Consider the following 144,179-nt stretch of genomic DNA (forward strand, 5'->3'; position numbering starts at 1 on the left):
TGCTTCTGTAAATCAGTATATAGTCCTATTTAAATAACTCTGCAAATTCCAGGGGGGGGGGGGGGGGGGTGTTTCCAATCTCCCTAGCCGCTCCCTGTCCCTGAAATGACAAATGATCATGTGACTCCTAAATAGTAGAAAACTTTTCCATTTGACTATACATAATTTTGTTTCTTGTGTTATTATGTTATGTATATCTAATGGTTTAAGGTTATGAACCCCTGGAGGTCATCCCCACTCTCTTAATGAACTGGAAATGTTCATAATATGACTACATCAAATTAAATTAAAGTGCATCAATGATAAGATTACTTGACATTTCATTCATGAATTTGGGTCAACCCATGTATCCTCCTAGAATTAGGAATGAAAATCATTCAAAGAGATGGACCATTAAACTATCTGTATATATTCAGATTTTTTTTTTATGTCAAACCAAAGTATTAGACTAGTTTGCATACATGAACAAACAGGGGTCTGGGAAGCTTAAGGGGCAAGGGGAAGGAGTTATCTCTTTACGTCTTAATTGTTGAAAACTCCTAAAATGAATGTTAACCTCAAATCCGACTTGTACGACTTCATTATTTTTAAGTGGTGGTGTCTCCGTATGAGTGAAAAATTCCCAAGAGGGACATTTAACAACAAACAAACATTAATGACTTAAAAAACACAATATACATGTACATGTTTATTAGTCAACGGATATACTTCTGATCATATCTCTAGTTCTCCCTTGAATCAGAAATGATGATATAAATATTTTAAGAATGATTAAGAGTTGAAAAGGTTGTGCATTTTAAAATTCACTAAGCTCTGTGGTTGAATTAGCTATACCAGTTTAGCTTATTTTGCTACTCAAAGCACCTTGATTAACTATTTTTAATCATACTGTTTTCTGAAATGTGAAGTTTTTTCAACATGGATACAAGTCATACCTTTTCAGCTTCTGAAAACAATGCATGAAAAAAAAACAAACTGCTTTTCAAATACTGTAACTCTTTCCAAGTACTTGTGATCATCAGTTTTTAGCTCACTTGAGTTTTTCTGGTTTTCTGATCACATTTTGTTTGTCATCCATCTGTCCGCCTGTAAACTTTTCACATTTTTGTTTCTTCACTAGAACCGCTGGGCCAATTTCAAGAACCACTGACACAATAAATTTAACCTTGGTCATAGCTTCTGAATAATAAGAGATAGGGCTTTCATATTTCACATGTACATTACCTACAAGAACTTTCTAAACATACCATGATTTTTGAACCCATGACCTTGACCTTGAAGTTTGACCTACTTTTCAAAAAATTTAACATTATTTTAAATGATCATTTTGAAAGAGAAAAGATAGGGCGTTCATATTATACATGTATATTACCTGTGACAAGACCTTTCTAAATATATCATGACTTTTGACTCTGTGAAATTGACCTTGAAGTTTAACCTACTTTTCAAAAATGTTATATTTCCTTATAACTTTTGATTGAGAAGAGATAGGACTTTTATATTTGACATGTACATTACCTGTAACAAGATGTTTTCAAGCATGCTATGATTTTTTTAACCCTTGACCTTGATGTTTTACCTAATTTTCAAAAATTTTAACTTTGGTGATTACTTTTGAATGACATATGATAAGGCCTGCATATTTGAAACAATATGTCATAAATAATGGCATCCCATCCACTAGGACACGGAAAGCAGGAGACCACAATTCTTTGAAATTGCTTGTTAGTCATTTTGATATGGAAACATCCTCATATAGTGTAGATTCAAGTTTTTTATGCCCTGCCATGAATATGGCCGAGGCATATAGTGTTTGTCATGTCTGACTTCAATAAAACGTCATGTGCTGATACATACTGATGTAAGCTTTTCAACTGCATCAAAATTTTTGACCTTGACTTTTCCTTTGACCTTGACCTTACTTTTCTTAAATTAGTGTCTAGATCAGTTTTGAATAAACAATTCAAGATATATTTATCAAACTTCATATGCTGATATATACTGCTGAGAGATATCAATTGCATCAACTTTTTTGACCTTGACTTTTCCTTTGACCTTGACCTCACTTTTTTAAATTAGTGTTTATCTATGTTTTAAATAAACCATTTCTGATATTTTTATTGAACTTCTATGCTAATAGTAAATACATACTGATATAAGCTTTTCAACTGCATCAGCATTTTGACCTCAACCTTTCCTTTGACCTTGACCTCTCTTTTCTCAAATAAGTGTTAAGCTCAGTTTTAAATAAATCATTCAAGATATTTTTATCAAACCTAATATGCTGATATGTATTAGTGAGAGCTATTCAACTGCATCAAAAACTTTTCACCTTGCACTTTCCTGTGACCTTGACCTCCCTTCTCTTTAATTTGTATTTTGCTTAGTTTTAAAGAAACAATCTAAGATATTTTTATGTAAGCATTGCACTTATACATAATTTTGTGAGAATTTATCATCTATATCCATTTTTTTTTTAGATTTTAGTTTCAATTTTAAAGAAACTGTTCATGATATTCTCATCAAACTTCATACACTCTTACAAATTTTCATGTTGCATTTTAGTAATATACATTCGGCGGGGCATTTAAGTCCTATGGACATATTTCTAGTTTTCAAATCATGACCGACGAGGATAGGGTCAGGCCACAATAAGGGATCAAAGTTTTATAGAGATTTAAAAGGAAAAAAATCTCCAAAATTCTTCTTTTTAAGAACAACAAAAGCATGATTAATATGGAAACATTCCCAAGAAGTGTAGATTCAAGTTTGTACAAATCATGACCCCATGGGTTAGGGAGGGGCCATTTTTTTCCTGCCCCTATTTGCTATCCACATGGAAATGCAAATTTTAAAACCATTTTACACATCCACAGGACAAAATCAATCATCTTCCAAATGATCATGATTTAAGGCTAGTGCATAACATATAAGGGAAGTTCTGGGAACCAGGATGTTTAAACATGTTAAATATTTTTTTAAAAAAATTTGACCCCCATTTGACCCCCAGGGGGAAAATAAGAATTCCGAAACCTTACTGCACATCCATAGGACACCACCAACTATCTCCCAAAAGATGATTAGGCTACTGTGTAAAATGTAAGAGGAGTTCTGGGAACCAGGGGCTTTTTGCATAAAAAACGTCATTTTTCGACCCCTATTTGACCCCCAGGGTGAAAATGAGAATTAAGAAACCTTACTGCACATCTATAGGACACCACCAACCATCTCCCAAAAGATGATTAGGCTACTGTGTAAAATGTAAGAGGAGTTCAAGGAACCAGGGGCTTTTTGCATAAAAAACGTCATTTTTTGACCCCCATTTGACCCCCAGGGTGAAAATGAAAATTCCGAAACCTTACTGCACATATACAGGACACCACCAACCATCTCCCAAAAGATGATTAGGCTACTGTGTAAAATGTAAGAGGAGTTCAAGGAACCAGGGGCTTTTTGCATAAAAAACGTCATTTTTCGACCCCCATTTGACCCCCAGGGTGATAATGAAAATTCCGAAACTTTACTGCACATCTACATGACACCACAAAACATCTCCCAAAAGATGATTAGGCTACTATGAAAAATGTAAGAGAAGTTCAAGGAACCAGGGGCTTTTTGCATAAAAAACGTCATTTTTCGACCCCCATTTGACCCCCAGGGTGAAAATGAAAATTCCGAAACCTTACTGCACATCAACATGACACCACCAACCATCTCCCAAAAGACGATTAGGCTACTGTGTAAAATGTAAGAGGAGTTCTGGGAACCAGGGGCTTTTTGCATAAAAAACGTCATTTTTCCACCCCCATTTGACCCCCAGGGTGAAAATGAAAATTCCGAAACTTTACTGCACATCTGCAGGACACCACTAATCATTCCCCAAAAGAAGATTAGGCTACTGTGTAAAATGTAAGAGGAGTTCTGGGAACCAGGGGCTTTTTGCATAAAAAACGTCATTTTTCGACCCCCATTTGACCCCCAGGGTGAAAATGAAAATTCCGAAACTTTACTGCACATCTACATGACACCACGAAACATCTCCCAAAAGATGATTAGGCTACTGTGTAAAATGTAAGAGGAGTTTGAGAAATAAGAGTGTGACAGACGGACAGACGGACGGACGGACAGACATGAGTAACAACAATATACCCGAACTTTCTTTAGAAAGTGCGGGTATAAAGATTCCTTAGAAGTACTGTGACACCAAGAAAGGCAAACTTAATAAGGCTCATTTGAGACTAAAGTCCTGGTGTGTAGTTTAAAACTGAAGAAGTAAATTAACAATAAAAAAATATTTCTATTTTGTTTATAGAAGATAGAATAGTAGAATACTGTAGATCACTGTATTTTCACAACACCTTAATTCCACAATAAAAGTTATTTGGTATTTATTAGCAAGGCAAAGTTTTAGCAAGCTAAAATTTCTGTTGTATATAATGCTTACTAATACAACTAGATGCTGTCATGAGACAGTAATACCCGCACTAAGGTGTTTGCCTCTAAATGCACACTCCTTCATATTGGGCTTACCAAGGAAAAAGTCCAAATAATTCTATAATTTACACAGTACATGTATTCGTCAAATCGAGCATAAAATGCTCAGGTGACCATGTGACCCATGAACCTCTTATACGCATTTCATATACTTAATTCATTACCAGTCTGAAATATCAGAATTTAATTAATGTTGTAAATTAGGTTTTAATAAAAAGGGGGGGGGGGATATAAATTTTTGGCCCATAATTGGAACTTTTTAAATTAAATTTATCTTCTCAACAACAAATAATATTATTTTAGTACAAAGCGTTTTTGATGAATTTATCAAAATGTGCAAACTTTTTTTAGTATTTGATTAGGCAAAAACCTCCTTGAAAAGCCATACCCAATCAATTTATATGTGTCCCCCCCCCCCCCCCCAAATACACACACACACAATTTGCCTGTTTTTGGAAATAGGCCTAGATGGCAAAGTTATGTTAAAACATCGTTTGTTATGATAATTTAAAATTTGTTCTTGTACTGTACATGTATGTGAACACCTTTTTGAAAATTTCTACATCACATTGGGCTTGCGTCACCCTACCAGTACTAGTACTAGTTTTACCATTATCATTTTTAGATTGCACATGCCATGTGACATGGTGCAGTGTTACATGTATATCAGTGGAAATTAATTCATTTTGTGTTTTAATTGGATTATATTTCATGAAGTTGACAGGACCTATGACAGTCGGTAAGTACAAGTTTAAGTATAGATTGGGGTAAAATAAACCAAAATGCAAATGGTTAGGTTAAAGTTTAAAAAGGATCAAAGATCATCGGCAATCTCCTATGCAGAGTTGTCGTTCGTTTCTCTCTCAGACACTGAATGTATGAGCCGATCGTAGAGAGTGGATCATCGATGCCACAATAGACGAATATTCACATTCTGAAGAGTTATCTCCCGTTGTCGACATTACATTCAGTTACAGGCATAGATCCGGGAATTTTTTTCCGGGGGGGAGGGGGGTCCACACCTCGGTCCAAAAAAATTCCAGCCCAGAATTTCCTGAGGAGCAAAATAAAAAAACAAACAAACAAACAAACAAAATAAAAACAATGATGGTGGGGTCCATGTTTTTAAAGGGGGGGGGCATCCAAAGTCATTTTTTATTTGCTTCTGTAAATCAGTATATAGTCCTATTTAAATAACTCTGCAAATTCCAGGGGGGGGGGGGGGGGGTTCCAATCTCCCTAGCCGCTCCCTATCCCTGAAATGACAAATGATCATGCGACTCCTAAATAGTAGAAAATTTTTCCATTTGACTAGACATAATTTTGTTTCTTGTGTTATTATGTTATGTACATCTAATGGTTTAAGGTTATGAACCCTTGAGGTCATCCCCACTCTCTTGTTCATAATATGACTACATCAAATTAAATAGAAGTGCATCAATGATAAGATTACTTGACATTTCATTCATGAATTTGGGTCAACCTAGAATTAGGAATGAAAATCATTCAAAGAGATGGACCATTAAACTATTTGTATGTATTCACATTTTTTTTATGTCAAACCAAAGTATTAGACTAGTTTGCATACATGAACAAACTGGGGTCTGGGAAGGGGAAGGGGCAAGGGGAAGGAGTTATCTCTTTACGTCTTAATTAATTGTTGAAAATTCCTAAAATGAATGTTAACCTTAAATCCGACTTGTACGTCTTCATTATTTTTAAGTGGTGGTGTCTCCGTATGAGTGAAAAATTCCCAAGAGGGACATTTAACAACAAACAAACATTAATGACTTAAAAAACACAACATACATGTACATGTTTATTAGTCAATGGATATACTTCTGATCATATCTCTAGTTCTCCCTTGAATCAGAAATGATGATATAAATATTTTAAGAATGATTAAGAGTTGAAAAGGTTGTGCATTTTAAAATTCACTAAGCTCTGTGGTTGAATTAGCTATACCAGTTTAGCTTATTTTGCTACTCAAAGCACCTTGATTAACTATTTTTAATCATACTGTTTTCTGAAATGTGAAGTTTTTTCAACATGGATACAAGTCATACCTTTTCAGCTTCTGAAAACAATTAATGCATGAAAAAAAAACTGCTTTTCAAATACTGTAACTCTTTCCAAGTACTTGTGATCATCAGTTTTTAGCTCACTTGAGTTTTTCTGGTTTTCTGATCACATTTTGTTTGTCATTCATCTGTCCGCCTGTAAACTTTTCACATTTTTGTCTTCTTCACTAGAACCGCCGGGCCAATTTCAACCAACCCAGCCACAAAGCATCTTTGGGTAAAGGGGATTCAAGTTTGTTCAAGTGAAGGGTCACACCCTCTTTCAAGGGGGGATAATCAAGAATTAGTGAAAATTTGGTGGTATCATTTTAAAAAAGTCTTATCAAGAAACCACTGACTGGGCCCAAAAAGTTGAAACTTTCTTTACATAGACAGTGTAGCTTCAAATTTGTTAAAATTATGACCCACTGGGGTAGGATGGGGCCACATATGGGGATCCAATGATTTACATAGAAAAATGCAGGGGATTTTTTCCATCATAAATCTTCTTCTCATAAATAGCAAGGGCATTATTGTCGTCCGTTTTCACAAAAGGGACCTAGGGGACATTAAATCTCATTTGTCTGTCAGTCTGTCCGTTTGTCAGTCTGTCCGTCTGTCACAATAAATTTAACCTTGGTCATAACTTCTGAATAATAAGAGATAGGGATTTCATATTTCACATGTACATTACCTACAAGAACTTTCTAAACATACCATGATTTTTGAACCCATGACCTTGACCTTGAAGTTTGACCTACTTTTCAAAAAATTTAACATTATTTCAAATGATCATTTTGAAAGAGAAAAGATAGGGCGTTCATATTATACATGTATATTACCTGTGACAAGACCTTTCTAAATATATCATGACTTTTGACTCTGTGACATTGACCTTGAAGTTTAACCTACTTTTCAAAAATGTTATATTTCCTTATAACTTTTGATTGAGAAGAGATAGGACTTTTATATTTGACATGTACATTACCTGTAACAATATGTTTCCAAGCATGCTATGATTTTTTACCCCTTGACCTTGATGTTTTACCTAATTTTCAAAAATTTTAACTTTGGTGATTACTTTTGAATGACATATGATAGGGCGTGCATATTTGAAACAATATGTCATAAATAATGGCATCCCATCCACTAGGACACGGAAAGCAGGGGACCACAATTCTTTGAATTTGCTTGTTAGTCATTTTGATATGGAAACATCCTCATATAGTGTAGATTTAAGTTTTTTATGCCCTGCCATGAATATGGCCGAGGCATATAGTGTTTGTCATGTCCGACTTCAATAAAACGTCATATGCTGATACATACTGATGTAAGCTTTTCAACTGCATCAAAATTTTTGACCTTGAATTTTCCTTTGACCTTGACCTTACTTTTCTTAAATTAGTGTCTAGATCAGTTTTGAATAAACAATTCAAGATATATTTATCAAACTTCATATGCTGATATAATTATACTGCTGAGAGATATCAATTGCATCAACTTTTTTGACCTTGACTTTTCCTTTGACCTTGACCTCACTTTTTTAAATTAGTGTTTAGGCCAAACAAAAAAATAGGTGTGGTTCCGGTTACACTTCCAAAAAAAATTAGGGTAGGTAGGTAGGGATTTTTATTTATTTTTTTTTTTTTTTTTTTTTTTTTATTTTTTTTTTTTTAACAAAATGATTTTCTTAATTTTTTTTTCTAAATAGTACCTATCACTGCTTTGCAAATGGCATTTAGATGTGGTGTGATAATATACTAGTCAATATTGGTAGGGGACACCTACATGCTAGCTTGCTTTGGATTTAACACTATTAAACACTTGCACTATGTTTTGCAAGGAGGCCGTCATTGCTGAAACTAAAACTTAAACTGGAGCCATTGATGGAAATTGGGGGAAATTCCGGAAAAATATGAAAATTGCCAAAAAAAAGTTTAGGGTCGGGGGTATAAAATAGGGAAGGTCGGGTAACCCGAACCACACATATTTTTTTATTTGGCCTTATCTACATTTTAAATAAACCATTTCTGATATTTTTGTTGAACTTCTATGCTAATAGTAAATACATACTGATATAAGTTTTTCAACTGCATCAACATTTTGACCTCAACCTTTCCGTTGACCTTGACCTCTCTTTTCTCAAATAAGTGTTAAGCTCAGTTTTAAATAAATCATTCAAGATATTTTTATCAAACCTAATAGTAATATGCTGATATGTATTAGTGAGAGCTCTTCCACTGCATCAAAAACTTGAAAATGAAAATTCCGAAACCTTACTGCACATCAACATGACACCACCAACCATCTCCCAAAAGACGATTAGGCTACTGTGTAAAATGTAAGAGGAGTTCTGGGAACCAGGGGTTTTTTGCATAAAAAACGTCATATTTCGACCCCCATTTGACCCCCAGGGTGAAAATGAAAATTCCAAAACCTTACTGCACATCTATAGGACACCACCAACCACCTCCCAGAAGACGATTAGGCTACTGTGTAAAATGTAAGAGGAGTTCTGGGAACCAGGGGCTTTTTGCTTAAAAAACGTCATTTTTTGACCCCCATTTGACCCCCAGGGTGAAAATGAAAATTCCGAAACCTTACTGCACATCTGCAGGACACCACTAACCATCCCCCAAAAGATGATTAGGCTACTGTGTAAAATGTAAGAGGAGTTCAGGGAACCAGGGGCTTTTTGCATAAAAAACGTCATTTTTCAACCCCCATTTGACCCCCAGGGTGAAAATGAAAATTCCGAAACCTTACTGCACATCTACAGGACACCACCAACCATCTCCCAAAAGACGATTAGGCTACTGTGTAAAATGTAAGAGGAGTTCAGGGAACCAGGGGCTTTTTGCATAAAAAACGTCATTTTTTGACCCCCATTTGACCCCCAGGGTGAAAATGAAAATTCCGAAACCTTACTGCACATCTACAGGACACCACCAACCATCTCCCAAAAGATGATTAGGCTACTGTGTAAAATGTAAGAGGAGTTCAGGGAACCAGGGGCTTTTTGCATAAAAAACGTCATTTTTCAACCCCCATTTGACCCCCAGGGTGAAAATGAAAATTCCGAAACCTTACTGCACATCTACAGGACACCACCAACCATCTCCCAAAAGACGATTAGGCTACTGTGTAAAATGTAAGAGGAGTTCAGGGAACCAGGGGCTTTTTGCATAAAAAACGTCATTTTTTGACCCCCATTTGACCCCCAGGGTGAAAATGAAAATTCCGAAACCTTACTGCACATCTACAGGACCCCACCAACCATCTCCCAAAAGATGATTAGGCTACTGTGTAAAATGTAAGAGGAGTTCAGGGAACCAGGGGCTTTTTGCATAAAAAACGTCATTTTTCGACCCCCATTTGACCCCCAGGGTGAACATGAAAATTCCGAAACTTTACTGCACATCTACATGACACCACCAAACACCTCCCAAAAGATGATTAGGCTACTGTGTAAAATGTAAGAGGAGTTTGAGAAATAAGAGTGTGACAGACGGACGGACGGACGGACGGACGGACAGACGGACGGACGGACGGACGGACGGACAGACATGAGTAACAACAATATACCTGAACTTTCTTTAGAAAGTGCGGGTATAAATATAGGCGAGAATAAAATTTTCATGAGCAGACAGACTTGCCTAATTATGCAAAAATAAAATTTTCACGAATAAAAGTTATTCACAGTACCTGTTACAGGATGAGATTGGTGTTTCCTTGACCTAGGAGAAGGTGCAAGAAAAAAATCAGAGACTGCTCTGCATGGCGGAGTGGCAACAGACATAGAGCCTGCTGTGGGTGGAGTGGCAACAGTCATAAAGCCTGCTGTGGGTGGAGTGGCAACAATCATTTAGCCTGCTGTGGGTGGAGTGACAACGGTCATAGAGCCTGCTGTGGGTGGAGTGACAACAGTCATAGAGCCTGCTGTGGGTGGAGTGACAACAGTCATAGAGCCTGCTGTGGGTGGAGTGGCAACAGTGATGGAGCCTGCTGGGACAGGAGTGCAACAGTCATAGAGCTTGCTGTGGGTGGAATGGCAACAGTCATGGAGGTTGCTGTGGGTGGAGTGACAACAGTCATGGACCCTGCTGTGAGTGGAGTGGCAACATTCATTTAGCCTGCTGTGGGTGGAGTGGCAACAGTCATGGACCCTGCTGTAGGTGGAGTGGCAACAGTCATAGAGCTTGCTGTAGGTAGAGTGGCAACAGTCATGGGGCCTGCTGTGGGTGGAGTGGCAACAGTCATGGAGCCTGCAGTGGGTGGAGTGGCAACAGTCATGGAGCCTGCTGTGGGTGGAGTGGCAACAGTCATGGAGCTTGCTGTGGGTAGAGTGGCAACATTCAGGAAGCCTACTGTGGGTGGAGTGGCAACAGTCACGGAGCCTGCTAGGACAGGAGTGGCAACAGTCATGGGATGGAGTGGCAACTGTCATGGAGCCTGCTGGGACAGGAGTGGCAACAGTCATGGAGGCTGCTATGGGAGGAGTGGCAACAGTCATGGAGGCTGCTGTGGGTGGAGTGGCAACAGTCATGAAGCTGCTGTGGGTGGATTAGCAACAGTCATGGACCCTGCTGTGGGTGGAGTGGCAACATTCAGGAAGCCTGCTGTGGGTGGAGTGGCAACAGTCATGGAGCCTGCTGTGGGTGGAGTGGCAACAGTCATGGAGCCTGCTGTGGGTGGAGTGGCAACATACAGGAAGCCTGCTGTAAGAGGAGTGGGAACATTCAGGAAGCCTGCTGTGGGAGGAGTGGGAACAGTCATGGAGCCTGCTGTGGATGGAGTGGAAACAGTCATGAAACCTGCTGTGGGTGGATTAACAACACTCTAAGAGCTTGCTGTGGGTAGAGTGGCAACATTCAGGAAGCCTACTGTGGGTGGAGTGGCAACAGTCACGGAGCCTGCTAGGACAGGACTGGCAACAGTCATGGGGTGGAGTGGCAACAGTCATGGAGCCTGCTGGGACAGGAGTGGCAACAGTCATGGAGGCTGCTATAGGTGGAGTGGCAACAGTCATGGAGGCTGCTGTGGGTGGAGTGGCAACAGTCATGAAGCTGCTGTGGGTGGAGTAGAAACAGTCATGGACCCTTCTGTGGGTGGCGTGGCAACATTCAGGAAGCTTGCTGTGGGTGGAGTGGCAACAGTCACAGAGCCTGCTGTGGGTGGAGTGGCAAAATCATGGAGCCTGATGTGGGTGGAGTGGCAACAGTCATGGAGCCTGCTGTGGGTGGAGTGGCAACAGTCATGGAGCCTGCTGTGGGTGGAGTGGCAAAATCATGAGCCTGCTGTGGGTGGAGTGGCAACAGTCATGAAAACTGCTGTGGGTGGAGTAACAACAGTCATAGAGCTTGCTGTGGGTAGAGTGGCAACATTCAGGAAGCCTACTGTGGGTGGAGTGGCAACAGTCACGGAGCATGCTAGGACAGGAGTGGCAACAGTCATGGGGTGGATTGGCAACTGTCATGGAGCCTGCTGAGACTGGAGTGGCAACAGTCATGGAGGCTGCTATGGGTGGAGTGGCAACAGTCATGGAGGCTGCTGTGGGTGGAGTGGCAACAGTCATGAAGCCGCTGTGGGTGGAGTAGCAACAGTCATGGACCCTGCTGTGGGTGGAGTGGCAACAGTCATTGAGCCTGCTGTCGGTGGAGTGGCAACAGTCATGGAGCCTGCTGTGGGTGGAGTGGCAAAATCATGGAGCCTGATGTGGGTGGAGTGGCAACAGTCATGGACCCTGCTGTGAGTGGAGAGGCAACATCATGGAGCCTGCTGTGGGTGGAGTGGCAACAGTCATGGACTCTGCTGTGAGTGGAGTGGCAACATCATGGAGCCTGCTGTGGGTGGAGTGGCAACAGTCATTGAGCCTGCTGTCGGTGGAGTGGCAACAGTCATGGAACCTGCTGTGGGTGGAGTGGCAAAATCATGGAGCCTGATGTGGGTGGAGTGGCAACAGTCATGGAAACTGCTGTGAGTGGAGAGGCAACATCATGGAGCCTGCTGTGGGTGGAGTGGCAACAGTCATGGAGCCTGCTGTGGGTGGAGTGGCAAAATCATGGAGCCTGATGTGGGTGGAGTGGCAACAGTCATGGAAACTGCTGTGAGTGGAGAGGCAACATCATGGAGCCTGCTGTGGGTGGAGTGGCAACAGTCATGGACCCTGCTGTGAGTGGAGTGGCAACAGTCATGGAGCCTGCTGTGGGTTGAGTGGCAACAGTTAGGGACCCTGCTGTGAGTGGAGTGGCAACAGTCATGGAGCCTGCTAGAGTGGCAACAGTCATTGAGCCTGCTGTCGGTGGAGTGGCAACAGTCATGGAGCCTGCTGTGGGTGGAGTGGCAACAGTCATGGAGCCTGCTGTGGGTGGAGTGGCAACATCATGGAGCCTGCTGTGGGTGGAGTGGCAACAGTCACAGAGCCTGCTGTGGGTGGAGTGGCAACAGTCATGGAGCCTGCTGTGGGTGGAGTGGCAACATCATGGAGCCTGCTGTGGGTGGAGTGGCAACAGTCATGGACCCTGCTGTGAGTGGAGTGACAACATCATGGAGCCTGCTGTGGCTAGAGTGGCAACAGTCATGGACCCTGCTGTGGGTGGAGTGGCAACAGTCATGGACCCTGCTGTGGGTGGAGTGGCAACAGTCATAAAGCCTGCTGTGGGTGGAGTGGCAACATCATGAAGCCTGCTGTGGGTGGAGTGGCAACAGTCATGGACCCTGCTGTGAGTGGAGTGGCAACAGTCATGGACCCTGCTGTGGGTGGAGTGGCAACAGTCACAGAGCCTGCTGTGGGTGGAGTGGCAACAGTCATGGAGCCTGCTGTGGGTGGTAAAGCTGGTAAACTAGGAAGAGTTCTGGAACCTGCTGTTAGTGGATCAGCAGCAACAGTTTTGAAATCTTCTTTGGATGAAGCAGCAGCTAAAAATATAAATTTAGAAAACACAATACACATCAGTAAGAAAAACTGTAATGAGGGTTCCGTAATACAAAGAGTTGATTCTTTTAGCTGAACACAAGACAACTTTAAATTTTTTTAAGCTAGTTCTAGGTTTTTAATCATTTACTTAAACAAGAGGCCCATGGGCCACATCGCTCACCTGAGTAACTTTAGCCATGCTGTTCATTACCAGACTTCCCCCCTTGTAATACCTATTGTGGCCCGCCCTACCCCCGGCGGCCATGATTTGAACAATTTAGAATCTACACTACCCCAGGATGCTTCCACATAAGTTTCAGTTTTTCTGGTCCAGTGGTTCTTGAGAAGATTTTTAAAGATTTTTCCTATATATTTCAATGTTTCCCTATTGTGGCCCCGCCCTACCCCCGGGGTCATGATTTGAACAATTTAGAATCTACACTACCCCAGGATGCTTCCACATAAGTTTCAGCTTTTCTGGCCCAGTGGTTCTTGAGAAGAAGATTTTTAAAGATTTTTCCTATATATTTCAATGTAAAACTTGGATTCCCTATTGTGGCCCTGCCCTACCCCCTGGGGTCATGATTTCAACAATTTAAAATCTACACTACTCCAGGATGCTTCCACATAAGTTTTGGCTTTTCTGGCACAGTGGTTCTTGAGAGGAAGATTTTTAAAAGATTTTTCCTATATTTTTCAATGCAAAACTTGTATTCCCTATTATGGCCCTGCCCTACCCCCGGGGGTCATGATTTTAACAATTTAGAATCTACAATACCCCAGGATGTTTCCACATAAGTTTCAGCTTTTCTGGTTCAGTGGTTCTTGAGAAGTAGATTTTTAAAGTTTTTCCTATATATTTCAATGTAAAACTTGGATTCCCTATTGTGGCCCCGCCCTACCCCCGGGGGTCATGATTTTAACAATTTAGAATCTACACTATCCCAGGATGCTTCTACATAAGTTTCAGCTATTCTGGTCCAGTGGTTCTTGAGAAGAAGATTTTTAAAGATTTTTCTTATATATTTCGATGTAAAACTTGGATTCCTTATTGTGGCCCCGCCCTACCCCTGGGGGTCATGATTTGAATAATTTAGAATCTACACTTCCCCAGGATGTTTCCACTTAAGTTTCAGCTTTTCTGGCCCAGTGGTTCCTTAGAAGATTTTTTAATGACCTTACCCTATTTTTGTCTTTTCTTGATTATCTTCCCTTGTAAGGGGACTTGGCCCTTTATTTTAACAATTTAAACTCCCCTTTACCAAAGGATACTTTGTACCAAGTTTGGTTAAAATTGCCCAGTGGTTCTTGAGAAGAAATTGAAAATGTGAAAAGTTTACAGACGGACGGACAGCTAGACGGACGACGGACAACAGGTGATCAGAAAAGCTCACTTGAGCTTTCAGCTCAGGCGAGCTAAAAATAGAGAAACCTAAGGTTTGAATGCATATTATAGGTATCTTAATTGCTAGAATTTTTATGTGTGCATTTGGAGGGAATTGGTGGCCTTGTATATTTTATTGATATAATATATGACACTTAAGTGTCACTACTACTGTTTATGGGATATGGACTAGAAATATGAAACTAAAGTCAAAAGGATTTCCTCAGAAAAGCTGGGTGGTTTCATAGGATGAATTGTAGCTTGAAAACGAGGTGGTTGAGCCATTATCTCTTGCTGTTCAGTGGTATGTACAGGTGTTAATCTGCATTTTGTGTGGTGGCTTAGGGCATTAGCACGGGTCTGGAAGCAGTTGCGGATCTGGCGAAATAGTGAAAATAGGCTAAATTTTCATGAAATTTTGAGATTGTCCCTGTGCCATCATATGGGCTTATTGTGTAAGTTGTACATGTTTTATTCTTAAAAGCTTCAAATTCCTCAAGGGACTAGACCATACTATTGTTACATGTAGAGAGATTTTAAAATTTTCCAATGCACATTTTACAAGCAGCTCGATATTAAGGAAAACGTCAGCCAAACATTTTGATTGTCAAAAAAACTGTCCTCTGCCACCTAAATTAAACAAATCTCTGGATGAAGACTTCTTGATTCATACACCATCCATATGCCAGATGTGCGGGATCAGTATTGGACACAAGAGATATATTGCATGTGAATTTAAATATATTTTCCAGAATAAGTACATGCATGAGGTTAAAGCAAATAAGCAATTAAATTGATAAATATACTCTATAGAGCAAAATAAATTTCAGCTATGCATGCATGTCCAATCACATCCACTAGGATTAGATTTGTGCACACTTACCAATAAATATCTTACAGCACCTTATAATTAAGAATTCAATTTAGTTATATATATTGCTTTATTTTCAAAATTCACGGTTCAAAGTATATACAGGGTGTTTCAGGTGATTCAGAAAACTTGCCGGTATAATAAACAATCTATTGCATGATCGTGAGGGAAACATGAAGATTTATTCAGCCAAGAAACATCATATTCCCCTCGGGCGAAACCCTCGGGTAACATGATTTTTCTTGGCTGAATAAATCTTCATATTTCCCTTACGATCATGCAATAAATGTTTAATATCTCCAAATTTCTAACATCAAATACATCATTAAGCTTCTTTTCAGACTAATATGACATTTTCATAGAATAATATATACAATATAGCTCTGTGAACTGGCTACCAGCATTTATGGCCATTATAATATTTTATTGCTTAAGGTTATAAAATTGAACACAATCACACACTTAAAATGAACATATACCGGTATACAAATATTTGCAACACAATTTACTCTTTTGGGACTACATTTAACATCAAATTTTCAAAATTGTTACCAAAAAAATTAATGAACTAGTATTTTATTTTTGTTACTTTGGTAGGAAATTCCCAAAATGATGATGAGAAATTGTACATTTTCTTCAAAATAAGGTTGTTTTCCCCAACTTGCTTTAAAAAGATAGCTAGGATTTTGATTTTAGGGTGCAAGGATGCTAAACATAGAAAAAAAAACTTGGATCCAATGGCCTAATATGCAAGTGTCTTATTTTTATGATTAACAAAAAAGTTTTAAAAGCCTGCTATTTATCTGTTATAAGATTGAGTGTGCAAGAGTTTCGAGTGATTACTATGAAACAGCAGTATGGTACACTTATAAGGTGCTATTAATTAAAACTCAAAATTAAAACAAGAGGCCCAATGGCCACTTCGCTCACCTGAGCACTGTGGCTAGGAAAAAAGGAAAAATCAGTTTAGTATTGAAAAGCTTAAATGCATAAGTGGTCCCAACCTACCCCTAAAAAGGGAGTGGGGAGGGGGGGGGGTCATGATTTGAACAAACTTGAATCTTCACTATCTGAGGATGCTTCCGTATAAATATGACAAACCGTGGCTTTGCTGTTCTTGAGATTTTTAAAGATTTTTCCTATATATTCCTATGTAAAACTTTGATCGTTCATTTTGGCCCCACCCTACCCCTGGGGGTCATGATTTGAACAAACTTGAATCTACACCACCTGAGGATGCTTCCACATAAATATGACCAATCATAGCTTTGTTGTTCTTGAGAAGAAGATTTTTGAAGATTTTTCCTATGTACACCTACATTAAACATTGATCGTCCATTTTGGCCCCACCCTACCCCTGGGGGTCATGATTTGAACAAACTTGAATCTACACCACCTGAAGATGCTTCCACATAAATATGACCAATCATAGCTTTGCTGTTCTTGAGAAGATGATTTTTGATGATTTTTCCTATGTACACCTATGTTAAACATTGATCGTCCATTTTGGCCCCACCCTACCCCTGGGGGTCATGATTTGAACAAACTTGAATCTACACCACCTGAGGATGCTTCCATATAAATATGACCAATCATAGCTTTGCTGTTCTTGAGAAGAAGATTTTTGAAGATTTTTCCTATATATTCCTATGTAAAACTTTGATCATCCAATGTGGCCCCACCCTAACCCCGGGGGTCATGATTTGTACAAACTTGAATCTACACCACCTGAGGATGCTTCCAAATAAATATGACCAATCATAGCTTTGCTGTTCTTGAGAAGATGATTTTTGAAGATTTTTCCTATGTACACCTACGTTAAACATTGATTGTCCATTTGGCCCCACCCTACCCCTGGGGGTCATGATTTGAACAAACTTGAATCTACACCACCTGAGGATGCTTCCATATAAATATGACCAATCATAGCTTTGCTGTTCTTGAGAAGATGATTTTTGAAGATTTTTCCTATGTACACCTACGTTAAACTTTGATCGTCCATTGTGGCCCCACCCTACCCCCGGGGGTCATGATTTGTACAAACTTGAATCTACACCACCTGAGGATGCTTCCATATAAATATGACCAATCATAGCTTTGTTGTTCTTGAGAAGATGATTTTTGAAGATTTTTCCTATGTACACCTACGTTAAACTTTGATCGTCCATTGTGGCTCCACCCTATCCCCGGGGGTCATAATTTGAACAAATTTGAATCTACACTACCTGACAATAATTCCACATGAGTTTCATCTTTCCTGGCCCACTGGTTCTTGAGAAGAAGATTTTTCAATAATGCCATTAATTTTTTGCTATTTCATAATTATCTCCCCTTGGAGGAGGGCTTGGCCCTTCATTTGAACAAACTTGAAACCCCTTCACCCAAGGATGCTTTGTGCCAAGTTTGATTGAAATTGGCCCAGTAGTTCTGGAGAAGAAGATGAAAATGTGAAAAGTTTATGACAACAACGACGCCGCCGACGACAGACAACGGACAAATTTTGATCAGAAAAGCTCACTTGAGCCTTCGGCTCAGGTGAGCTAAAAAGGTTCATTTTATGTTTTGAAAAATGTACAAGTTTATCATTTTTAAATGTTATGATTTGAAAAGTAGATTCAGAATGTGCTTAATGATTAAAATAATGCCAAATAATTTAATAATTTATTTCTAGGGATATATATCCAAATATAAATGTAACCTAGATTTTTATAAAATGCTGTGAAAAGGGGAATAACTCTTGCATATCTTGCATTGCAAGAATAACGATTTCATAATTATATCTTTAAATTAAATTGTACTTAAGTTTTTTATGCATATCATTTAAGAGTGATTTCCATTTTTTTCTTTTTTTTTCATTTTCTTTAAATATTTAGTTCTCTTTGTTTTATTATTCATTCAAGTTCTAAAGCATTAGGCCAAAAAAATATATACTCTTGTTTCCGGTCGCCCGACCGACCCTACATTTTACCCTCCGACCCTGAAAGTTTTTTTTCCGTTTTTTGTGTTATTTTCCGGAAATATCAAAGTCGACCGACAAAATCTTATGTTTTAGCAAATGAGTCTCATAAACGTTTGAATATAACACTCGTCAGACCTGTTAAATAAGTGCATGATAAACGTTGACCATGTAACATGGCGAGATCTGCAAGCGTGCTGACCATGATGATGATGTAGTGTTTATTCTAAAGCAAACTAGCATGGCACAGCGCCATGCCCTTTTTTTCTCTCCGGGCCATGCCTTTTTTTCAGCGCCGTGCCCTTTTTCCTCACCAAAATTACATAAATATGCCCAACATTGACGAGATTCTTGTCAACTTAGATTGACAAGCTGCTCTGTTTATTCAGTGCATGCTGATATTTAATGCATACAAAGGTGTGAACCCTGGACAGGAAGTCGCTTCTCACTTGAATGCACACAGCCACCTGGCCAAGTAACATGCCTCAGGCTGTTAGGGTGTAGGAGAAAACGTGATAAAACATCATTTGAATGCATTGATTACGCAAGAATTGGCCCAATGTAAAAGATTAACTTGTAAATTATTAAATAATTTATATCAGTATCGTATTTTTAGAACTGAAAGTAGAAAAAAAATGTAGTTGATGAATAAAACAAATAAAACAAGACAGTTGATTTTATCTGAATAAAGTGAACAGTCAATTTGCATTGTCCAAAAAAAAAAGAGAGAATTATTTGGCTAAGAAACAAAAAAGTATAAAAATTAGTTTCAGGCCCTCTACAATTATTTTCCAAGTGACCCCCCCTTAGAAAAGTATTTTAATTTGTTATTTACCTAATAATTAAACACAAATATTAACACAATCCAAGTAGAAAAAATCCATACCTCCAAACTATAATAAATTCTTGGGCATGTGATAGTTAGATTCATACCTATTACATTTTTTAACATATCCTTACTAAGGTCTTGATTTAAAAAAAATGAATGTAAATGCATATTTTTATTTTTTGTTTCAATAATTGTCCTGTCATTTGGCTGGTAGTTTTGTTATTCTTTTGAACTTGAAATGAAATAAACACAAGATTTATGAATTTATCTTTTAATTACATGTACTTGTAGTATATAAAATAAATATTACAGTATTAATTGAATAATAACTAAAATATATAAAGTAAATGTTTATAATTTCAAAGACTGGTGACAACTGATTACACTGAACAGTGACTAAGTCAGCGGCTTATATATAGCCAGTGAATAATCGAATATGGCGAACAAATTCCTTTTTCAAATCGTGTTCAGCTTTAACAAACTTGCTTTGTACATCGGGAATATATGGCTTTCTTTTTATAACGTGTGTATTCATCAATTTCAAAATAAAAATTTTTTGTAAAATAAAATTTTTTTTCCCCTACCTACCTACCCTATTTTTTTGGTCAGGGGACAGGAAACAGGGATATATATTTTTTTGGCCTTACTCAGTAACTCACATTGTTGTAGTTCACTGATCAATAATAAAACTGGCTGCTCATGTGATGACCAAAAAAGAGTGTTTTGATGGTACTCCATAAGCAATCTTGATAATAAAATGTGTGACAATCAAAGACATTTACCTGTTGAGGATCTCTCTAGCTCCAGCACATGCTGCAAAAGAGCCTCATCACTCATTTGGGTTGGTATTGCTAAAACAATGTTTTCACATAATCAGTATCTATTATGGTAAAACAATTACTAAAATAAAATACAATTATGGGCTGTTTGTAGGGATATATAAAAAATTATCAGATCTGATTGGGGTACATTGCAAAAATTTTAAACTCATTTCGCTACTTCTCTTCAGAATTTCAGGTGATTATTACCGCTACATTTTAACAACACTAAATGGTCCTTAATAATTTTATTATACCAAAGATTATCTAAATTTAATAACTTAAGGTATTAAACATTAGTCCACCACCTTTATGTTCTACTACCCATTGCTTTATTTCATACTAAAGAGTAATGTCCACAAATTTGTTTACTGATCCAGCATATGTAATTATTAATTATACCAAAATTATTTCAAATATGAAATTTAATTGTAGTCCAAAAGATGAATAATAATAAATGTGAAAAATACTATAATGCTTCTGAAATCTTTTTTATGAATACAAGGAATTAAACAAATTAATACACGTTTACTAATCGTAATATACTTACAAGGTTTTACACGTGTTGGAGACGTTATCCTCCAACCCCCAAAACCCTTGGTGGTGTATGCCGGCTTAGGGCAAGAGATTTCATTGCTGAAACTGTTGCACTTGAAGATCTTGTGGAAGGTGTAAGAGTGGACAGCAGAGGCTGGGAAGCTGGTTGGGTAGATTGTTTCATTGGCACAGCTTCTCTTCCCTCAGCAAACTGCAAAACATACTTCCTGAACTTTTCTTTATTTATGGACTGCACATCTTTGGGTGGAGCTTTAGATTCCTTGGATGCTGCAGCCTCACTATCCATTTTCATTAAAAGCCAACCAGCATATCCAAGGGCATTCTCTAATACCCACTTAAAAGTATGTACTCGGAATTTACCAAACTGAAGTTCATGTTCCCCTAGCACATCAACTTCAATGTTTACATCTCCTTTCTGCTGGCCATGGCTCTCACCTGGTGAACCCCAATATCCCCTCCTCCGATTACTGCGTTCAACATTCAGAGCATTTCAGGAATCCGTCATATCTAATTTTCCCACTAGCTCCTTTCCTGAATTTTGGTGGCTCCATTCTAAAATAATCAAATTTGTTTTTTAAATAAACTTCATGTATCTATACTTATAAATTAATAAATTTTGCAAATAAACTCCGAAACGGGTGCACCAGAGTTCTTACTTACTCCTCTAAGGATACACACGATACAAGATGATGTCCGTAAACTATATTTAGATTTCACTTGCATTGTAAGTATCGTACATTAAATTAAAAGACTACTTTTATTTTCTATAAGCAGCCATGAAATAGCAAAAACGTGAGTACGGTGGCGTTTCCGGTTGGCGGATCTAAGTTACTGGCAATTTTTAATGAAACTGACAACAAGCAATCGTCTATATATTTCATTAAACGTCATTACTGAATTATTCAATCAAAACTTGATTTAAATGATATAAAAGAAATAAGTTGTGATAACCGATTAAAAAGGAAAATGTGCAAATTATTTTCGTCTTTCACCGATCGTAATATTGACGGAAGCTTCTAGAACATCATATAGCATCGAGCCCGATGTTAAAAAGAAAAACAAGGCGATTATAGCTGCTTTAACATAAAAAAGCTTTTGTGTGAATGGTCTTTGAAATAATAGTAAATCATTGATAACACTGCAAGTTGTGAATATATTTATATATTACTATTACATATATGTAGTAGGTTTTCCTAATAAATTTATCGGTAAAATTTGTATATATATATTCCTCATTGAGAGCATCGTGGCAACGAACCCGAAGTACAATTTGTACTTCGTAATAAACTTGCTTACATGAAAAGAGAATATTAATGAACAAGGCATTATTCAAATACAATTATGCTGTAAAATTTTATGCTTTAATCAATACATTTTAGTTTTTTCTGAATACAGTCTTTTGTATCAAATACTCGGCCTATTCCAGTGGCGGATCCAGGAATCTTGAAAGGGGGGGGGGGGAGCCAGTTTGGGGTTGGGGTAGGGGCCCACGGACACACCAAAATATTGATTTATTAAATTTTATGTATATTTTGGACACAAAACAGGAGGGGGTGCGCTGGGCCCTCTCTAAATTCGCCATTGTATTCATAAGGCATTATATAAAAGCTAATTTTTACACAGGTACTTGGGCCTTGGATTAAAAATATGTATGTACCTTATTGATATGTAAAAAAAAAAAAAAAAAAGAGGTATTAGGTACAGTTTTTACATATCAATAAGGTACATACATGTTTATAAACTAAGACCCAAGTACCTGTGAATTTTTACCAAAAAAATCTATTTCTCAGTAAAATGTGCATATTCACTGCTTTTATTCTTGACGAAAATGAATAAGAGAATCTGAAGTACAATATCCGTAACATAGTATATAACAGGTTTCACAATAAACGTCAATTAATGATATTGTTATTTAAGCTTTACAAGGGGGGGTTGGGGGGGGGGGGGGTTTAGAGACATACTTCTTCTTCATGCGGGATTTTGAACAAAGTATTTCTTCCTGCTATAAGCCTGTAAGAAACTACAATATATATATATTATTAGATTTTTTCTGTCGGTAGTGGTATAAATTCAATTCCCCACACTTGCACGGAATTTCATCTAGTGTTATTTATAAGATTTAAAATATAAACCAGAACTGTCCAAAAGGGACAAATACCCTCTGCTAAGTTTTTCAGAAAAGGTGCAAAATAATAATATTTTATGGATCTAAGAGGGGTTCACAATTTCCTGAATCATTTAAGTGAAAATTGCTCATTATATTTTTTAATGAATGAAACTATGATGAGGTCAATAAAACCTTAATACAAAAGATATGGACTGGACACAAATTATGAACTCTTTCTGTCAGTGACCTTGAACTTGCACAATTGACCTTATGTCAAGGTCATGACACACACTCAGGTCATAAGTAATCTTTGTGTAAAATGGGAACTCACCAAGTTTATCCATAAGAAAGATTTGGACCGGACACAAATTATGAACCTTTTCTTTCAGTGATCTTGAACTTGCCCAAATGACCTTGGATCAAAGTCATGTCACACCCTCAGGTCATGAACAATCTTTTGTGTGAAAAAGTAGATTCTAATGTTCCTCTGTAATAAAGATATGGACTGGACGTGTTTGCACAGACAGACGGACAAGGTGATTCCGATCCATTCCCAAAAGTTTGTTTGCACGGGGGGGGGGGGGGGGGGGGGGGGGGGGGGGGGGGGTTATAATATATATATATATATATATATATAAAAGCACAAATGCTTCTCATGCTTTCTATTCTTTTTAACATTTACCATCTTTAAAGAGTAATCTAAAAAAAAGTGTATCATTTCTGTTTTCACCTGTTATATTGTGCAAGGGGATGACAATTCAATTCTCAAGGGAGTTGGAAGATTTTGGAAATAATATGTCATTGAAAATTATGAAAATATAAACATTCTGTCCTTTATTGACATGAATGACTAATCTGTCCTTGTCTGTTGCCACCATCTCCTTCCTTTTATGAAGTAGTTTTGGGAGTTTGGGCGTTTCCCCAAAGTTTTTGCTTGTCAAACTTTCTTTTAGTGAAGAACAATTAAACTAGTTATAATTGTAACGGGGATTATTAAAGATGTTCCCCAAATGCTCCGCAACTCCCTTTTTGTGTCTTAATTATTTCCAGTAAGCTTCACTAAAACAGGCAATGAAGTATATATCAGTCAATTAATGCATTACATGTGCACAGCGCACACATGCATGCATGTGCAGGATGTTCATGTCATCTCATCTATCTATAAAGCATCTTAATTTGAGTATCAAAAACATAAAAGTTACAGCTATATCAAGTATATATTTGTCATTTTAGCATTGCAACCGCGCACACATGCAAGCATGTTCATGATGACCATGTCATCTGGTCTACACCATTAAAATATTTAATTTATCATATACCTAGTAGTAAATACACCGATTCTGCACTGTGCGATACGGGTGACGTCACAATACCCCATATCAATGACCAGTCCGAAAATCCATATCGTGTATCGGACCGGCTGGCAAAAATCCATATTAAACCAGAAGTAATGTTTGTTTAAAGTTTAAAAGTTAATTAACTTGATTTTATTTAAATATACATGTAAAATAATTCTTTACTTACATCTGTGGACTTAATTTGTTTTCAAAGACCTAAAATGTGCTTCATTAGATTTTAAAGAAAAAGGTCATAAACATGAACGAAAAATTCTTCAATGATTTTATGTGAACTCGTATATTAAGCATTTTAAATAATTATATGATAAATAGAATACTACATACTGAAATCCATATCATATGTCATATCAGCCCTCGGGCCCCATATCAGCCCTTGGGCCTTCGGGCTGATATAGGGCCACTTGGGCTGATATGACATATGATATGGATTTTAGTATGTAATATTCTATATATACTAAGAATCCAATAATTTCATCAAAAAGTATAAAAATTAAGGTTATATCATTTATACTGCATGGTCACTTAAAGAGGTTCGCTCCTAAGGTTTTGAGCGGATTTTTGTCTTGACCTCTATTTAAAAAATTCTGTATGATGTTTTAGTTCTTATAATAAATTTGGATTCTATAATGCCTATTAAACTATATTCAGTTAAAACCCCATGATTAAATTCCATACCAAAAGCATAAGGTGAGGAACTATATTTTGTGGCGGAAGGTTTTCTTTTTTTTTTTTTTAGAAGAAAATGATCATTTTTTCTCTTTCGAAGAATTTCGAGTATTGTTAAGCTTGGATTCCTATAATTTTTTCCATGCAGCCTGCACACAAGAGATATTTCATGTCGTGAACTGTTTTATGCTGGTCCTAAATTATATATTTAATAAATTGTCATGAATTCTATCATCATATTTCACAAATATAGCAATTATATTGTGAAAATCCAGAAAAAAATAACCCTAATTTAAGCTTAAAATTAACACCATTTTAGTAATATTTAAAACTTGCATCACAGACCCCCACTTTCAATTTTATTTTCTGAATATACGAGATACTTTTAACCATTCTTCTTAAATTCAGTAAAATGTCATTACTTTCAAATATATTTATTGCTTGTTAAATTTTTAATGCCAGAAGAGACATTATTGAGTGCAGAAAGGTCAAATAAGGCCATTCCAAGTTTTTTCTCTGTTTAGCGTCCACCCATCATTCAAAAACCTATCTACCTATTCGCAAAAAACACACAAGTCAATAAATTAAACACAGACTTTATAGTCATAATAATGACGTCATTCAAAGAAGTTGAGTTCAATTATATATTTTTCTCATAGAAATATCTATTCTTTAGCAAAATCAAGGTATTAAATGCTTAAAATATATCTAATATGACATATCGAAGATAGATCACTAGAGAAAATGACAGAATTCAAAGATTTCGACCAGAATAATCACTTTCTGGACTCCTGATTCTGGTTTTTTTTTTCCGATACTGGGTATCAAAACCAAGGCGCACGCGGACGCTAAACATAGAAAAAATTTGGAATGGCCTAATTGACCATGCAAAGTAATTTGAAACTTTTTTTTGTTGTCACAAATTTTAATGTGTCTATCAAGATGAAATATGACTGTGCTTTTTCCTATAATTTATTTGAATAAAAAAATATTGGAGGCAAAACTTTGAAAAATTGATTTTTGTGTTAGACGTAATTACAGTTCAAAAAGGTTATACATGTACTAAATGCTCCATAGCGCCAAAAGAAGCGCACACTCTCATTATTGTTTTGATTTTTAATTGAGCTATTTGTGTAGATTCTAAAAATATACATGATAAAAAATTCTAATTACTTTTGATTGTAGGATCCAACCTCCTTAAGCATTGCATGCAAATGCAGGTGCATGCAGGTGCATGCACGTGCATGATGACCATATCATCTTGTTTACACTTTTAATATGTTTCTATATTCTGAGTTTGAAAGCATTTCATCAGAAAGTATAAAAGTTGCAGGTATATCAGGTACAGGTAATTTCAGTATCTCGAACACTGATATGTCAAATACCACAGATATCTCGAAGTGAATCAATGGTCCCGGCTGTTTTTACTATATTTATGATTTTAAAAAACCCCGGTATCTTGAACACGGAAATCTCGAATACCTCATTTATCTCGAAGTAGATTTACGGTCTCATGTGCTATAAATACATGCGTTATCTTGAAGTCCAATTAATTTCTCACTCCGCTGAATTCACACCTTAGGCCAACATTTTTTAATACAAGAGGCCCATGGGCCACATCGCTCACCTGAGCACATTGGCTAGGCAAAAGCACAAATCAGTTCAGTATTGAAAAGATTATGGGGGAGGGGAGGGGGGGGGGGGCTTGGGCTTGAATTTTAAACTACCTGATGATGCTTCCATGTCAGTATAACAAATGGCTTTGTAATGGCTTTGTTGTACTTGAGAAGAACTTGAAAGTTTTCCCATATATTCCTTTGTAAAAATTTGATCCCCCTCCTGTGGCTCCTCCCTATCCCAGAGGTCATCATTTTAACAAACTTGAATCTACACTACCTGAGGATGCTTCCATATCAATATGACTAAACATAGCTTTGCAGTTCTTCAGAAGAAATATTTTTCCTATATGTTCTAATGTAAAATTTTTTAATCCCCCATTGGGCCCCACCCTACCCCCGGGGGTCATCATTTGAACAAAATTGAATTTACACTATCTGAGGATGCTTCCATATCAAAATGACTAAACATAATTTTCAGTTCTTGAGAAGAAGATATTTTCATATATGTTCTTATGTAAAATTTTCGATCCCCCATTGTGGCCCATCCCTATCCCCAGGGGTATTCATTTGAAAAACTTGAATCTACACTACCTGAGGATGCTTCCATATCAGAATGACTAATCATGGCTTTGCTGTTCTTCATCAGAATATATTTTCCGATATATTTCTATTTAAGACTTTGATCCTCCATTGTGGCCCCACCCTACCCCAGGGGGTCATGATTTGAACAAACTTGAATTTACACTACCTAAGGATACTTCCACATAAATATGATCAATCAGGGCTTTGCCATTCTTGAGAAGAAGATTTTTAAAATATTTCCTATATATTTCGATGTAAAACTTTGATCCTCCATTGTGGCCCCGCCCTACCCCTGGGGGTCATAATTTGAATAAATTTGAATCTACACTACCTGAGGATGCTTCCATATAAATATGACCAATCATGGCTTTGCTGTTCTTAAGAAGAAGATTTTTAAAGATATTTTCCTATATATTCCTATGTAAAACTTTGATCCCCCATTGTGGCCCCACCCTACCCCCAGGGGTCATGATTTGAACAAACTTGAATCTACACTACCTGAGGATGCTTCCATATAAATATGACCAATCATAGCTTTGCTGTTCTTAAGAAAAAGATTTTTAAAGATATTTTCCTATATATTTCTATGTAAAACTTTGATCCCCCATTGTGGCCCCACCCTACCCCAGGGGGTCATGATTTGAACAAACTTGAATCTACACTACCTGAGGATGCTTCCATATAAATATGACCAATCATGGCTTTGCTGTTCTTAAGAAGAAGATTTTTAAAGATATTTTCCTATATATTTCTAGGTAAAAGTTTGATCCCCCATTGTGGCCCCACCCTACCCCCGGGGGTCATGATTTGAAAAAATTTGAATCTACACTACCTGAGGATGTTTCCACATAAGTTTCATCTTTCCTGGCCCAGTGGTTCTTGAGAAAAAGATTTTTAAATGATGCCATTATTTTTTCACTAATTCCTAATTATCTCCCCTTGAAAGAGGGGGTGGCCCCTCATTTGAACAAACTTGAATTTTCCTTTACCCAAGGATGCTTCATGGCAAGATTGGTTGAAATTGGCCCAGTGGTTCTGGAGAAGAAGCCAAAAATGTGAAAAGTTTACAGACGGACGGACAGACAGACAGACGGACGACGGACAAAATGTGATCAAAAAAGCTCACTTGAGCTTTCAGCTCAGGTGAGCTAAAAACTTTAGGGTCGGGTGCAAAAAAATAGGGTCGGTCGGGTAGCAGGAAACAAGACTATTATTTTTTTTGGCCTTAATTATCAATACAGGGATTCATCAGCCTATTTTGGGAAATGCCATTTTTGGGGAATTGGGAAAAAATTATCGGCTATTTGATGAAATTGGGAAAAATGAAAAATCTTGCTTACATCATGTATTCAAATTTAATTCAATGTAATTCATTTAACATTTCAGCATGAATTCTAATTTGGGCAATCAAACAGACAAATTAATGATCCAACTTCATCATACAAGATCAATTATCAGAATAATACACTTAAATAACACTAAATATGACTTCAATGAGTATAAAGTATTTATACAACTTAGGTAGTACATGTGTGTATGAGATTCCAATTTAGGTCATTAGAATTTATCTGTTACTGGAAATTTATAAACCTCCTGCAAAAAAAATTATATTTAGTTCCATTTTAATATGTAAAAATGCATTGAAAATATATTTTTCTATCTAAAATAATGCTTAAAGTTCTTACCATTCCCTCGTAGATCAATTGAGTAGGTGGAAATAACTTAATACATCTACATAATAACACAATATCACCATTTTCAGAAAAATGGAGGAAATTTGGATTAAAAGTCGGCGATGTTTTACATGTTTTTTTAAAAACGTGTTATGGCTGTAGCTTTGCTAAATGAGTTAATCAGAGGAAAATTACAGACAATCTGACAATTTTACTTAGTGTTTATTGAATATAAAAGCATTGTTTAGCAATTGGGAAAAAATACTGCCAAATTGGGAAAAATTTAACGTATTTTCAATTGGGAATGGGGCCGAATTTCGGCCCCTGAGAGGGTACTGATAAATCCCTGCACTATCTCCCCTTGAATCAGGGGGTGGCCCTTCATTTGAACAAACTTGAATGCTTTGTGGTAAGTTTGTTTGAAATTGGCCCAGAGGTTCTGGAGAAGAAGTTGAAAATGTGAAAAGTTTACAGACGGATCGACACACGGACAGCTAGACAGACAGACAGACTACAGACAAAATGTGATCAGAAAAGCTAACTTGAGCTTTCAGCTCAGGTGAGCTAAAATTGCCATAATTTTTTATTTCTGATCTTTTCTGCACAGCAGTTTTTTTTTTTACAGGATTACATTTTAATAAAACAAAAAGATTGTGATTCACTTTAACACAAGGTACACCATATGTATTACATATTTGTTTTTTAACCTGTATAGATTGACTTCACAGCCTTTAGTTAGTAAATTTTACATACTGACCTCTATAAAAATTGACAATTTAAAATATATTACAATTTATCATATATAAATTTAAATTGAAAAATGTTTAATTTTTATATGACAAAAACATACAACATCGTTCATTTACATCTATCTGCTATGTATATCTTAATTATAATCTATGTGTTGGAAAAATGACGATGTAACAATATTGCAGATAAGGCCATCTATAAAAAAAAAAAAAATGTGTGGTTGCCCTCTCCCGACGGACTGGCCAAAAATGAAGAAACTCAAAACTTTTTAAAACATCCATTAAGCAATATCTATAACCCAGCAGACCCATATTTTACCCACAGACCCAACTACTTTTTATACCAAATTCAGAACCGCACTTTGGTTCACTTTTGCAAATTTCTCATAATGCAGTATAATAAGGCTTATAAAGTTTATTTTAAAATATTAAACATCAATATTGAATATTCCCAACTCGTCCCAGGTCGTCATTTGGGTGAGCCAGACTGAAAATCAGGTTGTCCAAAATCATTCTGGGATGGAAATAATGAGGTGACGAGCGTGAATGTCGAACCCTGCAATGCTCACTAGTTATAACCCCACTAATATGAATATATAATGTGAATAAATCGGTAGGGACAGATGCATGGATAAACAGGAAGTTGACATCCGATTCATATAAAAATGATTTCCACCATATGGCATGCCAAAACAAAGACTGTTTTAAAATTCAAGCATCTGCAATGAGTAGTTGCTGAGAAAACTGCAAAAAAAAATTTGTTATGGACAGACACAGAGACCGACACACAAGGGTAAAACAGTAAACCCAATCTCCTTGGGAGCAGGGGTATAAAATACAGTGGTAAACATTGAAAGTGATGTATAACACATGATTAAAACAATCTCCCATGATTTGTAGTTGGATATTATCCAACTCGTGTGTTTTTCTCCCCTTGCCAAGGATCAGGGGTAAAAAACACACAACTCATTGGATAAAAAATCATATCCAACCACAAATCATGGGAGATCCTATAAATATGTATTGCTACTTAATTGTCATATAGAATACAGTTATTATAGCTGCATGTTGAAGTAGTCTTCATTATTTACCATACATGTATTGAAAAATAATACATTATGAAATTCATTATTCCTTCATAAGGTCTTTCTTTTATTTTTCAGTAATAATCTTAAGGGATGGTGTTAACCCATATTAAAATTAAATCAATTTCACTGTCAATTAGTAGTCTGAGTGCAAGGTTTAGAGCAATACTGTTTGTTAGATAAGCCTTATTACTGTAACATTGACCACTAGAAATAATGAGAAATTTAATGTTTATGGTTATTGAGTGGAGAGGTGCGGATACAGGAATTTTTTGCAAGGGGGTCCATCCCAGTCAAAAAAAAACAACCTGGAAATTTCTTGACACACAAAAAAAAGTTTTTTTAAAAAATCCTTTCCAAAACGTGATGAACCTATTTCGGGGGAGGGGGGATCGCTCACTTCTAAAGCTTCATATCTATGACTTTTCATACCAACTTAACACGGGTCACAGTTTTTTAGGGGGAGGGGGTCTGTGTTTTCTGGGAGGGGGGTCCAAGGTAACTTTTAGTTGGTTTAGTATATACATTTAATAGCTGCAAATTCCAGGGGGAGGGGGGGTCCAGACCCCCTCCCCTTCTAGATCTGTGCATGAATGGTTTCATTCATGTTGTCTTACATTGTTTTAAGAGAATGAAAGTGAAATTAACAAAGGATGGACAGAGTATATGCCTTATTTATCAAAGAAACAAAAGTTTTTTCATATACGTTTCCCTATCAAGTTTATCTACACCACGCAGTATATTCACTTAGACTGGCTTGCCTGTCTGACTTTCGAACGATAGCTAGACAGGCAATACCAGTCTATATATTCACTAAGCTAGGGGCCCCGGGGAGTTGGGACATGGGGATCTAGAAACTTGGGCGGTCTGTGCATTAAATTAGGATCGTTCAGTCACTTCTTGAAGTTTTAGTTTAAAGAATATCTCATACAAAACCTTTTGGGGGTACTATGTCTAACAGTGCTGAACGGAAATTTCTTTAGTATTCTATAATATTTTGCTATAAAAAGACCGTGGGAATAAATTCACTGATGGGCGCTAGGCCTAGTTTTCATACACACTTGTAAAAGTTAACATAATTTTAATTACTTTCAAGCGGATTGCATTGGATACTACTAATAAATTAAACAGTAAGCCATATTTGTTTAAATAAACCTAGATATTATCTACTTCGATACAAAAACTGATAGTTTTAACGAACAATAAATCGTGGGAATTTTCCCGATTTAATTCCTTCTTGTGGCAATATGCACACAAACTCAAAGGTCACTTTTTGCACGTATAAAATAAGTAGGCCTAATGCATTCTCGTGGCTCTTACCTATTTAACTCTCTTTCTTTCCGCTATGTAATAAACTTTTTACCATGTTTACTGGCAATAATAAGTTGTGTCTGATGAAATGCGACATGCAGCCGACAGCTCGCTTGCTGAAAATGAGGTCACTGACGTCAGAGAGTTTATGCTAATCAAGGAAGAATCTTGGAAGAAGGCTACACTCTGATTGGTTGATTCTTGGAAGGACTTTAGCAGCTGGTCGAGGAAACTATTTTCTGTGACCTCAAAATAAATTTACATGCTAAATGAGGCACCAACGTGACTGAAAAATCGACCAATCGGGTAAATGAGTTGCATTATGGGTTACTACAAAAAATACTACGTGTACGTTTCAAAAAGGCCAGTTTTCCAAATCGCTCTCGGAAAGACATGATGCATTTATCCAAGCATTTTACACACTTAATACAATATCTACATCATTATCTACGAATTCCATGCTCACATTTACATACAAATGTTTTACAACGGTAAAATCTGGGTTTTCTACACTCCGTTGTAGACAATTGCCTGACAGTTTCCCCGTGCTGTATGTACTATCAGTGAATATAATATGAATTTCACGTGACTATTTCCTGGTCTAAAACAATTTTTTGATATTCATGAAAGAAATATTGAAAATGATGTACATTTCTATGCTCATAATTTACAAAATTTGCTTTGTGAAGCCTTATATCAACTTGAAATACATCGGAGTAAACCATTGTTCAAAGAGACGTAGACTATTGTGTATATATACAGATAAATACGATGGCCGATAGCGGCCGTCAATTTACACTAACGTTATGTGTGTAACATGTACAGCATTTTCAATGAAAACTCACTGACACATTACACCCAAAAGGAAAAGTGTACGAAGTGTACAGTGTCAAAGCAAATTCCATGTACACTCTACACCAACGTTTTATGTGTAAAATGTCAGTAAAACTTTCATGTACACTCTACACCTAAAGGTGATATCAAGATTCAAAACAGATCCAATGTTTCTTTATCGTGCTGCTCCCTCAAAGTGCCTCTTGATGTTCACATAAACCTGAAGTAATTTTTATTTATATTTTCGCTATAAGGAAATGGCTAAATAAATGCGTCTGTCCAGTAGAAGATATCAAACAGTTCATATAGTTCTGGAAGTGAAAAATCTTGTTTCTAGTAAATATGGATGAAAGGTTATTATACATTTCAAAATATATAAAGTGAATCATTTTCTTTTACTTAGCAGTAATATTCACAATCATTTTCAAACAATGTGAAATGAAAACAAGAATTGTTTTATATTGTGTGATAATCATCACTTTCCATTTTTTGACTGGAAAATTTGAATGCTGATGTACCTCTCCTAGAGTACTGGCAGACTGATCCGTTTTCCAAGCTGTGTTCTAAATAGCATTTTCGATAGTTATTATCATGATCTGATTAAGTACCTGTAATTTAATTGATGACCCTTTTAAACCTTTCATAAAATACTAATTTTGCTCTTTACTGATTATTTACCAAAGAACTTAATTTGCCAGCATTTCCTCAGGCCCCAAAACCATAAAATGAGAATAGACTTAAGTCAAAATTTGATTTTTTAGTATCTTGAATTTTTTTTTTAATGTTGTTGCCAGATCTATGTGAACTTCAAGAGGTACCTTGCGGGAGCAACACAAAGAAACACGTCTGGTTCTGTTTTGAATCTTGATTTCACCTTTAGATGTAGAGTGTACATGAAAGTTTTTCTGACACTTTACACACATAACTTTGGTGTAGAGTGTACACGGAATTTGCATTGACACTGTACACTTTGTACACTTTTCCTTTTAGGTGTAATGTGTCAGTGAGTTTTCAGTGAAAATGCTGTACATGTTACACACATAACGTTAGTGTAAATTGTCGGCCGCTATCGGCCATCGTAGATAAAGCATTGAGTGTGTTTTTTCACGTGATATACATGAACTGCAACATAGTTTTAGACAGCAGTATAAACTGATAAAGTGCGCAATTATTATTTTACTACTCAATATCATCAAAATGTTTTTATGTACACGCAAACGTCAAAGCGTTTGTACGGTATTTGAGGCAACTATTAATCATCGAAAACAACTCAAATATCAAATGTGAGCATGGAACAGTGTCTTTGGAATATAATCTTTCAATTTCAGCCTTATAAAGTAAAAAAGAAGCTGTACGGTTTTTCCAGTGACCAAGTAAATATGATGCTGTAAACCGACGAAAACCACATGTCGCTATTGAATCGTAAACACGTAGTAGACCGTCATGCTTTGCGACTCATTCAATTGATTGGAGAATGGGTTTGACGAAAACATCGTCACGTGTGGAAAAGTGCCTTCCATAAACTGATAAAAGGCAGTGTACCCAACCTATTAAACATTGCTTGGAATGTAGCGCTACCGTGAACGGCAAGATTGCATTGAAGTCAATGGAAAGAAGTAAAATTTTTGAAAATAAAAAAAATAAATACTAAGAATATCAATGATGTAGTGGAAAGATGTATTTGATCATTAGGAATAGAAAAACAATTGAAAACTATATTTTCACCAGATAGATTTTTTAGAATTGATTTTTATTGAGTAAAATTAAAGGGGATACATGTATCTCTTCAAGGACAAGGTCAAAAATTAGGACACGTTTCGTTCTTGAATACTGATACTAAGACATGAAAATTATCAATCTCCTATGCAGAGTTGTCGTTCGTTCCTCTCTCAGACGTGAATGTACATGTATGAGCCGATGGTAGAGCGTGGAAAATTATGTCTAAATATACTGAGTATTCAGCCCATACACATTTCTGTTATGCATTCAATTCCATTGAATCTGAGGCTTATATGGGTCGGATACTTTAACCGTCTGCAAAGATGGACAAAAAGATACATGTACCACATTAAGCCATTTTTGAACGATAAACTTGGGGGAGGGGGGGGGGGATTGAGAATTATCAATTTAGCTCTCAGTACTAGTATTAAGTGAAATACCAGGGGCGAAGTAGACAAAGTGTCTGGCTGTCAACCGCTCTAAGCACTGGGCTGGTCCTGATCTTTGACTGTCAGCTCTGTATTCCCCAACGAGTTCCTGGCACACTCGAGTCGACTCATTTTCCTCTGCAAACCTCGATGTTGATGGTATATGATGTAGCTATTCACTGCATAAGTTTTGATGAAAGTGTTGAAAATTGTCGTTACGTATTTACAAATATGCTCTAAATTAAAAAGAAAAAACCCTCTTAAATGCATTAATATGTATACATTTAAATTTTTCATTAGAATAGTTGATGTGACGCGGTTGTAGAAAGAACTGGCCATTACAACTCTTGCATGCACGGATTTAGAGGGGGGTCGGACCCCCTTTCCCGAGTTTTAAGAATCATTAGATTTAAATGAAATATATGGAGATAACGAACAGTATTCAAGCTCAAAAGTCCATTATACAATACAAAATAGGAGCAGAGCAAACACGGACCTCCAAACATCAGAGGTGGGATCAGGTGCCATGGAGGAGTAAGCATCCCCTGCCGACCGGTCACACCCGCCGTGTGCTCCTTGTCATGATCGGGAAATAACGGAAAAATCCGTCGACAATTCAGTGTGTAAATAATGGCCTAACAATTAGTATGAAAAACGTCAGTCAGCATTTGACTCAATGAAAAATTGTATTTGCTGACAAGGTCATTGTATCGACCATAGAACTTACGAAATGATGACTTTAAACGAGACAGCTGATATTCTTGTTTCATCAACTTATTTGTCAATAATTTACCTCGTTTTAGAAATTGTACATACGTAGAGCATGCTCTTGCGTATCGAATCAACTGAGAGATATATACCCCGTATGCAGGTGATGAAGGTATATTGCTGCATAAGTAAGGGAAGTTGACGATTGAAAAGTTAAAGTCATCACGTTTATCATAAAGCTTGGTTGTTAGATTACCATTAACGTCTTTTTCAAGTAAAATATCCAAATATGAAACAGATGTTTCAGACTCTGTGGTATCTTTTATCTCAAGTTCACCAGGATATATCGTATCGACATAAGAATGAAAATAGCCATTGTTAATTGACAATACGTCGTCGATATATCTAAATGTCGAGTTGAACGCCACAGCAAGTGTTTTCTTCTTTTCACGTACAAGATTTTGGACAAATTCTGCTTCATATGAATACAAAAAAAGGTCTGCTAATAACGGGGCGCAATTGGTACCCATGGAAATTCCAATAAATTGTTGGAAGACCTGATCTCCAAATGTAGAGTAATTAAAAAATAGCCTTGGACCCCTCCACCTTTTGCAGGAAACACAAACCCCGCGTAAAATAGTATGGAGAGTCATGTTTAAGAAGAAAACTGACTTAGGAAAATGATTTGTTTTGCTCTTACCCCCACATCATGAAATAAGTTTTCGAGGTTTGAGCAAGATCTTTTGTGAGGGGCGGGGGCTTGTCAAACATTTTTCTGAAAATGCATGCAAATTTAGTGATTAATTAAGTGTTTGAAATGCTTAAATTGATTACAAATTGAGTAATACTTTACATGATTTGTATCTTAATTTAGATGTAATCGTAAATATCCTTATAACTGAATAAAAGTAATAATTATACCAAAAAAATGGAACTCTTCAGTATGCAGTGTTTAGAAGGTCATTAATTATAAGTAAAAGAGATAGCTAAATTTTAAAGAAGGCTGGATTTCTTTTACAAATAAAATACTCTACTAATAATCATTAACAATATTTATTCGTTACTTCTACCTAGAAATATGGTAACCCTGGAAGTTCCAGAAGGGGGAGGGGGTTGGGGGGTTGGAGTCGGTGCTCACACTATAATTAATCTAGGCCCGAAGGAGCCAAGAACCATAGGGCTGTTCTCTCCCATAATTTTTCCACATTAAAAAATATATATATTATAATTTAAACAGGCTAATTTCAGTTGTGCTCTCTCAATGATCTTGTCAGTGCATGTTATATACGTTAAAAACCAAAGCAAATATATGGCTGTACCCCCTAGCCTCAAGAAAAAAAGTTAATGCGTTCTCTAGAATTTCTGCAAAGCTTTTCCAACCCCATCCCCTGCTTTATATACTTGCTTCCTTTGGGCCTAAATCTTATAGAATAAATTGCAGTTTCTGTACCGACCCTAAAATCATTAAGATGAAAATGTATTCGACATCATTTTAGAAATTACCTCTCATGCAGATATTATCTTTTAATTCCAATTAAAAGACAGAAAATCATATTTCTTTACTTTCTTTAGCTTCGGTAATTTTCGTAAATTTTCGACTTCCGAGTCTACCGGTAACTGTTCATGTTTTTCACGCACGAGCGCCTTTGCAAGCAGACCTGTAAAAATAGCTTCAACTCTACAGGGAATGTTCGATTCTAAACGCTTGAGATTAAGTGTTAGGGTTTTTTTTTTCATGTCCACGAAAGTTGTAAGTTTTAATTCAAATGGAGATGCTCATTGACTGGTCAACATAAAATCAGCTATAAAGGTGAGTATTTTACAATGTAGATTCAGTTTATTAAACTTTGTAATTCAATGAAAACATTTCATCAGGTGTGTGCATGCTTTTCTTGACTTGGCGTTACCATTATGAATGCAATAATATATTATATCTGTATACGTACTTATTTATGTTACATCGTTTATATATACGTATCGATATATATACTTTTTGTATCTATGGATTCAAAATTTGATTAAAAAAAAAATACGTCTTTCTACCTATGTAGCTATTAATAGCTACCTAGGTATTTAAACCTACCCAAAGTAGCTATTTTTACCTACTTTTTGCATTACTTGCATTTTGTGACCAAACGGCCGAACGGCGCAACATGGTGAGTACAGTCACACTGATAATGAATACGACAAAATTTTGGCCAAAGAATGATTACTTTGTAAATCAACAATTTTGCATTAATTACTATGCGAAATTGTTAATTTATGAAGTAATCTTTTTTGGCCAAAATTGTGTGGTATTCATCATCAGTGTGACTGTATCAAGAAAGGTGGCACTCACCATGCTGCGCCGTTCGGCCGTTTGGCCACAAAATGCAAGTAATGCAAAAAGTAGGTAAAAATAGCTACTTTGGGTGGGTTTAAATACCTACGTAGCTATTAATAAATTGTGTGGTATTCATCATCAGTGTGACTGTATCAAGAAAGGTGGCACTCACCATGCTGCGCCGTTCGGCCGTTTGGCCACAAAATGCAAGTAATGCAAAAAGTAGGTAAAAATAGCTACTTTGGGTGGGTTTAAATACCTACGTAGCTATTAATAGCTACGAAGGTAGAAATTGTCTTTGGACTGGACCTGTTACTTTTTGCCTTGCAATCATGTTTTATATGTTATCAAAGGTAAGAGGAGATAGAATTTGCTATAGATACCGAAAGGTATAGGTAAATTAAGAAAAACCCACCGCGACAGAGCACTCTTCTAGTTAAAAAAAAAGAAAAAGAAAAAAGGAATATATAAGCCCCCCCCCCCCATTATGCTAACCCACCGACAGTTTCTGTGTCAATGAAGGAAAATTGACGATTGATTCATGTTTTTATGAACATTGATTTAGTGTACATTAATTAATACTTCTGAATGCAAATGGTTATTGACAAAACTTGCACCCCTATTGTAAAGGTCTCTTTATCTTGAAGTCAAAAAAATTGAATTACAGTGTGACTGAATCTAAGAATTATTTTTAGAGCTTTGTGTGTGTATGTGGGGGGGGGGGGGGGGGGTTGCCCACCTAATTCCTAGGTGGAGATTGGTTGGGGGCGCATTGATGATATATAACAAAGATAGGAAATAGGGTATACTAAAATGTTTTCTGACATAGAAATAACATGATTAATTAAACAGCGATTACATTAATATTTTTTCAAAGTAACTCACTTTTAGGAATCTTTTTTTTTTACCTACGAAAATGCGCTCGATTGGCTTTCGTACAATACATATAACTATAACTGTATAAGTTAAATTTGCAAATTAGTCAATAATTGGAGGGGAAAAAAGTGTACACCTAGACGTCCTCACCCTTTAAACGTTTTCACTCATCAACTATAAGCAGTAAAATACAGTTTCAAATGTACATGTAGATAATCGTAAGAGATGTTGAATTAATTTGATATTGGAAAACGGTGGAGCTGCATATATATGTAAAAGTAAGGTTACCTATAGGTATATTTACACGAGAATTCGATAGAAAAACTGATATATTTCTCTTAAGTTTATAATGGTTCAGTTTTTAATTGAAAAAAACTTTGTGAAGTAACGAAAAAAAATTACCTTTGACCCTCTTCAGGAAAACGCATCCCCCTATTTTGTGCATGTTTGTTTTTAATTTTGTTTTATTTGCTTGTGTTTTTTTTTCTTTGCTTGTCACATGTGTCAATAAATTCAAGAAATCCGATTCCTATTCCTTTAATTAGTGTACGTGGACCGACCCCTCTCCCCTTTGAATAATTCTTGGATCCTCTTGGATGTAGACATTCTTGTCTACTGTCTGTCTTTACATCTGTTATCAAGTAATAAGAGAATATAAAAATATAAAATATAATAAATTCCTGTTTTGAAATTATGCTAACATATCAATGAAGGAAAATTTTTTGGACAAACAAAAAAAATTACATATGTGGAGAAAAAAAAAGAAATATGCAAAATGTATCTTGGCAAAGATAATACGCAAGAAATACCTGCGGGATGACTTGTTTGTTTACTTTGTATCCAAATTATTGGTTGATCATGGGGCTAAAAGTAATTTGAGGTGTCAAATTACATCGGGATCGTCATACTGAAACTCCTTTTATTTGGATTTGGCTATGGCGGGAAATGGGGATGAGCAGAAGATCACAGGATGATACATGTGTTTACAGGTGAATCTGTTTTGTACTTTAAGAAGCTCAAGCAAAATGAATTTTTAGCGTTACTACCAGAAGCGCATTTGGGATAGTAAGGTGACGTGCCCAAGGTCCATCACTGTGTGTATCATGTTTGTCTGTCTGTAAACAATTTCACAAAATGCCTTTGTCTATTTATTCTTACATTATTCATATTTCATGTGTCCAAAGTCTGTTGGAATGTCTGTTCATCTGTTTGCCTGTAGACAATTTATAAAATGCTCTCTCTATTTATTCTTACATTTTCATTATTTTCATTTTTCTCATTCAAAACTAATCAAAAGTTTGAAAATACAATGTACATAAATCTTTATAGCTGTTAACCCTCCGTTTTCACTTTAACAATAAAAGGTCACAGTTCTTAAGCACTCAATTTCTATGAAATATTGCTATTGAATTTGTGTAATGTATTCGAAAATGAGAAATCCATAAAAAAAAATCTCCAGTTGCGGAGGGCCTTTGCGACTCTCTGTCAAAGATGTTTATCATTTTTAGCTCACCTGAGCTGAAATATCAAGTGACCTTTTCTGATCACATTTTGTCTGGCATCCATCTGTCCATCTATCTGTCTGTCCGTCTGTAAACTTTTCACATTTTCGACTTCTTCTCAAGAACCACTGGGCCAGTTTTTACCAAACTTGCCACAAAGCATTCTTGGGTGAAGGAGATTCAAGTTTGTTCAAATGAAGGGCCACACCCAGGGTTCAACATTAACGTTAGTCTCAGACTAATACATTTTTATTCGGACTGATAAAATCTGAGGCTAATTAGTCCGAATGGACTAATAAAATTTCTGGAAAAAAATCAATAAATTGCCAATGTTCAATTCTCGACAACTTTCACTAGAAAATGCCGCATACATTTTTAGCTTTCTAGCTTCTTGACAGGGAGTTAGGTAATTCCAAGTCAATTAAGACTGATTGGTATGAAGTTAAACATTTTAGCGATCATGATTTATTTTTACACAAAGACATTTGGATGTAATGTATAGAGAAAAAAATGAGATCGGGAATACAATTGTAGTTCCTGATCTCGAGAATATAAAAGAATCCTGGAATGAAACTTTCACGTAATTGCTTTGTTTATTTCAAAAAAGTACATTGCAATGTTTTATTTTTAAATTAACTGTTATAAAACATTGATTTTTTTTTTGGACGGACTCATAAAATCGCGTGCGGACTAGTAAAAGTAAAGAAGCATTAGTCCGGTCGGACTAAAGCCTAAAAATGTTAATGTTGAACCCTGCACACCCTCTTTCAAGGGGTGATAATTAAAGTTGCATAATGAGTCAAAACCATGTGTTTCTTTTAGGATTGAAACGGTTCACCGCGGTATCGATTCACCGCGGTATATTTTCTCGGTTTGATACACGGTGCAAAATCTCTAATTTTCGGTTCAGTTCATTTTTCAGTCGGGATCATTATTCAGTCGGGTTTGGCATAAGGTAAAACACATTACTCAGTATAAATAAGTATAGAAAACGTAAATTTTTGATGATTGATAGTTTGTATAATAATTTTTGACAGTCAAATAATTCTAATCAATTTCTTCTCATCAATTTGCATTGTGTTATAAAACAGAGAGGTAGGACGTTATACCGATACTACCATACATACCAATATTTCCTGCTAAGAAATGGTTTACGGTACACACACTGAAATATAGGTATGAAACGATACACAAACAACTTACCAAAAAATTGAAATTGAAAGTAAAAAATGGCAACTTGTAAACGAAGTGGAAAATGGGTAGTAAATTTTGTCATTGCTAGCCAGACAAGACAAGTGCTGAAAAATCTTTTGGGTGGACACTGTAAAGGAGTTATGGGTTTGGAAACTAGGGATGTCAGGCTTTAGTTGAATGATAGTCTAGTAATTCTTGAAATTTGATTCAATTTTTTCATGTATTTTTCTCTCTTTGCTTGTTATAGTCTGCTTGTACATTTTATCCAGATGCTATCACCATTATAGTCAGGGAATTTTTTAGGGTCTCTCCGGGGCCGAAATTCGGCCCCATTCCCAATGCTGAAAAGTGCAAGTTTTTCCCAAAATCATACCTAAAAATTCCCAATATGAAAATAAGTATTAAGTTGTAAATTATTAAAATAAAATAATGACAAAAAGGTGTTTATGTTCTCTATGTGCGATGTACGAGCCATCCGAGGACTTCCGAGAAGTTATTCAGAATACTATGGATGTTTGCATGCATACTTTTTAAAGCGGGATCGATGTTTAAAAATTAAAGTCGGGATCCTTATCTAAAAAATAAATGTGCATCATGTCAGTCTCTCCAGTTTGCATAGGACGGTAATTTTCAGGCTGAGTTGAATCACTCTTATTCTTATAAATTCGTCAAACAATACCGATTAACCACTCATCTGGAACAAACCCACTATCAAATGTTATTTTAAAAAACTTCTTACATAAAGGTAAAAAAGATGACAACGTATAAATATGTTCATTTACAATGTTATCATACCCTGCGGCTTTGCCATTTTTAAGCTTCTGAACTTCAACAGCCGCTATTATTTCATACCACTAAAGCTGGTTTAAGCCAGCTTCATACTATAAAAAATAAGAAAAATGATTAAATATTTGACTTTTGCTTGTTTTTTCCTATTTATTTGTATGAAGATATTTTTCCCAATTTCAACCAAATATCGCTATTTTTCCCAATCTTGACGGCCCCTGGAATCAAGGGGTAAAAAAATCCCTGATAGTTCTGGTGAGTGATGTGGCCAATGGGCCTCTGGTTTTAAACCAAGGTCTTTTAAGGCCTAAATTATTATTTTGGACTTATATACTAGGAATATAATAACTTAAGTGGTAATGTCCCACTGAATTGAAGGGAACTTCTTTTAAAGTTGTGCATGATGTAACTTCCTGGATGATGTGTAGTCTGTCAACACATGAAACTCATGCAAATTTTAGGATAGGTATGTTAGGGCGTTTTTTTTTAAAATCTCAAATTTTTGTCCAAGCATTACTGTAAACCAACTTTTATTTGTGTGTGAGAAATATTCGTTTCACGACCTACTTTAACTCACGAATATTAATCGCTGTGAAACATTTATTGTGTCTTGTATTATGGAGAATGTTTCCTCAGTCATGAAAATGAATCATTGCGGATTGATTTAAAAAAAAGATGACGCGAATAATTGTTGGTTTACAGTAATCTTTATTTTCTCTTTTGTTCTGAAATACTTTTTTTTTATGCCCCGCCATGAATATGGCCGGGGCATATAGTGTTTGTCATGTCCGTCTTCCGTCCTTCCGTCCTTCTGTCCTTCCGTCCTTCCGTCTGTCCTTCCGTCACACTTTGCGTTTAGCTCTGTTCAAAGCTCAGTTTCAAAGAAACTATCCAAGATATTTTTATCAAACTTCATATGCTGATAGATATTGATGAGGGCTATGCAACTGCATCAACATTTTTTGACCTTGACCTTTCCTTTGACCTTGACCTCACTTTTCTTAAATTAGTGTTTAGCTCAGTTTTAAAGATACCATTCAAGATAGTGTAATCAAACTTCATATGTTGATACATACTGATGTAAGCTATTCAATTGCATCAACATTTTTTTGACCTTGACCTTTCTTTTGACCTTGACCTCACTTTTCTTAAATTAATGTTTAGCTCTGTTTTAATGAAACCATTCAAGATATTTTTAACAAACTTCATATGCTGATACATACTGATGAGAGCTATTCAACTGCATCAATATTTTTTACCTTGACCTTTCCTTTGACCTTGACCTCACTTTTCTTAAATAAGTTTTTAGCTCAGTTTTAAAGATACCATTCAAGATAGTGTTATCAAACTTCATATGCTGATACATACTGATGAGAGCTATTCAACTGCATCAACATTTTTTTGACCTTGACCTTTCCTTTGACCTTGACCTCACTTTTCTTAAATTAGTGTCAAACTTCATATGCTGATACATACTGATGAGAGCTATTCAACTGCATCAATATTTTATGACCTTGACCTTTCCTTTGACCTTGACCTCACTTTTCTTAAATTAGTGTTTAGCTCAGTTTTAAAGAAACCATTCATAATATTTTCATCAAACTTCATATGCTAATACATACTGATGTAACCTTTTCAACTGCATCAACATTTTTTGACCTTGACCTTTCCTTTGACCTTGACCTCACTTTTCTTAAATTAGTGTCAAACTTCATATGCTGATACATACTGATGAGAGCTATTCAACTGCATCAATATTTTTTGACCTTGACCTTTCCTTTGACCTTGACCTCACTTTTCTTAATTTAGTGTTTAGCTCAGTTTTAAAGAAACCATTCATAATATTTTCATCAAACTTCATATGCTAATACATACTGATGTAACCTTTTCAACTACATCAACATTTTTTGATCTTGACCTTTCCTTTGATCTTGACCTCACCTTTCTTAAATTAGTTTCTGAATCAAACGTCATATGCTGATACATACTGATGTAAGCTATTCAACTGCAGCAATATTTTTTGACCTTGACCTTTCCTTTGACCTTGACCTCACTTTTCTCAATTTGTGTTAAAATGTTGCATTACTAATATACCCTTGGCGGGGCATTCATGTCCTATGGACATATTTCTAGTTATTTTTTAATTTAAATTAATTAAAGCTATACATTTACATATTGTAAAACTATTTTCTTGGTTGAGACCAGCTAGTAGAAAGAGTAATGGGTAACTTTTATTTTGACAACAATTCCTCTGATTTATAGAAATAGTCTCCCCTGTTAAAGATCAACCATGGTGTATATACATTGCCGGATGTCATCTGGTCATCAACAGAGAGTTTTGATACTAGATTTCTACCAGTCACCTCTGTGACCTTTGTTATGTTTAGCAGACAGGTAAGAAAAACAAGAAATTTTTTTTTAGAATAATTGCAATAAAGTAAATAGTAAAACATAGAACATATTTACATGTACAGACTCCCTCGTAAAATGTCACATTTTATACGAAATGATTCTAGAACATTTACATACATCCACATTGTCACACCGTTCACGGTAGCTCAGTCGGTAGAGCGCTCGCTCCGTGATCAGAAGGTTGTGAGTTCGAATCTCAGCCGCGACTGACCTAAGTCGATAAAAAATGGGTAGCAACTGTTCCTTCGCCATGCTCTCGGCACTTTGAAGTGAAAGTTGCGGGTCCTTCGGATGAGACCTTAAAAACCGAGGCCCCGTGTCACGACAGATGTTGGCACGATAAAGATCCCTCACTGCTCAATGGCCCTGAGTGCCGAGTAAAGGTCAAAATTTGAAGCCCTTCACCGGTATATGGTGACGTCTCTATATGAGTGAAAAATTCTCGAATGGGACGTAAAACAACATACAATCAATCAATCAATCCACATTGTCACAGTTGAATAGAATCAGAGCATAATAAAACAATTATTACATGATACACATATTTCAGAATGAATTTCTTCTTAATTTTGGATCAGCTAGTGATTCACTGTGTCACTAGATTTTTTAGCTCACCTCGACGAAGTCGAGATGAGCTTATGCTATACCCCCGGCGTCGGTGTCGTCGTCGGCATTAGCGTCGGCGTCCTGGTTAAAGTTTTAGGAGCAAGTCCCATTCCCAAGTAACTATAAGACCTATCTGGACCAAACTTGCATGGATGATGCATCTAGGGATGGACACTACCACACTTGCTTCGAATGCTGGATCTGACCTAGATTTTCCAGATGAGTGACCAGGTTAAAGTTTTTGGAGCAGGTCCATTCTGAAGTAACTATAAGCCCTACCTGGACCAAACTTGCATGGATGATGCATCTACGGATGGACACTACCACACTTGCTTGGGATGCTGAATCTGACCTAGATTTTCCAGATGAGTGACCAGGTTAAAGTTTTTTGGAGCAGGTCCATTCCCAAGTAACTATAAGCCCTATCTGGACCAAACTTGCATGGATGATGCATCTAGGAATGGACATTACCACACTTGATTCAGATGCTGGATCTGATTTAGATTTTCCACATATGAGACCAGATTTAGATTTTGGAGCAGTCTCATTCCCAAGTGACTATAAGCCCTACCTGGACCAAACTTTCATGGATGATGCATCTAGGGATGTACACTAACAAAACTGCTTCGGATGCTGGATCAGACCTAGATTTTCCACATGAGTGAATTTTAGCAATATTTTAACTAAATTAGCATGGATGATGTATCTAGGGATGAACACTTCCAGACTTTCTTTGGATTCTGAATCTGACTTACATTTTCTAGATGAGTGACCAGGGTAATTTTTTTTTTGGATTAGCTATATAAAATTATGGCCTGTTATGATTAAACTTGCATAGATGGTGCATTTAAGGATGAAACTTCCAGACTTGCTTTGGATGTTGGAACTGACCAAAATTTTCTTGATTAGTAAACAGGTTAAAGTTTTTTGAGCAGGTCTTTTTACAAATAACTGTAAGTCCTACTTAAACCAAACTTGCATGGATATTGATCTTGGGATGTACCCTAACTAGAAAAAAAATATGATTTGAAATTTGCCTTACTTATAGATATCATTCATTGAGGTGAGCTTCGTAATCTTTGATAACCTATGTTTATTGTAGAGCGGATATCTTTTAAAGGTAAATGAAACAATGTCCTGAGCATTTTGAGTTGTATACGGAAATGAGTACATATGAGCTACTTTAATAAGCCTGAAATTATATTTTGAAATTTTTTATGCAAGATAGCGACTGCAGAGTCTATTAAAATTACTTGATCACTAAAATTAACTTCCAATAAAACGGCTTATCTCCCATTGATTATGATGTCGGTAAGACCCAATCGCTGTTCAAAGCTGTGCAGTGTACTTACATATATACAAAAGATCATGTCAAGTTGCAGCGTAATTTAAGAAATAATCATGACTAGAACCTCGTATAATTATACTATGTTCAATCAAGCTTGTATTTGTTTTTTTAAAATCCCATTGCATATATGAAAGATTTTAGAATGTTTTATTTGTGTAATGCTTGTCTCTTCTTCGACAGTCTTCAATCAAGAGAGAGAGAGCAAATGAGAGAAAGGAAAAGAGAAAAAAAAGCGATGGGGGGGGGGGGGAGAGGCGAGCAAGAAAGTGATAGAACCAATTTAATTTAATAAACAGCTGTTGTTAATAATGAAATAATTTATTTACATTACTATACATAGTTTCACTTTCACATACCACGGTTAGTCAAATTTACTTTATACTCATGCGCCACGTGCTATAGTACAATGATAGCATCATGTCTCAATTAAGAATTTAATCAGAAAACTAATCAACAGTATTCTTGTCTTAGAATTTTCAATTGTTAATTATTTGACAGCATCAATATTCATGAATCTTGTGATAGCAAAATTAGGATGATGTCGTTATAAACTCTGGTATTCTATTTCTATATCATTTTTACATCAATCCTTGTGATTCATATTGCAGAAAACGTGCATTCGGAGACACCAACATTTTTTCATTAATTCACGTTGTGTACTCTAATACACCCTGTTGATTTTAAAAAGGGAGGGGGAGGGGGGGGGGTCGTGAGCTGGGAAGAATATGTCACAGCTCTATTTTAGAGAATTTTATAGAAGTTTCAGGCCAAAATTCATAAATTACGCTTTTCTTTGTGGTTTGGTTTGGTTTTGTATGTTGTTTAACGTCCCTCTCGAGAATTTTTCACTCATATGGAGACGCCTTCTTTGTGGTAAATTATACAATTTAACTTGGAATGAAAAACCATGTTTTCGTTATACACATTAATAACATCATGTATCTATAAGCTCAGTATTCCAGCTGCAACTTATCTCTTAAACTTATTTGTGTATCCTAATGGCACAGACAATTGTATTCATACCCGAGTAACAAAGCACTTCCCGGGTATGGATGTACTTTGGGTTCTACAAAATGAATGTAGGACCAGCTGTTTTTTGCCTTAGTTAAATCTAACAATTTTGCAGAATTTGTTTTCTCAAGAAGTAAATTCATGATTAAGAAAATGACTTGATGTAATTGATACTTTTTAAAGGACTGACATTCAGTGAAATTGTGTTATGTGTAATTTTAAGATTATATAAATTTCTTTACTCTTCAAACTTAGTTTTATAACTCTACAGTGTATGAGGAAAAATTAAAGGAAAAGATACACACTCAGTAAAACAGATGATATCCATTTATTTGTTTTCAGCAAAATAAACACCCAGAAAATAGTCATTTACCCATTCTTACCATTTAATTAACTACATTGATAGACTTTGTAAATGTCCGATTATAATCGTTGATTAGTTAGTTACAGTAACCTGATCATCCATTATGAAATTCTTACCAATTCCCATCACTAGCTCTTATGTATGTTATCAATAAGAAATTATTCCATCAAAGAAATGAAAAACTAGAAATATGTCCATAGGACATGAATGCCCCGCCGAGGGTATATTAGAAATGCAATATTTTAACACAAATTGAGAAAAGTGAGGTCAAGATCAAAGGAAAGGTCAAGGTGAAAAAATATTGATGCAGTTGAATAGCTTACATCAGTATGTATCAGCATATGAAGTTTGACACTAATTTAAGAAAAGTGAGGTCAAGGTCAAGGGAAAGGTCAAGGTCAAAAATTGTTGATGCAGTTGAAAAGGTTACATCAGTATGTATCAGCATATGAAGTTTGATAAAAATATTATGAATGGTTTCTTTAAAACTGAGCTAAACACTGATTTGAAAAAAGTGAGGTCAAGGTCAAAGGAAAGGTCAAGGTGAAAAAATATTGATGCAGTTGAATAGCTTACATCAGTATGTATCAGCATATGAAGTTTGACACTAATTTAAGAAAAGTGAGGTCAAGGTCAAAGGAAAGGTCAAGGTCAAAAATTGTTGATGCAGTTGAAAAGGTTACATCAGTATGTATCAGCATATGAAGTTTGATAAAAATATTATGAATGGTTTCTTTAAAACTGAGCTAAACACTGATTTGAAAAAAGTGAGGTCAAGGTCAAAGGAAAGGTCAAGGTGAAAAAATATTGATGCAGTTGAATAGCTCTCATCAGTATGTATCAGCATATGAAGTTTGAGGTCAAAGGAAAGGTCAAGGTCAAAACATGTTGATGCAGTTGAATAGTTCTCATCAGTATGTATCAGCATTTGAAGTTTGATAACACTACCTTGAATGGTATCTTTAAAACTGAGCTAAACACTAATTTAAGAAAAGTGAGGTCAAGGTCAAAGGAAAGGTCAAGGTCAAAACATGTTGATGCAGTTGAATAGTTCTCCTCAGTATGTATCAGCATTTGAAGTTTGATAAGGCCAACATTTTTTTATATCCTGTTTTACGGGAGCGCCGACCCTAATTTGGGCTAAGATGAAATAAAAATAAAAGTCTCTAATTCAAGTTTTATTTTTATTTCTCCCGCCGATAGTTTATTTATAGTCACTGAAAAAATAAAAGAAATATAAATAAACTTTTCACATTCTTTCAAAATGCTATTTGTCATTGGCAGAGGTAAATATATTTATCCAATCACAGTATTCGAAGTGTCACTGCACAGCATAGCGCCAAAATGTCAGAATCGGAGGGTTTCATATATTTTTAAAGTCATTTAAAAAAGTGACATGTCAATGTCATATATTAGAAAAAGTATAATTTTCAGATTAACTTTTAATGAAAGATTGAATGAAATAGACGAAACAGTAATCTTGATCAAATGTCATGCAGAGGGCCATGTGGAAATTAAGGTTCTGTCATGTCAACCGCTTGTTTTGAAAGGTTTTGAGTATGTATTATCTTTGACAGTTGCTTCAATACATTGAAATACGTCTTGAAGATTTTTTTAAACTTAATTTTAAGACAATAGTGTTTTCTCTTACAATTAAGGACAGAACAGAACACTGTAGAACTGATAGAAAGTGGCGTGACTGAGGAAATTCGAGTCACAACTTTCACCCGTTTTAATGACAAATATTGGAATTCAAAATTACTTACGAAAATATATGTTTGATTGATACAAGACATTATTTCCTTTTTTATCATTTTATGGAATTTTGCATGCTATATAACAAATTAATGCACATCAGCTATTAATAACAGCTGATATAGTGTATAATTATGTCTCTTGTTTAGTAAAACAGCATTTTTACCACTAGGGAAAAGTATAGTTGTAAATGATACGCCCTTACAAATATTATTTAAATTCAAGACCTGCCTCCTTTTTTTCATTCAAAAGTTGTGGATTATAGAACCAGTTTCAACCACTAAATTTTTGAATTCTGCAGTAAACAGAATATTGTCATGTGCATTTTACATATGTATACTATGGGAAAGATGTACATATTTTCTACAATTATGTTGAAAGTTAGCATGCTCAGAAAGAAAAATATAAGGATAAAAAGAGATCAAACCTACTACACATTGAGGAAGTTTGAATGTGTTTTCAATAGAGAGATTGGGGTACTTTTTTCCACCTACATATGTATTAATTTGAATTGCATTGCAAAAATATTATACAACTTTTCTTTTTATCATGTCTCACGTGCAATTCTGTGAATTAATTTATTTTAGCTGATCCATTGAATGTCTCACTGTATTTTTGCCATAACTTTGCCAGAGCTAGTCCAAAATCCTCAGATCTTGTAACTTGCTGAATACCGAAAAATAAAAGATTCTAAAAAGTTTATGAGGGGTGTGACCGTGTGACATAAGTCCTATAAGTTTTACTGTGGTGACACTATGATACATGTATTTGACGACAGAGAAGACTATAGATTTGTATGTTTGATTTTCATTAATATTAGAAACTGCAAGCTGTTCATACTAGAAATGCACCCCATGCCCCAAATATCTAAGAGAAAATTAAATTTAAAATAGTTCATTGATACATTAACGTACCAATTTTGTGTTTTGTACACATAAGTTTTTCATATAACCCTTTTTAGCTCACCTGAGCCGAAGGCTCAAGTGAGCTTTTCTGATCAAAATTTGTCCGTTGTCTGTCGTCGGCGGCGGCGTCGTCGGCGTCGTTGTTGTCGTAAACTTTTCACATTTTCATCTTCTTCTCCAGAACTACTGGGCCAATTTCAATCAAACTTGGCACAAAGTATCCTTGGGTGAAGGGGTTTCAAGTTTGTTCAAATGAAGGGCCACGCCCTCCTCCAAGGGGAGATAATTACGAAATAGCAAAAAATTAATGGCATTATTGAAAAATCTTCTTCTCAAGAACCAGTGGGCCAGGAAAGATGAAACTCATGTGGAATTATTTTCAGGTAGTGTAGATTCAAGTTTGTTCAAATCATGACCCCCGGGGATAGGGTGGGGCCACAATGGACGATCAAAGTTTTACATAGGAATATATAGGAAAAATCTTCAAAAATCTTCTTCTCAAGAACAGCAAAGCTATGATTGGTCATATTTATATGGAAGCATCCTCAGGTGGTGTAGATTCAATTTTGTTCAAATCATGACCCCCGGGGGTAGGGTGGGGCCACAATGGACGATCAATGTTTAACATAGGTGTACATAGGAAAAATCTTCAAAAATCTTCTTCTCAAGAACAGCAAAGCTATGATTGGTCATATTTATTTGGAAGCATCCTCATATAGTGTAGATTCAAGTTTGTACAAATCTTGACCCCCGGGGATAGGGTGGGTCCACAATGGACGATCAAAGTTTTACATAGGAATATATAGGAAAAATCTTCAAAAATCTTCTTCTCAAGAACAGCAAAGCTATGATTGGTCATATTTATATGGAAGCATCCTCAGGTGGTGTAGATTCAAGTTTGTTCAAATCATGACCCTCGGGGGTAGGGTGGGGCCAAAATGGACGATCAGTTTAACATACATGTAGGTGTACATAGGAAAAATCTTCAAAAATCTTCTTCTCAAGAACAGCAAAGCTATGATTGGTCATATTTATTTGGAAGCATCCTCAGGTGGTGTAGATTCAAGTTTGTTCAAATCATGACCCCCGGGGGTTGGGTGGGGCCACATTGGACGATCAAAGTTTTACATAGTAATATATAGGAAAAATCTTCAAAAATCTTCTTCTCAAGAACAGCAAAGCTATGATTGGTCATATTTATATGGAAGCATCCTCAGGTGGTGTAGATTCAAGTTTGTTCAAATCATGACCCCCGGGGGTAGGGCGGGGCCACAATGAATGATCAAAGTTTTACATAGGAATATATAGGAAAAATCTTTAAAAATCTCAAGAACAGCAGAGCCACGGTTTGTCATATTTATACGGAAGCATCTTCATATAGTGTAGATTCAAGTTTGTTCAAATCATGACCCCCCCCCCCCCCCACTCCCTTTTTAGGGATAGGTTGGGACCACTTATGCATTTAAGCTTTTCAATACTAAACTGATTTTTCCTTTTTCCTAGCCACAGTGCTCAGGTGAGCGATGTGGCCCTTGGGCCTCTTGTTTCCTAACAAATTAAGGTCATAGAAAAAAAATTCCATCCTTAATTAAAAATAAAAATTTTCATTGCATTTTTTCATTTTATTTTTATTTTTCTGACCGACTGCTTAAATTTCAAGCTTTTATTTTTATTTTTATTTCTACCCCCCGACTCAAATTTTTGAAAAAAAATTCCCGTAAAACAGAAAATAAAAAAATGTTGGCCTAACACTACCTTGAATGGTATCTTTAAAACTGAGCTAAACACTAATTTAAGAAAAGTGAGGTCAAGGTCAAAAGAAAGGTCAAGGTCAAAAAAAGTTGATGCAGTTGCATAGCTCTCATCAATATCTATCAGCATATGAAGTTTGATAAAAATATCTTGGATAGTTTCTTTGAAACTGAGCTTTGAACAGAGCTAAACGCAAAGTGTGACGGAAGGACAAATTGATTTGTTGATAAAGAATTGGTTTTTACACTGCCTGATATATTTAAAAAAAAATAGAACTAAGAAATCTTTGCTTGATACAGGTACATGCATTTGGGGGGCTAAGACAGAATTCTCTCTCTCTCTCTCTCTCTCTCTCTCTGTGTATAATTTGTTTATATATACGTATGACAGCATATTACTAAAATATTATTTACTGAAATTCAAATATATCACAAATAATATGAATGCCTCTTTGTATCCTCTTGTCCACATTCATGATGGGGAGGGGGGGGGGGGGTGTCAAAAGTAGAAGTCTCACTGCTAAAAAATCGTTAAAAAAAAATGTCACATAAAATATAATTGCATGAACATTTTAGAATACCTGTGTATTTATGTAACACAGCCACAGACCTTTGTAAAATATTTTAAATTGTGATTTTTCTATTATTATACGCGCGTCTTTAGACGGGACGTATTATGTTATGGTGTTGACATGTCCGTCTGTCTGTCCGTCTGTCTGTCTGTTAGCTTTTCTCGTGTCCGGCTCATAACTTTAATACTATTAGGCCTAGGATTATCAAACTTTGTCAGCTAATACTTCTTGGGTAGAAGGTGTGTTGCGCACTAAAAGTAGGTCGCTCTGACTTTTAATTAAGATGCTATGGCCAAATATGGAAAAATCCTGTCCGGCTCATAACTAGAAAATTATTAGACTTAGAATCATCAAACTTGGCCAATTTATGCATCTTAGGTAGAAGGTGTGTTGCGACCTATTTCAAGGTCACTGTGACCTTTAATTTAAGTGAAATTTAAAAATAAAACTGTCTTTTCCCTGTTGGATTAAATAGTTAGCTAGCCTAACTTGAATTTGGTGAACAGTAATTAAAACTTCTTTGATATTGTATAATAAATTAATTTGATATTGTATGATAAACTAATTGATATTGTATAATATAATTAAAACTAATTATACTGGGGGGGGGGGGGTTGGAATCAGCATGCCCATTGTCTGTATGAATTGCAGATTAAAACCAGTCTGACATTAAATCTAAAAATAATCAAGTATTCAAAAAAAATGTTTTAATTATGGTAGATAGTCCCTACAAATCTAAGAGTAATGCAGGAACCTTATTAAAAATATTGCATCAAGATTACACAAGTTTTTTTCTTTTTATAAATGTTTGTAACAAATTAAAAAAAAAAAATCTTTGTTTTCAAATTTAATATCAGAATGACATAAATATGCATTTTTATTGCACTACAAAGCAGATAGTGTGTATAGATCCATTCATCCATTGGGAGTAATGACTGTACATGCATCCAGTTAAAGATTAATTAATGAGTTCAGTGTAGGAAGGCTAGCTGTCTCAATCATTTCTGTTAGAGGATCTCTGATTAAGGTCTTACGCAAGGAAATAGCCAATCAAAATGAACTTAGTCAATTGTAGTTCTATATATATAGAGACAATTTCTTTTTCTTTTTTCATTTTCGGCAACTTTTTTTAGGTCTACAGTTTTAATTTTGGACTCATGTACTAGGAATATCATATTTTTAGCAGAATTGTGCCACTGAATTACAGGGAACTCTTTTTTTAGATGTGCATGATGCAACTTCCTGGATGGTGTGTAGGCTGTTTGTCAACATGTGAAACCCACGTGTATTTCAGGGTAGGTATGTTTACACTCAATTTTCTTTCTTAAAAGCCGCATAAGGCGTATTTTTTCTGATCTCAAATTTTTGTCTCAGCATTAATCTTTATTTTCTCTTTCATGAATTATCTGCTGAGAGTCTAATTAATTAATTAATTTAATTAAAGCTACATAGTAACATATAGTGAAATTATTTCCTTGTGTGAGACCTAAAGAGGAACAGGTAACTCTCATTTTGACTACAATTTCTTTGATTTCAGGAGTAGTCTCCCCTTTTAAAGATAAAAAATGGCGGATATACAATGCGGCATGCAGTCTGGTCATCAACGGAGAGTTTCAACACCCATATACCCGTATTTCTACCAATCACCTCTGTAACCTTTGTTGTGTTCATCAGACAGGTAAGAAAAACAAGATTATTAATTAAAATAATTTTAATTAGATGAATAATTAAGAATAAAACATATTTACATGCACAGACTCCCTCGTATAAGAAAATGTCACATTTTACATATGCAATTATACATCATTTACATATCCACATTTTCCCAATTTACACAGTTGAATAGATTCAGTGCATAATAATACATAGCAACAATTATTACATGTAAGTCAATTCACAAAATATTTATTACATACAAATTTTATACATTTAAATTAAATACACAGCATCAATGCCCCCCCCCCCCCCCTTTTACAATCTTACAACCTCCTTTTTAATTTTGGATCTGTTAGTGATTTACAGTAAGTGTCTTTAGATTTTTTATCGTACAGCTGATATCTTTTAGATCTATAGTATTTTCTTTGAGATTTATATTTTAACAGTTTTTGTTTCATTTTAAAGTAATTTTGCCTATTTTGTTGTTGTTTTAGATGATGGACAACTCTACTTCCTTTTACAACAGGTGCCCCTACAGATTCACAAAGTTCCAATGTTGAGTTTCCATGACCCCTATTCAGTGAGTGCACAACTTTATGTATTCTACTTTCAAAATTTCTACTACTTGTAATACATTTTGGATTTGATTTTAAATATGCCCTATTCACAGATTCAGATTTTTGTGTACAAGTATGAATTTTAATTCTGTCAAGATTACTTGGTCCTAAAGTCAAATTTATACAGTCTTTTAACAAACATTTGTCATCTTCTGTCATGTTTAATTCAAAGTCACTAGGCAACACTGAAGATTTCCACTTATTGCTTTTCAGTCCACGACAGGAAAAGGAATGAAGTTGACAGGACTTTCCGCACTGTCCTTGGTAGCAGCTTATGATGGAACCAACAGCAGTAGACATAGCCCGCTTCATCAAAGGTAAGTCTCCGGAGTAGTGTTTGTAGCAATTCTCGTACTCTGTCCTGCATCGAAGCTTCAAGTCTAAGGCAAATCTTCTCTGCATGGATTCTCTTATGGCTTTGGTTCTTCCCGGAAACATGTGACTGCTGAATGGAGCCTTCGCTGTCTGTTTTCTTTGAGAGTCAAAGAAGTGACGCAAGTCTTTAAGGTTTTCAATCACATGTCCTTGTTTTACAGATGTGCCAGATGCAGCGGCACTGTCTCCATCACTGGTGAAATGGGAAATGACGAGTGGACGGTCATCACTTTGTAACTCCCTGATACAGTTTGCAGCCCATCTCTTCTCATCTCCAATGGTGGTCTCCGGAGGAATGGTTGCAGTGCAGTCTTCGTGTCCTGGGCAGGTAACTTCCTTTCCTTTGCTTCGTAGGTGTGTGCCTTTCTTGCATAGTTTGTTCCCACAGAACACTGCCAGAACATTTTTCCTCTGAGTTACATTTTCACTTACGGTATAAGTCACTTGGGTGGCAGCTTGGAATGGGGTTTTTCCAATGGCATTAAAGGTGGCATTATTATACCGAGCATCTCCTTCCGCTCTGATAGGGGTATCAGGAAGTCCACATTTTTCATTAAGTTCTTGAATGTTCTGCCTTATTTTCTTCGTGCTGTTTTTATTTACTTTGGTGATAATTTTCCCCACTTTGTTGCAGGTCTGTTGCATGTTGGCGGCTGATGCTGGTTCAATATTTGCACCAAGAAGCATACCACGCATACCCTCTGTTGTAAGACTAGTACCCAGATGACCGACAGCCATGGCCACATTTAGCTGTGCAGCTCTTCGGCCCCTTCCAGATCTCCTCACCTCTTCGTAAAGCTTTTCTCGGTGACTGGTATAGTGGCACTTCTTACATCGGATGGAAAGGATCCATGCCAGGCCTCGTTTTTCCTCCCCATGCTGATTCCAGTCCAGTGAACCGTCACAGTCTGGAAACTTATGTGAGTGTTCTTTAAATGCATGGTTCCACAATTTAGCAGTCTTTTCTTGGTGAAGTACTTTGTATAATTTTGAATTCGGGTCATCTGACACAGCTTCCATGTAGGAGTCTACAGGCTGGACTTCACTTGGCCCGGGTCGCAAAATCTTCATCTCACTGCTTCGGCTCTTGGCATCTGTAACTGCGAACATTCCATTTTCCTGTGGCTGTACAATGTCCCGAAACTCTTCTTTACTTAGTCTTCTTATGGGAACTAGAAATTGGACTGGGCTGGTGGTCCCTGTATTCTTCTGGCCTTTGTTGTGAGGAACACTTCCTTTTTTGTATTGATGTTGATGCAACCATTTTGGTCCCTTTTTTGGCATGATTATTATTTAACTGTACACTTGTAGACTTTTTCTAGTAATATATGCTATTGTATGTGGTGCACATTTTTAAGTATTGTAAACTTTTGTGTTGTTTATTTATTTTAGAGCTGCCTGGTCTTCTAAGAGAAACTCCATTCTTTGATGACTGATGGAAAAGCCTCATCACCCCCCACTGCTAAAGAACCCCTTATCTTAATCGCCAGCCATTAATCAGTGATCACTGTTATCAAAGCTCCAAGGTACATTATTGAAGTCTCTTTTGACACCATTTTTTCCAGTCTCTGACTTTGTTTTAGAATTAAGATTTTCAATTTTTTGCTAATTAATTCCTTATAAATCAGTAAACTTCCTGTTGTTTAGGTAATTAGAGCTTATTAATTAGAGATGAAAAAACTTTAAAGCAGATAGCCAAAAACCCCAACATTTCAGCTTGCATTTCATTCCAAATTTTTTTCTCAATAATTAACTCATAAGATTTTTTTTAAGTTTTGAAATTAATATACTGTAGATGAATTTGTATAGAAATTTAGCCTAAAATTCAATAATCTGTTAGGAAGAGTTATCTCCTATTTTTCATCCCTTAAGGACAAAGATAAATTTTGATGCACTGGTATATGAAAGATAAATAATTAAGAGACATTTTATGCAAATTTCATTTAATTTCATTAACTTTTAGTTGTCTTAAAGGTCTTACGCAAGGAAATAGCCAATCAAAATGAACTTAGTCAATTGTAGTTCTATATATATAGAGACAATTTCTTTTTCTTTTTTCATTTTCGGCAACTTTTTTTAGGTCTACAGTTTTAATTTTGGACTCATGTACTAGGAATATCGTATTTTTAGCAGAATTGTGCCACTGAATTACAGGGAACTCTTTTTTTAGATGCGCATGATGCAACTTCCTGGATGGTGTGTAAGCTGTTTGTCAACATGTGAAACCCACGTGTATTTCAGGGTAGGTATGTTTACACTCAATTTTCTTTCTGTCTCACAAATCTGAAAGGTGGAAGGGGGGGGGGGGGCTGCAGATGGGCATTTGTCAAGCTTTAACACAAGTTGTGTTACACAACCAGTTGAAGATCTATAATGTTATATATGTTATAATTAATGCCTACACCACAGAAGATGTATAAACAAATATTACGAGGAATGCAAAAATCATTGAAATCTTTGTGTCAAGGTTGACATGATTTTCTTGCACTCTAAACTGTTTATGACAATTGAACAATATTTGACGGGCGTATCATGCTGTGGCGGGGCACTTTATTTTACATGGAATCACCTCCTTATGGAAACACACATATCCTTGTAATTTCTCTACTTTGACTACAGAATTTTGTATTAATATCGATGTGTAACAGCAATAAATCTTTTGTGACTAAACAGCTTAATTTAAACATAATGTATATGTGCTGAAAATATTGTAAGAAACACAATTAATAGGCGTACTTAATGTGCATTTTCTCATGATAATGTGGAAACATTTATTTATTTAATGATTTATTTATTTATTTAATTATTTGTTCTGGAAGTGTTTAGAACCATTTTTAACATAGTATGCTAATGTTGGCACTCCAAAATTAATTTATTTACGAGATGTATTGATGTTTTTGCACCTAACAATAGAATAAAGAAGAATGCATGCAATGCAAGGCAAAGATCAGAGACATTCCGAATAAATCGTTTATCTTGCATTCACAGATCATTCACTGTTCATTTTGTGCTCGAATTTTTTGTCCGTTTGCCTTCTGCGTTTGCTCACTGTTCACCGACCGTTCACCAAATTGCGTTCAGCATTCACACATCGTTCAGCGTTTGTTCAGCGTTCATTCACCGTTCGCTCTGCATTCATTCACCATTCGCTCTGCGTTCGCTCACCGTTCAAGTGAGAAAGTAGAACATCTGAGGGACTGTACTGATGAGAGCTATTCAACTGCTTCAACATTTTCTGACCTTGACAATTCCTTTGACCTTGGCTCACTTTTCTTAAATTAGCGTCAAACTTCATATGCTGATACATACTGATATAAAGTATTCAACTGCATCAATATTTTTTGACCTTGACCTTTCCTTTGACCTTTGACCTTACTTTTTAGCTCACCTGAGCTGAAAGCTCAAGTGAGCTTTTCTGATCACATTTTGTCTGTAGTCCGTCTGTCTGTCTGTCCGTCTGTCCGTCCGTCTGTAAACTTTTCACATTTTCGACTTCTTCTCCAGAACCACTGGGCCAATTTCAACCAAACTTGCCACAAAGCATCCTTGGGTGAAGGGGATTCAAGTGTTCAAATGAAGGGCCACGCCCTCTTCCAAGGGGAGATAATTAAGAATTGGTGAAAATTTGGTGTCATCTTTTAAAAATCTTCTTCTCAAGAACCATTGAGCCAGAAAAGCTTATACTTCTGTGAAACCTTCATTACATAGTGTAGATTCAAGTTTGTTCAAATCGTGACCCCCGGGGGTAGGGTGGGGCCACAATGGGGGATCAAAGTTATACATAGGAATATATAGGGAAAATCTTTAATAATCTTCTTCTCAAGAACAACAAAGCCACAATTAGTCATATTGATATGGAATCATCCTCAGGTAGTGTAGATTTAAGTTTGATCAAATCATGACCCCCGGGAGAAGGGTGGGGCCACAATGGGGGATCAAAGTTTTGTATAGGAATATATAGAAAAAAAATCTTCTTCTCAAGAACATCAGAGTCACAATTAGTCATATTGATATGGAATCATCCTCAGGTAGTGTAGGTTCAATTTTGTTCAAATCATGACCCCCGGGGGTAGGGTGGGGCCACAATGGGGATCAAAGTTTTACATAGGAATATTTAGGGAAAATCTTAAAAAATCTTCTTCTCAAGAACAACAGAGCCACAATTAGTCATATTGATATGGAATCATCCTCAGGTAGTGTAGATTCAAGTTTGTTCAAATCATGACCCCTGGGGGTAGGGTGGGGCCACAAGGAGGGATCAAAGTTTTGTATAGGAATATATAGAAAAGAAATCTTCTTCTCAAGAACAACAGAATCACAATTAGTCATATTGATATGGAATCATCCTCAAGTAGTGTAGATTCAAGTTTGTTCAAATCATGACCCCCGGGGGTAGTGTGGGGCCACAATGGGGGATCAAAGTTTTACATAGAAATATATAGGGAAAATCTTTAAAAATCTTCTTCTCAAGAACAACAAAGCCACAATTAGTCATATTGATATGGAATCATCTTCAAGTAGTGTAGCTTCAAATTTGTTCAAATCATGACCCCCGGGAGAAGGGTGGGGCCACAATGGGGGATCAAAGTTTAACATAGGAATATATAGGGAAAATCTTTAAAAATCTTCTTTTCAAGAACAAGAAAGCCACAATTAGTCATATTGATATGGAATCTTCCCCAAATATTGTAGATTCAAGCTAGTTTAAGGCATCCTCCAGTGGTAGGGTGGGGCCATAATGGGGGATCAAAGTTTTACAATAGAACATATACAGGAAATATCTTTAAAAATCTTCTTCAATCTCAAGAACAACAAAGCCATGATCAGTCATATTGATATGGAAGCATCCTCAGGTAGTGTACAATCAAGTTTGTTCAAATATCCCCCCCCCCAGGGTAGGGTGTTAGACATATTTAAAATTCTGTTTTAAAGAACAGCAAAATCATGATTAGTTATATGAAGATAGAAGCATCCTCAGAAGGTTTATATTCAATTTCATTCAAAACATGGCACCTTGGGGTAGGTTATGCCTAGAACAGGCGATCAAGCTTTATATATGAATATATAGGAGAAATATAGGAGATGAAATCTGCTGACGAAGAACAGCAGGGCCATATTGACTCAGGTGAGCGTTGTGGCCCATGGGCCTCTTGTCTCAATTTGTGTTTAACTCAGGTTTTAAAGAAAACATTGTATTTTTTTTATTAAACTTCATATGCTAATATATACTGATGTAACCTTTTCCACTGCATCAACATTTTTTTACCTTTCCTTTGACCTTAACTTCATTTACTTTAAATTAGTGTTTAGCTCAGTTTTAAATAAACCATTCAAAATATTTTTATCAAACTTAAATATGCTGATATGTATTTGTGAGAAGTATTCAACTGTATCAAAAACATTTGACCTTGAACTTTCCTTTGACCTTGACCTCACTTTTCTTAGGTTTGCATTTCGCTTAATTTAAAAGAAACCATTTAAGATATATTTATGTAAGTTTATGCACTTATACATAATTTGGTGAGAATTTATCATCTATATCCAACTTTTTAGATTTCAATTTCAATTTTAAAGAAACTATTCAAGATATTCTCATCAAATTTCATACACTAATACAAATTTACATGTTGCATTACTAATATACCCTCAGCGGGCATTCATGTCCTATGTACATATTTCTAGTTCTTTCTCCATATACAAACTCTCTAGTTCTTCCACCCTTGTCTTTTTTACTTAAACAGGGGACACCAATTCTCTGAATAAGCTTGTCATCCATTAAAGGCAAAAATAAAATCTGGTGCACTAGTATATGAAGAATTTGTTTATATAATAAGTTGAGGGGATTTTTTTTTCAGGTGTGCATGATGCAAGTTCTTGGATTGTGTGTAGTCTGTGAAATTCACATTTATTCTAGGGTAAGTATGTTTAATGTCAATTTTTTCTCCAATCTACTTTGTTGTTTGAGCATTAATCTTTATTAGGTCACCTGAGTCAGTCAGGTGACCTATTGCTATCCGTTCTCGTCCGTCGGCATGCGTCGTGCGTTAACATTTGAACATTTTTAGCTTCTTCTCTGAAACCGCTTAACCAATTTCAACCAAATTTGGCATATAGCATCTATGGGTGAAGGGGAACAAAAATTGTGAATTTCATGGTCCCTGCCCCCTTGGGGCCTGAGGGGTGGGGCTAAAACCACCAAAATTCATGCAATCTTTAAAAATCTTCTTCTTTACTCCTGGACATCAAGCAGTCAAACTGTTGGCATGATTGTAATAAGCATTGAGCCCTCTACCAAAATTGTGAAATTCATGGCCCCAGGGTCAGGGGTTCTGGCCCCAGGGTGGGGCTATATAGATCATGTAGTGAAAGTGTATTATTTCTTTGAAAATCTTCTTCTCTGCTCCTGGGTATTAAATAAGGTAACTAAGTACATAGTTATGAAGAGCAAGAGTGCCTCTTCCAAAATTGTGAAATTCATGGCCCCAGGCTCAGGGGTTCTGGTGTTAGTGCGGGGCTCTATAGATTATATAGGGAAAATGCATTAATTCTCTGAAAATCTTCTTCTCTGCTCCTGGGTATTAAATAAAGTAACTAAGTTCATAGTTATGATGAACAAGAGTGCCTCTTCCAAAATTGTGAAATTCATGGCCCCAGGGTGGGGCTATATAGATCATATAGTGGAAGTGCATTATTTCTTTGAAAATCTTCTTCTCTGCTCCTAGGTATTAAATAAGGTAACTAAGTACATAGTTATGATGAGCAAGAGTGCCTTTTCCAAAATTGTGAAAGTCATGGCCCCGGGGTTAGGGGTTCTGGTGTAAGGGCCGGGCTCTATTGATTATATAGGGAAAATGCATTAATTCTCTGAAAATCTTCTTCTCTGCTCCTGGGTATTAAATAAAGTAACTAAGTACATGGTTATGATGAACAAGAGTGCCTCTTCCAAAATTGTGAAATTCATGGCCCCAGGGTCAGTGGTTCTGGCCCCATGGTGGGGCTATATAGATCATATAGTGAAAATGCATTAATTCTTTGAAAATCTTCTCCTCTGCTCCTGGGTCTTAAATAAGGTAACTAAGTACATAGTTATGATGAGCAAGAGTGCCTTTTCCAAAATTGTGAAATTCATGGCCCCGGGGTTAGGGGTTCTGGTGTAAGGGCCGGGCTCTATTGATTATATAGGGAAAATTCATTAATTCTTTGAAAATCTTCTTCTCTGCTCCTGGGTATTAAATAAAGTAACTAAGTACATAGTTATGATGAGCAAGAGAGCCTCTTCCAAAATTGTGAATTTCATGGCCCCAGGGTCAGGGGTTCTGGTGTTACGACGGGGCTCTATCGACTATATAGTGAAAATTCATTAATTCTTTGAAAATCTTCTCCTCTGCTCCTGGGCATTAAGGTGATAAACTAAGTACCTAGTTATGATGAGGAGGTGGACCCCTTCCAGAATTGTGAAAGCCATGGCCCCTGGGTCAGGGGTTCTGGTGTTAGGGCGGGGCTCTATTGATTATATAGTGAAAATGCATTAATTCTTTGAAAATCTTCTCCTCTGCTCCTGGGCATTAAGGTGATAAACTAAGTACCTAGTTATGATGAGGAGGTGGACCCCTTCCAGAATTGTGAAAGCCATGGCCCCAGGGTCAGGGGTTCTGGTGTTAGGGCGGGGCTCTATTGATTATATAGTGAAAATGCATTAATTCTTTGAAAATCTTCTTCTCTGCTCCTGGGTATTATTTAAACCAACTAAGTGCATGGTTATGATGCATAAGGGTGCCTTTTCAAAAATTATGAATTTCATGGCCCCAGGGTCAGGGGTTCTGGTGTTAGGGCGGGGCTCTATTGATTATATAGTGAAAATGCATTGATTCTTTGAAAATCTTCTCTGCTACTGGAGATTATTTTAACAAACTAAGTGCATGGTTATGATGCATAAGGATGCCTTTTTAAAAATTGTGAATTTCATGGCCCCAGGGTCAGGGGTTCCGGTGTTAGGGCGGTGTTCTATTGATTTTATAGTGAAAATGCATTGATTCTATGAAAATCTTCTTCTTTGCTACTGGAGATTATTTAAACAAACTAAGTGCATGATTATGATAGGCAAGGATGCCTCTTCCAAAATTTTTAAATACATGGCCTCAGTTTTTGGGGTTCTTGAGGAGGGAGGGGGGCTCTATTGATTATATAGTGAAAATGCATTAATTCTATTAATTAATCATTAACTAATCCTGTCTGCTCCTTAGTGTTGAGCTGATAAATAAATTGCTTAGCTATGATGAAGATGGGAGCTTCGAACAGAATTTTTAAGTCTTGTGGTCCTAGGGTCAGGGGTTCTGGCAAAACAAGGAAGGGGGGGGGGCTTTTGATAATATAGTGGAAAAGTTTTAATTCTTTGAAGTCCATAGTTATGATGATGAGGGTAACTCTTCCAAATTTGTAAATTTCTTGACCTTTGGTCTTGGGTTCTGGTGTTAGGGTAAGGCTTTGTTGAATCTGTAGTGAAAATGCATTGTACCTGTGAAATTCTTCTTTTCTTCTGGGCATATCGAAAGCAAACTGAGTAAAAGTTTAAATGATATAAGTAAGCGTATTTCTACCAGATTTTTGAACATCTGGACAATTTGTCTAAGCATTCTGGTCCTGGACAGGGCTCTATTAATTTGTATTCTACTGAGAGAAGTTATTTCCCTTTTCCATTCACCTTTGATAATTAATCACTGTAAATAATGTATTTGAAAGATTAATAGAATAAGATAATTATGCAAGAATGTTTATCGTATAATTCAAAAAGTACTTTCTTAGTTTTAATAATCAGGCAGACCTGTAAGTAATAGATAAATAAAAATGAGACAAAAATAACTTATGAAAAGTTCTTCAAAGACCATAAGAGAGGTCAATGCTAGAGGTCTTAATATGGGTTAAAAAATAGTACAGAAGCACTAGTTTGTTAATAGTCTGCATGGTGATAATGTTAAGTGGGGGACAGATTAGAACTTAAGTTATGAGTTGATACTGAATACTAGACTAATTATTTTTTTGATCCTGATCTTCCTTACTTCTTTTGCTTTAGGGCAACAAAGCTTCATCTGTCAGTGTATTTAACTTCTAAATTGTTGTATTATACTCAGGTGACCGTTAAGGACCTTGGGCCTCTTGTTTTTTTTTGTCATTATCTGCTGAAAGTCTCATAACTTCATTAATTTAGTTAAAAGCTTTATTATAATAAATGATGTAAATATTGCCTTGTGTGAGACCTAAAGTCATTAACAGGATCAGAACTTCCTTGCTGTCCCTGAGAACAGACAACAATGGAATTGAAAGCAGTTATTTGCCCTACTTTAATAAAGGTAAGGCTACTTGTTCCTGCCAAATGGCCATGGGTTGTAGTTGATAGGTACAGCTTAGGTCCTGCATATTCTATAGATTCGGCTTTGAGGTCATCATTTTCTTTTAAGTGGGATCGATTAGAGGGTAGTTTTTCGTGAGGTTTGGGTTAGAGGGAGGTATTTTAAGTTAGTATTTTTTATTTGATTGGTTAAAGTTCTTTTCATTTGATTGGTTAAGCTTCTTGACGTCATTTTGTGTTAGGAGAGGGCGGTGGGAGGTTGGTCTATTTAGCTTGTGGGGTCATCATTTTCTGTTGGAAGGTTTGGGTTAGAGGGAGGTATTTTAAGTTAGTCTTTTCTATTTGATTGGTTAAGCTTCTTGACGTCATTTTGTGTTAGGAGAGGGCGGTGGGAGGTTGGTCTATTTAGCTTGTGGGGTCATCATTTTCTGTTAGAAGGTTTTGGTTAGAGGGAGGTATTTTAAGTTAGTCTTTTGTATTTGATTGGTTAAAGTTCTTTTGATTTGATTGGTTAAGCTTCTTGACGTCATTTTGTGTTAGGAGAGGGCGGTGGGAGGTTGGTCTATTTAGCTTGTGGGGTCATCATTTTCTGTTAGAAGGTTTGGGTTAGAGGGAGGTATTTTAAGTTAGTCTTTTGTATTTGATTGGTTAAAGTTCTTTTGATTTGATTGGTTAAGCTTCTTGACGTCATTATGTGTTAGGAGAGGGCGGTGGGAGGTTGGTCTATTTAGCTTGTGGGGTCATCATTTTCTGTTAGAAGGTTTGGGTTAGAGGGAGGTATTTTAAGTTAGTCTTTTGTATTTGATTGGTTAAAGTTCTTTTGATTTGATTGGTTAAGCTTCTTGACGTCATTTTGTGTTAGGAGAGGGCGGTGGGAGGTTGGTCTATTTAGCTTGTGGGGTCATCATTTTCTGTTAGAAGGTTTGGGTTAGAGGGAGGTATTTTAAGTTAGTCTTTTCTATTTGATTGGTTAAAGTTCTGTTCATTTGATTGGTTAAGCTTCTTGACGTCATTTTGTGTTAGGAGAGGGCGGTGGGAGGTTGGTCTGTTTAGCTTGTGGGGTCATCATTTTCTGTTAGAAGGTTTGGGTTAGAGGGAGGTATTTTAAGTTAGTCTTTTGTATTTGATTGGTTAAAGTTCTTTTGATTTGATTGGTTAAGCTTCTTGACGTCATTTTGTGTTAGGAGAGGGCGGTGGGAGGTTGGTCTATTTAGCTTGTGGGGTCATCATTTTCTGTTAGAAGGTTTGGGTTAGAGGGAGGTATTTTAAGTTAGTCTTTTGTATTTGATTGGTTAAAGTTCTTTTGATTTGATTGGTTAAGCTTCTTGACGTCATTTTGTGTTAGGAGAGGGCGGTGGGAGGTTGGTCTATTTAGCTTGTGGGGTCATCATTTTCTGTTAGAAGGTTTGGGTTAGAGGGAGGTATTTTAAGTTAGTCTTTTGTATTTGATTGGTTAAAGTTCTGTTCATTTGATTGGTTAAGCTTCTTGACGTCATTTTGTGTTAGGAGAGGGCGGTGGGAGGTTGGTCTATTTAGCTTGTGGGGTCATCATTTTCTGTTAGAAGGTTTGGGTTAGAGGGAGGTATTTTAAGTTAGTCTTTTGTATTTGATTGGTTAAAGTTCTGTTCATTTGATTGGTTAAGCTTCTTGACGTCATTTTGTGTTAGGAGAGGGCGGTGGGAGGTTGGTCTATTTAGCTTGTGGGGTCATCATTTTCTGTTAGAAGGTTTGGGTTAGAGGGAGGTATTTTAAGTTAGTCTCCCTATATTTGATTGGTTAAGCTCCTTGGGGATCAGGAACTTAGAGAATAGATCCTCAGCCCAATAGGGGCTTGTCGTAAGAGGCGACAGAAGGGTGTAGTTTAAGGGGTAGACTTAGGCTCTGAATTTTCTGAGAGGCTGGACTTTAAGTTGGTGTGTGCTTAAAAAGTACAACCTCACAGAAAATTCTTCCCTTTAGGTGTTAGGAGGGTTTGGTTAGAAGAGGGTCTTTTTAGTTATTCTGTTTGTTTTTGATTGGTTAAAGTTCTTTGCATTTGATTGGTTAAGCTTCTTGACGTCATTTTGTGTTAGGAGAGGGCGGTGGGAGGTTGGTCAATTTAGCTTGTGGGGTCATCATTTTCTGTTAGAAGGTTTGGGTTAGAGGGAGGTATTTTAAGTTAGTCTTTTGTATTTGATTGGTTAAAGTTCTTTTGATTTGATTGGTTAAGCTTCTTGACGTCATTTTGTGTTAGGAGAGGGCGGTGGGAGGTTGGTCTATTTAGCTTGTGGGGTCATCATTTTCTGTTAGAAGGTTTGGGTTAGAGGGAGGTATTTTAAGTTAGTCTTTTGTATTTGATTGGTTAAAGTTCTTTTGATTTGATTGGTTAAGCTTCTTGACGTCATTTTGTGTTAGGAGAGGGCTGTGGGAGGTTGGTCTATTTAGCTTGTGGGGTCATCATTTTCTGTTAGAAGGTTTGGGTTAGAGGGAGGTATTTTAAGTTAGTCTTTTGTATTTGATTGGTTAAAGTTCTTTTGATTTGATTGGTTAAGCTTCTTGACGTCATTTTGTGTTAGGAGAGGGCGGTGGGAGGTTGGTCTATTTAGCTTGTGGGGTCATCATTTTCTGTTAGAAGGTTTGGGTTAGAGGGAGGTATTTTAAGTTAGTCTTTTGTATTTGATTGGTTAAAGTTCTTTTGATTTGATTGGTTAAGCTTCTTGACGTCATTTTGTGTTAGGAGAGGGCGGTGGGAGGTTGGTCTATTTAGCTTGTGGGGTCATCATTTTCTGTTAGAAGGTTTGGGTTAGAGGGAGGTATTTTAAGTTAGTCTTTTGTATTTGATTGGTTAAAGTTCTTTTGATTTGATTGGTTAAGCTTCTTGACGTCATTTTGTGTTAGGAGAGGGCGGTGGGAGGTTGGTCTATTTAGCTTGTGGGGTCATCATTTTCTGTTAGAAGGTTTGGGTTAGAGGGAGGTATTTTAAGTTAGTCTTTTGTATTTGATTGGTTAAAGTTCTTTTGATTTGATTGGTTAAGCTTCTTGACGTCATTTTGTGTTAGGAGAGGGCGGTGGGAGGTTGGTCTATTTAGCTTGTGGGGTCATCATTTTCTGTTAGAAGGTTTGGGTTAGAGGGAGGTATTTTAAGTTAGTCTTTTGTATTTGATTGGTTAAAGTTCTTTTGATTTGATTGGTTAAGCTTCTTGACGTCATTTTGTGTTAGGAGAGGGCGGTGGGAGGTTGGTCTATTTAGCTTGTGGGGTCATCATTTTCTGTTAGAAGGTTTGGGTTAGAGGGAGGTATTTTAAGTTAGTCTCCCTATATTTGATTGGTTAAGCTCCTTGGGGATCAGGAACTTAGAGAATAGATCCTCAGCCCAATAGGGGCTTGTCGTAAGAGGCGACAGAAGGGTGTAGTTTAAGGGGTAGACTTAGGCTCTGAATTTTCTGAGAGGCTGGACTTTAAGTTGGTGTGTGCTTAAAAAGTACAACCTCACAGAAAATTCTTCCCTTTAGGTGTTAGGAGGGTTTGGTTAGAAGAGGGTCTTTTTAGTTATTCTGTTTGTTTTTGATTGGTTAAAGTTCTTTTGATTTGATTGGTTAAGCTTCTTGACGTCATTTTGTGTTAGGAGAGGGCGGTGGGAGGTTGGTCTGTTTAGCTTGTGGGGTCATCATTTTCTGTTAGAAGGTTTGGGTTAGAGGGAGGTATTTTAAGTTAGTCTTTTGTATTTGATTGGTTAAAGTTCTTTTGATTTGATTGGTTAAGCTTCTTGACGTCATTTTGTGTTAGGAGAGGGCGGTGGGAGGTTGGTCTATTTAGCTTGTGGGGTCATCATTTTCTGTTAGAAGGTTTGGGTTAGAGGGAGGTATTTTAAGTTAGTCTTTTGTATTTGATTGGTTAAAGTTCTTTTGATTTGATTGGTTAAGCTTCTTGACGTCATTTTGTGTTAGGAGAGGGCGGTGGGAGGTTGGTCTATTTAGCTTGTGGGGTCATCATTTTCTGTTAGAAGGTTTGGGTTAGAGGGAGGTATTTTAAGTTAGTCTCCCTATATTTGATTGGTTAAGCTCCTTGGGGATCAGGAACTTAGAGAATAGATCCTCAGCCCAATAGGGGCTTGTCGTAAGAGGCGACAGAAGGGTGTAGTTTAAGGGGTAGACTTAGGCTCTGAATTTTCTGAGAGGCTGGACTTTAAGTTGGTGTGTGCTTAAAAAGTACAACCTCACAGAAAATTCTTCCCTTTAGGTGTTAGGAGGGTTTGGTTAGAAGAGGGTCTTTTTAGTTATTCTGTTTGTTTTTGATTGGTTAAAGTTCTTTGCATTTGATTGGTTAAGCTTCTTGACGTCATTTTGTGTTAGGAGAGGGCGGTGGGAGGTTGGTCTATTTAGCTTGTGGGGTCATCATTTTCTGTTAGAAGGTTTGGGTTAGAGGGAGGTATTTTAAGTTAGTCTTTTGTATTTGATTGGTTAAAGTTCTTTTGATTTGATTGGTTAAGCTTCTTGACGTCATTTTGTGTTAGGAGAGGGCGGTGGGAGGTTGGTCTATTTAGCTTGTGGGGTCATCATTTTCTGTTAGAAGGTTTGGGTTAGAGGGAGGTATTTTAAGTTAGTCTTTTGTATTTGATTGGTTAAAGTTCTTTTGATTTGATTGGTTAAGCTTCTTGACGTCATTTTGTGTTAGGAGAGGGCGGTGGGAGGTTGGTCTATTTAGCTTGTGGGGTCATCATTTTCTGTTAGAAGGTTTGGGTTAGAGGGAGGTATTTTAAGTTAGTCTTTTGTATTTGATTGGTTAAAGTTCTTTTGATTTGATTGGTTAAGCTTCTTGACGTCATTTTGTGTTAGGAGAGGGCGGTGGGAGGTTGGTCTATTTAGCTTGTGGGGTCATCATTTTCTGTTAGAAGGTTTGGGTTAGAGGGAGGTATTTTAAGTTAGTCTTTTGTATTTGATTGGTTAAAGTTCTTTTGATTTGATTGGTTAAGCTTCTTGACGTCATTTTGTGTTAGGAGAGGGCGGTGGGAGGTTGGTCTATTTAGCTTGTGGGGTCATCATTTTCTGTTAGAAGGTTTGGGTTAGAGGGAGGTATTTTAAGTTAGTCTTTTGTATTTGATTGGTTAAAGTTCTTTTGATTTGATTGGTTAAGCTTCTTGACGTCATTTTGTGTTAGGAGAGGGCGGTGGGAGGTTGGTCTATTTAGCTTGTGGGGTCATCATTTTCTGTTAGAAGGTTTGGGTTAGGGGGAGGTATTTTAAGTTAGTCTTTTCTATTTGATTGGTTAAAGTTCTTTTGATTTGATTGGTTAAGCTTCTTGACGTCATTTTGTGTTAGGAGAGGGCGGTGGGAGGTTGGTCTATTTAGCTTGTGGGGTCATCATTTTCTGTTAGCAGGTTTGGGTTAGAGGGAGGTATTTTAAGTTAGTCTTTTGTATTTGATTGGTTAAAGTTCTGTTCATTTGATTGGTTAAGCTTCTTGACGTCATTTTGTGTTAGGAGAGGGCGGTGGGAGGTTGGTCTATTTAGCTTGTGGGGTCATCATTTTCTGTTAGAAGGTTTGGGTTAGAGGGAGGTATTTTAAGTAAGTCTTTTGTATTTGATTGGTTAAAGTTCTGTTCATTTGATTGGTTAAGCTTCTTGACGTCATTTTGTGTTAGGAGAGGGCGGTGGGAGGTTGGTCTATTTAGCTTGTGGGGTCATCATTTTCTGTTAGAAGGTTTGGGTTAGAGGGAGGTATTTTAAGTTAGTCTTTTGTATTTGATTGGTTAAAGTTCTTTTGATTTGATTGGTTAAGCTTCTTGACGTCATTTTGTGTTAGGAGAGGGCGGTGGGAGGTTGGTCTATTTAGCTTGTGGGGTCATCATTTTCTGTTAGAAGGTTTGGGTTAGAGGGAGGTATTTTAAGTTAGTCTTTTGTATTTGATTGGTTAAAGTTCTTTTGATTTGATTGGTTAAGCTTCTTGACGTCATTTTGTGTTAGGAGAGGGCGGTGGGAGGTTGGTCTATTTAGCTTGTGGGGTCATCATTTTCTGTTAGAAGGTTTGGGTTAGAGGGAGGTATTTTAAGTTAGTCTTTTGTATTTGATTGGTTAAAGTTCTTTTGATTTGATTGGTTAAGCTTCTTGACGTCATTTTGTGTTAGGAGAGGGCGGTGTAGGGTTGGTCTATTTAGCTTGTGGGGTCATCATTTTCTGTTAGAAGGTTTGGGTTAGAGGGAGGTATTTTAAGTTAGTCTTTTGTATTTGATTGGTTAAAGTTCTTTTGATTTGATTGGTTAAGCTTCTTGACGTCATTTTGTGTTAGGAGAGGGCGGTGGGAGGTTGGTCTATTTAGCTTGTGGGGTCATCATTTTCTGTTAGAAGGTTTGGGTTAGAGGGAGGTATTTTAAGTTAGTCTTTTGTATTTGATTGGTTAAAGTTCTTTTGATTTGATTGGTTAAGCTTCTTGACGTCATTTTGTGTTAGGAGAGGGCGGTGGGAGGTTGGTCTATTTAGCTTGTGGGGTCATCATTTTCTGTTAGAAGGTTTGGGTTAGAGGGAGGTATTTTAAGTTAGTCTTTTGTATTTGATTGGTTAAAGTTCTTTTGATTTGATTGGTTAAGCTTCTTGACGTCATTTTGTGTTAGGAGAGGGCGGTGGGAGGTTGGTCTATTTAGCTTGTGGGGTCATCATTTTCTGTTAGAAGGTTTGGGTTAGAGGGAGGTATTTTAAGTTAGTCTTTTGTATTTGATTGGTTAAAGTTCTTTTGATTTGATTGGTTAAGCTTCTTGACGTCATTTTGTGTTAGGAGAGGGCGGTGGGAGGTTGGTCTATTTAGCTTGTGGGGTCATCATTTTCTGTTAGAAGGTTTGGGTTAGAGGGAGGTATTTTAAGTTAGTCTTTTGTATTTGATTGGTTAAAGTTCTTTTGATTTGATTGGTTAAGCTTCTTGACGTCATTTTGTGTTAGGAGAGGGCGGTGGGAGGTTGGTCTATTTAGCTTGTGGGGTCATCATTTTCTGTTAGAAGGTTTGGGTTAGAGGGAGGTATTTTAAGTTAGTCTTTTGTATTTGATTGGTTAAAGTTCTTTTGATTTGATTGGTTAAGCTTCTTGACGTCATTTTGTGTTAGGAGAGGGCGGTGGGAGGTTGGTCTATTTAGCTTGTGGGGTCATCATTTTCTGTTAGAAGGTTTGGGTTAGAGGGAGGTATTTTAAGTTAGTCTCCCTATATTTGATTGGTTAAGCTCCTTGGGGATCAGGAACTTAGAGAATAGATCCTCAGCCCAATAGGGGCTTGTCGTAAGAGGCGACAGAAGGGTGTAGTTTAAGGGGTAGACTTAGGCTCTGAATTTTCTGAGAGGCTGGACTTTAAGTTGGTGTGTGCTTAAAAAGTACAACCTCACAGAAAATTCTTCCCTTTAGGTGTTAGGAGGGTTTGGTTAGAAGAGGGTCTTTTTAGTTATTCTGTTTGTTTTTGATTGGTTAAAGTTCTTTGCATTTGATTGGTTAAGCTTCTTGACGTCATTTTGTGTTAGGAGAGGGCGGTGGGAGGTTGGTCTATTTAGCTTGTGGGGTCATCATTTTCTGTTAGAAGGTTTGGGTTAGAGGGAGGTATTTTAAGTTAGTCTTTTGTATTTGATTGGTTAAAGTTCTTTTGATTTGATTGGTTAAGCTTCTTGACGTCATTTTGTGTTAGGAGAGGGCGGTGGGAGGTTGGTCTATTTAGCTTGTGGGGTCATCATTTTCTGTTAGAAGGTTTGGGTTAGAGGGAGGTATTTTAAGTTAGTCTTTTGTATTTGATTGGTTAAAGTTCTTTTGATTTGATTGGTTAAGCTTCTTGACGTCATTTTGTGTTAGGAGAGGGCGGTGGGAGGTTGGTCTATTTAGCTTGTGGGGTCATCATTTTCTGTTAGAAGGTTTGGGTTAGAGGGAGGTATTTTAAGTTAGTCTTTTCTATTTGATTGGTTAAAGTTCTGTTCATTTGATTGGTTAAGCTTCTTGACGTCATTTTGTGTTAGGAGAGGGCGGTGGGAGGTTGGTCTATTTAGCTTGTGGGGTCATCATTTTCTGTTAGAAGGTTTGGGTTAGAGGGAGGTATTTTAAGTTAGTCTTTTGTATTTGATTGGTTAAAGTTCTGTTCATTTGATTGGTTAAGCTTCTTGACGTCATTTTGTGTTAGGAGAGGGCGGTGGGAGGTTGGTCTATTTAGCTTGTGGGGTCATCATTTTCTGTTAGAAGGTTTGGGTTAGAGGGAGGTATTTTAAGTTAGTCTTTTGTATTTGATTGGTTAAAGTTCTTTTGATTTGATTGGTTAAGCTTCTTGACGTCATTTTGTGTTAGGAGAGGGCGGTGGGAGGTTGGTCTATTTAGCTTGTGGGGTCATCATTTTCTGTTAGCAGGTTTGGGTTAGAGGGAGGTATTTTAAGTTAGTCTTTTGTATTTGATTGGTTAAATTTCTGTTCATTTGATTGGTTAAGCTTCTTGACGTCATTTTGTGTTAGGAGAGGGCGGTGGGAGGTTGGTCTATTTAGCTTGTGGGGTCATCATTTTCTGTTAGAAGGTTTGGGTTAGAGGGAGGTATTTTAAGTTAGTCTTTTGTATTTGATTGGTTAAAGTTCTGTTCATTTGATTGGTTAAGCTTCTTGACGTCATTTTGTGTTAGGAGAGGGCGGTGGGAGGTTGGTCAATTTAGCTTGTGGGGTCATCATTTTCTGTTAGAAGGTTTGGGTTAGAGGGAGGTATTTTAAGTTAGTCTTTTGTATTTGATTGGTTAAAGTTCTTTTGATTTGATTGGTTAAGCTTCTTGACGTCATTTTGTGTTAGGAGAGGGCGGTGGGAGGTTGGTCTATTTAGCTTGTGGGGTCATCATTTTCTGTTAGAAGGTTTGGGTTAGAGGGAGGTATTTTAAGTTAGTCTCCCTATATTTGATTGGTTAAGCTCCTTGGGGATCAGGAACTTAGAGAATAGATCCTCAGCCCAATAGGGGCTTGTCGTAAGAGGCGACAGAAGGGTGTAGTTTAAGGGGTAGACTTAGGCTCTGAATTTTCTGAGAGGCTGGACTTTAAGTTGGTGTGTGCTTAAAAAGTACAACCTCACAGAAAATTCTTCCCTTTAGGTGTTAGGAGGGTTTGGTTAGAAGAGGGTCTTTTTAGTTATTCTGTTTGTTTTTGATTGGTTAAAGTTCTTTGCATTTGATTGGTTAAGCTTCTTGACGTCATTTTGTGTTAGGAGAGGGCGGTGGGAGGTTGGTCAATTTAGCTTGTGGGGTCATCATTTTCTGTTAGAAGGTTTGGGTTAGAGGGAGGTATTTTAAGTTAGTCTTTTCTATTTGATTGGTTAAAGTTCTTTTGATTTGATTGGTTAAGCTTCTTGACGTCATTTTGTGTTAGGAGAGGGCGGTGGGAGGTTGGTCTATTTAGCTTGTGGGGTCATCATTTTCTGTTAGAAGGTTTGGGTTAGAGGGAGGTATTTTAAGTTAGTCTTTTGTATTTGATTGGTTAAAGTTCTGTTCATTTGATTGGTTAAGCTTCTTGACGTCATTTTGTGTTAGGAGAGGGCGGTGGGAGGTTGGTCTATTTAGCTTGTGGGGTCATCATTTTCTTTTAGAAGGTTTGGGTTAGAGGGAGGTATTTTAAGTTAGTCTTTACTATTTGATTGGTTAAAGTTCTTTTCATTTGATTGGTTAAGCTTCTTGACGTCATTTTGTGTTAGGAGAGGGCGGTGGGAGGTTGGTCTATTTAGCTTGTGGGGTCATCATTTTCTGTTAGAAGGTTTGGGTTAGGGGGAGGTATTTTAAGTTAGTCTTTTCTATTTGATTGGTTAAAGTTCTTTTGATTTGATTGGTTAAGCTTCTTGACGTCATTTTGTGTTAGGAGAGGGCGGTGGGAGGTTGGTCTATTTAGCTTGTGGGGTCATCATTTTCTGTTAGCAGGTTTGGGTTAGAGGGAGGTATTTTAAGTTAGTCTTTTGTATTTGATTGGTTAAAGTTCTGTTCATTTGATTGGTTAAGCTTCTTGACGTCATTTTGTGTTAGGAGAGGGCGGTGGGAGGTTGGTCTATTTAGCTTGTGGGGTCATCATTTTCTGTTAGAAGGTTTGGGTTAGAGGGAGGTATTTTAAGTTAGTCTTTTGTATTTGATTGGTTAAAGTTCTTTTGATTTGATTGGTTAAGCTTCTTGACGTCATTTTGTGTTAGGAGAGGGCGGTGGGAGGTTGGTCTATTTAGCTTGTGGGGTCATCATTTTCTGTTAGAAGGTTTGGGTTAGAGGGAGGTATTTTAAGTTAGTCTTTTCTATTTGATTGGTTAAAGTTCTTTTGATTTGATTGGTTAAGCTTCTTGACGTCATTTTGTGTTAGGAGAGGGCGGTGGGAGGTTGGTCTATTTAGCTTGTGGGGTCATCATTTTCTGTTAGCAGGTTTGGGTTAGAGGGAGGTATTTTAAGTTAGTCTTTTGTATTTGATTGGTTAAAGTTCTGTTCATTTGATTGGTTAAGCTTCTTGACGTCATTTTGTGTTAGGAGAGGGCGGTGGGAGGTTGGTCTATTTAGCTTGTGGGGTCATCATTTTCTGTTAGAAGGTTTGGGTTAGAGGGAGGTATTTTAAGTTAGTCTTTTGTATTTGATTGGTTAAAGTTCTGTTCATTTGATTGGTTAAGCTTCTTGACGTCATTTTGTGTTAGGAGAGGGCGGTGGGAGGTTGGTCTATTTAGCTTGTGGGGTCATCATTTTCTGTTAGAAGGTTTGGGTTAGAGGGAGGTATTTTAAGTTAGTCTTTTCTATTTGATTGGTTAAAGTTCTGTTCATTTGATTGGTTAAGCTTCTTGACGTCATTTTGTGTTAGGAGAGGGCGGTGGGAGGTTGGTCTATTTAGCTTGTGGGGTCATCATTTTCTGTTAGAAGGTTTGGGTTAGAGGGAGGTATTTTAAGTTAGTCTTTTGTATTTGATTGGTTAAAGTTCTGTTCATTTGATTGGTTAAGCTTCTTGACGTCATTTTGTGTTAGGAGAGGGCGGTGGGAGGTTGGTCAATTTAGCTTGTGGGGTCATCATTTTCTGTTAGAAGGTTTGGGTTAGAGGGAGGTATTTTAAGTTAGTCTTTTGTATTTGATTGGTTAAAGTTCTGTTCATTTGATTGGTTAAGCTTCTTGACGTCATTTTGTGTTAGGAGAGGGCGGTGGGAGGTTGGTCTATTTAGCTTGTGGGGTCATCATTTTCTGTTAGAAGGTTTGGGTTAGAGGGAGGTATTTTAAGTTAGTCTTTTCTATTTGATTGGTTAAAGTTCTGTTCATTTGATTGGTTAAGCTTCTTGACGTCATTTTGTGTTAGGAGAGGGCGGTGGGAGGTTGGTCTATTTAGCTTGTGGGGTCATCATTTTCTGTTAGAAGGTTTGGGTTAGAGGGAGGTATTTTAAGTTAGTCTTTTGTATTTGATTGGTTAAAGTTCTTTTGATTTGATTGGTTAAGCTTCTTGACGTCATTTTGTGTTAGGAGAGGGCGGTGGGAGGTTGGTCTATTTAGCTTGTGGGGTCATCATTTTCTGTTAGAAGGTTTGGGTTAGAGGGAGGTATTTTAAGTTAGTCTCCCTATATTTGATTGGTTAAGCTCCTTGGGGATCAGGAACTTAGAGAATAGATCCTCAGCCCAATAGGGGCTTGTCGTAAGAGGCGACAGAAGGGTGTAGTTTAAGGGGTAGACTTAGGCTCTGAATTTTCTGAGAGGCTGGACTTTAAGTTGGTGTGTGCTTAAAAAGTACAACCTCACAGAAAATTCTTCCCTTTAGGTGTTAGGAGGGTTTGGTTAGAAGAGGGTCTTTTTAGTTATTCTGTTTGTTTTTGATTGGTTAAAGTTCTTTGCATTTGATTGGTTAAGCTTCTTGACGTCATTTTGTGTTAGGAGAGGGCGGTGTGAGGTTGGTCAATTTAGCTTGTGGGGTCATCATTTTCTGTTAGAAGGTTTGGGTTAGAGGGAGGTATTTTAAGTTAGTCTTTTCTATTTGATTGGTTAAAGTTCTTTTGATTTGATTGGTTAAGCTTCTTGACGTCATTTTGTGTTAGGAGAGGGCGGTGGGAGGTTGGTCTATTTAGCTTGTGGGGTCATCATTTTCTGTTAGAAGGTTTGGGTTAGAGGGAGGTATTTTAAGTTAGTCTTTTCTATTTGATTGGTTAAAGTTCTGTTCATTTGATTGGTTAAGCTTCTTGACGTCATTTTGTGTTAGGAGAGGGCGGTGGGAGGTTGGTCTATTTAGCTTGTGGGGTCATCATTTTCTGTTAGAAGGTTTGGGTTAGAGGGAGGTATTTTAAGTTAGTCTTTTGTATTTGATTGGTTAAAGTTCTGTTCATTTGATTGGTTAAGCTTCTTGACGTCATTTTGTGTTAGGAGAGGGCGGTGGGAGGTTGGTCTATTTAGCTTGTGGGGTCATCATTTTCTGTTAGAAGGTTTGGGTTAGAGGGAGGTATTTTAAGTTAGTCTTTTCTATTTGATTGGTTAAAGTTCTGTTCATTTGATTGGTTAAGCTTCTTGACGTCATTTTGTGTTAGGAGAGGGCGGTGGGAGGTTGGTCTATTTAGCTTGTGGGGTCATCATTTTCTGTTAGAAGGTTTGGGTTAGAGGGAGGTATTTTAAGTTAGTCTTTTCTATTTGATTGGTTAAGCTCCTTGGGGATCAGGAACTTAGAGAATAGATCCTCAGCCCAATAGGGGCTTGTCGTAAGAGGCGACAGAAGGGTGTAGTTTAAGGGGTAGACTTAGGCTCTGAATTTTCTGAGAGGCTGGACTTTAAGTTGGTGTGTGCTTAAAAAGTACAACCTCACAGAAAATTCTTCCCTTTAGGTGTTAGGAGGGTTTGGTTAGAAGAGGGTCTTTTTAGTTATTCTGTTTGTTTTTGATTGGTTAAAGTTCTTTGCATTTGATTGGTTAAGCTTCTTGACGTCATTTTGTGTTAGGAGAGGGCGGTGAGAGGTTGGTCAATTTAGCTTGTGGGGTCATCATTTTCTGTTAGAAGGTTTGGGTTAGAGGGAGGTATTTTAAGTTAGTCTTTTCTATTTCATTGGTTAAAGTTCTGTTCATTTGATTGGTTAAGCTTCTTGACGTCATTTTGTGTTAGGAGAGGGCGGTGGGAGGTTGGTCTATTTAGCTTGTGGGGTCATCATTTTCTGTTAGAAGGTTTGGGTTAGAGGGAGGTATTTTAAGTTAGTCTTTTCTATTTGATTGGTTAAAGTTCTGTTCGTTTGATTGGTTAAGCTTCTTGACGTCATTTTGTGTTAGGAGAGGGCGGTGGGAGGTTGGTCTATTTAGCTTGTGGGGTCATCATTTTCTGTTAGAAGGTTTGGGTTAGAGGGAGGTATTTTAAGTTAGTCTTTTGTATTTGATTGGTTAAAGTTCTGTTCATTTGATTGGTTAAGCTTCTTGACGTCATTTTGTGTTAGGAGAGGGCGGTGGGAGGTTGGTCTATTTAGCTTGTGGGGTCATCATTTTCTGTTAGAAGGTTTGGGTTAGAGGGAGGTATTTTAAGTTAGTCTTTTCTATTTGATTGGTTAAAGTTCTGTTCATTTGATTGGTTAAGCTTCTTGACGTCATTTTGTGTTAGGAGAGGGCGGTGGGAGGTTGGTCTATTTAGCTTGTGGGGTCATCATTTTCTGTTAGAAGGTTTGGGTTAGAGGGAGGTATTTTAAGTTAGTCTTTTGTATTTGATTGGTTAAGCTCCTTGGGGATCAGGAACTTAGAGAATAGATCCTCAGCCCAATAGGGGCTTGTCGTAAGAGGCGACAGAAGGGTGTAGTTTAAGGGGTAGACTTAGGCTCTGAATTTTCTGAGAGGCTGGACTTTAAGTTGGTGTGTGCTTAAAAAGTACAACCTCACAGAAAATTCTTCCCTTTAGGTGTTAGGAGGGTTTGGTTAGAAGAGGGTCTTTTTAGTTATTCTGTTTGTTTTTGATTGGTTAAAGTTCTTTGCATTTGATTGGTTAAGCTTCTTGACGTCATTTTGTGTTAGGAGAGGGCGGTGGGAGGTTGGTCTATTTAGCTTGTGGGGTCATCATTTTCTGTTAGAAGGTTTGGGTTAGAGGGAGGTATTTTAAGTTAGTCTTTTCTATTTGATTGGTTAAGCTTCTTGACGTCATTTTGTGTTAGGAGAGGGCGGTGGGAGGTTGGTCTATTTAGCTTGTGGGGTCATCATTTTCTGTTAGAAGGTTTGGGTTAGAGGGAGGTATTTTAAGTTAGTCTTTTGTATTTGATTGGTTAAAGTTCTTTTGATTTGATTGGTTAAGCTTCTTGACGTCATTTTGTGTTAGGAGAGGGCGGTGGGAGGTTGGTCTATTTAGCTTGTGGGGTCATCATTTTCTGTTAGAAGGTTTGGGTTAGAGGGAGGTATTTTAAGTTAGTCTTTTGTATTTGATTGGTTAAAGTTCTGTTCATTTGATTGGTTAAGCTTCTTGACGTCATTTTGTGTTAGGAGAGGGCGGTGGGAGGTTGGTCTATTTAGCTTGTGGGGTCATCATTTTCTGTTAGAAGGTTTGGGTTAGAGGGAGGTATTTTAAGTTAGTCTTTTGTATTTGATTGGTTAAAGTTCTGTTCATTTGATTGGTTAAGCTTCTTGACGTCATTTTGTGTTAGGAGAGGGCGGTGGGAGGTTGGTCTATTTAGCTTGTGGGGTCATCATTTTCTGTTAGAAGGTTTGGGTTAGAGGGAGGTATTTTAAGTTAGTCTTTTCTATTTGATTGGTTAAAGTTCTGTTCATTTGATTGGTTAAGCTTCTTGACGTCATTTTGTGTTAGGAGAGGGCGGTGGGAGGTTGGTCTATTTAGCTTGTGGGGTCATCATTTTCTGTTAGAAGGTTTGGGTTAGAGGGAGGTATTTTAAGTTAGTCTTTTCTATTTCATTGGTTAAAGTTCTGTTCATTTGATTGGTTAAGCTTCTTGACGTCATTTTGTGTTAGGAGAGGGCGGTGGGAGGTTGGTCTATTTAGCTTGTGGGGTCATCATTTTCTGTTAGAAGGTTTGGGTTAGAGGGAGGTATTTTAAGTTAGTCTTTTGTATTTGATTGGTTAAAGTTCTTTTGATTTGATTGGTTAAGCTTCTTGACGTCATTTTGTGTTAGGAGAGGGCGGTGGGAGGTTGGTCTATTTAGCTTGTGGGGTCATCATTTTCTGTTAGAAGGTTTGGGTTAGAGGGAGGTATTTTAAGTTAGTCTCCCTATATTTGATTGGTTAAGCTCCTTGGGGATCAGGAACTTAGAGAATAGATCCTCAGCCCAATAGGGGCTTGTCGTAAGAGGCGACAGAAGGGTGTAGTTTAAGGGGTAGACTTAGGCTCTGAATTTTCTGAGAGGCTGGACTTTAAGTTGGTGTGTGCTTAAAAAGTACAACCTCACAGAAAATTCTTCCCTTTAGGTGTTAGGAGGGTTTGGTTAGAAGAGGGTCTTTTTAGTTATTCTGTTTGTTTTTGATTGGTTAAAGTTCTTTGCATTTGATTGGTTAAGCTTCTTGACGTCATTTTGTGTTAGGAGAGGGCGGTGTGAGGTTGGTCAATTTAGCTTGTGGGGTCATCATTTTCTGTTAGAAGGTTTGGGTTAGAGGGAGGTATTTTAAGTTAGTCTTTTCTATTTGATTGGTTAAAGTTCTTTTGATTTGATTGGTTAAGCTTCTTGACGTCATTTTGTGTTAGGAGAGGGCGGTGGGAGGTTGGTCTATTTAGCTTGTGGGGTCATCATTTTCTGTTAGAAGGTTTGGGTTAGAGGGAGGTATTTTAAGTTAGTCTTTTCTATTTGATTGGTTAAAGTTCTGTTCATTTGATTGGTTAAGCTTCTTGACGTCATTTTGTGTTAGGAGAGGGCGGTGGGAGGTTGGTCTATTTAGCTTGTGGGGTCATCATTTTCTGTTAGAAGGTTTGGGTTAGAGGGAGGTATTTTAAGTTAGTCTTTTGTATTTGATTGGTTAAAGTTCTGTTCATTTGATTGGTTAAGCTTCTTGACGTCATTTTGTGTTAGGAGAGGGCGGTGGGAGGTTGGTCTATTTAGCTTGTGGGGTCATCATTTTCTGTTAGAAGGTTTGGGTTAGAGGGAGGTATTTTAAGTTAGTCTTTTCTATTTGATTGGTTAAAGTTCTGTTCATTTGATTGGTTAAGCTTCTTGACGTCATTTTGTGTTAGGAGAGGGCGGTGGGAGGTTGGTCTATTTAGCTTGTGGGGTCATCATTTTCTGTTAGAAGGTTTGGGTTAGAGGGAGGTATTTTAAGTTAGTCTTTTCTATTTGATTGGTTAAGCTCCTTGGGGATCAGGAACTTAGAGAATAGATCCTCAGCCCAATAGGGGCTTGTCGTAAGAGGCGACAGAAGGGTGTAGTTTAAGGGGTAGACTTAGGCTCTGAATTTTCTGAGAGGCTGGACTTTAAGTTGGTGTGTGCTTAAAAAGTACAACCTCACAGAAAATTCTTCCCTTTAGGTGTTAGGAGGGTTTGGTTAGAAGAGGGTCTTTTTAGTTATTCTGTTTGTTTTTGATTGGTTAAAGTTCTTTGCATTTGATTGGTTAAGCTTCTTGACGTCATTTTGTGTTAGGAGAGGGCGGTGGGAGGTTGGTCTATTTAGCTTGTGGGGTCATCATTTTCTGTTAGAAGGTTTGGGTTAGAGGGAGGTATTTTAAGTTAGTCTTTTCTATTTGATTGGTTAAAGTTCTTTTGATTTGATTGGTTAAGCTTCTTGACGTCATTTTGTGTTAGGAGAGGGCGGTGGGAGGTTGGTCTATTTAGCTTGTGGGGTCATCATTTTCTGTTAGAAGGTTTGGGTTAGAGGGAGGTATTTTAAGTTAGTCTTTTGTATTTGATTGGTTAAAGTTCTTTTGATTTGATTGGTTAAGCTTCTTGACGTCATTTTGTGTTAGGAGAGGGCGGTGGGAGGTTGGTCTATTTAGCTTGTGGGGTCATCATTTTCTGTTAGAAGGTTTGGGTTAGAGGGAGGTATTTTAAGTTAGTCTTTTGTATTTGATTGTTTAAAGTTCTGTTCATTTGATTGGTTAAGCTTCTTGACGTCATTTTGTGTTAGGAGAGGGCGGTGGGAGGTTGGTCTATTTAGCTTGTGGGGTCATCATTTTCTGTTAGAAGGTTTGGGTTAGAGGGAGGTATTTTAAGTTAGTCTTTTCTATTTGATTGGTTAAAGTTCTGTTCATTTGATTGGTTAAGCTTCTTGACGTCATTTTGTGTTAGGAGAGGGCGGTGGGAGGTTGGTCTATTTAGCTTGTGGGGTCATCATTTTCTGTTAGAAGGTTTGGGTTAGAGGGAGGTATTTTAAGTTAGTCTTTTGTATTTGATTGGTTAAAGTTCTTTTGATTTGATTGGTTAAGCTTCTTGACGTCATTTTGTGTTAGGAGAGGGCGATGGGAGGTTGGTCTATTTAGCTTGTGGGGTCATCATTTTCTGTTAGAAGGTTTGGGTTAGAGGGAGGTATTTTAAGTTAGTCTTTTGTATTTGATTGGTTAAAGTTCTTTTGATTTGATTGGTTAAGCTTCTTGACGTCATTTTGTGTTAGGAGAGGGCGGTGGGAGGTTGGTCTATTTAGCTTGTGGGGTCATCATTTTCTGTTAGAAGGTTTGGGTTAGAGGGAGGTATTTTAAGTTAGTCTTTTGTATTTGATTGGTTAAAGATCTTTTGATTTGATTGGTTAAGCTTCTTGACGTCATTTGAGGTTGGTCTATTTAGCTTGTGGGGTCATCATTTTCTGTTAGAAGGTTTGGGTTAGAGGGAGGTATTTTAAGTTAGTCTTTTCTATTTGATTGGTTAAAGTTCTGTTCATTTGATTGGTTAAGCTTCTTGACGTCATTTTGTGTTAGGAGAGGGCGGTGGGAGGTTGGTCTATTTAGCTTGTGGGGTCATCATTTTCTGTTAGAAGGTTTGGGTTAGAGGGAGGTATTTTAAGTTAGTCTTTTCTATTTGATTGGTTAAAGTTCTGTTCATTTGATTGGTTAAGCTTCTTGACGTCATTTTGTGTTAGGAGAGGGCGGTGGGAGGTTGGTCTATTTAGCTTGTGGGGTCATCATTTTCTGTTAGAAGGTTTGGGTTAGAGGGAGGTATTTTAAGTTAGTCTTTTCTATTTGATTGGTTAAAGTTCTGTTCATTTGATTGGTTAAGCTTCTTGACGTCATTTTGTGTTAGGAGAGGGCGGTGGGAGGTTGGTCTATTTAGCTTGTGGGGTCATCATTTTCTGTTAGAAGGTTTGGGTTAGAGGGAGGTATTTTAAGTTAGTCTTTTGTATTTGATTGGTTAAAGTTCTGTTCATTTGATTGGTTAAGCTTCTTGACGTCATTTTGTGTTAGGAGAGGGCGGTGGGAGGTTGGTCTATTTAGCTTGTGGGGTCATCATTTTCTGTTAGAAGGTTTGGGTTAGAGGGAGGTATTTTAAGTTAGTCTTTTCTATTTCATTGGTTAAAGTTCTGTTCATTTGATTGGTTAAGCTTCTTGACGTCATTTTGTGTTAGGAGAGGGCGGTGGGAGGTTGGTCTATTTAGCTTGTGGGGTCATCATTTTCTGTTAGAAGGTTTGGGTTAGAGGGAGGTATTTTAAGTTAGTCTTTTGTATTTGATTGGTTAAAGTTCTGTTCATTTGATTGGTTAATCTTCTTGACGTCATTTTGTGTTAGGAGAGGGCGGTAGGAGGTTGGTCTATTTAGCTTGTGGGGTCATCATTTTCTGTTAGAAGGTTTGGGTTAGAGGGAGGTATTTTAAGTTAGTCTTTTGTATTTGATTGGTTAAAGTTCTGTTCATTTGATTGGTTAAGCTTCTTGACGTCATTTTGTGTTAGGAGAGGGCGGTGGGAGGTTGGTCTATTTAGCTTGTGGGGTCATCATTTTCTGTTAGAAGGTTTGGGTTAGAGGGAGGTATTTTAAGTTAGTCTTTTGTATTTGATTGGTTAAAGTTCTTTTGATTTGATTGGTTAAGCTTCTTGACGTCATTTTGTGTTAGGAGAGGGCGGTGGGAGGTTGGTCTATTTAGCTTGTGGGGTCATCATTTTCTGTTAGAAGGTTTGGGTTAGAGGGAGGTATTTTAAGTTAGTCTTTTCTATTTGATTGGTTAAAGTTCTGTTCATTTGATTGGTTAAGCTTCTTGACGTCATTTTGTGTTAGGAGAGGGCGGTGGGAGGTTGGTCTATTTAGCTTGTGGGGTCATCACTTTCTGTTAGAAGGTTTGGGTTAGAGGGAGGTATTTTAAGTTAGTCTTTTGTATTTGATTGGTTAAAGTTCTTTTGATTTGATTGGTTAAGCTTCTTGACGTCATTTTGTGTTAGGAGAGGGCGGTGGGAGGTTGGTCTATTTAGCTTGTGGGGTCATCATTTTCTGTTAGAAGGTTTGGGTTAGAGGGAGGTATTTTAAGTTAGTCTCCCTATATTTGATTGGTTAAGCTCCTTGGGGATCAGGAACTTAGAGAATAGATCCTCAGCCCAATAGGGGCTTGTCGTAGGAGGCAACAGAAGGGTGTAGTTTAAGGGGTAGACTTAGGCTCTGAATTTTCTGAGAGGCTGGACTTTAAGTTGGTGTGTGCTTAAAAAGTACAACCTCACAGAAAATTCTTCCCTTTAGGTGTTAGGAGGGTTTGGTTAGAAGAGGGTCTTTTTAGTTATTCTGTTTGTTTTTGATTGGTTAAAGTTCTTTGCATTTGATTGGTTAAGCTTCTTGACGTCATTTTGTGTTAGGAGAGGGCGGTGGGAGGTTGGTCAATTTAGCTTGTGGGGTCATCATTTTCTGTTAGAAGGTTTGGGTTAGAGGGAGGTATTTTAAGTTAGTCTTTTGTATTTGATTGGTTAAAGTTCTTTTGATTTGATTGGTTAAGCTTCTTGACGTCATTTTGTGTTAGGAGAGGGCGGTGGGAGGTTGGTCTATTTAGCTTGTGGGGTCATCATTTTCTGTTAGAAGGTTTGGGTTAGAGGGAGGTATTTTAAGTTAGTCTTTTCTATTTGATTGGTTAAAGTTCTGTTCATTTGATTGGTTAAGCTTCTTGACGTCATTTTGTGTTAGGAGAGGGCGGTGGGAGGTTGGTCTATTTAGCTTGTGGGGTCATCATTTTCTGTTAGAAGGTTTGGGTTAGAGGGAGGTATTTTAAGTTAGTCTTTTGTATTTGATTGGTTAAAGTTCTGTTCATTTGATTGGTTAAGCTTCTTGACGTCATTTTGTGTTAGGAGAGGGCGGTGGGAGGTTGGTCTATTTAGCTTGTGGGGTCATCATTTTCTGTTAGCAGGTTTGGGTTAGAGGGAGGTATTTTAAGTTAGTCTTTTGTATTTGATTGGTTAAAGTTCTTTTGATTTGATTGGTTAAGCTTCTTGACGTCATTTTGTGTTAGGAGAGGGCGGTGGGAGGTTGGTCTATTTAGCTTGTGGGGTCATCATTTTCTGTTAGAAGGTTTGGGTTAGAGGGAGGTATTTTAAGTTAGTCTTTTCTATTTGATTGGTTAAAGTTCTGTTCATTTGATTGGTTAAGCTTCTTGACGTCATTTTGTGTTAGGAGAGGGCGGTGGGAGGTTGGTCTATTTAGCTTGTGGGGTCATCATTTTCTGTTAGAAGGTTTGGGTTAGAGGGAGGTATTTTAAGTTAGTCTTTTGTATTTGATTGGTTAAAGTTCTGTTCATTTGATTGGTTAATCTTCTTGACGTCATTTTGTGTTAGGAGAGGGCGGTGGGAGGTTGGTCTATTTAGCTTGTGGGGTCATCATTTTCTGTTAGAAGGTTTGGGTTAGAGGGAGGTATTTTAAGTTAGTCTTTTGTATTTGATTGGTTAAAGTTCTGTTCATTTGATTGGTTAAGCTTCTTGACGTCATTTTGTGTTAGGAGAGGGCGGTGGGAGGTTGGTCTATTTAGCTTGTGGGGTCATCATTTTCTGTTAGAAGGTTTGGGTTAGAGGGAGGTATTTTAAGTTAGTCTTTTGTATTTGATTGGTTAAAGTTCTTTTGATTTGATTGGTTAAGCTTCTTGACGTCATTTTGTGTTAGGAGAGGGCGGTGGGAGGTTGGTCTATTTAGCTTGTGGGGTCATCATTTTCTGTTAGAAGGTTTGGGTTAGAGGGAGGTATTTTAAGTTAGTCTTTTCTATTTGATTGGTTAAAGTTCTGTTCATTTGATTGGTTAAGCTTCTTGACGTCATTTTGTGTTAGGAGAGGGCGGTGGGAGGTTGGTCTATTTAGCTTGTGGGGTCATCACTTTCTGTTAGAAGGTTTGGGTTAGAGGGAGGTATTTTAAGTTAGTCTTTTGTATTTGATTGGTTAAAGTTCTTTTGATTTGATTGGTTAAGCTTCTTGACGTCATTTTGTGTTAGGAGAGGGCGGTGGGAGGTTGGTCTATTTAGCTTGTGGGGTCATCATTTTCTGTTAGAAGGTTTGGGTTAGAGGGAGGTATTTTAAGTTAGTCTCCCTATATTTGATTGGTTAAGCTCCTTGGGGATCAGGAACTTAGAGAATAGATCCTCAGCCCAATAGGGGCTTGTCGTAGGAGGCAACAGAAGGGTGTAGTTTAAGGGGTAGACTTAGGCTCTGAATTTTCTGAGAGGCTGGACTTTAAGTTGGTGTGTGCTTAAAAAGTACAACCTCACAGAAAATTCTTCCCTTTAGGTGTTAGGAGGGTTTGGTTAGAAGAGGGTCTTTTTAGTTATTCTGTTTGTTTTTGATTGGTTAAAGTTCTTTGCATTTGATTGGTTAAGCTTCTTGACGTCATTTTGTGTTAGGAGAGGGCGGTGGGAGGTTGGTCAATTTAGCTTGTGGGGTCATCATTTTCTGTTAGAAGGTTTGGGTTAGAGGGAGGTATTTTAAGTTAGTCTTTTGTATTTGATTGGTTAAAGTTCTTTTGATTTGATTGGTTAAGCTTCTTGACGTCATTTTGTGTTAGGAGAGGGCGGTGGGAGGTTGGTCTATTTAGCTTGTGGGGTCATCATTTTCTGTTAGAAGGTTTGGGTTAGAGGGAGGTATTTTAAGTTAGTCTTTTGTATTTGATTGGTTAAAGTTCTGTTCATTTGATTGGTTAAGCTTCTTGACGTCATTTTGTGTTAGGAGAGGGCGGTGGGAGGTTGGTCTATTTAGCTTGTGGGGTCATCATTTTCTGTTAGAAGGTTTGGGTTAGAGGGAGGTATTTTAAGTTAGTCTTTTGTATTTGATTGGTTAAAGTTCTGTTCATTTGATTGGTTAAGCTTCTTGACGTCATTTTGTGTTAGGAGAGGGCGGTGGGAGGTTGGTCTATTTAGCTTGTGGGGTCATCATTTTCTGTTAGAAGGTTTGGGTTAGAGGGAGGTATTTTAAGTTAGTCTTTTGTATTTGATTGGTTAAAGTTCTTTTGATTTGATTGGTTAAGCTTCTTGACGTCATTTTGTGTTAGGAGAGGGCGGTGGGAGGTTGGTCTATTTAGCTTGTGGGGTCATCATTTTCTGTTAGAAGGTTTGGGTTAGAGGGAGGTATTTTAAGTTAGTCTTTTGTATTTGATTGGTTAAAGTTCTTTTGATTTGATTGGTTAAGCTTCTTGACGTCATTTTGTGTTAGGAGAGGGCGGTGGGAGGTTGGTCTATTTAGCTTGTGGGGTCATTTTCTGTTAGAAGGTTTGGGTTAGAGGGAGGTATTTTAAGTTAGTCTTTTGTATTTGATTGGTTAAAGTTCTTTTGATTTGATTGGTTAAGCTTCTTGACGTCATTTTGTGTTAGGAGAGGGCGGTGGGAGGTTGGTCTATTTAGCTTGTGGGGTCATCATTTTCTGTTAGCAGGTTTGGGTTAGAGGGAGGTATTTTAAGTTAGTCTCCCTATATTTGATTGGTTAAGCTCCTTGGGGATCAGGAACTTAGAGAATAGATCCTCAGCCCAATAGGGGCTTGTCGTAAGAGGCGACAGAAGGGTGTAGTTTAAGGGGTAGACTTAGGCTCTGAATTTTCTGAGAGGCTGGACTTTAAGTTGGTGTGTGCTTAAAAAGTACAACCTCACAGAAAATTCTTCCCTTTAGGTGTTAGGAGGGTTTGGTTAGAAGAGGGTCTTTTTAGTTATTCTGTTTGTTTTTGATTGGTTAAAGTTCTTTGCATTTGATTGGTTAAGCTTCTTGACGTCATTTTGTGTTAGGAGAGGGCGGTGGGAGGTTGGTCTATTTAGCTTGTGGGGTCATCATTTTCTGTTAGAAGGTTTGGGTTAGAGGGAGGTATTTTAAGTTAGTCTTTTGTATTTGATTGGTTAAAGTTCTTTTGATTTGATTGGTTAAGCTTCTTGACGTCATTTTGTGTTAGGAGAGGGCGGTGGGAGGTTGGTCTATTTAGCTTGTGGGGTCATCATTTTCTGTTAGAAGGTTTGGGTTAGAGGGAGGTATTTTAAGTTAGTCTTTTGTATTTGATTGGTTAAAGTTCTTTTGATTTGATTGGTTAAGCTTCTTGACGTCATTTTGTGTTAGGAGAGGGCGGTGGGAGGTTGGTCTATTTAGCTTGTGGGGTCATCATTTTCTGTTAGAAGGTTTGGGTTAGAGGGAGGTATTTTAAGTTAGTCTTTTCTATTTGATTGGTTAAAGTTCTGTTCATTTGATTGGTTAAGCTTCTTGACGTCATTTTGTGTTAGGAGAGGGCGGTGGGAGGTTGGTCTATTTAGCTTGTGGGGTCATCATTTTCTGTTAGAAGGTTTGGGTTAGAGGGAGGTATTTTAAGTTAGTCTTTTCTATTTGATTGGTTAAAGTTCTGTTCATTTGATTGGTTAAGCTTCTTGACGTCATTTTGTGTTAGGAGAGGGCGGTGGGAGGTTGGTCTATTTAGCTTGTGGGGTCATCATTTTCTGTTAGAAGGTTTGGGTTAGGGGGAGGTATTTTAAGTAAGTCTTTTCTATTTGATTGGTTAAAGTTCTTTGCATTTGATTGGTTAAGCTTCTTGACGTCATTTTGTGTTTGGAGAGGGCGGTGGGAGGTTGGTCTATTTAGCTTGTGGGGTCATCATTTTCTGTTAGAAGGTTTGGGTTAGAGGGAGGTATTTTAAGTTAGTCTTTTGTATTTGATTGGTTAAAGTTCTGTTCATTTGATTGGTTAAGCTTCTTGACGTCATTTTGTGTTAGGAGAGAGGGCGGTGGGAGGTTGGTCTATTTAGCTTGTGGGGTCATCATTTTCTGTTAGAAGGTTTGGGTTAGAGGGAGGTATTTTAAGTAAGTCTTTTCTATTTGATTGGTTAAAGTTCTTTTCATTTGATTGGTTAAGCTTCTTGACGTCATTTTGTGTTAGGAGAGGGCGGTGGGAGGTTGGTCTATTTAGCTTGTGGGGTCATCATTTTCTGTTAGAAGGTTTGGGTTAGAGGGAGGTATTTTAAGTTAGTCTTTTGTATTTGATTGGTTAAAGTTCTTTTGATTTGATTGGTTAAGCTTCTTGACGTCATTTTGTGTTAGGAGAGGGCGGTGGGAGGTTGGTCTATTTAGCTTGTGGGGTCATCATTTTCTGTTAGAAGGTTTGGGTTAGAGGGAGGTATTTTAAGTTAGTCTTTTGTATTTGATTGGTTAAAGTTCTTTTGATTTGATTGGTTAAGCTTCTTGACGTCATTTTGTGTTAGGAGAGGGCGGTGGGAGGTTGGTCTATTTAGCTTGTGGGGTCATCATTTTCTGTTAGAAGGTTTGGGTTAGAGGGAGGTATTTTAAGTTAGTCTTTTGTATTTGATTGGTTAAAGTTCTTTTGATTTGATTGGTTAAGCTTCTTGACGTCATTTTGTGTTAGGAGAGGGCGGTGGGAGGTTGGTCTATTTAGCTTGTGGGGTCATCATTTTCTGTTAGAAGGTTTGGGTTAGAGGGAGGTATTTTAAGTTAGTCTTTTCTATTTGATTGGTTAAAGTTCTGTTCATTTGATTGGTTAAGCTTCTTGACGTCATTTTGTGTTAGGAGAGGGCGGTGGGAGGTTGGTCTATTTAGCTTGTGGGGTCATCATTTTCTGTTAGAAGGTTTGGGTTAGAGGGAGGTATTTTAAGTTAGTCTTTTGTATTTGATTGGTTAAAGTTCTTTTCATTTGATTGGTTAAGCTTCTTGACGTCATTTTGTGTTAGGAGAGGGCGGTGGGAGGTTGGTCTATTTAGCTTGTGGGGTCATCATTTTCTGTTAGAAGGTTTGGGTTAGGGGGAGGTATTTTAAGTAAGTCTTTTCTATTTGATTGGTTAAAGTTCTTTGCATTTGATTGGTTAAGCTTCTTGACGTCATTTTGTGTTTGGAGAGGGCGGTGGGAGGTTGGTCTATTTAGCTTGTGGGGTCATCATTTTCTGTTAGAAGGTTTGGGTTAGAGGGAGGTATTTTAAGTTAGTCTTTTGTATTTGATTGGTTAAAGTTCTGTTCATTTGATTGGTTAAGCTTCTTGACGTCATTTTGTGTTAGGAGAGAGGGCGGTGGGAGGTTGGTCTATTTAGCTTGTGGGGTCATCATTTTCTGTTAGAAGGTTTGGGTTAGAGGGAGGTATTTTAAGTAAGTCTTTTCTATTTGATTGGTTAAAGTTCTTTTCATTTGATTGGTTAAGCTTCTTGACGTCATTTTGTGTTAGGAGAGGGCGGTGGGAGGTTGGTCTATTTAGCTTGTGGGGTCATCATTTTCTGTTAGAAGGTTTGGGTTAGAGGGAGGTATTTTAAGTTAGTCTTTTGTATTTGATTGGTTAAAGTTCTTTTGATTTGATTGGTTAAGCTTCTTGACGTCATTTTGTGTTAGGAGAGGGCGGTGGGAGGTTGGTCTATTTAGCTTGTGGGGTCATCATTTTCTGTTAGAAGGTTTGGGTTAGAGGGAGGTATTTTAAGTTAGTCTTTTGTATTTGATTGGTTAAAGTTCTTTTCATTTGATTGGTTAAGCTTCTTGACGTCATTTTGTGTTAGGAGAGGGCGGTGGGAGGTTGGTCTATTTAGCTTGTGGGGTCATCAACTTCTGTTAGAAGGTTTGGGTTAGAGGGAGGTATTTTAAGTTAGTCTTTTGTATTTGATTGGTTAAAGTTCTTTTGATTTGATTGGTTAAGCTTCTTGACGTCATTTTGTGTTAGGAGAGGGCGATGGGAGGTTGGTCTATTTAGCTTGTGGGGTCATCATTTTCTGTTAGAAGGTTTGGGTTAGAGGGAGGTATTTTAAGTTAGTCTTTTCTATTTGATTGGTTAAAGTTCTTTTGATTTGATTGGTTAAGCTTCTTGACGTCATTTTGTGTTAGGAGAGGGCGGTGGGAGGTTGGTCTATTTAGCTTGTGGGGTCATCATTTTCTGTTAGAAGGTTTGGGTTAGAGGGAGGTATTTTAAGTTAGTCTCCCTATATTTGATTGGTTAAGCTCCTTGGGGATCAGGAACTTAGAGAATAGATCCTCAGCCCAATAGGGGCTTGTCGTAAGAGGCGACAGAAGGGTGTAGTTAAAGGGGTAGACTTAGGCTCTGAATTTTCTGAGAGGCTGGACTTTAAGTTGGTGTGTGCTTAAAAAGTACAACCTCACAGAAAATTCTTCCCTTTAGGTGTTAGGAGGGTTTGGTTAGAAGAGGGTCTTTTTAGTTATTCTGTTTGTTTTTGATTGGTTAAAGTTCTTTGCATTTGATTGGTTAAGCTTCTTGACGTCATTTTGTGTTAGGAGAGGGCGGTGGGAGGTTGGTCTATTTAGCTTGTGGGGTCATCATTTTCTGTTAGAAGGTTTGGGTTAGAGGGAGGTATTTTAAGTTAGTCTTTTGTATTTGATTGGTTAAAGTTCTTTTGATTTGATTGGTTAAGCTTCTTGACGTCATTTTGTGTTAGGAGAGGGCGGTGGGAGGTTGGTCTATTTAGCTTGTGGGGTCATCATTTTCTGTTAGAAGGTTTGGGTTAGAGGGAGGTATTTTAAGTTAGTCTTTTGTATTTGATTGGTTAAAGTTCTTTTGATTTGATTGGTTAAGCTTCTTGACGTCATTTTGTGTTAGGAGAGGGCGGTGGGAGGTTGGTCTATTTAGCTTGTGGGGTCATCATTTTCTGTTAGAAGGTTTGGGTTAGAGGGAGGTATTTTAAGTTAGTCTTTTCTATTTGATTGGTTAAAGTTCTGTTCATTTGATTGGTTAAGCTTCTTGACGTCATTTTGTGTTAGGAGAGGGCGGTGGGAGGTTGGTCTATTTAGCTTGTGGGGTCATCATTTTCTGTTAGAAGGTTTGGGTTAGAGGGAGGTATTTTAAGTTAGTCTTTTCTATTTGATTGGTTAAAGTTCTTTTCATTTGATTGGTTAAGCTTCTTGACGTCATTTTGTGTTAGGAGAGGGCGGTGGGAGGTTGGTCTATTTAGCTTGTGGGGTCATCATTTTCTGTTAGAAGGTTTGGGTTAGGGGGAGGTATTTTAAGTAAGTCTTTTCTATTTGATTGGTTAAAGTTCTTTTGATTTGATTGGTTAAGCTTCTTGACGTCATTTTGTGTTAGGAGAGGGCGGTGGGAGGTTGGTCTATTTAGCTTGTGGGGTCATCATTTTCTGTTAGCAGGTTTGGGTTAGAGGGAGGTATTTTAAGTTAGTCTTTTGTATTTGATTGGTTAAAGTTCTGTTCATTTGATTGGTTAAGCTTCTTGACGTCATTTTGTGTTAGGAGAGGGCGGTGGGAGGTTGGTCTATTTAGCTTGTGGGGTCATCATTTTCTGTTAGAAGGTTTGGGTTAGAGGGAGGTATTTTAAGTTAGTCTTTTGTATTTGATTGGTTAAAGTTCTGTTCATTTGATTGGTTAAGCTTCTTGACGTCATTTTGTGTTAGGAGAGGGCGGTGGGAGGTTGGTCTATTTAGCTTGTGGGGTCATCATTTTCTGTTAGAAGGTTTGGGTTAGAGGGAGGTATTTTAAGTTAGTCTTTTGTATTTGATTGGTTAAAGTTCTTTTGATTTGATTGGTTAAGCTTCTTGACGTCATTTTGTGTTAGGAGAGGGCGGTGGGAGGTTGGTCTATTTAGCTTGTGGGGTCATCATTTTCTGTTAGAAGGTTTGGGTTAGAGGGAGGTATTTTAAGTTAGTCTTTTCTATTTGATTGGTTAAAGTTCTTTTGATTTGATTGGTTAAGCTTCTTGACGTCATTTTGTGTTAGGAGAGGGCGGTGGGAGGTTGGTCTATTTAGCTTGTGGGGTCATCATTTTCTGTTAGAAGGTTTGGGTTAGAGGGAGGTATTTTAAGTTAGTCTTTTCTATTTGATTGGTTAAAGTTCTGTTCATTTGATTGGTTAAGCTTCTTGACGTCATTTTGTGTTAGGAGAGGGCGGTGGGAGGTTGGTCTATTTAGCTTGTGGGGTCATCATTTTCTGTTAGAAGGTTTGGGTTAGAGGGAGGTATTTTAAGTTAGTCTTTTCTATTTGATGGGTTAAAGTTCTTTTCATTTGATTGGTTAAGCTTCTTGACGTCATTTTGTGTTAGGAGAGGGTGGTGGGAGGTTGGTCTATTTAGCTTGTGGGGTCATCATTTTCTGTTAGAAGGTTTGGGTTAGAGGGAGGTATTTTAAGTAAGTCTTTTCTATTTGATTGGTTAAAGTTCTTTTGATTTGATTGGTTAAGCTTCTTGACGTCATTTTGTGTTAGGAGAGGGCGGTGGGAGGTTGGTCTATTTAGCTTGTGGGGTCATCATTTTCTGTTAGCAGGTTTGGGTTAGAGGGAGGTATTTTAAGTTAGTCTTTTGTATTTGATTGGTTAAAGTTCTGTTCATTTGATTGGTTAAGCTTCTTGACGTCATTTTGTGTTAGGAGAGGGCGGTGGGAGGTTGGTCTATTTAGCTTGTGGGGTCATCATTTTCTGTTAGAAGGTTTGGGTTAGAGGGAGGTATTTTAAGTTAGTCTTTTCTATTTGATTGGTTAAAGTTCTGTTCATTTGATTGGTTAAGCTTCTTGACGTCATTTTGTGTTAGGAGAGGGCGGTGGGAGGTTGGTCTATTTAGCTTGTGGGGTCATCATTTTCTGTTAGAAGGTTTGGGTTAGAGGGAGGTATTTTAAGTTAGTCTTTTGTATTTGATTGGTTAAAGTTCTTTTGATTTGATTGGTTAAGCTTCTTGACGTCATTTTGTGTTAGGAGAGGGCGGTGGGAGGTTGGTCTATTTAGCTTGTGGGGTCATCATTTTCTGTTAGAAGGTTTGGGTTAGAGGGAGGTATTTTAAGTTAGTCTTTTGTATTTGATTGGTTAAAGTTCTTTTGATTTGATTGGTTAAGCTTCTTGACGTCATTTTGTGTTAGGAGAGGGCGGTGGGAGGTTGGTCTATTTAGCTTGTGGGGTCATTTTCTGTTAGAAGGTTTGGGTTAGAGGGAGGTATTTTAAGTTAGTCTTTTGTATTTGATTGGTTAAAGTTCTTTTGATTTGATTGGTTAAGCTTCTTGACGTCATTTTGTGTTAGGAGAGGGCGGTGGGAGGTTGGTCTATTTAGCTTGTGGGGTCATCATTTTCTGTTAGAAGGTTTGGGTTAGAGGGAGGTATTTTAAGTTAGTCTCCCTATATTTGATTGGTTAAGCTCCTTGGGGATCAGGAACTTAGAGAATAGATCCTCAGCCCAATAGGGGCTTGTCGTAAGAGGCGACAGAAGGGTGTAGTTTAAGGGGTAGACTTAGGCTCTGAATTTTCTGAGAGGCTGGACTTTAAGTTGGTGTGTGCTTAAAAAGTACAACCTCACAGAAAATTCTTCCCTTTAGGTGTTAGGAGGGTTTGGTTAGAAGAGGGTCTTTTTAGTTATTCTGTTTGTTTTTGATTGGTTAAAGTTCTTTGCATTTGATTGGTTAAGCTTCTTGACGTCATTTTGTGTTAGGAGAGGGCGGTGGGAGGTTGGTCTATTTAGCTTGTGGGGTCATCATTTTCTGTTAGAAGGTTTGGGTTAGAGGGAGGTATTTTAAGTTAGTCTTTTGTATTTGATTGGTTAAAGTTCTGTTCATTTGATTGGTTAAGCTTCTTGACGTCATTTTGTGTTAGGAGAGGGCGGTGGGAGGTTGGTCTATTTAGCTTGTGGGGTCATCATTTTCTGTTAGAAGGTTTGGGTTAGAGGGAGGTATTTTAAGTTAGTCTTTTGTATTTGATTGGTTAAAGTTCTTTTGATTTGATTGGTTAAGCTTCTTGACGTCATTTTGTGTTAGGAGAGGGCGGTGGGAGGTTGGTCTATTTAGCTTGTGGGGTCATCATTTTCTGTTAGAAGGTTTGGGTTAGAGGGAGGTATTTTAAGTTAGTCTTTTCTATTTGATTGGTTAAAGTTCTTTTGATTTGATTGGTTAAGCTTCTTGACGTCATTTTGTGTTAGGAGAGGGCGGTGGGAGGTTGGTCTATTTAGCTTGTGGGGTCATCATTTTCTGTTAGAAGGTTTGGGTTAGAGGGAGGTATTTTAAGTTAGTCTTTTCTATTTGATTGGTTAAAGTTCTGTTCATTTGATTGGTTAAGCTTCTTGACGTCATTTTGTGTTAGGAGAGGGCGGTGGGAGGTTGGTCTATTTAGCTTGTGGGGTCATCATTTTCTGTTAGAAGGTTTGGGTTAGAGGGAGGTATTTTAAGTTAGTCTTTTGTATTTGATTGGTTAAAGTTCTTTTGATTTGATTGGTTAAGCTTCTTGACGTCATTTTGTGTTAGGAGAGGGCGGTGGGAGGTTGGTCTATTTAGCTTGTGGGGTCATCATTTTCTGTTAGAAGGTTTGGGTTAGAGGGAGGTATTTTAAGTTAGTCTTTTGTATTTGATTGGTTAAAGTTCTTTTGATTTGATTGGTTAAGCTTCTTGACGTCATTTTGTGTTAGGAGAGGGCGGTGGGAGGTTGGTCTATTTAGCTTGTGGGGTCATCATTTTCTGTTAGAAGGTTTGGGTTAGAGGGAGGTATTTTAAGTTAGTCTCCCTATATTTGATTGGTTAAGCTCCTTGGGGATCAGGAACTTAGAGAATAGATCCTCAGCCCAATAGGGGCTTGTCGTAAGAGGCGACAGAAGGGTGTAGTTTAAGGGGTAGACTTAGGCTCTGAATTTTCTGAGAGGCTGGACTTTAAGTTGGTGTGTGCTTAAAAAGTACAACCTCACAGAAAATTCTTCCCTTTAGGTGTTAGGAGGGTTTGGTTAGAAGAGGGTCTTTTTAGTTATTCTGTTTGTTTTTGATTGGTTAAAGTTCTTTGCATTTGATTGGTTAAGCTTCTTGACGTCATTTTGTGTTAGGAGAGGGCGGTGGGAGGTTGGTCTATTTAGCTTGTGGGGTCATCATTTTCTGTTAGAAGGTTTGGGTTAGAGGGAGGTATTTTAAGTTAGTCTTTTCTATTTGATTGGTTAAAGTTCTGTTCATTTGATTGGTTAAGCTTCTTGACGTCATTTTGTGTTAGGAGAGGGCGGTGGGAGGTTGGTCTATTTAGCTTGTGGGGTCATCATTTTCTGTTAGAAGGTTTGGGTTAGAGGGAGGTATTTTAAGTTAGTCTTTTGTATTTGATTGGTTAAAGTTCTTTTGATTTGATTGGTTAAGCTTCTTGACGTCATTTTGTGTTAGGAGAGGGCGGTGGGAGGTTGGTCTATTTAGCTTGTGGGGTCATCATTTTCTGTTAGAAGGTTTGGGTTAGAGGGAGGTATTTTAAGTTAGTCTTTTCTATTTGATTGGTTAAAGTTCTTTTCATTTGATTGGTTAAGCTTCTTGACGTCATTTTGTGTTAGGAGAGGGCGGTGGGAGGTTGGTCTATTTAGCTTGTGGGGTCATTTTCTGTTAGAAGGTTTGGGTTAGAGGGAGGTATTTTAAGTTAGTCTTTTGTATTTGATTGGTTAAAGTTCTTTTGATTTGATTGGTTAAGCTTCTTGACGTCATTTTGTGTTAGGAGAGGGCGGTGGGAGGTTGGTCTATTTAGCTTGTGGGGTCATCATTTTCTGTTAGAAGGTTTGGGTTAGAGGGAGGTATTTTAAGTTAGTCTCCCTATATTTGATTGGTTAAGCTCCTTGGGGATCAGGAACTTAGAGAATAGATCCTCAGCCCAATAGGGGCTTGTCGTAAGAGGCGACAGAAAGGTGTAGTTTAAGGGGTAGACTTAGGCTCTGAATTTTCTGAGAGGCTGGACTTTAAGTTGGTGTGTGCTTAAAAAGTACAACCTCACAGAAAATTCTTCCCTTTAGGTGTTAGGAGGGTTTGGTTAGAAGAGGGTCTTTTTAGTTATTCTGTTTGTTTTTGATTGGTTAAAGTTCTTTGCATTTGATTGGTTAAGCTTCTTGACGTCATTTTGTGTTAGGAGAGGGCGGTGGGAGGTTGGTCTATTTAGCTTGTGGGGTCATCATTTTCTGTTAGAAGGTTTGGGTTAGAGGGAGGTATTTTAAGTTAGTCTTTTGTATTTGATTGGTTAAAGTTCTGTTCATTTGATTGGTTAAGCTTCTTGACGTCATTTTGTGTTAGGAGAGGGCGGTGGGAGGTTGGTCTATTTAGCTTGTGGGGTCATCATTTTCTGTTAGAAGGTTTGGGTTAGAGGGAGGTATTTTAAGTTAGTCTTTTGTATTTGATTGGTTAAAGTTCTTTTGATTTGATTGGTTAAGCTTCTTGACGTCATTTTGTGTTAGGAGAGGGCGGTGGGAGGTTGGTCTATTTAGCTTGTGGGGTCATCATTTTCTGTTAGAAGGTTTGGGTTAGAGGGAGGTATTTTAAGTTAGTCTTTTGTATTTGATTGGTTAAAGTTCTTTTGATTTGATTGGTTAAGCTTCTTGACGTCATTTTGTGTTAGGAGAGGGCGGTGGGAGGTTGGTCTATTTAGCTTGTGGGGTCATCATTTTCTGTTAGAAGGTTTGGGTTAGAGGGAGGTATTTTAAGTTAGTCTTTTCTATTTGATTGGTTAAAGTTCTTTTCATTTGATTGGTTAAGCTTCTTGACGTCATTTTGTGTTAGGAGAGGGCGGTGGGAGGTTGGTCTATTTAGCTTGTGGGGTCATCATTTTCTGTTAGAAGGTTTGGGTTAGAGGGAGGTATTTTAAGTTAGTCTTTTGTATTTGATTGGTTAAAGTTCTTTTGATTTGATTGGTTAAGCTTCTTGACGTCATTTTGTGTTAGGAGAGGGCGGTGGGAGGTTGGTCTATTTAGCTTGTGGGGTCATCATTTTCTGTTAGAAGGTTTGGGTTAGAGGGAGGTATTTTAAGTTAGTCTTTTGTATTTGATTGGTTAAAGTTCTTTTCATTTGATTGGTTAAGCTTCTTGACGTCATTTTGTGTTAGGAGAGGGCGGTGGGAGGTTGGTCTATTTAGCTTGTGGGGTCATCATTTTCTGTTAGAAGGTTTGGGTTAGAGGGAGGTATTTTAAGTTAGTCTCCCTATATTTGATTGGTTAAGCTCCTTGGGGATCAGGAACTTAGAGAATAGATCCTCAGCCCAATAGGGGCTTGTCGTAAGAGGCGACAGAAGGGTGTAGTTTAAGGGGTAGACTTAGGCTCTGAATTTTCTGAGAGGCTGGACTTTAAGTTGGTGTGTGCTTAAAAAGTACAACCTCACAGAAAATTCTTCCCTTTAGGTGTTAGGAGGGTTTGGTTAGAAGAGGGTCTTTTTAGTTATTCTGTTTGTTTTTGATTGGTTAAAGTTCTTTGCATTTGATTGGTTAAGCTTCTTGACGTCATTTTGTGTTAGGAGAGGGCGGTGGGAGGTTGGTCTATTTAGCTTGTGGGGTCATCATTTTCTGTTAGAAGGTTTGGGTTAGAGGGAGGTATTTTAAGTTAGTCTTTTCTATTTGATTGGTTAAAGTTCTGTTCATTTGATTGGTTAAGCTTCTTGACGTCATTTTGTGTTAGGAGAGGGCGGTGGGAGGTTGGTCTATTTAGCTTGTGGGGTCATCATTTTCTGTTAGAAGGTTTGGGTTAGAGGGAGGTATTTTAAGTTAGTCTTTTGTATTTGATTGGTTAAAGTTCTTTTGATTTGATTGGTTAAGCTTCTTGACGTCATTTTGTGTTAGGAGAGGGCGGTGGGAGGTTGGTCTATTTAGCTTGTGGGGTCATCATTTTCTGTTAGAAGGTTTGGGTTAGAGGGAGGTATTTTAAGTTAGTCTTTTCTATTTGATTGGTTAAAGCTCTTTTCATTTGATTGGTTAAGCTTCTTGACGTCATTTTGTGTTAGGAGAGGGCGGTGGGAGGTTGGTCTATTTAGCTTGTGGGGTCATCATTTTCTGTTAGAAGGTTTGGGTTAGAGGGAGGTATTTTAAGTTAGTCTCCCTATATTTGATTGGTTAAGCTCCTTGGGGATCAGGAACTTAGAGAATAGATCCTCAGCCCAATAGGGGCTTGTCGTAAGAGGCGACAGAAGGGTGTAGTTTAAGGGGTAGACTTAGGCTCTGAATTTTCTGAGAGGCTGGACTTTAAGTTGGTGTGTGCTTAAAAAGTACAACCTCACAGAAAATTCTTCCCTTTAGGTGTTAGGAGGGTTTGGTTAGAAGAGGGTCTTTTTAGTTATTCTGTTTGTTTTTGATTGGTTAAAGTTCTTTGCATTTGATTGGTTAAGCTTCTTGACGTCATTTTGTGTTAGGAGAGGGCGGTGGGAGGTTGGTCTATTTAGCTTGTGGGGTCATCATTTTCTGTTAGAAGGTTTGGGTTAGAGGGAGGTATTTTAAGTTAGTCTTTTCTATTTGATTGGTTAAAGTTCTGTTCATTTGATTGGTTAAGCTTCTTGACGTCATTTTGTGTTAGGAGAGGGCGGTGGGAGGTTGGTCTATTTAGCTTGTGGGGTCATCATTTTCTGTTAGAAGGTTTGGGTTAGAGGGAGGTATTTTAAGTTAGTCTTTTGTATTTGATTGGTTAAAGTTCTTTTGATTTGATTGGTTAAGCTTCTTGACGTCATTTTGTGTTAGGAGAGGGCGGTGGGAGGTTGGTCTATTTAGCTTGTGGGGTCATCATTTTCTGTTAGAAGGTTTGGGTTAGAGGGAGGTATTTTAAGTTAGTCTTTTCTATTTGATTGGTTAAAGTTCTTTTCATTTGATTGGTTAAGCTTCTTGACGTCATTTTGTGTTAGGAGAGGGCGGTGGGAGGTTGGTCTATTTAGCTTGTGGGGTCATTTTCTGTTAGAAGGTTTGGGTTAGAGGGAGGTATTTTAAGTTAGTCTTTTGTATTTGATTGGTTAAAGTTCTTTTGATTTGATTGGTTAAGCTTCTTGACGTCATTTTGTGTTAGGAGAGGGCGGTGGGAGGTTGGTCTATTTAGCTTGTGGGGTCATCATTTTCTGTTAGAAGGTTTGGGTTAGAGGGAGGTATTTTAAGTTAGTCTCCCTATATTTGATTGGTTAAGCTCCTTGGGGATCAGGAACTTAGAGAATAGATCCTCAGCCCAATAGGGGCTTGTCGTAAGAGGCGACAGAAAGGTGTAGTTTAAGGGGTAGACTTAGGCTCTGAATTTTCTGAGAGGCTGGACTTTAAGTTGGTGTGTGCTTAAAAAGTACAACCTCACAGAAAATTCTTCCCTTTAGGTGTTAGGAGGGTTTGGTTAGAAGAGGGTCTTTTTAGTTATTCTGTTTGTTTTTGATTGGTTAAAGTTCTTTGCATTTGATTGGTTAAGCTTCTTGACGTCATTTTGTGTTAGGAGAGGGCGGTGGGAGGTTGGTCTATTTAGCTTGTGGGGTCATCATTTTCTGTTAGAAGGTTTGGGTTAGAGGGAGGTATTTTAAGTTAGTCTTTTGTATTTGATTGGTTAAAGTTCTGTTCATTTGATTGGTTAAGCTTCTTGACGTCATTTTGTGTTAGGAGAGGGCGGTGGGAGGTTGGTCTATTTAGCTTGTGGGGTCATCATTTTCTGTTAGAAGGTTTGGGTTAGAGGGAGGTATTTTAAGTTAGTCTTTTGTATTTGATTGGTTAAAGTTCTTTTGATTTGATTGGTTAAGCTTCTTGACGTCATTTTGTGTTAGGAGAGGGCGGTGGGAGGTTGGTCTATTTAGCTTGTGGGGTCATCATTTTCTGTTAGAAGGTTTGGGTTAGAGGGAGGTATTTTAAGTTAGTCTTTTGTATTTGATTGGTTAAAGTTCTTTTGATTTGATTGGTTAAGCTTCTTGACGTCATTTTGTGTTAGGAGAGGGCGGTGGGAGGTTGGTCTATTTAGCTTGTGGGGTCATCATTTTCTGTTAGAAGGTTTGGGTTAGAGGGAGGTATTTTAAGTTAGTCTTTTCTATTTGATTGGTTAAAGTTCTTTTCATTTGATTGGTTAAGCTTCTTGACGTCATTTTGTGTTAGGAGAGGGCGGTGGGAGGTTGGTCTATTTAGCTTGTGGGGTCATCATTTTCTGTTAGAAGGTTTGGGTTAGAGGGAGGTATTTTAAGTTAGTCTTTTGTATTTGATTGGTTAAAGTTCTTTTGATTTGATTGGTTAAGCTTCTTGACGTCATTTTGTGTTAGGAGAGGGCGGTGGGAGGTTGGTCTATTTAGCTTGTGGGGTCATCATTTTCTGTTAGAAGGTTTGGGTTAGAGGGAGGTATTTTAAGTTAGTCTTTTGTATTTGATTGGTTAAAGTTCTTTTCATTTGATTGGTTAAGCTTCTTGACGTCATTTTGTGTTAGGAGAGGGCGGTGGGAGGTTGGTCTATTTAGCTTGTGGGGTCATCATTTTCTGTTAGAAGGTTTGGGTTAGAGGGAGGTATTTTAAGTTAGTCTCCCTATATTTGATTGGTTAAGCTCCTTGGGGATCAGGAACTTAGAGAATAGATCCTCAGCCCAATAGGGGCTTGTCGTAAGAGGCGACAGAAGGGTGTAGTTTAAGGGGTAGACTTAGGCTCTGAATTTTCTGAGAGGCTGGACTTTAAGTTGGTGTGTGCTTAAAAAGTACAACCTCACAGAAAATTCTTCCCTTTAGGTGTTAGGAGGGTTTGGTTAGAAGAGGGTCTTTTTAGTTATTCTGTTTGTTTTTGATTGGTTAAAGTTCTTTGCATTTGATTGGTTAAGCTTCTTGACGTCATTTTGTGTTAGGAGAGGGCGGTGGGAGGTTGGTCTATTTAGCTTGTGGGGTCATCATTTTCTGTTAGAAGGTTTGGGTTAGAGGGAGGTATTTTAAGTTAGTCTTTTCTATTTGATTGGTTAAAGTTCTGTTCATTTGATTGGTTAAGCTTCTTGACGTCATTTTGTGTTAGGAGAGGGCGGTGGGAGGTTGGTCTATTTAGCTTGTGGGGTCATCATTTTCTGTTAGAAGGTTTGGGTTAGAGGGAGGTATTTTAAGTTAGTCTTTTGTATTTGATTGGTTAAAGTTCTTTTGATTTGATTGGTTAAGCTTCTTGACGTCATTTTGTGTTAGGAGAGGGCGGTGGGAGGTTGGTCTATTTAGCTTGTGGGGTCATCATTTTCTGTTAGAAGGTTTGGGTTAGAGGGAGGTATTTTAAGTTAGTCTTTTCTATTTGATTGGTTAAAGCTCTTTTCATTTGATTGGTTAAGCTTCTTGACGTCATTTTGTGTTAGGAGAGGGCGGTGGGAGGTTGGTCTATTTAGCTTGTGGGGTCATCATTTTCTGTTAGAAGGTTTGGGTTAGAGGGAGGTATTTTAAGTTAGTCTCCCTATATTTGATTGGTTAAGCTCCTTGGGGATCAGGAACTTAGAGAATAGATCCTCAGCCCAATAGGGGCTTGTCGTAAGAGGCGACAGAAGGGTGTAGTTTAAGGGGTAGACTTAGGCTCTGAATTTTCTGAGAGGCTGGACTTTAAGTTGGTGTGTGCTTAAAAAGTACAACCTCACAGAAAATTCTTCCCTTTAGGTGTTAGGAGGGTTTGGTTAGAAGAGGGTCTTTTTAGTTATTCTGTTTGTTTTTGATTGGTTAAAGTTCTTTGCATTTGATTGGTTAAGCTTCTTGACGTCATTTTGTGTTAGGAGAGGGCGGTGGGAGGTTGGTCTATTTAGCTTGTGGGGTCATCATTTTCTGTTAGAAGGTTTGGGTTAGAGGGAGGTATTTTAAGTTAGTCTTTTCTATTTGATTGGTTAAAGTTCTGTTCATTTGATTGGTTAAGCTTCTTGACGTCATTTTGTGTTAGGAGAGGGCGGTGGGAGGTTGGTCTATTTAGCTTGTGGGGTCATCATTTTCTGTTAGAAGGTTTGGGTTAGAGGGAGGTATTTTAAGTTAGTCTTTTCTATTTGATTGGTTAAAGTTCTGTTCATTTGATTGGTTAAGCTTCTTGACGTCATTTTGTGTTAGGAGAGGGCGGTGGGAGGTTGGTCTATTTAGCTTGTGGGGTCATCATTTTCTGTTAGAAGGTTTGGGTTAGAGGGAGGTATTTTAAGTTAGTCTTTTCTATTTGATTGGTTAAAGTTCTTTTGATTTGATTGGTTAAGCTTCTTGACGTCATTTTGTGTTAGGAGAGGGCGGTGGGAGGTTGGTCTATTTAGCTTGTGGGGTCATCATTTTCTGTTAGAAGGTTTGGGTTAGAGGGAGGTATTTTAAGTTAGTCTCCCTATATTTGATTGGTTAAGCTCCTTGGGGATCAGGAACTTAGAGAATAGATCCTCAGCCCAATAGGGGCTTGTCGTAAGAGGCGACAGAAGGGTGTAGTTTGAGGGGTAGATTTAGGCTCTGAATTTTCTGAGAGGCTGGACTTTAAGTTGGTGTGTGCTTAAAAAGTACAACCTCACAGAAAATTCTTCCCTTTAGGTGTTAGGAGGGTTTGGTTAGAAGAGGGTCTTTTTAGTTATTCTGTTTGTTTTTGATTGGTTAAAGTTCTTTGCATTTGATTGGTTAAGCTTCTTGATGTCATTTTGTGTTAGGAGAGGGCGGTGGGAGGTTGGTCTATTTAGCTTGCGGGGTCATCATTTTCTGTTAGAAGGTTTGGGTTAGAGGGAGGTATTTTAAGTTAGTCTTTTCTATTTGATTGGTTAAAGTTCTGTTCATTTGATTGGTTAAGCTTCTTGACGTCATTTTGTGTTAGGAGAGGGCGGTGGGAGGTTGGTCTATTTAGCTTGTGGGGTCATCATTTTCTGTTAGAAGGTTTGGGTTAGAGGGAGGTATTTTAAGTTAGTCTTTTCTATTTGATTGGTTAAAGTTCTTTTGATTTGATTGGTTAAGCTTCTTGACGTCATTTTGTGTTAGGAGAGGGCGGTGGGAGGTTGGTCTATTTAGCTTGTGGGGTCATCATTTTCTGTTAGAAGGTTTGGGTTAGAGGGAGGTATTTTAAGTTAGTCTTTTCTATTTGATTGGTTAAAGTTCTTTTGATTTGATTGGTTAAGCTTCTTGACGTCATTTTGTGTTAGGAGAGGGCAGTGGGAGGTTGGTCTATTTAGCTTGTGGGGTCATCATTTTCTGTTAGAAGGTTTGGGTTAGAGGGAGGTATTTTAAGTTAGTGTCCTTGTATTTGATTGGTTTTGTGTTAGGAGGATTGGGTTAGAGGGTTGTCTTTTAAGTTAACCCCTTTGTTTAAAATAGGTTTAGCACCTTGGGTTTCAAGGGTTTAGAGAATAGATGCTCAGCCCATTAGGTTCGTGATGTAAGAGGCAACAGAAGGGTGTAGTTTTTGTTCTTAAATGGTAGACTTAAGGCCTAAATTATTAAGAGTTAGTTACACTTCTCCTTCTTCCTATCTCCCTTTTGCTTTTTGCATAAGAGGGGTAATATACACTTTCCTTCTTCTGTCCGGAACCTTAGTTGTAAGAATACAATAATATTGATAACAAAAAATCACTTTTTGTGACATTGATTTCCACATTCTGTGGTTAAAAAAACAAAATTAAAATCCAAAATGTAATTGAAATGCTTTTGAAATTTTTAATGGTCATTTCTAACATTTTTTGGAAGTATTGTATTAAAAGAGAATTAATTGCAACTTTAATATGAAATTTTCACACAATAAGTCTTATTTCTTTATGGTAATTTGGTAAAAATGCATTACCATTACATTAGGCCTGGCTCTTACTGTTCTTATGAAACACTGCCAGCTGTTTTCTTTCAGAAAAGAAGAATTCAGCATACAAAAGATTCTTTTACCAATGTGCCCCCTGGAAAAGGCTACTGGACACAAATATTAGCAATAACATATGTGTACTTTAATTTAGGACAAGTGAGTCAGGTAAGTCAGCACCACTTTTAAACAAACTTATGATAGGTCTAATTAAAAGATTGAGTGATCACTTGATCTTTTTGTTTCACTTTTTAGTCCAAGTGATGATCTGATTGCAATTTTGTCATTTATACAACTACCCTTTTGATATACTTATCATATACTGAGAAACTGATTTGTTTAAACAAAGAGCCATAAACATTTCCAAGGGGAGATAATTCAGAAATGATGAAAATTGGGTTGCAACATTTTAAATCTCAAGCACCACTGGGCCAGACAGATGAAATGTGAATGTTTTGTGAGATAGTGTTGATTCAAGTTTGTTCAAATCATGATTGGGGGGGGGGGGGGACCACCATGTGCTTGTAAATATGTTGATTTTTTGGCATGTCTTCTGATATTAATGACTTACATTTGAGGTTTGAGTTTTGCATTCATTGTCCCATCGTTATCAAAGTTATTACTTTTAAAGGCAGAGATTTTTCCTGGGTGGTGAATTCCCGGTTAGGGAGGGGCTTATTTTGTACAGGTGTAAATGCCTTGAGTGCTAGCAGTGTACCTGTGATCATTTGTTTCCTTATACCATGATTTAATACACAATAAAATACCCAAGAAGTCAAACTTTTGGTTTTTTAAGTTTGGATTCACACTTTATACTTTATACGTTCATACCTGGGAGTTCATCTATAATTTATAAAAATAGAGCTGTTAGCTGCATTTTTTGAAGATAAAGGTACAATGTATATCCTAATTTTTGTCACCATGTCAAAACATCTAAACATGCTCAAAGAAAGAGTTGCTTCTAAAGTCTTATCTAAAATATAAAGCAAAATTACAAGGTAGTCATGATTAGAAACTTTAAATTTAATTACATGACATTTCCACTATACATATATAATGGATATTTTTAGCATATCCCAATTAATGTTTTCTCAATTCAGGTTTGAATACTGAATGGATTATACTGTAAATGTAAATTTATTTTGAAAAAAAAAGTTATTTATACCAAAGTTTGATATATTATCATGAAGAAAATTATAGTTATTTCAAATACTAAAAGTTATTATCAAGCTAAAAATTTCCAATAGTAATCATAGTAATACATCTCCCTATGTGGAAAATGTCAAAGGACCAAAGGTCACCATGACTGCCAAACAAAGTGTATAGGGTAAACATGGGGACTAGTAAGTAAATGTCAATCAAGTTTTAGCACCTAATGATGGACCTTAATGCACTTGATTGACAGAGGTACACAGACCAGGTATTTTTGAAGGTCGTGCTTAAAATCTCCGCCTTTAAGACTGTATCTTGGGGCCCTTTCGAGTATTAGATTTGGTTCTGTGTGTCTTACATGTATCTTGTCTGTCCATCATTCATGCAATAAAGATTTAAAGTTTTACACTGGAATATATAGGGAAAATCTTCTTTTCAAGAACAACAAAGCCATGATTAGTCATAATGATATGGAAGCAGGAAGTGTAGATTCAAATTGTTAAAATCATGATCCCCAGGGTAGGGTGGGCCATAATGATAAAGTTTTACGTAGGACTACATAGAAAAAATCTTTAAAAAATTTTTCAAGAACAACAAAGCTATAATTAGTCTTGGGTGATATGGAAGCATCTTCAGATAGTGTAAGATTTAAATTTGTCCAAATCATGACCCTCAGGGCTATGGTTGGGGCCAAAATGGGGGATCAAAGTTGTACATAAGAATATATTTGAAAAAGTCTTCCAACATCTCAAGAATAACAAAGCCATTAATATTAGTAATCTGCTGATGAAGAACGACAAGGTATATTGACTCAGGTAGCATTGTGCCCCATGGGCCTCTTCTTATAGAATTTCCAATCAGAAAAGTGTTTTAACAGTCAGACAACTGATACCAGAAAATAAAAGAAGAAATATATGCATTAAAGAACAGGTCTGGACGATTTCCAAATATAGAAGTCAAGAACGATAACCGTGAATTGCTATAAATACACAGAATAAAGAAGGTGCAAATCCTTCTGACCAATCAGTTAACAGCATTTAGACAAACCCATGAGCAAATAAATAAAACACGTGGTTTTAAAGTTTTTTGCTCAAAAGATTTTTTAGAACAAACTTTTTGTAAACTTTATGCACATTTACGAATGATATAGTATATTTGACAATTCTACCGTGAACAAACCGACTTGAAAGCTTAGAATAAATTCTAAGTGGGATTAAAAATTTGTCACTACGAGGTAGCAATCCCAAAAGTTTAACTTGTGCCAAGAAATTTAATGTAAATACGGCAGATTTTCAGTTTTTAGAACCTGACATGAAAATGTTTTTGTATGGGAATATAACAGTCTTACATATAATTATTTCCTGAGTGCTTATTACAAAATCGTCCATGCAGTTTCTGGTATGCGAGGTAAGATACGGTGATAAAAAGCATTCATCTACATTCCCTTTTCTCCACGTTTTACACCTTTCCTTATGTCCATTTAAAGTGTATATAACATGGTTTTCGGCGCTTATGAAACCCGTGTTATTCTAAAATGACATGTAATCCAAACGATGAATACTCTATATCTATCAAAATCGGACGTCAAAGCAAAATTATATTTACCAACGAAGAGTATGTTCTGGTAAATGTTATAATTGTACTTGATAATAGCTTGACAATGTGATCTATTCTTCCGTAAACGATCGCATTGTTACATGCATTAATTTTTTTTTCTTTTCCAAGATGAAAATGTCAAGTTTGTTCACGGTAAATATGTGGGGAATACCTTATTCTTCCAAACTTTTCATCTTACTTAAGATTTTTTGTCAAAAAAATCTTTCTGATGAAAAAAACAAAAGCATGTGTTCTCTTTTTGTTCCTTTGAAATATGTTTTGGGGTGAGTAAAAATGCTGTTTTCTGATTTGGCGGAGAAATATTTACGTGTATATGATGTATATTTATAGCAACTTTCAGTTATCGATCTTGACTTCCATATTTGGAAATCATCCAGACCTGAAGAAAGGTAAATGTTTGTACTACACAGTTGATTCAACTCAAAATGAATTATGACTTTTTCTTTTAGAGAGGGATTGTGACATAGTGTAGATTGCTGACACTTGTTGGAAGGATACCTTTCAGTTACCTACAATTCTACCAACTGGAAAAATCAGTACTAATGCCACTTGTGTTACTGGACTATTAGTCGAGGATGGAGTTCTTTATTGAAACAGTTCTCAAGTACTGACTAACAGCTCGACTTCATGAATTTTACAAAACAGTGCTCAAGTATTGACTTTCATCGTAATGGACTCCACAAAACGGTACTCTAGTACAGACTGTATCTCTCCATACCGAACTTCCTTTTTTTTTTACCTTATTTGATTAAATTTAGCAATTTTTGTGGTAGTACTCATAACTGTAAAAATTTAACTGAATAAAATATTAACTGTGAAATAAGAAGAATGTTTCTTTTACACACTGCCATTTTCATCTCATCAGCTGTCAAGTAAGCTTTTCTGATCACCCGTGCTTGATGTATGTCTATATGTATATTAGTCCATCTATTACTAGTAACTTTCCACTTTTTAAAAAACTTTTTCTTGCGAACTACTATCCATGGGTAAAAAGACTTCAATATTTTTCAAAGGAAGGACCATGCCCAATTCAAAGGAGAGATAATCAAGAAAATGCAAAATTGGGGTCATCAAAAATTCCTCGGGAACCTCTGAGCTAGGAGTATACAATATGGCCTACAATAAAAAGCATTTACAAACATCCAAAAATATTTCAATATTTTATGATATTTAGTAAATCTAGCTATAAATAAATACAAGTTATTAAGTCACCTGAGTCACTCAGGTGACCTATTGCTATCTGTTTTCGTCCGTCGTGCGTTAACTTTTGAACATTTTTAGCTTCTTCTCTGAAACCACTGAACCATTTTCAACCAAATTTGGCATATAGCATCTATGGATGAAGGGGAACAAAAATTGTGAATTTCATGGTCCCTGCCCCCCTGGGGCCTGAGGGGTGGGGCTAAAACCACCAAAATTAATGCAATCTTTAAAAATCTTCTTCTTTACTCCTGGACATCAAGCAGTCAAACTGTTGGTATAATTGTAATAAGCATTGAGCCCTCTACCAAAATTGTGAAATTCATGGCCCCAGGGTCAGGGGTTCTGGTGATAGGGTGGGGCTATATAGATCATATAGTGAAAGTGCATTATTAGCTCACCTGAGCCAAAGGCTCAAGTGAGCTTTTCTGATCACATTTTGTCCGTCGTCCGTCTGTCCGTCCGTCCGTCCGTCTGTCCGTCCGTCTGTAAACTTTTCACATTTTCAACTTCTTCTCAAGAACCACTGGGCCAAATTCAACCAAACTTGCCACAAAGTATCCTTGGGTGAAGGGGATTCAAGTTTGTTCAAATAAAGGGCGACGCCCTCTTTCAAGGGGAGATAATTAGGAATTAGTGAAAAAATAATGGCATCATTTAAAAATCTTCTTCTCAAGAACCACTAGGCCAGAAAAGATGAAACGTATGTGGAAACATCCTCAGGTAGTGTAGATTCATGTTTGTTCAAATCTTGACCCCCGGGGGTAGGGTGGGGCCACAATGGGGGATCAAAGTTTTACATAGAAATATATAGGAAAATATCTTAAAAAATCTTCTTCTTAAGAACAGCAAAGCCATGATTGGTCATATTTATATGGAAGCATCCTCAGGTAGTGTAGATTCAAGTTTGTTCAAATCATGACCCCCGGGGGTAGGGTGGGGCCACAATGGGGGATCCAAGTTTTACATAGAAATATATAGGAAAATATCTTAAAAAATCTTCTTCTTAAGAACAGCAAAGCCATGATTGGTCATATTTATATGGAAGCATCCTCAGGTAGTGTAGATTTAAATTTGTTCAAATCATGACCCCATGGGTGTAGGGTGGGGCCACAATGGGGGATCAAAGTTTTACATAGAAAAATATAGGAAAATATCTTTAAAAATCTTCTTCTTAAGAACAGCAAAGCCATGATTGGTCATATTTATATTGAAGCATCCTCAGGTAGTGTAGATTCAAGTTTGTTCAAATCATGACCCCCGGGGGTAGGGTGGGGCCACAATGGGGGATCAAAGTTTTACATAGAAATATATATGAAAATATCTTTAAAAATCTTCTTCTTAAGAACAGCAAAGCCATGATTGGTCATATTTATATGGAAGCATCCTCAGGTAATGTAGATTCAAGTTTGTTCAAATCATGACCCCCGGGTTAGGGTGGGGCCACAATGGGGGATCAAAGTTTTACATAGAAATATATAGGAAAATATCTTAAAAAATCTTCCTCTTAAGAACAGCAAAGCCATGATTGGTCATATTTATATGGAAGCATCCTCAGGTAGTGTAGATTCAAGTTTGTTCAAATCATGACCCCCGGGTTAGGTTGGGGCCACAATGGGGGATCAAAGTTTTACATAGAAATATATAGGAAAATATCTTAAAAAATCTTCCTCTTAAGAACAGCAAAGCCATGATTGGTCAAATTTATATGGAAGCATCCTCAGGTAGTGTAGATTCAAGTTTGTTCAAATCATGACCCCCGGGGGTAGGGTGGGGCCATAATGGGGGATCAAAGTTTTACATAGAAATATATAGGAAAATATCTCTAAAAATCTTCTTCTTAAGAACAGCGAAGCCATGATTGGTCATATTTATATGGAAGCATCCTCAGGTAGTGTAGATTTAAATTTGTTCAAATCATGACCCCATGGGTGTTGGGTGGGGCCACAATGGGGGATCAAAGTTTTACATAGAAATATATAGGAAAATATCTCTAAAAATCTTCTTCTTAAGAACAGCGAAGCCATGCTTGGTCATATTTATATGGAAGCATCCTCAGGTAGTGTAGATTTAAATTTGTTCAAATCATGACCCCATGGGTGTAGGGTGGGGCCACAATGGGGGATCAAAGTTTTACATAGAAATATATAGGAAAATATCTTTAAAAATCTTCTTCTTAAGAACAGCAAAGCCATGATTGGTCATATTTATATGGAAGCATCCTCAGGTAGTGTAGATTTAAATTTGTTCAAATCATGACCCCATGGGTGTAGGGTGGGGCCACAATGGGGGATCAAAGTTTTACATAGAAAAATATAGGAAAATATCTTTAAAAATCTTCTTCTTAAGAACAGCAAAGCCATGATTGGTCATATTTATATTGAAGCATCCTCAGGTAGTGTAGATTCAAGTTTGTTCAAATCATGACCCCCGGGGGTAGGGTGGGGCCACAATGGGGGATCAAAGTTTTACATAGAAATATATATGAAAATATCTTAAAAAATCTTCTTCTTAAGAACAGCAAAGCCATGATTGGTCATATTTATATGGAAGCATCCTCAGGTAATGTAGATTCAAGTTTGTTCAAATCATGACCCCCGGGTTAGGGTGGGGCCACAATGGGGGATCAAAGTTTTACATAGAAATATATAGGAAAATATCTTAAAAAATCTTCCTCTTAAGAACAGCAAAGCCATGATTGGTCATATTTATATGGAAGCATCCTCAGGTAGTGTAGATTCAAGTTTGTTCAAATCATGACCCCCGGGTTAGGTTGGGGCCACAATGGGGGATCAAAGTTTTACATAGAAATATATAGGAAAATGTCTTAAAAAATCTTCCTCTTAAGAACAGCAAAGCCATGATTGGTCAAATTTATATGGAAGCATCCTCAGGTAGTGTAGATTCAAATTTGTTCAAATCATGACCCCCGGGGGTAGGGTGGGGCCATAATGGGGGATCAAAGTTTTACATAGAAATATATAGGAAAATATCTCTAAAAATCTTCTTCTTAAGAACAGCGAAGCCATGCTTGGTCATATTTATATGGAAGCATCCTCAGGTAGTGTAGATTTAAATTTGTTCAAATCATGACCCCATGGGTGTAGGGTGGGGCCACAATGGGGGATCAAAGTTTTACATAGAAATATATAGGAAAATATCTCTAAAAATCTTCTTCTTAAGAACAGCGAAGCCATGCTTGGTCATATTTATATGGAAGCATCCTCAGGTAGTGTAGATTTAAATTTGTTCAAATCATGACCCCATGGGTGTAGGGTGGGGCCACAATGGGGGATCAAAGTTTTACATAGAAATATATAGGAAAATATCTCTAAAAATCTTCTTCTTAAGAACAGCGAAGCCATGCTTGGTCATATTTATATGGAAGCATCCTCAGGTAGTGTAGATTTAAATTTGTTCAAATCATGACCCCATGGGTGTAGGGTGGGGCCACAATGGGGGATCAAAGTTTTACATAGAAATATACAGGAAAAAATCTTTTTCTCAAGAACAGAAAAGCCATGATTAGTAAAATTGATATGGAGGCATCCTTGGGTAGTGTAGAATGAAATTTGTTCAAATGAGGGACCCCGGGGGTAGGGTGGGGCCACAATGGGGGATCAAATTTTTACAAATGAATATATGGGAAAAATTCTTCTGCTCAAGAACAGCAATGCCATTTGTTATATTGATATGAAAGCATCATCAGGTACTTTAAAATTCAACCCCCCAACCCCCCCCCCCCCTTCGTTAACTTTTCAATACTAAACTGATTTTTGCTTTTTTTTCCCTAGCCAATGTGCTCAGGTGAGCGATGTGGCCCATGGGCCTCTTGTTTCTTTGAAAATCTTCTTCTCTGCTTCTGGGTATTCAGTAAACTAACTAAGTACATAGTTATAATGAGCAAGAGTGCCTTTTCCAAAATTGTGAATTTCATGGCCCCAGGGTCAGGGGTTCTGGTGTTAGGGCGGGGCTCTATTGATTATATAGTGAAAATGCATTAATTCTTTGAAAATCTTCTTCTCTGCTTCTGGGTATTAAATAAACTAACTTAGTGCATAGTTATGAAGAGCAAGAGTGCTTCTTCCAAAATTGTGAAATTCATGGCCCCAGGGTCAGGGGTTCTGGTGCTAGGGTGGGGCTAAATAGATCATATAGTGAAAGTGCATTATTTCTATGAAAATCTTCTTCTCTGCTCCTGGGTATAAAATAAACTAACTAAGTACATAGTTATGGAGAGCAAGAGTGCCTCTTCCAAAATTGTGAATTTCATGGCCCCTGGGTCAGGGATTCTGGTGTTAGGGTGGGGCTCTATTAATTATATAGTGAAAATGCATTAATTCTTTAAAAATCTTCTTCTCTGCTTCTGGGTATTAAATAGACTTAGTGCATAGTTATGATGAGCAAGAGCGCCTCTTCCAAAATTGGGAATTTCATGGCCCCAGGGTCAGGGGTTCTGGTGTTAGGGCAGGGCTCTATTAATTATATAGTGAAAATGCATTAATTCTTTGAAAATCTTCTTCTCTGCTCCTGGGTATTCAATAAACTAAGTACATAGTTATGGAGAGCAAGAGTGCCTCTTCCAAAATTGTGAAATTCATGGCCCCAGGGTCAGGGGTTTTGGTGTTAGGGTGGGGCTCTATTAATCATATAGTGAAAATACATTAATTCACTGAAAATTTTCTCTGCTCCTGGGTATTTTAAAAACTAACTAAAAACTTATTTATGGTGAGCATGGCTGTCTTTTCAGAAATTGTGAATTTCATGGCCCCTGGTTCAGGGGTTCTGGTGTTAGGGCGGGGCTCTATTAATTATATAGTGAAAATACATTAATTCATTGAAAATCTCTGCTACTCGGTATTAAATAAACTAACTAAGAATATAGTTATGGTGAGCATGGCTGCCTTTTCAGAAATTGTGAATTTCATGGCCCCTGGGTCAGGGGTTCTGGTGTTAGGTGGGGCTCTATTGATTATACAGTAAAATTGCATTAATACTTTGAAAATCTTCTTCTCTGTTCCTGGGTATTAAATAAACTAACTTAGTGCATAGTTATGAAGAGCAAGAGTGCCTCTTCCAAAATTGTGAATTTAATGGCCCTTTGGTCAGGGGTTCTGGTGTTGGGGCAGGGCTCTATTGATACATATAGTGAAAATGCATTAATTCTTTGAAAATTTTCTTCTCTGCTCCTGGATATTAAATAAACTAAGTACAAAGTTATGATGAGCATGGCTGCCTCCTCAGAAATTATGAATTTCATGGCCCTTGGGTCAGGGGTTCTGGTGTTAGGACAGAACTCTATTGATTATATAGGGAAAATGCATAAAATCTTTCAAAATCTTTTTCTCTGCACTTGGGTATTTTTCAAACAAAGATAGTGCATGGTTATGATACAGAAAAATGCCTCTTCCAAAATTGTGAAGTCATGGCCCCTGGGTCAGGGGATATGGTGAAGGGGGGGGCTCTATTGATTATATAGTGAAAATGCATAATTTCTTTCAAAATATTTTTTTGTACTACTGGTTATAAAGCAAAGAAACAAGTGTAAAGTTATGATGTGCAAGGGTGTTTCTTCCAGAATTGTGAGTTCATGGTCAGATGTTCTGGTGTAAGGATGGGGTTTTATTTATTTAAAAATAAAGTGAAAATGCATTTCTTTGAAAATCTTCTATGCTTCTGGGCATATTCGAGGCAAACAGAGTAAAAGTTTTAATATGCAACATGTGCAAGGGTATTTTTACCAGCATTTTGAACACCTGGACCATTTAGTCAAGTGTTCTGGTCCTGGCCAGGGCTCTTTTAACTTGTATTCTGCTGAGCGAAGTTATTCCCCTTTGCCATTCACCTTTGATAATTAATCACTGTAAATAATGTACTTGAAAGGTTAATAGAATAAGAGAATTATGCAAGAATATTTATTGTATAATACAAAAAATACATTCAAAGTTTTAATGATCAGGTAGACTTGGAAATAATAAATGAATAAAAATGAGACAAAAATAACTTATCTTTTTATATGTTCTTCAAAGGCCAAGAGAGGCCACCATGAGAAGCAATAATATGGGGTTAAAAAATAGACATTTTGTTAATAGTCTGCATGGTAATAGTGATAAATGAGGGACAGAGGGATACTAGACCAATTATTTTGTTGATACTGATCATACTGTTTTTCTTGCTTTTGGGCAACAAAGCTTCATTTATCAGTTTATGGATCCTCTAAATTGTTGTATTGTACTCAGGTGGCCGTTAAGGCCCTTGGGCCTCTTGTATCAGTACGTGGCAAAAGTAGTCATAATTATCTCGAACAAGGTCAGTGAAAATTATAGAATTTATATGGGATACATGTATATATATGGAGAACTACTGAGTGAGCAGTAAGAAATATAGATTTGTGTATTTGAACCAACTGAAACCAGAGACATCTTAAAGGGGCAAAGATAGAGATTTGAAGTAATCTCTGCAGAGTTTAACAAATTGAACACACCCGGTAGAACGTAAACTATTTTGTAAACAGGGCAAGGGCTCTGTTATTGTTAATGTTTACGTTTCACCGGGTGTTTTCAATTTGTTGAACTCTGCACACATCACCGAGCACAGACTGACAATACTGGTGAGTTGGTTTTGCTCTCACATTTCCACTCTGAATTTTCTGGAATATATCTTTAATTTTTTTCATTATTACACGACAAAAGAAGATAGCTGTGTTTGGCCTGTGATCTGCGGGAATAAGGCGTACGAAACATTTATAGTTTAAATGTCTACGATTTGGTCGACTGACCACAGAGCTCTAGGCATAGAAGATACGGCTGTTTGGAGGCTAAATTTTGTAGAAATATAATAAACTAAATAAATATTTTTAGAAGATAATTCCTACGTGATTTTTCCATGACGCATTGTCTGTAAAAATGGCCAGGGCTTTGGACCGGGGGTGATTCCCCCGACAGCTATAGGTGAAACGGGAATTGAATCACCTGCATTGTACTTTTTTCCTTCGGGATTCATAATTTCAAATATTATATGCAAAGCAAGATGTTATAATCCGAATAATTTCTCTTCTAAAACTGGTTATTATACTGTAACTTCGTCACCATGTCTTGAAGAAAAGCGACACGTATTTGTCTTATAAAGTTTCACTTGAGCAATATTACAATGTTGTCATACTTGTTTTAAAATTTTTTTTTTATTTATATAATTCCATGATATTTCAAACGCGGGTCGGTATATTTTGTTAAGGTAGAATAAATGTACGTCAGTTAAATTATGTTTTGACAAATTAGAATTATCGATTGTAATCGTGAAATAAAATCCCCTTTTTTAAATTACAATTTTGATATATAAGCATGATTTTTCTTATCATTTATTTAATTATTTGACAAAATGATTATATTTATGGCATATTCTTATGAATTAAAAAATGCCTTGATTGCTTCTTTATCACGTTGGCATTTGCGGTAGGCATCAAAAGCCTGAATGTAAATTTGATGGTCGGTACAAGCTCCAGACAAGGTACACAAGATATACACAACGGCAGAAAACTAAATGTCAATCAAATCCAAGTATCCAATCCAAGGCTTAATTTCAGATGATTGACAGGGGTTCTAAGACCAGGTAAATTTGAAGGAGGTGCTTATTTCCTCCCCCTTTAACAAAATCACGCGTATTGGAAAATGTTACATTTAGTTTGACATACTTTGTCAAATTTAATATATCAGTCCGCTTATCTTAATTACTTCATGTAAAATTTAGTAACGCTTCACATAAATAACAAGAAAACATTGATGTAACCATCAATTGTCGCCCGGGAAATAAATAAAGTAAACAATGGAAATGAGTCTTGATCATCAAACCGCTTCGATATGTTTGAAAAAGGCATGCGTCTAAATGATGGAGACGATAGTAGAGAATATTTTTAAAACTTATAGTCGGATGAAAATCGAACAAAAACGATACCCTTTTAAACTTTATCAATTCCTCAAGTAAATGTTGGCTACATAAAATATAATTTGAAACCAGACACATGCATCACCTATTTTCAAAAATGTCTTTCACTTTAAGATTATAAAACACGAACTGTGTAAAGTACGTTTTTACGTTTTTATGCGATAAGTAAAATTCGATGTTCTAAAAAAAGGGACCTGTCGTTTTTTCGATAGTAAATGATAAGCAACTTTATATTAAATATGAAAAACATATATATTTTTACAGATTCACTTTATGGAAGTAAATATATTTTGTATCTCGTAATTTATAAAGGGAAAGAACATTCTGATTAACCATCTTTTTTATGTTTAGAAAACCTTTAATTCTGAATAACTTCTCCCACCTCAATCCCCATATACAAACACTTAAACTTATATGTATAGAGCAGCCCGGTCCTCCGGGCTGCAATAAGCACCTATAGGGTATAGTTAAATGCAATTACAAGTAATAGCTTTTCAAAAAGCTTGCCTGACCAATCAATCAATATCTATGGAACGTATAAGCAAGAGAAATGCTAGAGGTCCGTCAGCAAGAAGCGACATAGTTGCGATACTTCATTACACAAGATGTACAGTTGACTTTCTCTTGAAAATCTCATAACCAAATACTACAGATTAACGAATATCTAAGACATGCCACTATGTAATCATTTATTAGTTAGCCCACGGGCTGGGATGAAACTCTAAGTGCGCTAGAGTAGATTATAATTTTGGGAAAAATAGTTAGATGATTCGTTGTAAAGAAATTCATATTACATGTACACTCTTACTAGAGGGCGCGCTTCTTCATGCACACTCTCTGGTCAGTGATAGATTGATGAGACGGCCATTTTTTATAGACTGGTCTGTTTTCCGTCGTTCTCGACGACGAAGTAAATTATGAACAGTTTTAACTGCCTTGTCTTGAAGTGTTTGAGACAAAAATGCTTCAATGCTGCTCTAGAATTCAAAGTAGTTGGACTGTACACATTATAGCTAGAGCAAAACAAGATACTAATAACACCCCCACCCCCCACCGGACGAAACTCACGCGCTGATGGTCTTACCATATACATGTACATGTGTTATAAATGAGTTTAAAATACATCTTTATGTACAGTTTTAAAATTGTTTAGTTTTTCTTTTCAATCGATTTCAGGACCTTTCTCATAATTATAATAACGTGCTTTTATATGAAATGAAAACTAGAAGAGATCATGATGTCTTCTTCATTTTGCCGATTCTTTGCTTAGAACCTTACGGGAGTTTAGCCCATTCCTCTATGGGTACTGACCTACACTCTTGTCACTCACTATCCTTGTTCATCACAAAGCATGAAATAATATGCTACTGGTAGTACTTTCTAAGCTTTTTAAAAAACCTAACCTTGTAACGTACATTATTAATAAATGTAATATTGAAAGAAAAGGTGGAATACAGACTAAATCAAGAAGGGATGCCCCATTTACTAGGTTGTTTATGATTGGAGTAGTTCACTTATGGTATAAATAGTAAGAATAATCAGCAAATTACTTTAGTGTTGCCTGCCCATATACAACGTGTTCTTTTAAAAATGAGATAAAGGATGTATTCACTATTACAAAAGAATTGACCTATAGGAGAGAACAATTTCCCGGAAAAAGTGACATTTAAAAATCAATCTTTATTTGTTGTTTTCTATCGTATATATGTCTAAATTTTTCAAATTTGTATTTTACAACTAAAATTTATTATTTACAACTTTACAATAAACCTCCAAAGTTGGCCGAAACACCATTTTGTCCGTTAAAGCGTTGATTTTTGCATGAATTTTGGCCTAGAAGTCCTTCGGGGCAGGCCTGCCCCTAAATAAAATTGTGACATTTTGATAGGTTGGGATGTAAGGAATAATTTAAGATAGGATTTTTTAGGGGCACCCCTGCCCTAGGGTCAAAATTCACAAAAAACCTACACAAAATAAGGAAACCTGATTTTTACAATCTGTTTCAAATTTATACGAGTTAATCTTATAGTCAGAATAGCTCAGTTGATATATGCGCTGACTATTATATCGTAGATATTATCTTTTTAAAGTCGGGGGTTCGAATCCACCTGGTGCCACACTTATAGTTTTAAATTTTTGCCTTTTCAAAGACTTTTTAAAAATTTTTAGAGGCTTGTTTATTTTCCTTCAATTATCTATCCGTTTCAGAGATACCTTCATAGATTTTTATGAACGAACCTGGGGACTTTGAACTCGATTTGGTGTTTCAGCTGAATATAGTGGAAAGTCATTCATTATTTGCATAGGCACAAAATGCAATATTGCATGGATTTAATTAAAAGTACATGTAGTAACAAAAACATTTTGTTAGCAACTACTATTTTCTGAGCAAAAAGACATTTAAGCAAATTTCATTCAATAAATTTGTTGTACCGAAATAAATTTAGCTATTCTGCCCCCCCCCCCCCAATACAATGAAGTTGATGCAATAAAATGTCGTTTTTCCGAGAGTATTACTATAACTGCAGAAGAAATATTTGAGACACACCATTATTTCAATACTTAAAAGGAAATTAAAGAAATACCACTAAACATTGAGCAAACATGTTTTTTTTTTTTATTTAAATATCGAAGCGAAAGATTTGTCTTACGACTTGTCTTAAGATTTTTTATATTTAAGATAGTTTTGTGAAACGGCAGGGGCATATCTTATGATCGTCATAAGTCACATCTTAAGATGATCGTAAGATCTATCTTAGAACAAATCTTACGATAGTTTTGTGAAACCCGGCCCAGCTTATTATTATGATCTTTGGTCTCTGTGTGTTAAAAAAGAGACGAGAGAAAACTTGTGGCTTGTTCCTATAGTTTCAAATTCTGTTTTGTCAATCGTAAAAAGTCATGTAACAGATGTAGCCCTTTCATTCGGTCAATCCATAGATATATCGACTTCACTGAGAAGCATATCGACCTTGCACTTCATGCTTGGTCGGAAAGGGCTATATTTATATACGAATATTAACTTGTACCGCTGTTGAAGGGACGTAACCTGCATTATAATTGTTAATTGGTAAATGGCAACAGGAAGCGTTCAGTACTCACTACTTCCTCATGCGCGGATCTAGAAGGGGGAGGGGTCCGGACCTCCCTCTTGAATTTGCAGAGTCATTAAAAGTATATACTGTATACTGAAGCAAATAAAAAAATGACTTTGGACCCCCCCCCCCCCCTAAAAACATGGACCACCATCACCACCACAAAATAGGTGTTTTTCACATTTGGGAAATGGAATTATAACTTTTTTTGTTTTGCTTATCAACAAATTTTCTGGGTTTAATACGTTTGGGAATGGAATCCTTCGATCAGTTAATCAAAGACAAACACAACCTCTTTGGGAAAAGATAATAAATTATCATAATGATGAAATTGAAATCATTTAGACCCTAAATTGTGTTTTATCCTAAAGAGGGTGTTGCAGAAACTCGTAATTATTCCCTATATCGAGAAGGACATTTAAATACCCACGACGCATGAAGTTATCTCTAAATATAGATAATGCTTCGCACATGTAGATGACTTTATACGGCGGGTATGTCCAGCTTGTTATAATAAAGCATTTCACATTTTACGTTTATTTCATGCAAAGTTTTTCCTATCTTGTTGATTTATCCGACTTTAAATAAAAATTATCCTATCCTATAGACTGGCGACCTGATAGTAAACTTTTTTCACTTCTATGGTCACTGTCGCCATATTGCACGAGAAAAATTAGAACGATAAAATGCACGATTAATGGAAAGTGCATCTCGCATATTTTGAAAGATGTGCTGTAGACAGCATGCGTTAATATTTTTTAATATGTATATAAAAATGTGTCCAATAATCACGCTGTTGTTGCAATATCCAAAAAATTCCATTTAGTCATTTCAATTTAGTTGTTTCAAGTCAAATCTGAGCATCTAATTAACAGAACAATAATGAAACGAAACGAGTATGAAAAAATTAAATTATTTAAAATGATAGTACTTTATTTTTTAAGACATTGTCACTAAATGTATGTCTTATTGATTTAGATCACAATATCAAGGAAAACAATTTAATTCTCCATGCAAAAAATATTACTCATCAACTTTACGACATATCTCCCTCTCTCTTTCTCTCTCAAGAGAGATGTTACATTGTACTTCCATTATTTAAGAAAAAAAAATATGTATATACCAGCCATTCCAGGATTCGAACCCATTCCCAGGTAAAAGAAGCTGTGCAAAGAGCTCACACGCTTTACCACTAGACCAGCTCCAGCACTGAAATATCATGTGCTATTTTATGTGCACATTTTCCATTTCCGATGGATAATAATTTTTATTCGATTTTTGTGATTTTCAAAAATATGCGTCTTTGAAAAAAAAAAATCGGAAATGGCAGTTTTGAAGAAAAACCCTGTCTTTTTATGCGTATTCAAATTCATTCTGTTTCAAGGAGGCAATTTTTCAGAACAATGGGGATTCCCTATATATTTGAAAAACAGAAAACTTGACTTATTTTGCTAAGTGGCTAATTTACACTTCATTTAATGGCAAATCGGTAGTCGATATGCAGTTTCTAAATACTGTTCTACATTGTGCTGTATATACATGTACCGTTGTATCTGAAAAAAAAATTAAGACCGTTTTCTGTTACTTGAAATTTTTCTTTTAAATTGCTACAACTTTAGGGAAAATAACAAAAGAACTGCAACACCCTCTTTATGGAGATATAATTATACACGTATATGGCTTTGGTCGCATGGGGTAAAAAGCAACTATATAACTCTGATGAGGTCGTAGAAATAAAACGAATTTTATTGAATGCGGATGATTCGAATAACACTTAAAACTGATGTAACATTTAGCATGCGGCTAAAAAAAACGACAATTGTACAATTTGATTAGAAACTTCTAAGGAGTTAGTTGGCTTGTTTTCGGGTTATTTCTCTCCTTAGGAAGCAGACATACAGTGAGATGAACAACATTCAAGGTTGTTTGTACAACAGGATTATGCACAGGACTATTCTTACGCGCTTTCAATTCCGCACCAAGTATGCCAAGTTGACCTTCTGTATTTTGCAGTACAAAGGTTAATTCAGTTATTTGGTCATGTTTGGTACTCGGTACATGTAACTCTCTCTCTCTCTCTCTCGTATCCTCTTTAAAGTAATAAAATAGACTTTAACGAATACACAAAGATTTGACTCCAGGGGAAAACTGTGCGGGGGCGAAAGGGATTGTTTTAATGCTGCTTTTTTGCACGCATCGTCTCATGCCACGGTCTGCACATATATACATGTAGCTCTCTCCAGAATGTGAAAGGATCGTACATTTTGGCCATGGTTTCCGACGATGCATTCCACGGAAAACTCCTTAGCATAGACCAAATCTATTTAAAAACATAGTGGTGACAATGCTGCAGATGTCATTTCTCTTATAAATATAAAAAAAAACTTGTGTCACACCGGGAGCTAGGAGGAGTGTACTAAATGCATGCTTTACGAAGAAAGTAGCAGACACCCCCCCCCCCCACCCCCCTCCATGACCGATCACTAAATTTTACGTTTGATCATGAACAACTTTATCCTCTGCAAAAATCTCCATTCTGCTGATTGCTTATGGACCCTCAAAATTCACTTCTGGTATAATGCACTATTATCTGCATAGCGGAAACAAATATAGGCCAGGTTTTAATTATGTCTTCATTTAAGCAAAATTGTCATTTATAACCAAGCAGGAGTAAACACACTGTTCTTTTTTTAAATTCAAAAAATGACTCCTTCTTTTCCTAAGCACAGGTACACTTATTTATCATGGAGAATATAATGACTGACTGACGGTCAAAAACTTTCCTTCTGATACAAGTCCTGTACTATGATAAAAGTTAGTGGATTCTGGAATTGCTTTAATAAGGAAACTGTAAGGACGGAGTGAAGATGAGTGCTCTGTGAGCTTGCTTTCCACTGCAAGGGGAAGGCTATGTCTAAGAAAGTCACATTTTCAGTAGATAAGGGGGGGGGGGGTCCTTTTAAAATGATATGTACATGTATTATTTACTTAATGCAGTGTTTCTTCAGCAAAATCTTATTGACCTGGTTCCTGTGTTAAGTGTAGTGGTGGCTGGAGAGGATGATTTCTTTATAAAGTTCTTCGAGCCATTTGTGTGAGGACAATAGAAAGATACAATCGAACCTGCTCCTCCAAACAAGAAATAAATTCCGGAACATAATAATTATCATTGAAAAAGTACTATTATTTTAGACGAACAGCTTGACTTAATTTATATATGAAAAATACGTTGATTGGCCATTCTCTCTTTATCTCTCTCTCTCTCTTTGGGAAATGGCGGGGGTCGTGTGATATAAAAATCCGAGTTTCCTCTGAAAGTGTTCAATTATCCATCATTAATTAGCGCATTAAAACTTATGAAAAAAACATACAAGCAAACAATATGATTTGAATAATGTACAACCTTTTTTTGGGGGGGGGGGGGCATAAAAGCCTCTAGTATTGGGAGAATTTGAGTTTTTGGCTGAGATTTTTTAATTAAAGATCATAAAAAGGCACAATTAAAGTGACCAAAAAAATAAAAAATAAATAAAAAAGCTTAAAAAAAAAGAATAAATAAATAATTTTGTTTAAAAAAGACATAAAACAAAATGATATCTCTCGTCTGGGCTCTCATTTTTTAAGGAGGGTGGTGTTATATAAACCTGATTTTTTTCTGAATTGCTAAAAAGCGCACAATACCGAAGTAATTAATAAAAAAAAAAAACACATACGTATAATGCCATATGAAGTGGGAGTTTATTTTCCAGGGGTCGTGTTTTATGCCCTCTTCACATATTTGTATTGTTTATACACACTGTTCGTTGTCTTCAACTTTTTCATTTCAGCTTCTCTGGTCCAGTAGTTCTTAGAAAAAATATTTTCAAAGGTTTTTCCTTCATTTTTCAGTGTATAAATTTGAGTCCCACCTTTCTTCCAGGAGTCATGATGTGAATAATTTAGAATCTACACTACATAAGGGAGTTTCTACCTAAGTTTCACCTTTTCTGGTCCAGTGGTTCCTGAGAGGAAGATTTTTAAAGATTTTCCCATGTATTTCAATGTAAAATTTGATTCCCTATTGTGACCCCACCCTACCCCCGGGGGTCATGATGTAAACAATTTAGAATTTACGCTACCTCAGGAAGCTTCTTGTGAAGAGGATTTTTCCTATATATTTCGATGCAAAAATTTGATTCACTATTGTGGCCCACCTTACTCCCGGGAGCCATGATGTAAACAATTTATTAGAATCTACATTACCTCAGGAAGCTTCCACATAAGATTCAGTTTTTCTGGCCCAGTGGTTTTTGAGAAGACTTTTTAATGACCCCACCCTATTTTTGCCTTTTCTTGATTATCTCCCCTTCGAAGGGGGCTTGACTCTTTATTTTAAGATTTATTTCTTATCTCCTTTACCCAGGCGTGCTAGGCACCAAAATTGATTAAAATTGGCCAAAGAATTCTCGAGAAGATAAAAATGTGAAAAGTTTAAAGACGGACGGACGAACGACGGGTGATCAGAAAAAGCTCACTTGAGCTTTAAGCTCATTTGAGCTAAAAAGTTGAATCTTTACAACTTGGGAATGTTTGCAAATTAATTAATTTAAAATATATAACTTTTTCCATGAATTTGTAATTGAAAAATTGCTACTTTTAGAAGTTTTCTTTCCAAAAATTGGGGTACAATTCCAGGACCTTGTGCAAGCTTCCGAAGGATGGCATTTCCCATATAACCTCGAATGGGAAATCACTTGAACTGCTAATATTGGGATGTTTAGTTGTATATATATATATATATATATATATATATATATATATATATATATATATATATATATATCACACTGAGAGGAAATTTTTATTTAGGCCCAACCAAAGGCCCCTAGGCATTCGATGTTGAGTGTTTTGAGAAGGAATTTTTCCTCTTATACATTTCTTAGTTAGATCAAGCCACTGAAACGTAGATCTACTTCACTTGCAAGAAGACGGAAATATCCACTTCTGTTTAAGAACATACGCAACGTAGTTTGAACTTTATTGTCTTTTTTCCCTGGAGTTGAAGAGTTCCATTATTAAAAGAAACTATGTGCTACATTTTAATGTCAATATATACTCTGTTGTATTCTTCTTCTTAAACAAGTTTGGATAAACAAAACATCTAGAATATATGTTTAGTAATTTTCGTATATTTTTTCTTTGAATTATACAAGAATTTTCATCAATTGATATCTTTTTAAAACCCCTGGTAATGCATGCTGATTTTTTGTCTATGAACATCTGATGGCACTATAATCTGAAATTAAGAATATCTTGAAAAATTATCAGTAGGTATGTCCTTAATCAAAGATTTAAAACCAAATGTTGGGATCAACGAAGCGATGTAAGAACAAATACAGTAAAAACTATTTTTGTCGCCGCTGTCGTCATTGGCTAAGTCTTGTATTAAGAAATAGAGCAGTGCTCTATACGTAAGTCATACTTGTAAGACTTGAAAAAACGTGTATTAAGGGTATACAAACAGTAAGGCTAGAACTTAAGTTTCATGACTTATAATGCAAGCGTTACAATGTGTACCGACCCTTAGATAGCTTATTACGAGAGGAAGAATACAAAATAGATGACTATCCTTTCAGTTGATGAACCCCCTCTCATGAATAAAGAAACAAAAAAAATATTTCGTAACGTAGGCCATTTCCACATCTGCGAAAAGTCGTTCAATGACAAAACCAAAAAAGTACGCTATCATTACCATATTGGGATCGAGGGCCAAGATTCTCCAGAATATAGAAATTTTCGAGTTGCAGCCTGCAACTCTTGTAATTTCAATTTTCAAGAACCAAACTTTATTCCCGTTATTTTTCACAACTTAACTCGCGAGGGTTTGATGGGCATCTTCTCTGTCAGGGGATAGGAAGAACTTAGAGATAAGAAATTAAAGTTATCGCCCAATACATGGAGCGTTACGTGAGCTTTTTTTATTGGAGATTTACGTTTCATTGATTCAATACAGTTTATGACCAGCTCTTTGGGAACGACTTCGTCAAGAATTTAAACCTGTGAAGGACTTTCACATTTCAAAATTTAAAGGTGAAGAGACTCTGCGCGAAAAAAAAACGTGTACTATTACGATTACATCGACAATTATGATCGATTTAAGGAAAAGAATTTACCACCCAAAGAAGCGTTTTACAATCGTCTTAAAAAGGAGCGTATTATATGTGCTCACTGACGTTCTCTTATTAGCCGACATCTCCGAGACATTACCTTAGATTATATTACAAGCTTGATGCCTGCCATTATGTTACATCCCCAGGACTTGCTTGGGATGCTGCTTTGAAAATGACAGGGATTTCACTAGATCTTATTACAGATCCTCTCAGGTATAATTTATTTTAAACTAGGGCTACGCGATGGAGTGTCCATGATTAGCAAAAAATTTAGCGAGGCTAATCATTCAGATTTTGAATGAAAATTATGACCCTTCCAAACCTATCAAATTTCTCATTTACTTGGACTCCAGTAATTTGTACGGGGGTGTCATGCGTTTCCCCTCCCCATCGGCTTTATGCACTGGTTGGATGAGAGTGAAAGGGATCATTCTGATGTCACACAAGTCTTTACAGACAGTCGGATAGGATATACTTCAGAGGTTGATTTAGAGTATCCATCCGACTTGCAGTATTATCACAACTGTTACCCTCTGGCCCCTGAACACAAACTCGTACAAGACGAGGAACTTTCCCGTGGGAGGAACTACACGCCAGAGACGGGCTCACAATGCGAGGACATGGAAAGACATCTAAACTAATTCCCACTTTAGAAAATAAGAAACATTACGTCCTACATTATCGAAACTTGCAACTTTATTAATCATTAGGGAAGAAAGTTACTGAAATACACCAAATTTTAGAGTATCGCCAAGAACCCTGGCTGAAAACCTACATCGATTTCAATTCCAGCAAAAGAAGAAATACCAAAAACGACTTTGAAAAATATTTCTTCAAATTAATAAACAATGCCGTATTTGGTAAAACTATGTAGAAGTTAAGAAATCGTGTAGATATCAAGATGCAGAAAGAAAACTGAAGAAATTATGTGCCAAACCATCCTTCGATCGTTTTATAATATTCAATGATAATCTAGTGGGAGTTAAAAACAAAAAAGTTAAGCTTTTCTTGAACAAACCCGTCTACAATGGACAGACCATACTGGATTTGTCTAAGCTAGTCATGTCTTTTTCATGTCTAATTTCCATTACAACTACATGAAAAGAATGTACGGAGATCAGATTCGGTTATCATTCACGGACAAGTTTGATATACCAGGAGGGGATCCAGGAATTTTTTCCAGAGGGGGGGGGGGTCCACCCCAGTCAAAAAAAATTCTTACCCAAAAATTTCTTGACAAGCAAAAAACAAAACAAAAAAAAAAACAAAAAAACAAAACAAAAAAAAACGAAATAGAAATTCCAGATTTAGAAGGAGACATAGCCAGACACAGAGACCTCTTCGACATATCTAACTATCCACTCAACCATTCACTTCATGAAAACACGAACAAAAAAGTGCATGGCGTTAAGAATGAAATTGCGGGTAATTTGACATTTACATTTAACTCGTTTGTTTTTTTTTTCCTAAGTATTCAGATTTCTTACTTTATTTTTTCGAGGTGTTCCGGTGTTGTAGAGTAGGATTTTCCCCATAGTCAGCTTTTCCCCCCGGAATCTGTACTCTAGATTAGTATACCCCCGGGGAAATTTCACACTAAAGCCAAGTTTCCCCCTCTTTTTCTTTCTCAGAGTAGGATTTCCCTTCTTTATTTAACATTGCCAATTCCGACTCAAGAATTCTTGAATGTAGCATGAAATCTTAAAATAAAGAGTTCTAATCATTGGGTCTCAACCCAAAATTTTAACTCATTGGAAATTGTAAATAAGTCACTTAAAAATCTAAGACTTCATATCCTGATTGCTTACTGTTTGACCTCTTATATGCAAATTTGATCTGTGACATTAGGTCGCGAGGTCTTGCAAGTGTATTGGAAAGGCCGGAGAAGTTCCGATTGCGCCTTGATCTGTCTGCTTACTTTCACTTTTTGAACATTTTTTTTTCTTTTATTAGGAATAACACGTCACGGATAAGGTGCAATTGTAATGGTCAGTGAGGTATTTGAACGGGGGCTAGAGCAGCAACAACAAGTATGGTGTTGTCACGTGATTGTGTGCTACAAGCAGAGGATACATGTGTATCTACATACTATATAGGCTCAGTGTCATGTTACATCATCGTTACCATGAATTGGATGCTTGATGATGATGCAGCATTTATTGTTGCTTCTCACTTATGCCACAACACACAGTGTTGTTACAGAACCATCAACAATCAGCGGCATAATTTAAGGCCTGCATCGGGGGACACCTGTCTCGGGCACCCACCTCCCTACCCACCCTGTCCCCTTGAGCTACATATGCTTAGTAGGGGCGAAACAGCTAAAGTCGGACAACATCGAATGTCGGACGCTCTTCTTTTTCAGAATAAAATCATTACTATATTTAGTGTCGTTTGTATTTTTCTTAAGTATCTCTGTTTACAGGGTGTTATTGGTTGTTTCATACAAATGTAAGTCTTGAAAATGTTTGAAATAACCTCTAAAATTCGTCGGATACATACGCATCTCACCGATCCGGATAAAAAGTAGCATGCGCAACACATAGTGATCTTGGCGAAATATTCAGTTTGCTGTTTGTATTCTGTGATTGCTAATATATTTTGTAATTAAAGCATACTTTTACATGATAAATATTAACTATTCCCTTAATTATAATAATTTGGTGGATATTTATTTATGAAAACCATTAAAATTAAACTGTCCGACTTTACATTCTGGGTCATTTAAAGACGGACAGAGGAGAACTTAAAGTCGGACAACGCACAATATATTGTTTTTAATTGTCAATTTTCTTAAAAACTAGAACAATTTATTAACATTTAAAAAAAAATACTTAAAAAATACGGTATGGTTTGGGATTTGAACCAGGAACCTTATTATGTAATGTAATTTACTGGTAATTTAAGAATATTTTCGCTTTTGCAAATCAAATTCTGCATGCTGATTCCCTGCAACTTTTAGGAAGGAAGAAATAAAAAAAGAAACATCTACCTATAGAAATTGTTTCATTTCAGAAAAACAATGAAAAACAACTATAAAACAAAAAAAACATCTCGAACAATTTTAACAGCAACAGATGTAATTGCAGAGAAATGAGAAATATTGGAACTGAAGAAAATAAAAGAAGAAAAGGCCGCGAGACACAAATAATTTTTTTCATGGCCTTTATTTGAGTTTCATGTTTATAACTCGGCCCTCAATTTCATTGTTTATTTTGAAAAAAGAAGTTTCCTTGTTGAAAAATAAAATTAGTTCCATAGATTACTGATTCCACTTTAAAGATTGCGGGATATATAGTTTTCTCCTTTCCAGCTATCTGTCTTATAATCATTATATAAATGGGTTTAATTTTGGAAACAATTTAAACCTAAAAATTTATTTACACAATAACGCATTGGTTTATAAATCGCAAGATACTATATGTTCATTCAAATTTCTTGGTCTAAAATGGAAAATTTATCTAAATAATCCATACAATGACTACTAAGTTTATTACGTAATAATCACTTCAAAATGTTCACGAAGTTTGCCCAGGCACGTAGTATCGTATTTGAAAGTGGGGGAAGGGGGAAGCCAAATAAAAAAAAAAATCAACTTACCCGAAGAAAAAAAAAGAGCAAAAAAAAAAAAAAAAAAAAAAAAAAAAAAAAAAAAAAGAAAAGAAAAAAAGAAAAAAAAAAAAGGGGGGGGGGTAATTGTCCAAATTCGAAAATTCTATTTTGGGGCCGGTTAGTGGGAGGGTTCCAACTTCTTTCAAAACCAAATTTTATTCATACATTACCAGATTACCCTGATTTGACTATACTGCAACAAAAAAAGTGGTGGTGGGGCAACCAGCCTTTCATTGAATACTTTCAATAGTGAAAAGTAATGCTTGGGAAAAAAGTGAGGGGTCACCCCCTACCCCACCCCCCACACTACGTGCCCTACTCCCTAATTATGATTTAGCCTAAAAAATGAAGAAAATTGGACTTTAAATGTCGAAACCAGTATGTGTCCGACTTAAAATTCTACATGTCCGACTTTCACTGTCGATGTCCGACTTTATCACCCCTTGCCTTCCCGTGTTTGGTTTTGATTTATAACATTACACAGCTTTTAACCAATGAAAATTAAGAATAGAAAGAGGGTAAAAACATCATTTTATGTGATGTAAAAGTTTCCGGTTATATGTGAAGAGTTTGGAGCGTTTACCAAAGGTGCAGACGAGTGGGTCCGAAAAATCGTCCGACTTTCGCTGCCTCTCCCCTAAATTTATCACATTATTATAAAGTTATTATCGGCCGCAGGAGCGGCCGATCTATTTGTAGTTGTGTTAGAATGTGCACATGGGGAATTGAGGCGTTATTTTTTCATTGCCTCGATGAAATAATTCTTTATTGATAACAAACATAAAAGTCTGAATAAAACTTTTAAAAATTCGCTTTATACTGTATCTTAATGGTTGTTTTTAGGTTTTAAGTTAGTTTCATTTCTAATCAGATATTCGTGATTTTATAAAAAGTAGCTGCATGAACTGCTCCCCAAGATGGGCGTGTATAAGATATAGAAACAAAATGTATTTAGTTTACGGATATGAATTAAACTGCATAACTAATAAATTGTAAAAGTTTTTAGAAGTGAACATTAATTACAGTTGCACAGGACAAAAATCCATGACATCAGCACGTGAAGTTTGTAGGTCCTTTTTTTGGTCAGCATTCAGACATTTTAGACATTTGTATTTGAGTCCAATGATTTCATGATGATACTATATCCTATTTTTATATCCGTGAATTTATTAACTTTTTTGATCACACTGAAAATTAAAGTATGAAAAATTGCATAGAAAAAGTAAGGCATTATGGAACAGTTTTCAAAAGAAATGTACCATGCATGGTATATGTATTTTTTTTATTTTGAATTTTTCCTTTGGATTCCTTTTTGCGAAAATTCTTTAAAATGCTAAAATGATATATTTTTGCGGCTGATTTGATGCTTTGCATCAATTTAACTTGTGCCATCTGTGGTTACATACCGAATTATCTTGTAATGCCAGCTCTGTGCCATATATTATGTCCTTCCTGGCATCTCATACTCTGAAAAGAGTGCTGCCCGTGGTAGATTCAGGGCATGCACTCAGATGACCACCTGGACAATCCACTTCCATTCCCTTGCCTCTTACCCATGTGCCTGTTTAGAAGAGTTTGTTTTGCAGAGCATTATAAGGCAAGTATGTATTTTCTGTCAGTATTGGACATTTGAATGACTAAGGCAGGGGCTCGACTGGCATTCTGTCCAGCCTGGGTCTTGCAGCGGAACATTATTTCTGTTAAAAGAGGCATCTGAATTGAGATGTCAGTGATATCTTTATAAGGGTTGCTTTGGGTCTTGTTGATTTCTTTCACTTTCTGTATCTTAATTTTGATGCATATATTCTTTGTTTAGGTTTATAATATTTTTGCTAATTTTTAACAGGAGCTTCTGGAGAGAGGCCTTAGTGGGAGGTGGAATGAACATCTAGGCAGCCCATGAATTCTTTAGCTGTCTTTGCCCCTAATGAAGTGCCCTAAAGGGCATATGCCAGGGCCATGTTTGGTGCTGATGCTTTGTGACCAGGACCCTCTTGATGGATCACTTGGATAGAGCATACTTGGGTGAGTTGAAGTCATGCAGTGTGTATTTCCATGAAATTCTCACTTTTGTTGAGTGCAGCACAGTGATGTTCAGAGGTACATGTGGTAGACTGATGAAGTTGTATTGTTTGATTAATCATCTCCATCATCTTCTCTTTATTCACAAATATATATCTTTTTAAATTAGAAATTCATTCAAATGCTTCTTTTCTAGGTTTAAATTTCAATCATTTGGGTAATTAGATAGTGCTCTTTGAGAGTATATAGGCTGAACTGTTAATGGTTATCAAAAGAATGGGTTTTTTAAAATTCAAATTCATTCTAAAACAAAGGAAATGTGAGCTGGCATCTGCTATTTCTTTAAATTGCATCTTTTAAGAGGTGAAATTTTTTGCACATACTTAATCAGCAGGATGATCCAGAGAAGAATCAATTGATTTATCAGAGTAATTTTTAGCTCACCTGAGCCGAAGGCTCAAGTGAGCTTTTCTGATCACATTTTGTCTGTAGTCCGTCTGTCTGTCCGTCTGTAAACTTTTCACATTTTCGACTTCTTCCAGAACCACATGGCCAATTTCAACCAAACTAGCCACAAAACATCCTTTGATGAAGGGGATTCACGTTAATTTATTTAAATGAAGGGCCATGCCTCTTTCAAGGGGAGATAATTCAGAAATAGTGAAAATTTGAAATATTTAAAAATCTTCTCAAGAACCACTGGTCCCAAAAAATTGAAACTTATATGTCAGCTTCTTTACATAGTGTAGATTAAGGCTTATTCAAATACTCCCCCCCCCCCCCCCCCAGGTAGGTTGGGGCCACAATGGGGATTGGTGTTTTATATAGGAGTATTTAAGAAAAAAAAAAATTTAAAATCTTCTGTGTAAGAACAGGAAGGCCAGAATTATTCATATTAATATGGAAGAATCCTCAGGGGTGTAGATTCAAATTTGTTCAAATGTTGACTCCCCAGGATAGGGTGGGGCCACATTGAGGGATCAAAGTTTTACATGTATAGGAGTTAAAGGGAAAAATCTTTATAAATCGTTAGTCATATTAATATGGAAGCATTCTCAGGTAGTGTAGATTCAAGGTAGTGTAGATTCACATTTGTTCAAATAATGACCCCTGGGGTAGAGTGGGACCAGAATGGGGGATCAAACTTTTACAAAACAATTAGGAAAAAATCTTTAAAAAATCTTCTGCTACATGTAAAGAATGGCAAAGCCGTAGTCATATTGATATTGAAGCATCCTTATTTAATGTAGATTAAGGTTTGTTTGTTCAAATGATGACCCCCAGGGGTAGGGGTAGGGTAGGGCCATAATGGGGGATCAAAGTTTTGCGTAAGAATAATTTGGAAAAAATCTTCTGCTCAAGAACAGCAGGTCCAAGGTTAGTCATATTAATATGGAAGCATCCTCAGGTAGTGTAGATTCAAGTTTGTTTAAATTATGACCCCCGGGCATAGGAAGGAGCCACAATTGGGAATCAAATTTTTACAAAGGGACATATATGGAAAAAAACAAATTTTCGAGGCAACTTTCTCAGCAACTATACTCATCACAGATGCTTGAAATTTTAGCGCACTCTTAGTTTAGGCATGCCATATGGTGGGATTCATTTTTGTTCGAATCTGATGTCATGTTTCTGTTTATCTGTGCATCTGTCTGTACAAAATTTCCGACACAGTTTTTTCAGCAACTACTCAGTGCAGATGATTGAAATTTTAGCACATCCTTTGTTAGGCATGTCATATGGTGGGGTTCATTTTTAGCTCATCTGAGCTGGAAGCTCAAGTGAGCTTTTCTGATCACATTTTGTCTGTAGTCCGTCTGTCTGTCTGTCTGTCCGCCTGTCTGTAAACTTTTCACATTTTGGACTTCTTCTCCAGAACCACTGGGCCAATTTCAACCAAACTTGCCACAAAGCATCCTTGGGTAAAGGGGGTTCAAGTTTGTTCAAATGAAGGGCCACGCCCTCTTCAAAGGGGAGATAATTACGAATAAGTGAAAAATCAATAGCATCTTTTAAAAATCTTCTTCTCAAGAACCACAGGGCCAGGAACCCTAACCCTAACCCTGAAACTCCGCCTGTCTGTAAACTTTTCACATTTTGGACTTCTTCTCCAGAACCACTGGGCCAATTTCAACCAAACTTGCCACAAAGCATCCTTGGGTAAAGGGGGTTCAAGTTTGTTCAAATGAAGGGCCACGCCCTCTTCAAAGGGGAGATAATTACGAATAAGTGAAAAATCAATAGCATCTTTTAAAAATCTTCTTCTCAAGAACCACAGGGCCAGGAACCCTAACCCTAACCCTGAAACTCATGTGGAAACATCTTCAGGTAGTGTAGATTCAAGTTTGTTCAAATCATGACCCCTGGGGGTAGGGCAGGGCCACAATGGATAATCAAAGTTTTACGTAGGAAAAATTTTTAAAGATTTTCTTCTCAGGAACAGCAAAGCCCTGATTGGTCATATTGATATGGAAGCATCCTCAGGTAGTGTAGATTCTATTTTGTTCAAATCATGACCCCCAGATGTAGGGTGGGGCCACAGTGGAGGATCATAGTCTTAAATAGAAATATGTACAAAAATATCTTCTTCTGGAGAACTGCAAAGCCAGGGTTCGACACTAACTTTTTAAGGCTTTAGTCCAGCCGGACTAGTGCTTCATTCCTTTACTAGCCCGCACGCGATTTTATAAGTCCGTCCAAAAAAAAAAAAAAAAAAAGAAAATCAATGTTTTTTAACATTAATTTAACATGACAATTAATATATGTATTATTTTTTGATATAAACAAAGTATTTATGTGAAATATATTATTCCACAGATTCATTGAAATCTCGCAATCAGCAAGTACGATCGTATTCCCAATCTCATTTTTTTTTTATCTTTACATAACATCCAAAACGTCCAACATCTTTCTTGAAAGTGTCATGCTAAATCATGATCGCTAAAACCTTATACTTCATATTGATCAGTCGAAAAATTAAGCTGAATTGACCCAGCATTGCGTAACTACCCGCCAAAAGCTAGAAATCTAAAAATACACTCGGGATTTTCCAGTAAAAGTTGTCGAGAATCGGACATCGGTAATTTATTCATATTGTTTTTCAGAAATTTTCATTGGTCCGTTAGGACTAATTAGCCACATATTTTATTAGTCCGAATGAAAATGTATTAGTCTGAGACTAACGGTCTAACGTTAGTGTTGAACCCTGAAAGCCATGATTAATCATTTTGATATGGAAGCATCCTCAGGTAGTGTAGATTCAATTTTGTTCAAATGATGACCCCCAGGGGTAGGGTGGGGCCTTAATCTTGGATTGAAAGTTTTACATAAGAACATATAGAAAACAAGATGTCCCCGTATGGCAGCTTATGGCGAAGGTTAAAGTTTCTCAAATGCAAGTCAAAATCCAGGCCAAAAGATAAAAAATGTTTAATTCGAAAGCCCTAGCTGCAACTGTTCAAAAGTTATGGCGAAGGTTAAAGTTTTTTAAAAGTAAGTAAAACATCAAGGTCAAGGTCAAAATTGTTGGTATCCAAAGGAAGGTCTTGTCACAAGGATTACATATGTAAAGTATGAAAGCCCTAGCACCAACCATTCAGAAGTTATGGCCAAGGTTAAAGTTTATCGAAAGTAGGTCAAACTCCTATGTCAAAGTCAAAGGGTCAAAGTGGTTGGTATCCAAAGGAAGGTGATGTCACAAGGATTACATATGTGAAGTATTGAAGCCCTAGCATCAATCATTCAAAAGTTATGGCCAAGGTTAAAGTTTTTCAAACGTAGGTCAAACTCCTAGGTCAAGGTCAAAAGGTCAAAGTGGTTGGTATCCAAACGAAGGTCTTGTCACAAGAATTACATATGTGAAGTATTGAAGCCCTAGCATCAACCATTCAAAAGTTATGGCCAAGGTTAAAGTTTTTCAAAAGTAGGTCAAACTCCTAGGTCAAGGTCAAAGGGTCAAAGAGGTTGATATCCAGAGGAAGGTCTTGTCACAAGGAGTACATATGTGAAGTATGAAAGCCTTAGCTCTAACCGTTCAAAAGTTATGGCCAAGGTTAAAGTTTTTCAAAAGTAGGTCAAACTCCAAGGTCAAGGTCAAAAGGTCAAAGTTGTTGGTTGTTGGTATCCAAAGGAAGGCCTTGTCACAAAGAATACATATGTGAAGTTTGAAACCCCAAGCACCAACTGTTCAGAAGTTATGGCCAAGGTTAAAGTCTTATAAAATTTTGCAAAAGTGGGTCAAACTCCAAGGTCAAGGTCAAAAGGTCAAATATGATGGTACCCAAAGAAAGGTCTTGTCACAAGGAATACACATTTGAAATATGAAAGTCATAGCTCCAACCAATCGAAAGTTATGGGCAAGGTTAAAGTTGACAACAGACAGACAGACAAACAGATAAACAGACAAACAGATAAACAAACAAACAGATAAACAGACAAACAGACAGACAGGACAAAAACAATATACCTTGGAATCTTTTGATCCGGGGGCATAAAAATTTCTTCTCAAGAACAGAAAAGCTATGTTCAGTCATATTGATATAGAAGCATCCTCAGGTAGTGTAGATTCAAGTTTGTTCAAATGATGACCCCTGGGATAGGGAGGAGCCACACTGGGGGATCAAATTTTTACAAAGGAATATATAGCAAAAATTTTGTTAAAAATCTTCTCAAGTACAACAAAGCCATTTGTTATATTGACATGGAAGCATCATCAAGTAGTGTAAAATTCCAGCCGCCCCCCCCCCTTCCCCCCCCCCCCTTCTTTGTAATATTTTCAGTACTGAACTGATTTGTGCTTTTGCCTAGCCAATGTGCTCAGGGGAGCGTTGTGGCCCCTGGGCCTCTTGTTGTTTGAATCAGATGATAACTTCCTGTTTATCTGTGCATCTGTTCGTACCAAATTTCCGTCACAGTTTTCTCAGCAACTACTCAGCGCAGATGCTTGAAATTTTAGCACACTCTTTGTTTAGGCATGCCATATGGTGGGATTCATTTTGTATGAATTCAGTGTCAACATGAGAGGGTATATTCTAGGGCTGTATCAGTATTTCAATATATATCGATATTTAAGGATGTATCGTATCAAAACAATAACTTCAATTACGTATCGGACAGGCAGATTTTCTGAAAAATCTGTGAAAAAGTTGGGAATTTCAATCACCAAAGGTTATATTTTCACTGTTTTGAATTAAAATTGATCAATAATGATATAATCATTAAGCAGATAGCACATCTTAGATAAATATTACAAAATACATAGACAACTTTATTTTAACATGTTGATTTCACAGTCATTAAAAGTTTGAATTTGAAATGTAATTTGTAATGACAGTGAGACAAGAACTTTGAAATGGATTATAAAACAATAAGTTTTTTTTTAAAAATTCATGCATTAAATGATTTATAAGACTTTTTAGATAGACTTGTTAAAGAATCCAATATATCGGATATCACATTATAAAATATTGTATTGTATCGATTTTTTTTCGCTCAATACACAGCCCTAGTATATTATATTCACATCAGAGCAGGGGTTTTACTAATGAGCATTCGCTCACAGACTTCTTGTTTTTAGCTTACCTGAGCTGAAAGCTCAAGTGAGCTTTTCTGATCACCCGCTGTCCATCGTCCGTCCGTCCGTCTGTACACTTTTCACATTTTCAACTTCTTCTCAAGAACCACTGGGCCAATTTTAACCAAACTTGATACAAAGCATCCTTGGATGAAGGGGAGTGTAAATTGTTAAAATGAAGGGCCAAGTTTCCTTCAAAGGAGAGATAATCAAGAAAAGACAAAAATTGGGTAGGGTCATTAAAAATTTTCTCAAGAACCACAGGGCCAGGGCTGAAACTTATGTGGAAGCATCCTAAGGTAGTGTAGATTCTAAATTGTTCAAGTCATGACCCTACGGGGTAGGGTGGGGCCACAATAGGGAATCCAAGTTTTACATTGAAATATGTAGTAAAAATCTTTTAAAAATCTTCTTCTCAAGAACCACTGGGCCAGAAAAGCTGAAACTTATTTGGAAGCATCCTGGGGTAGTGTAGATTCTAAAATGTTCAAACCGTGACCCCTGGGGGTAGAGTGGGGCCACAATAGGGAATCCAAGTTTTACATTAAAACATGTAGTAAAAATCTTCTTCTCAAGAACCACTGGGCCAGAAAAGCTGAAACTTATGTGGAAGCATCCTGAGATAGTGTAGATTCTAAATTGTTCAAATCATGATCCCGGGGGTAGGGCGGTGCGACAATAGGGAATCCAAGTTTTACATTGAAATATGTAGTAAAAATCTTTAAAAATCTTCTTCTCAAGAACCACTGGGCCAGAAAAGCTGAAACTTATGTGGAAGCATCCTGGGGTAGTGTAGATTCTAATGCCCTGTTCACATGGAGAGTTTAATTCTAATTAAACGTAACTAACTCCGAATTAAATTTGATCCGCGTTCACATGGAGAATTTAATGGGAATTAGTTTAATTTGAATTAGTTTACTGCACGTTAAATTACTTCGCATTAGCTAAGCGAAGCTAATTTGAATTAAATTTTGAAGCATGCGTAAGGCAGAATTAAGTCACAGGCCACATGTCGATGGTGAAATATGGGTACTTGTGCTATTTTTGAGTGGAAGACAAAGGAAAATTATGTTAATCACTAAATTATGTCAAATGTATGTACCTGCTCTGCACAATATGACATGATTTGTAAATGACATCATAAAAGCCTCACTGAATAGCCTTGTTGTAGAAATAAAATTATAATTCGCATTAGTTTACTTCACATTAGCTGTCGTGTGAACGCAATTTAATTCGCATTAGATTAATTCGCATCATTTTACTTTGCATTAATTAACTGTGAATTAAACTCTCTGTGTGAACAGGGCATAAATTGTTCAAATCATGACCCCAGGGGTAGGGTGGGGCCACAATAGGGAATCCAAGTTTTACATTGAAATATGCAGAAAAAAATCTTTAAAAATCTTCTTCTCAAGAACCACTGGGCCAGAAAGGTTGAAAGTTACTTGTAAGTCCTGGGGTAGTTTAGATTCTAATCAGTTAATCAGTTACTCAGGTGAGTGTTGTGGCCCATGGGCCTTTCGTTTTTCATTTTACTTTAATATTTTATTTTACTTAATTATTTGTCATTCAAAATTGGCAAACGTACATTTATTGTTCATGGGGATCAGACCGGATGCAACAAACTTAAGTCTCTACATGTAAGTCTAAATTTTCAGCCCTCAACCAGCAATGGTGGTGTCTCTACATTGTATTTGAGTACAAAATATTTGAGAGGGAGATGTTAAACAAAAAACAAACATTTATTGTTCAAAATTATTTCAAGGAAACAGATTAATATAAGTTGCAGCATCAATTTGTTTCTGAATCTTAAGTGTATACAGATTATTGAGTGTATATGTATGTTGACTTATCCAAATGAAATGAAGTTCAAATCAACTCTTGCTAACATAATTTATATTTAGTGAACCCTTTCAGGGGTTGAAATTTTCCTGGAAATCCCACTAGCCCAGGGGCTACTAATTAGTAAAAAAATTACTAGCCCAAACCTCAAACTAACTAGCTCGACAATTTTTCTATGCAAAATGAAAATGTAACAAGTTAAAGTTTCACACATTTTGGTGACAGAAACAAATTAAACTATTTCTCAGTCAAAAGAAACCAGTCTACATAGAAAAGAGAAAGTGAACTGACGAGAAATTTTTTTCCCGTTCTGCTAGTGCAATGGACTATCATTACATTTAAATTAGCTAGCAGGGCTCTCACACCACTTTTTGGGAATGGGGCCAGGCTGTAAAGATTGGGAAAATAAAGACCTTTTGGGAAATTTTGGGATAACCATTATATGTACTTTAAAATCATATATATTGGGTTTCCTGTCTTTGCTATCAACTAAATTTGTTTTACAAAACAGAGGAATATGAATAGCAAGTTAAGATATTATATTTCCAGCTATATTTTCTTTTATTAATTTTTGGGAGAAATGACTATTGGGAAAATTAACACATTAATTGGGAAAAAAGTACCTTTTTTGAATTGGGAGTGGGGCCCTTGAATGGCCCCAATTATAGACAAATGAGAGCCCTGGCTAGCCTGAGTCTTAAAACGACTAGCCTGCTAAAATGACTAGGACTACCATATATTTCAACCCCTGACCCTTTGCACATCAGAGAGTGTTTTCTGTGTAATGCAAGAGCTCCCATGTAACACTTCACTATTGCAAACATATGGAAAAAAGACAGCTTGTTTTAAAATAATTTATCTGCATCTCTAGCATGTACTGCCTGATCTTGATTTATCTCAGCTGTACATCTATCAAGGGCAAAGTTATGCACAAAGAGCTAGGTTCACTTTATGCATAAAACGGCCCTGTCCTTATATCAATTACTTGACTATGTCCCTCTGTCCCATTCCATGTATCAAAATAAAGAAGAGACTTAGTGCTTTCATTTCCTAGAAAAAAATTCTTTTTGAGAATACAGGTATTAGAAAACAGGCTTTGTAGACATGCAATGTTCTTGAATTTTGCAGAAAACAGGCATATTTAACTACCTTCAGCAAAGAATTAAAATATGAGCACAGCCCTCGATCCAAAAATTAAAACATGTTTTATGATCTTCATGAACACATCTTTCATTATGTAACTGCATATTTTGGATCAGAGGTTGTGCTCTATATGAAATATTGAAATAATACTTCAAATTTCGGCATTTTTAAAGGAATTTACAGGAAATGGGAAAATATGACGCATTTCATGACGTCATAATTCATTGACTAGAAAGAAAATTACGTCATGTTCAATAGATACAAGTTCACCAAGGGTCCAAGTGATAAATACTGCATTGTCAACCAAAACTGAGCAGTTTCGTTTTTTCAGAAATTCACAGGGCCAAAAAAGGCCCTAAGTGGCGCTTGCTCTTTGTTTTTTTTTTCCTGCCTTAGGTCTTTTTGGCATGACCTCTAACAGTTTTGGTCTTTTTAATTACCTCACCTGAGCTGAGGCTAGGTGAGCAATGAGGCCCATGTGCCTCTTGTTGACTTTCTGATGGACTCTGACAAATGTTGAGTGTCAAAATAATGAATTGGTTTACTTTGCAGCAGACCATCATCATAGAAGAAATCTGCAGCTTGACTAGCAGAGCTGTCCAGATCAGTGGTTACCTCCCTTTCTTCAAGGGAGTTCTGCCATCCCCTCCCTAACCCAGGTGAACTCATCCCCAGTAGTATGCTGCACTGGTAGATTTGCCCCACACACCCCAGGACTGCAGTGCTTGTCAGCAGTGCCTTCATCCAGTAAGTGGCTATGTTTAGAGCAAACTTTATTTTCAGTAACCATTTTATTAATTTGATGTTTGGTTGTGATATTCTCAGCAAATGAGTACACAGTCTGTGTCACTGGCTGGAATGGTGTTTTACCCACCTCTGAGTACAAGGGTTATTATTCATGCCAACACACCGTACAGGGATGTCGTGGGGGAGTCACTTCCCCTAAGGGTGTTGACATCTACCAGCTGGTGACATTCAGCCTCATTAAGGGTTTCTATTGTGAGCATGATTTTATTTGATGTTTTTTGTAGGGACTGCAAGAAAGAAGGGCAGTGTTAGTAGAAGGAAGAATTTTCCTCACCCTACCATTACCTAAAGGGGGTTGCCCAGTGACTAAGTCCAACTTAAAGACCATGTTGTAGAGTGTGTATCTTTCCTACCCAGGGATTTGGTCTCTACATCCTCATAATAATTGTACTGCCTTGATACAAACAAATAATATTCACGCAGAGGAATCCCATTCTGCTCAGGTAACTGCATCTGTCATTAGATGCCAGGTCCCTCACAAGGAGTCCATCACAGCCAGGTCACTGCATGATGCTGGTGCAGTGAGACAACTTCATTTCACATCTCAGCTGTTTTTCCAGAATGTAGAAGTCTGTGGGAATTTTGTTTAGCAAGCTTAGGTAAAGTCATAATGGTTCATTTGCATAGAACAATCAACGCAGCTAAAAGAGCATAGCAGCAGATATGAGTTACTTCCCTTAGACTTACTGACATGACATACAGAACTTCAACATGATGTATAATTTTAAAATGATATTCAGCTGCATGTATCATTTTGACCTTGCATGTATTAACATGTATTACATGTAATTGTGTATGACATGTATTCCATTCTTAGAGGGTTAATTTTTTATATAATCTGATAAATAAATAGTTAAAGGTCTTATGCAAGGAAATAGCCAATCAAAATGAATTTAGTCAATTGTAGTTCTATATATATAGAGACAATTTCTTTTTCTTTTTTCATTTTCGGCAACCTTTTTTTAGGTCTACAGTTTTAATTTTGACTCATGTACTAGGAACATCATATCTTTAGCAGAATTCTGCCACTGAATTAAAGGGAACTCTTTTTTTAGATGCGCATGATGCAACTTCCTGGATGGTGTGTAGGCTGTTTGTCAACTTCCTGGATGGTGTGTAGGCTGTTTGTCAACTTCCTGGATGGTGTGTAGGCTGTTTGTCAACATGTGAAACCCACGTGTATTTCAGGGTAGGTATGTTTACACTCAATTTTCTTTCTTAAAAGCCACATAAGGCGTGTTTTTTCTGATCTCAAATTTTTGTCTCAACATTAATCTTTATTTCCTCGTTCATGAATTATCTGCTGAGAGTCTAATTAATTAATAAATTTAAGTAAAGCTACATAGTAACATATAGTGAAATTATTTCCTTGTGTGAGACCTAAAGAGGAACAGGTAACTCTCATTTTGACCAATTTCTTTGATTTCAGGAGTAGTCTCCCCTTTTGATTTCAGGAGTAGTCTCCCCTTTTAAAGATCAAAAATGGCGGATATACAATGCGGCATGCAGTCTGGTCATCAATGGAGAGTTTTGACACCCGAATACCCGTATTTCTACCAATCACCTCTGTAACCTTTGTTGTGTTCAGACAGGTAAGAAAAACAAGATTATTAATTAAAATAATTTTAATGAGATAATTTTACATATTTACATGCATAGACTCCCTCGTATAAGAAAATGTCACATATTTTACACATACAATTATACATCATTTACATATCCACATTTTCCCCATTTACACAGTTGAATAGATTCAGTGCATAATAAAAAAATAGCAACAATTATTACATGTAAGACAATTCACAAAATATTTATTAAATGCAAATTTCATACATTTAAATTAAATACACAGCATCAATCCCCCCCCCCCCCCCTTTAGAGTCTTACAACTTCCTTTTTAATTTTGGATCTGTTAGTGATTTACAGTAAGTGTCTTTAGATTTTTTATCGTACTGCTGATATCTTTTAGATCTATAGTATTTTCCTCTTTGAGATTTATATTTTAACAGTTTTTGTTTCATTTTGAAGTAATTTTGCCTATTTTGTTGTTGTTTTAGATGATGAACCACTCTACTTTCTTTTACAACAGGTGCCCCTACAGATTCACAAAGTTCCAATGTTTAATTTCCATGACCCCTATTTCTACTACTTGTAATACATTTTGGATTTGATTTTAAATATGACCTATTCACAGATTCAGATTTTTGTGTACAAGTATGATATTTAATTCTATCAAGATTACTTCGTCCTAAAGTCAAATTTATACAGTCTTTTAACAAACATTTGTCATCTTCTGTCATGTTTAATTCAAAGTCACTAGGCAGCACTGAAGATTTCCACTTATAGCTTTTCAGTCCATGACAGGAAAAGGAATAAAGTTGACGGGACTTTCCGCACTGTCCTTGGTAGCAGCTTATGACAGCAGTGGACATAGCCCGCTTCATCAAAGGTAAGTCTCCGGAGTAGTGTTTGTAGCAATTGTCATACTCTGTCCTGCATCGAAGCTTCAGGTCCAAGGCAAATCTTCTCTGCATGGATTCTTTTATAGCTTTATTGATTCTTTCCAGAAACATGTGACAGAATGGAGCCTTAGCAGTCTGTTTTCTTTGAGAGTCAAGGAAGTGACGCAAGTCTTTAAGGTTTTCAATCACATGTCCTTGTTTTACAGATGCTCCAGATGCAGCGGCACTATCTCCATCACTGGTGAAATGGGAAATGACGAGTGGACGGTCAACACTTTGTAACTCCCCGATACAGTTTGCGCCCATCTCTTCTCATCTCCAATGGTGGTCTCCGGAGGAAGGGTTGCAGTGTAGTCTTCGTGTCCTGGGCAGGTAACTTCCTTTCCTTTGCTTCATAGGTGTGTGCCTTTCTTGCATAGTTTGTTTCCACAGAACACTGCCAGAACATTTTTCCTCTGAGTTACATTTTCACTTACGGTATAAGTCACTTGGGTGGCAGCTTGGAATGGGGGTTTTTCAATGGCACTGAAGGTGGCATTATTATACCTGGCATCTCCTTCCGCTCTGATAGCGGTATCAGGAAGTCCACATTTTTATTAAGTTCTTGAATATTCTGCCTTATTTTCTTCATACTGTTTTTATTTAATTCAGTGATAATTTTCCCCACTTTGTTGCAGGTCTGTTGCATGTTGGTGGCTGAAGCTGGTTCAATATTTGCACCAAGAAGCATACCACGCATACCCTCTGTTGTAAGACTGGTACCCAGGTGACCGACAGCCATGGCCACATTTAGCTGTGCAGCTCTTCATCCCCTTCCAGATCTCCTCACCTCTTCGTAAAGCTTTTCTTGGTGACTG

The 144,179-nt window shown here is 36.9% G+C and overlaps 2 long non-coding RNA genes and 1 pseudogene across 2 annotated transcripts in view; all 3 read left to right on the forward strand.

The window, feature by feature from the left end:
• Window positions 1–37,449: 37,449 nt before the first annotated feature.
• Window positions 37,450–108,285, forward strand: LOC133191020 (uncharacterized). The gene is made up of 5 exons (XR_009721653.1): window positions 37,450–37,535; window positions 61,634–61,693; window positions 65,049–65,125; window positions 104,760–104,876; window positions 107,927–108,285. It is a non-coding gene; the product is annotated as an uncharacterized LOC133191020 (long non-coding RNA).
• LOC133191019 (uncharacterized) lies at window positions 54,050–56,406 on the forward strand (annotated as a pseudogene).
• A 35,337-nt stretch (window positions 108,286–143,622) lies between the features above and the next one.
• The window catches only part of LOC133191021 (uncharacterized), a 1,347-nt gene continuing 790 nt past the window's right edge, over window positions 143,623–144,179 (forward strand). Inside the window, exons 1-2 of the long non-coding RNA XR_009721654.1 lie at window positions 143,623–143,694; window positions 144,000–144,179. The exon at window positions 144,000–144,179 is cut by the window's right edge and continues 105 nt beyond it. This is a non-coding gene — a long non-coding RNA (uncharacterized LOC133191021). The remainder of the gene's footprint in view (window positions 143,695–143,999) is intronic.

Source organism: Saccostrea echinata, unplaced genomic scaffold, assembly GCF_033153115.1.
Source record: "Saccostrea echinata isolate AGI-Se365-2 ecotype Australia unplaced genomic scaffold, CSIRO_AGI_Sech_v1 ptg000023l, whole genome shotgun sequence".
Lineage (NCBI taxonomy): Eukaryota > Metazoa > Mollusca > Bivalvia > Ostreida > Ostreidae > Saccostrea > Saccostrea echinata.